This window comes from Canis aureus, chromosome 19 (genome assembly GCF_053574225.1).
Source record: "Canis aureus isolate CA01 chromosome 19, VMU_Caureus_v.1.0, whole genome shotgun sequence".
Classification (NCBI taxonomy): Eukaryota; Metazoa; Chordata; class Mammalia; order Carnivora; family Canidae; genus Canis; species Canis aureus.
The window spans coordinates 10,198,439-10,342,617 of NC_135629.1; the positions used below are offsets into that span (position 1 = coordinate 10,198,439).

Here is a 144,179-nt window from a genome sequence, read left to right on the forward strand (position 1 = left end):
GTTCCAGCACCTGGCACAGGTAAGTAGCGGCTCAATGGGGGAGGGGAAGAAGGGAGGAAAAGGGGAAAGAAGGGCTAAGTCCTGAGCTCCTTCAGTGTCCTCCCTCCCATGACCAGAGCACAGACGGGTCCTCAGGGGAAGAGCATGGGGAACAGAGAGGAATGTGATGAAGAGAGACACTGCAGAGGAACCCAGCGGGGCCTTGGGAAGCCTCAGGGAGCAGCCAGGCTGCCCCCCATTCCCCCCAGGGAGGATATTTCCCTGATTAAGGTTGTCAGATTTGGCAAATAAAACTATAAGATGTTCAGTTAAATTTATATTTCAGATAAACAGTGGATCTTTTTTGTTTAAAGATTTTATTTTATTTTTAAGTAATCTCTGCCCAATGTGGGGCTTGAACTCATAACCCCGAGATCAAGAGTCCCATGCTCTACAGACTGAGCCAGCCAGGACCCCCTGTCTCCTCCAGTGAATCTTTTTTAAAGTATAAATATGTCGTGTACAATATTTGGGATATATTTGTATTAAAAATTGTTTGGTGTTTATCTGAAATTGAAATTTACAGGGCATCCTATATTTTCTCTGGTGGCCGTACCCCAGACCTTCACTTTGGGCTAAGTGCAAAGAGAGATTCTACTGAGCAGCCGGCTTTTTGATATGGAACGTTTTGTTTCACTCCCGAATAAGAAGTAAAGTCTCTTTATTGATCTAACAGAAGGAGAATGTCCATGAAAACAGCAGCTTGTTAGGGCAGATTGGCTCCAAGGGGGCAGATAAATACCGTGGGGAGGGCAAGACAGATGCCTTGTCCTGAAGTCAAAGCTGCTTTCAGAACCTCCTTGTGCTGTTGCTTGGACTTTCCTCCCTGGGCCCAGAAGTGGGCTTGAGGTGCTGCCGAAGAGGGCAGGAGGTGTACATGGTTCAGCCTGTGAGGGAAAGATTCACGGGGATGTGGGCTGATTCTGGTCATTCACTCCTTCAGTCTCGCTGAGCAGCTGGTGGCAGGAACTCGAAGATGGATGGCACTGGGCGCTGCCCCGGGGGCTCTCCAGAGACGGAGAGATGGATCTGGAGCCCAGGACCCACAAGTGATGGCTATCCCAAGTCTGTCTTCATGGTTGACTCAGTGGGAAGAATGCATTTCTTTCTCTTCCCCCCCCCCCGCCCGTCCTTATTCTTTTTCTTTTCTCCCTCTTCTTTTCCTCTCACTTTCTCAGTCTTTGTCATCTTGAACCTATAAGTACTAAAAAGGAAAGATGACTAGTGCAATCAGGCATGGGACCTGGTCTTAGTCTCTCCAAGCGCGGGTCCCCCACCCCACTACCTGCTTCCTGGGCAATACCATCAAGGACTGGAGGAGTTCATTTGTATGCCCTTTTCTGATTGATACAAACCCTTTGCAGCCTTCCATGCTCCACTCCTCTCGGCCACGCCCCACCAACCTGTTGGAGCCCCACAAAGGAAGGCATCCTGAGAGCCTCAAACCTCTAGCCCTTGGTCTTGTCTGCCCAATTATTCCTCAGTAAAGTGTCGGAGGATGATCCTTTATGGTTTGGGATTAAAAAAACCAGATTCCAGGCTGGACTTTGCCACTGACAAACTGTGATCATGAATGAGTCCCTCTGCTTCTCTGAGACTCAGTTGCCTCATCTATAAAATGGGAATAATTCTCATGATGAGGTGTGGGGGTTTTGTTTTCTGTTGTTGTTATTGTTTGTTTTTTTTATTCTTACTTTAATATTTTATTTATTTATTCATGATAGACAGAGAGAGAGAGAGAGAGAGAGGCAGAGACACAGGCAGAGGGAGAAGCAGGCTCCATGCCCGGAGCCCGACGTAGGACTCGATCCCGGGACTCCAGGATCACGACGCCCTGGGCCAAAGGCAGATGCTCAACCACTGAGCCACCCAGGGATCTCCCTTGTTTCTTTGTTTTAATTTTTTATTTTTTTAAAAGGTTTTGTTTATTTATTCATAGACACAGAGAGAGAGGCAGAGACACGGGCAGAGGGAGAAGCAGGCTCCATGCAGGGAGCCTGATGTGGGACTCGATCCCAGGTCTACCAGGATCACACCCCAGGCTGCAGGCGGCGCCAAACCACTGCGCCACCAGGGCTGCCCTTGTTTGTTTTTTTAGTGAGACTCTTCTGTAGTGGTTAATATGGACTTTTAAGCCAGACTGCCTGAATTCAAATCCTTCCTCTTCCACCTGCCAGCAGAATGCCCTAAACGAGTTATCTTTTTAGTTCTCTTTCTTAATTTGGTTGGAGTGAGTCTGAAATAAGTCAAATTATCTAAAAACACTGCAACAATGCTTTACATGCAAGCACGTAATGAATGTCAGTTATTATTGCAATAAGTATTAAAAGTCCTTTTTGTCCAAATGCTGTTAATATTATTATTGTTCAATGAATATTTGGGCATAGGTTGGGAAAAATCAATTGGGTGCCAGAGTTTCTTGTGAAGACAGTTCAAAGAAGTGAAGCCTTAACCTCTCTGAGCCTCAGCGTCTTTATCTGTATTATGGCAACAACTTTACCTCTGCCTGTTTCAGAGGGTAGCTCAAGTGCTTGAACAATGGTAAGTGCTTTAAAAAAAAAAAGTATTTGTTGAATGAATGAATGCCTGGACCATGTGGGGTACCAGTGGCAAGTAGCAGGGGTCTCCCTTGAGCAATGTAACTAAACTTACTGGCTATGAGACCTGATGCAATGGAGACCCTCATAAGGCAGTGGGTGAGTGCTGAGTCAAATACACAGACTGGGTGGTGTGCTGGTCAGCTTCACATTTGCATAATGGGCATTTTTTTTTCTTTTTTTTTTTTGGTAACAGGCATTCTTACACTGGTTGGTGAGAGTATAAATGTATAAATGTATTAGTATAAATCAGCCTTTTTGAAAAATCATTTAGTGCTAGTTATCATAATTTTAAAAGAGTACACAAATTCACAAATTGAGCCGGTAATTCCATTGATAGGAAATCATCCCCCAGATATCTTGGCCCAAACGCGCCAAGGTTCATATAGTGTGTTCATTGCAACTCTTTGCAATAATGGAAAACTGGAAATAACCTAAATGTCCTACAGTATGGGACCAGGTTAATAAATTATGATACATCTATGTTATAGACTACGTGGCTATTGAAAAGAATGAGGTAAATATGTACATCATTAATATGGAGAGGTCTTAAGATGTATAGTTAAATAAATAGAAAACTCAAGTTGACAAAGCTATGTATTTAATGTAATGATATGGGGGGGAGCAATTATTTGTATATCTGCACAGGAAATATCTGAAAGGCAACATGCCAGAGTTAAGGTGGTTTATCCCTGCAGAAAAGTAAAATAAATTAAAATTTTATCTTGAGAAAAGAAAGAACTATTTAAAGTCCAGAGGCCCTTATTTGTGACTCTACTCGTGTGCAAAACCTGATGTGCGCTTTATTTTTTTATTATTATTTTTTATTTATTTTTTTCGCTTTTTTTTTAAGATTTTATTTATTCATGAGAGACAGAGAGAGAAGCAGGCTCCGTGCAGGGAGCCTGACGTGGGACTCGAGGCCGGGTCTCCAGGATCACACCCCGGAACGAAGGCAGGGGGGCCAAACCGCCGAGCCACCTTAGGGAAGCTCGATGTGTGCTTTTTAACCGCTTAAAGGCTCGGAGAGGCCAAGGGAAGCTCCGCGCGTGCGCAGTGAGAGCGTCTTTGGCTGCGCTCCGCCCACGTACTACAACTTCCAGCAGGCTCCGCGCTCGCCTCAGGCGCGTCGCTGGCTGATGCTGTCATGCGTAGCGCGGGGAATTTCGAGTAGCGGCGGAGCGCGGGAGGCCAGTGGGTGCCGAGCCCCCCAGCTTCCTCAGGGCAGACCATGGACTCCCTAGTCGAGTCTCGGTGGCCTCCAGGCCTGGCGGTCATGAAGGTGAGTGCTCGGGGGGAGGTTGGGTGCACCGGGGTGTCCGCCGGAGGCCAGCCCCGCCTTGAGAGGGCAAGAGGAGGAGACGGGCGCCGCGAGCTGGGCCGGTTGCCGCTCAGCGACCCGGTGGTTTGGGCCTCGGTTTCCTGTTGCTGCGAAGTGGCGGGGTCCGGCCTCGGTCCCTTGTGGGGGGCACCGGCGCCGAGCCGTTCAGCCACGAGAGTAGCAATGACCTCGAGGGGAACGCCCCCCCCCCCCCCCCCGCAGTGACAGCGGCAGTGGCTGACGGGGGCGCACCTGCTCTGCCTGCTGCCTCGTCTCCCATCCCCTAGCGCTGGCTTGCCCTGGCGCCTCCCGGACGTGCCCCAACGCCTGACACTCGTGCGCCTCCCTCTGAAACGAGGAGACCAGGGCTCAGGCTCTGCTCCAGCCTTTCATCTCATTCCATCCTTTCCCTTCAGTGACACTGGTTTGTTTTTGGCCAAGGCATCCCAGGCCCGGTTACAGTGGCCGTGAGCCCTGGGTTCCTGCTGCGCTGCGGCAGCAGCAAACACACACGCTGGGCCGTGCGAGCTTAAGCATCGGTCGCTTGCTTTTTTTCCCCCCTCGTGCTCCGTAATTGTGTATTTCTGTTTGCGTGCAAGGTCACTTTCTGGTTCTGTTCCTCATTTTTGTAGATTTGGGGATTACGGTACCTGTCCCACTGACGCTGAAGACTGACTTTGAGGAGTAAGTGAAGGGATTTGGGGAAGGTTAGTAGAAGTATAAGGCGTTTCTTCTTGCCATCACCAGGGTCATCCACAGTGCTTGAGGACTTGAGATGGCCCCGTGGTGAAAAGCTGACGTTGTGGAAGCATCTAGGAAACATGTCGTTTTGGAGTTGTGACCTTGGGGTCAAGGTACCGTGGAGGAGGGACGCCTCGGTGGCTCAGCGGTTCAGCGCCTGCCTTTGACCCAGGGCCTGATCCTGGAGTCCCAGGATCGAGTTTCACATCGGGCTCCCGGCATGGAGCCTGTTTCTCCCTCTGCCTGTGTCTCTGCCTCTCTCTCTCTCATGAGTAAATAGTCTTTTTTTTTTTTTTTTTTAAGATTTTATTTATTTATTCATGATTGTCACACACACACAGAGAGAGAGAGAGAGAGAGAGAGAGGCAGAGACACAGGCAGAGGGAGAAGCAGGCTCCATGCCGGGAGCCCGACGTGGGACTCGATCCCAGGTCTCCAAGATCGTGCCCTGGGCCAAAGGCAGGCACCAAACCCCTGCACCACCCAGGGATCCTATAGATAGTGTCTTTAAAAAAAAAAAAAAAAAAGTACGGTGGAGGAGCACATAGATTTGAGATCCAGTGGTCTTGGTTTAAATCTAGCCGCTGGCTCTTATTTAACTGTGTGATCTTGAGTGGGTTACTTAACCTCTCTGAGCCAGAATTTCCTCAACTATAAAGTGGAGACAAAGAGAAATAGTTTATGGGATTGGTTAAATGAGTTGATGTGTGTAGATAGGGATCTTGTCTGGCTTATTATTCACTATGCTTACCAGTGCCTGACACATAGAACATGCTCAGAGATTATCTAATTGGTTGAAGGTTCTAAGTATCTGGAAGGTAGTAAGCATTCAGTTAATATGTCTTTATTATTATCATTTTTTAAAAAAGATTTTATTTATTCATGAGAGAGAGAGGGGCAGAGACACAGCAGAGCGAGAAGCAGGCTCCATGCAGGGAGCCAGATGTGGGACTTGATCCCGGGTCTCCAGGATCACGCCCTGGGCTGAAGCGGGGCTAAACCCCTGGGCCACCTGGGCTGCCCCTCTATTATTATCATTAGTACTTAACATGCAGTAAGTATTTCTTTCCCCCATTTTTATTTGTTATTTGGAAGATTGAATTGGATAAAGGAAGTCAAAGCTCTGCGGCTTGTAAAGCTTCTTGGTTTGTAGATTTAAGCTTATTTTACCACGACTTCCACAGTGTTCTTTAGAGGCAGATTCCATGTACTTAGAGGCAGGATTTGATGTCTCACCACAGCATTGAATATAGGGTTCAGCACCCAAGAGTGTGCAGAGATGGAGTTGATTGAGCCCATATTAGAATCATGGTGGAAAGCCAGCCCCTGCTAGTGTTTTCTATTTTTCTAATAGCTCTGTATTTTATTTTTACCGTTTGTACTTATTAATACTCTTTGTTTTGCCCACCTCTCACCTTCCTAGCAACCACAAGTTCTCTGTATTTAAGAGTCTGGCTTTTTTGTTTGTTTTGTTTTTTAGATTCCACATAAAAGTGAAATGGTATGGTATTTGCCTTTCTGTCAGACTTACTCACTTGGCATACATAATACCCTCTAGGTCCATCCGTGTTGTCACAAATGGCAAGATCTTATTCTTTTTTATGGCTGAGTAATATTACATTGTATATATATATGTACCACATCTTCTCTATGCAACCACTGACATTGGTTGCTTCCCTATCTTGGCTATTGTAAATAATGCTGCAATAAACATATTGCATATGTCTTTTCAAATTGGTGTTTTCATTTTCTTTGGGTAAATACTTTGTAGTGGAATTACTGGATCATGTAATATTTCTGTTTTTAACTTTTTGAACCTCCATAGTGTTTTCCATAGTGGTTGCAGCAATTTACACGTTCCTACCAACAGTGCAGCAGGGCTCCCTTATCTTTACATCCTCACCAACACCTGTTATTCCTTGTTTTTTGATACTAGCCATTCTAACTGGCATGAGATGATGTCTTATGGTAGTTTTTTTTTTTTTTTAATTTTTTTTAAAATTTTTTATTTATTTATGATAGTCATCACACAGAGAGAGAGAGAGAGAGGCAGAGACACAGGCAGAGGGAGAAGCAGGCTCCATGCACCGGGAGCCCGACATGGGATTCGATCCCGGGTCTCCAGGATCACGCCCTGGGCCAAAGGCAGGCGCCAAACCGCTGCGCCACCCAGGGATCCCCTTATGGTAGTTTTGATTTGCATTTCCCTCATGATTAGTGATGTTGAGCATCTCTCCCTGTGTCTGTTGACCATTTGTATATCTTTTTTGAAAAAATGTCTATTCAGGACCTCTGCCCATTTTTAAATGGGATTATTTAGGGGCTTTCTTTGGTATTGAGTGTGTAAATTCTTTATTTTAGATATTAACCCCTCATTGGATATATCATTTGCAAACATCTCCCATTCCCTGGGTTGCCTTTTTTTCTTCATGGTTGCTTTTGCTGGATAAAAGCCTTTTATTTTGATGTTTTCCCAATAGTTGATGTTTGCTTTTGTTTCCCTTGTCTGAAGAGACATAGCTATAAATATGTTGCTAAGGTAATGTCCAAGAGATTACTGGCTGTTGTTCCTTTTAGGAGTTTTATGGGTTCAGGACTCACATTTAAGTCTTTAATCCACTTTGAACTTACTTTGTATATGGTATAAGAAAGTGGTCCAGTTTCATTTTTTTTGCGTGTAGCTGTTTAATTTTTCCAACACCATTTGTTGAAAAGACTGTTCTTTCTCCTTTGTGTAGTCTTGCTTCCCTTGCTGTAGATTGACTGACTGTAGAGGTATGGATTTATTTGTGGACTCTCTATCCTGTTCCAGTGATCAATGTTTTTTAATCCCTTTATTATACACCTACCAATTTCTCATCTAGTTTTTGCTTGAACTTTTTCCAGGGACAAGGAATTAGCTGCTCCCAGAAGTAGTTCTATTTGAAATTCTTTCTTACACGAAATAGAAATCGGATTCTACAACCATGGTTGCTAACCTAGGATTCATAGAAAGACTTTCATATCCAGAATTATTTATAAAATTTTTGTTTGTATGTTTTTCTGAGAGTTCATGGTTTTTATTTATATATTTAAAGGGATCTGTGACCCCAAAAACTTAAGAACCTTTCCACTAATTATTAAGTCTTTTCATTGATTGCCTACTTCCCCCTTCCACTTCCCCTCTTCTAAGTTGAAAAAATCCTAGAGCAGTCATTTGACCACTCTGATTTACTGCAGTGCATGTTATGGTCTTGAAAGGGCATGACTAGAAATTTGGATAAGAATGTTATAGCTCGTGTGATACAGTGTGACATTCCACAGATCTTGGCCAGTATGTATCAGAACCACTCCTCCAGAAAGGATAGTTATATAGAAGAAAGCACTCTGACTTCCAGCCCTACCTCTGCTCTTAATTGATGTTCAACACAGTCCTCTAGCTTTTTTGTGTCAGTGGTAGTTTACCATCCAAAATAATGGAAGATTTGGCATTTTCATGTTTATTTTCCTGATTTTATAGTAACAGGTAATTTTGGTTTTGACAACTTATAAATGGAGTATGTGTATATAAGTAGAAAATTAAAATTTAGATTAAGATAAAGGAGAAAATGGAAGTTACCCATCACCCTACCACCATCCAGAGGTTACCATGGTTTAATGTTTTCTCTGTTTAATGTGTGTGTGTGATGTGTATATGCATTTAAAATTTGGGCTCAAAAAAAAAAATAAAATTTGGGATCACTTTGGAGTCAACTTCTTGGGTTTGATTCAGCCACTTAAAAGCACTATAGGCTTCATCTGTAAAAATGAGATACAGATGCTATAGACCTCAGAAGATTGTTATGGAGATTAAACTGGATAGTTTATTGTAATGTATTGCTGTAGATTTGTTCTCTGATTTTTTTTTCCCCATGGCATTAATGATTCTTTGAAACTTTTTTTTTTAATGGCTACGTAATATTTCATCATATAGACTGTTAGTGACATTGGTCTTTTTTGTTTGTATTTTGAAAATTTAGGTGATACACTCATGGCTGAAAAAATATGAAACTCCCTCCCAACCTGTCCTTTATCCAGTTTTCTGATCCATTACTATAATTTATTACTTCATTGTGTATCTTTTCGGAATTTCTTTGTATGTATACAAGGTAAAAATAGAATACATTTTTATTCTGCTCTCTCTTTTTAACAAAATCAGCATGCCTTCTTTCTTGTGCTTATTTTGGCAATCTTTCTGTATTATTATGTGAGTGAACTCGCTCTTTTTTTTTTTCTTTTTCTCTTAAAATCTGCTCCAGTAGTCTACTGAATGGAGTAACATTTTATTTTAAATGATTTAGAAGATTTTGCATTGTGAGTATAGACCCTTTCCTATTTGGATTGCATTCCAGGCTGACACACACCTGTCTAACTTCCCAGATTGACCACGTCTTTACCTTCTTCTGCTGTCACTGGCTCCAGCTTTTTCCAGGCCTTCCTCAGTTGGCTCCACCATATCGTATTTACCATGTGATACTGTGCAGAAAGCACTGGACTGACTGCCAGCAGGGACATAGGAAATTTAGTCCTGGCTTGACTCATGCCTAGTATGTGTGCGTGTTCCCTCATTTGTGAAGTAAGGGTTTTAACAAAACACTTTCTAATGTTTGGCTTTAACATTGTTTGATTTTTGTTCTTAATCTGTGTGGTGAATGGTTATTGGTACCTTTCACTCAATCGTGACTGGGAATGGGGTCTGAAGTGGAAGAAGCTTGGAGTAGGAGCTGGAAACACATGGGAAATGGAACAGGAATGGAGTAGCCCTTTTGTAAAGGGTTGATGCTGTGGAACAGGAAGTTGTACATTGTCAACTCTGTCTCTCGAAAGCTTTTTCAGTAACTTGACATTTGAATGTGTCAGTTACAAATGAGAAGGTTTTTCTTGATTTGTCAAGATTCCTTACAATTAATGTGGAGTTAATTCTGAGTTTGTATTTGACAAAAGAGTACTATTAAGTTTTGTTTTTTTTTTTTTTTTAGGGGATGGAAAAAGAGTTCTGTGGTAGACATTCCAGTCTTGGTGTTTTTCTGATAGGTATATATGTATTTTTGCATTTCAGACAATAGATGATTTGCTGCGCTGTGGAATTTGCTTTGACTATTTCAACATTGCAATGATGATTCCTCAGTGTTCACATAACTGTAAGTATGCATTGTCTCTGTGAGTTAGTAAAAATGTGATTTTTATATAAGATAGTGTTAATTTAACACCAAATGTGAGTACACATTTATTTTTCCCTGTTGGCTCCTTCCTCTTGGATACCTATTTTTTTAAAGCAGAAAATTATTATATTTTAACATGCAACTTCTGTACAACCAAAAGGTAAAACATCACTATAAAGTGTTGGTGAGAAAACGTGGTATTTCATTTGCAACGTATGGCAAATAGTTGACATCCTTACTCATAAATGCTCTCTTAGAAACCAGTAACAAGGACACTAACATTCTAAGGGAAATGAAACACACACACACATAGAGGAAAATGAAATAACAATGACTAGTAAGGTTTAATGACATATGAAGATGTTTGAACTGAGCAATAAGAGAAGAAAAACCATTTCTTTGTAATATTATATTGTCAAAGATTAAAACATTGACATCTAATATTTATAGATTTTGGAAAACAGAAGTCTCATAGATAAATACTCGGTGACAAGATTGATGACAATCTTTACAATTTTGGGAAAACCTACTTTTTGACTCAAAATATAAATTTTGGATATCCTTAATTCCAATGAAATGGAACTACTAGGACTATTTCAACAAATTGGGTAGAAAAATTAGAAATAATTTATATATAAGCATGTTACTGCATAGGAAGTTTGTAGCTAATGTATGGGTCCAGGAGACTGCTTGCATATCAGTTTATTTGCCAGTACACCCCAAAAGGATATGCACAAAACTCCGTTAACAGATAATGTTGAGGAGTAGAATCAGGAGGAGAAAAAAGCATTTAAGAAGTAAAAATACTATTCTTCACAAATTTCTGTGTTCTTGGAAGTCTGGAAAAAGATAATTTTTTATGAATCAATTTTAAGTTTATCCTGGGGTAAGTGAAAATTATAAATATGTGCACTTAAGACATATGGGAACACTGAAATTAAGCCTTCATTGACAACTGTCCTGAGCTTCTCTTTGTAATAACGTCTCCATCATTCAAGCTCCCAAGATTTTAGTCCATTGTCAACAGTGAAAGCAGTGAGCATGTCTGGTTACAATTCTCCCCAGTGACAGACACCCTCTAGGTAACTTTCAAACGTGAGCTTTCTCGGTCCAGTTTTTCTGATCTGTGAGAGGATCTACTCCAACACATAATCTGTACATTATGAAGACTGTCTTTTGGGTTTGAAGATGATGGTAGAAGCGATAGCATCGGTTTCCTGTTTAGTCATCATCACACTCATTTCTCCAGGGGAATATTCCTGGGGCCAGAGATGGGAGTGAAGAACACTTGAAGGAGTAATATTGCCAACAGAGGTCTGGTAGTACTAATTCTTGCTATTAAAAGCAAAGATGGCAAAAGTGCGTTTTCCTGGAACTATCATCTACTGTGGTTCTCAGTTAAGACCCATGAGTTAAGAAAGTCTGTAGGACAAAGAATGTTCCTGATGTCAGCTGTCCTTGGGCTATCTGTAAATCTCTTCTTTTTGTGTTCATCTCAAATCCCATCTTCTCCCGTATTCTTTTCTTATGTCCCCTCTTGGATATTTATATGCCTTTAGTAAAATTACAGCAATAAAGATCTTGGTCACTGTACGTGGTTCTTTATTTGCTTGGTACTTTTAGGCAAATTTTAGGCAAATGTTAAATTTCAGAGTTTTTGTTTTGTAACAGGAAAACACATAGGTAGTTCAATCATGTAGTCCTTGACATGAATATTCAAAGTTTAAAGATATATTCAAATATATTCAAATTTTAAAAATCCCAGTGGGAGAATCTACCACTGAAGAGTATTATAGACAATTTTATCACTTACCTTTCTGTGTGAAGCTGGAAAGACTCCTATATTGAAATTTGCTTGTACTTAGCTTTATGAGTTTATTATGTATTTTTTATTCTCTAAGATTTTATTTATTTATTTGAGAGAGAAAGAGATATAGAGAGAGCACATGCAGGAGGGGAGGGGCAGAGGGAGAGGGAGATGGAGATGGAGATTCATATTCCCACTGAGCATGCAGGACCCTGGGATTATGACCTGAGCCTAAGGCAGAGGCTTAACCATCTGAGGCACCCATTTGCCTTTGTATGTTGATGCATTTAACACATAGTGGAGAACTTGTTATTGTTTAGGAGCTATTTTCAAGTGATTTTTCTTGGAAGGTTAAAAAACAAACAAACAAACAAAAAGGGAGGCTCAAAAAACAGTTTTGATGGAAAGTAGTTAGCTTTGGTAAAAAGTTTCTATAGCAAAGACCGAAGAGAGTGGTGGTGGGTAGTGGCATGGGCATTAGAGATATACTTAGGCTTGACTCTACTCTCCCACTTACTAGCTGGTTGAATTTGCAAATGCTAACATTTCTTCAAATGTAAACATTTGATGAATAATTTCTACTTTAGAAGATGATTAAATGTACAGAACTCAGTGTCTGGCATGTTATAGGACCTTAATAATTGTTAATCCCTTTTTACATTAGATTGACATTAGTAAAGATAAGTTTTGGAGATTTTCTGAATATGTGTTAAAATGATCTTTATTTAGGTGTAACTTACAATAATAAAATACATCAATTTTAAATGCATAATAAAGTGTGCAAGCGTCAGTGAGGTTTGACAAAGATAACCATGTAACCACTATAATTAAAATACTGGGGGATCCCTGGGTGGCGCAGTGGTTTGGCGCCTGCCTTTGGCCCAGGGCACGATCCTGGAGACCCGGGATCGAATCCCACGTCGGGCTCCCGGTGCGTGGAGCCTGCTTCTCCCTCTGCCTGTGTCTCTGCCTCTCTCTCTCTCTCTCTCTCTGTGTGTGACTATCATGAATAAATTAAAAAAAAAATACTGTACATTTCAATTTCCTGGTAGAGTATTTCCCATCTTGGGCAGCCTGGGTTGCTCAGTGGTTTAGTGCCGCCTTCAGCCCAGGGCCTGATCCTAGAGACCTGGGATCGAGTCCCACATCAGGCTCCCTGCATGGAGCCTGCTTCTCCTTCTGCCTCTCTCTCTCTCAATGTGTCTCTCATGAATAAATAAATAAAATCTTTTTTTTTTTTTAAAGAGTATTTCCCATCTTAGTCAATATAGCCTCGGGCAATAACTCTGTGTGTGTGTGTGTGTGTGTGTGTGTGTGTGTGTGTGTGTGTTTCTGGACTCTTTTCTGTTTTTCTCTATGTTTATCCTTATGCCAATACCACACTGTATTAATTACTGTCACTTTGTAGTAAGTCTTGATGTCAGACATGTTAAGTCCTCCCATTTTGTTTTTCTTTATCAAAATAAATTGGACCTTTTAGATCTTTGCATTTTATATACATTTTCATATAAATTTTAGACTCAGATTTTCAATTTCTACAAAAAAGCCTGCTGGTATGTGCATTGGGTTTGTCCTCAATCTAGAGATCAATCTGGGTAGAAATGACTTATTAACAATGTTGAGTCTTCAACAGATGAACATGATATATTCCTCTGATTTTATAGCTTTAATTTCTCTCAACAGTATGGTTTAGTTTTCATTGTACAGTCCATGAACATAGAAATACAATTTTTTAATTGACCTTTTATCTTGTGATCTTGGTAAATTCACTTTTACCAATTTTGTTGGTAAACAAAATTGTCGATGCCTTTGGAATTTTTTTTTTTTTTTTTTGGGAATTTTAACATACATAGTCATGTCATTTGTGAATAAAGACACTTTTACTTTCTAATTTCTATGCCTTGTATTTGTTTTACACAGGCTAGTATTTCTAGTACAATGTTAAATAGAAGTGGGTGGACATCATTTTTCTTAGTCCTAATTTTGTGGGGAAATCATTTAGTCTTTTAAATATTATGTTAGCTATAGTGTTCCTATATTTTTAATACATTTTCATAAATTTATCAAGGTGAGGCAGTTCCTTTCTTAATTAGCTGAGCGATTTTTTTTTTTTTTTTTTTTTAAATATAAATGGGTATTGAATTTTGTCAAGTGTGTCTTCTGCATCTATGGAGATGTTCATATGATCTTACTTTATAATATTATAGAATTGCTTTTTGATTTTTAAAACAACCTTGTATTCCTTTCATTAAATTTATCTATTTATTTTAGCTATTGAGTTTTTTGGCACAGAATTTTTTAATACTATTCCTTATTACTTTTTTCCTTTTCATGGTTGAAGGATCTGTAGCAATGTCTTATTTTATCCCATATGCTAGAAATGTCTTTCTCTTTTTTCCTTAATTTATCAATTTTATTACTCATTTTAGGGAACCAGCATTTAGTTCATTGTTTTCTATATTTTGTCTTTTTTCTATTCATTGATCTATACTTTTTATTTGTTTCACATTACATCTTTCTTTTCTCATATAACTATGTGAAGCTATAAATTTTCCTCTAAGGCCTGCTATAGCGACATCCCACACATTTTAATATGCATTTTCATTTTTAGTCAATTTAAAATGTATCTGAATATGCTTTGTGATTTCTCTGACTCATGAGTCATTTAGAAGTCTGTTTTAAATATTTGGGAGTTTTCTTGATGTTTTCCTGTTACTAATGTCTAATTTTGTTATGTTCTGGTCAGAGAACATAATCTGATTTCATTTCTTTAAAATTTTCTTAGACATTTTTATAGTCCATCATATGATATTTCTTGGTTAGTATCTTTTTTTTCTTTCCCCTTGGTTAATGTTTCATGTATACTTGAAAAGAATGTCTATCCTGCTGTAGTTGGGTGGAGTATTCTATAAATGTCAAATATTCGAGCTGGTTGATAGTGATCTTTAAGTAGTCTTTATATTTTATCAATAATGAGAGAGGTGTGTTGAAATCTCCCAACTATATTACAGATTTGTCTAGTTTTCCTTTTACTTTTGTCCGTTTTTGCTTTATGTCTAACAATGTATATACGGTTAACAATACTATACGTGTAACAATTTGTTAATAGGGTAAATTTCATGTTAGTTGCTTATGGAAGGATCATAATTCTGGACCCTATTACTTTCTCATGGACAGAGATGGGCATCCCTTCTGTAGATGAAAGATCACTTTTTATGAATTTGGTGAACTCTGCTTAGTTGAAAAAATTAGCTTTTACTTCTTTTTTTTTTTTTTTAAGATTTTATTTGTTTATTCATGAGAGAGAGAGAGAAGCAGAGACATAGGCAGAAAGAGAAGTCAGCTCCCTGTGGGAAGCCCATTGCAGGACTCAATCCCAGAACCCCGGGATCATGCCCCAAGTTGAAGGCAGATGCCCACCCATTGATCCACCCAGGTGTCCCTACTTTTATTTTCATTATTTGTTTCTTTGTCACTTAGAGTTATCATTCTTTAAGAGGAAGTCAGTAGGGAGTACTTTCAGGATGATTATTTTATGAGCACTTATTTTTCATATTGTACCTCTCATGATTTGGTAGGCCTTTTCTACTAAACACCACTTGTCACAGGCTCCTCCAATACCAAAAGTTGCTTTGGGTCTGTAGTATTGTTGTTGACACAAAAGTCCACGGAGATTAATAGGAACTAGATTTGGCTATCATGTTTCACTGTTGTCCTGGATTGACTTGAATTGGTGACCCAGAATCCTACCCATTTATTGCTGCTCCTTAAACATTCAGGATTTATCATTTTAAACTTTATTCTGTTTTGCTCTGTTTAGCTTTTTTGGATATGGTTAATGAACATTACATCTGCAGTTCTGCTATTAAGGACACTTTATACTATTGGAGTGTGGGATATATTGGCAGAATGCAAGTCAGTTAAATTGATCCAAAACCATTCTTTAAAGAGTACTTTTTTGGGAGATTGAATGGACTTATTCCAATCTATAAAACACCATTGAGTGAGAAATGTTTTTACTCATAGATTGATGTGTTCAAGTGCCAGTTTTCATTGTACTTGTCCAGTGTTTCTGACTTGATAATGGAAGATGCTCAAAATATTAACTCCTAGTTGAAATCCTTGCCTTGTAGCCATTGTTAAATTACCACTATTTTAAAGATGGATCAGCAGTCATTTTTCTTTTTTGTTTTGTGGGTTTGGATGTACAAAACTAATTGAGGTTTCTGCTTTAATAAAAGGCAATTTAATTTCTTTATTTAAAAATTTTTTTTAAATTTTTATTTATTTATGATAGTCACACAGAGAGAGAGAGAGAGGCAGAGACACAGGCAGAGGGAGAAGCAGGCTCCATGCACCGGGAGCCCGACATGGGATTCGATCCCCGGTCTCCAGGATCGCGCCCTGGGCCAAAGGCAGGCACTAAACCGCTGTGCCACCCAGGGATCCCTAATTTCTTTATTTTTTATTATTATTTTTTTTTAATAAATTTTTATTTATTTATGATAGTCACACAGAGAGAGGGAGAGAGAGGCAGAGACACAGGCAGAGGGAGAAGCAGGCTCCACGCAGGGAGCCCGATGTGGGATTCGATCCTGAGTCTCCAGGATCGTGCCCTGGGCCAAAGGCAGGCGCCAAACCGCTGCGCCACCCAGGGATCCCTAATTTCTTTATTTTTAAGTGAAATATGGAGTATTCCATTTATTGACCTTTGCTAAATTAAGAGGCAGTGGAAGTTTCCTTTAGGCAAATAATGTGTTTTTCTTCTTTTATATTCTTATGAGGCAGCACTGTGAAATAAGATGGGAGAGTAGTGATAGCTATACATATGGCTGGGACATACAGTTATGCAGAACTGCATGTATGGGAATGCTGGAGTGCTGGTTGTCAGTAGGGATATTATTCTCTTACCAGCTAGCTGGCCATTTAACTCTAGAACTGGAGGCAGAGGCCAGCCTTTTCAACTTTCTAGGACCTATTCCTTTCAAATGGGGAACTAGATTTTCTGCTTTTAACTGGATACTCTAGAACTATTTTTGAAATGGTTCATTTTCTCATACAAGCCTTAAGATCACACACAAAAATAACTGGTTTAACTTTTAGAAATTGGTTTTTTACTGTTAGGGTGCTAGGTTCTTGATAATTGAAAGCTAGCAGTTGGCTGTATCCTGTTTGAGATGAGAAATGCTTCCTTCCCCAAAGCTTGGATGTTTTTATTTTTATTTTTTTATTATTTATTTTATTTACTAGAGAGAGAGGGAGGATGCCAGCTGTGGGAGGGGCAGAAGGAGAGGGAGAGAATCTCAGGCTGACTCCCTGTGAGTGTGGAGCTCAATCTTATGGTCCTGAGATCTTGACCTGATCCAAAGTCAGGAGTCTGACACTTAACAAATGGAGCCATCTAGGGGCACCCAAAGCTACCCTTTACATCACTGTTTTATTCTATTCTCCCCTACCCTATCTGCAGAGCTCATAGTTGGGTTTTGGGAGGAAAACCAGACTTGACAGGAGATTTAAATAAAGCCTTAGTTCAGAGCTCTTCAATGGTTCTACTTTGGTTGGAATGTGATAGTTGCTCACTAGAGAATACATTACACTGGTCTGCAGTTCACCAGTACATATTTGGTAGTAAACTAGTAGACTGAAATTAAGCCAAGAGCTTGATCCTCTTGTGCCTGTGTCTGGTTCTCCATATGTGAAAACAAAACACATACAAGATTATGCAGAAGAGAAGGCAGTAGTCCCATTATATATACTCTGGTACATGTGATCTTGTAATGAAGTAGTATTTATTTGTATTGTATAGGCATATATAATAAATATATTTTATAAGCAAATTGTATATATTTTATTTATTTTTTAAAGATTTATTTATTTATTTATTTATGATAGACATAGAGAGAGAAAGAAGCAGAGACACAGGCAGAGGGAGAAGCAGGCTCCATGCAGGGAGCCCAACGTGGGACTCGATCCCGGTCTCCAGGATCACGCCCTGGGCCAAAGGCAGGCGCCAAACCTCTGAGCCACCCAGGGATCCCCAAATTGTATATATTTTAAATAATTAATATGTTAAAAGCATGAGCTCTGGTACTTGCCTTTGTCACTTATTACCGTTGTGATCTTGGGCAAATTGGCTGGACTCTGTGCTGCATTTTACTTATTGTAAAATAGGACTAATATTAGTACCAGCCTCAGGGTTGCTGTAGGATCAAAGGCATTATATATTAAACATACTTAAACAGAGCACATAGTAAGTGCACAGTGTTATGTTAAACCACATGAAATTGCTAATATTTGTTCTTTTTTGATTTACCAAAAAATGACAGTTGTATATAGTTAAACCTAACAGCAAAAACAGTAATTTAAAAAAATTATTGTTCAATCAGGATCACATATTATGGATGCAAATTACTGACCAAAATCCATTGAATCAATATGACAGGGTAGGGCCTGGGAAAGTAAATGAAAACCAACAGTAATCTCTCCAAGTGATTTGGATGAGTAGCCAGGTTTGGGAAATCTTGATTTACAGTATTGCCCAAGAGATTTTTGTATACTGTGAAGAGAATAACATTGATAGTCAAGAGAATGAATCTGGGGAGGAATTTTGTTTTTTTTAAAGATTTTATCTTATTTATTCATGAGAGACACACAGAGAGAGAGGCAGAGACACAGGCAGAGGGAGAACCAGGCTCCACACAAGAAGCCCGATGTGGGACTCGATCCCCAGACTCTAGGATCACGCCCTGAGCCAAAGGCAGGTGCCAAACCGCTGAGCCACCCAGGGATCCCCCTGGGGAGGAATTTTTGCCTAAGAATGAATCATACCTCATGTCTCAGTTATATCTGATTTAGGTGCTGGAATGAATTAAGACTTTTGGGGAGTGGTGGTATAGGATGAATGTATTTACACAAGAGAAGGGCATGGATTTTCAGGGGGCAAGTTGCAGAATGCTGTGGACTGAATTGTGTCCCTCCCAGAATTTGTAAGCCCTGAATCCCCAATATGATAGTATTTGGGAGATAATTAGGTTTAGTTGTGGCCATGAAGGTGGGCCCCTGATGAAGGGAATAGCGCCCTTAAAAGAAGAGACACACATAGCTTGTTCTCTCCCCCTGCCAAAGGAGGACACTGTGAGTAGGCAGGCAGCCATCTACCAAGTCAGGAAGGGAGTTCTCACCACAAACCTACCACATTGGCATCTTGATATTGAACTTCTCACCTCCAGAACTATGAGAAAATACATTTCTTTTCTTTAAGGAACAATCTATGGTATTTTATTATAGCAGCCCAAGCAGAATATTCTTCCCTCCAGTACTTTGTAGCATTGATGTCATTTATTCCACTTCTACAAAAGCGCACATAGGAAGGAATATACATATGTGTGTATGTGTACACACACAAATAACCTCTAATACCTTGCTGCCATTATTTTGACGAAACGTACCTGTTAGATCAATTAAGAATAAGAAAAATAAAAGTTTTTATTTTACCTGTATTCCTTCTCCGGTGCTTTTCCTTTGTTTATTGTAGATCTAGGTTTCTTTCTTTCTTTTTTTAAGATTTATTTATTTATTTATTCCTGAGAGAGACAGAGAGGCAGAGACAGGAAATTTTTTTCGTTTTTTTTCCCTCAGCTGTGTCTAATCTACTGAGACCATCAGAGGCATTCTTCATTCTGTTACAGTGCTTATCTCTAGCATTTCTTTTTGATTCTTTCTTAGAATTCCCATCTCTCTTCTTACATTGACCATGTTATTCCATGTCATCAACTTTGTCCAGTTGTTTTAAATTCCTAGTTTATTAATTCCAGCTTTTGTGCCATATTTGGCTATGATTCTGATGTGTTCAGTTTCTTCAAACTATGTCTTTTGCTTTTTAGTATGCCTTGTAGTTTTTTCCTAATAACCAATCCTGATGTACTAGGGAAATGGAACTGTAATAAATAGACCTTTAGTAATGTGCCCGTGGGATGTCAGGAGAAGTACAGTGTTCTATGATTACGTCTATCATTTAGTGAGTCTGTGCCCTGGACTGTGGACCTCACAGGTGCTTCTTAGTTTGTTCCTCCCCTTAGGTGGGATAGGATGAGTAGAGATAGCTGAGTCACTTATTTCCCTTCCCCGAGGTCAGCTGGGCTCTGATCATATCCCAGAAGACTTGGGTCTGGTAAAATAGTTTCTCTTGAGGGCAGGCTTTGTCAAGAAGAACAGAATGCTCTGGAGTATTGCAAAGTGATTACTTTCCCCCCTCGCCCTGCAGAAAGACCAGAGGATTTTTCAGATTGTCACTTTGAGGGATCCCTGGGTGGCGCAGCGGTTTGGCGCCTGCCTTTGGCCCAGGGCGCGATCCTCGAGACCCAGGGTCAAATCCCACGTCGGGCTCCTGGTGCATGGAGCCTGCTTCTCCCTCTGCCTGTGTCTCTGCCTCTCTCTCTCTCTGTATGACTATCATAAGTAAATAAAATTAAAAAAAAAAAAACAGATTGTCACTTTGAGTCCCTGGTAGAACCCTTGGAGCTAAAATTCATGTGTGTGTGGGCCCAACTGTGGCTTTGTCCCCTTGGAGTTTTTAACTCTCAGACTCCTCCCTGCTGAACTTCTAGCGATTTGCCAATTACAGTTCAGGTTTTCCTGCCCCAACACTGGTTTTAGCAGAGGCTCCTTCTCTGGTTCCTGAGGATGTTTCTGCTCTGGTAAGTTCTGATTCTCTGTGTCTATCCTGTCTCTCTGTAGTTCGGGAGCAACAGTTTGTCTCATAACCTCAGTTCTCAGATGGAGCTAGAAAGAGCTGATTTTTCAGTCTTTTTATTTTAGTTAGTAAAGATTTAATTTACTAATTAGAGATCACGAGCAGAGGGAAGGGCAGAGGGAGACTCAGCAGGCAGTCTGATGGAGGACTCGAACCTAAGACCCTGAGATGGTGACCTGAGCTGAAGGCAGACGCTTTACCAACTGAGCCACGTAGGTGCCCCTTTTCAGTCTTTTGACTTGTTTACTTGTTAGAATTGATTTTTGTGTTTTTACTTCTTACTAGATGGAGATGGGGTGATCTTTCAAGCTCCTTACCTATAAACTGGAATTTCCCCTTTATTCATCTTTGCTTTCCCACAAAACTTAAACCCATTGCCTGTTTTATCTTCTCCTTTAATGTGTTCTTTCATTTTTCCTCCTGGATGCTCTTGCTGAGGCTGCCACAACTTGTTCATTTCCTGGATATATCTATACCCCAAATCATACTGTCTCCTCCTCCTCTTTAAGTAAACTGAATCCTTTTTAATGAGACCCTTCACTAAGCTGAATTTGGACTGCTAGCAAATTAGCTACCATTAGGGACCATTCTGTTTAGTCACATTTTTTGATCCCCTTTGGGAGATCATTTTATACTGCCTTGGGTGTGAAGAATTTAGTTAATGCTGATTTCTTGCGTAAATCCTTAGGATTCATTACACTGAATAGTACTGAAATTGCCTCACTACTTTGTTAGCTCCTTGAGGTCAAGAACCTGCCCTTATATATTTTTCTTTTCTTAAAGTGCTTGCCACAAAGTGCTTGTTATATATGGGATCATTGACATCATTTATAGAATTAGGATGTAGAAATCCCTAATTGCTAACCTAGGTATATATTATTTTTTAACACGTGTATATGTCTTATTTCAAAATTTATATTTTAGAATGTTAGGCACAGGGATATCTGGCATTTTATACAATATCCATCTGAGGTCTTACATGTATGTTTCCTATATTTTATGGAGTTATGATATCCTAGGGACTCATGATTATTATTATTTGGTATCTTTTCCTCTCCGTAAAATGCTGTTTCATCACTTTTGCAGGTATGCATAGGTAGAATAGAGGTGTTAGAATTTTGAGATTATAATGATATACCTTAGATGATGGAAATATTCTAGGGCTTAAGTCAGATTTTGTTCAGATTCCTATATTATTAATATATCTTAACTAACTTATTACGTTGCATTTGTCTTTTTGCAGACTGTTCTCTCTGTATAAGAAAATTTTTGTCCTATAAAACACAATGTCCAACTTGTTGTGTGGTAAGTTTTTCCTTTTTTTTTCTTGTAAACCTAATTGATTGGTGCACATATTTCTGTATCATGTGTACACAAAAGCCCAAAGGAAGAGGTATAATTATTGAATTAAGCTACATAAAAGACATTTTCAAAAAGGACCTCTAAAACATATATAAACACATATATGGAGAACTAGGCTTTTTTCAATTTTTCATAAAGATTTCTGGTAATCAGTCTTTTAGGAAGTAGAATCTAATTTTAAGATCGGATGTTGCACTCTTTAAATCTTATGATCTGTTTTTATGGCTTCTCATGTTTTCTAATTTCTTACCTTGGGTAGAAAATCTGATGGTAGGATTATTCATTTGCATAGGATTGGTATTTAAGTATTTGTGTGGAAGGCAAAGAATCATGGTCATTGGGCTGAACCCAGCCTTACTGTTCCCTTCTTTTTTTTTTTTTTTTAAGATTTTATTTATGTATTTTAGAAAGAAGAAAGAGAGAGAGAGAGAGAGCATGAGTGGGGAGAGGGGCAGAGGAAGAAGGAGAGAAACTCAAGCAGACTCCGCACTGAGCACGGAGCCTGACCTGGGGCTTGATCTCAGAACCCTGAGATTGTGACCTGAACCAAAATCAACAGTCGGATGCTTAACCAACTGAGCCACCAAGGGGCCCCCATAATTATTCCTTACTTCTTTCCCAAATCAGGCCTTCAGGGAAAACAGTAGAAAATTTGTTGTTAGAATTTCTGAAGCATTTCAAGTAAATGAAAAGGTAGGTAAAAAGGCCAAGTAAACATAAATAGAAATAAAGAAAGAAGGGACCATGAGGTCTAATAGAAAGGATTCTGGGACTAATTGAAGGGTTTGGGTTCTAGTTTGGTTCCTCTGGGAGCTACATGGTGTTAGGATGTCATTAAACTTCTCTGAACTATTTCCCTACATAAGAAATGATGCAGTTTAGCTTCCATGTTTCATCTCTTTACAGCTTGGTGTCATGCCATTGCCAAGATGGTATCATCAAGGAGATAAACTGAATACCATTCATGCCAAATAATTACGAAATCTGTCATTTTCCTGTTGGATTCCTGAACACCAATTTTGTTTTTAAATTTTCTTTGAACACCTAATGCCTCTCCCTCAGTCGTCACTTAAAAGATCATCTCTGTTCTGCTTTTCAGGAGAAATTTTTGGGATGGCATTTTGAATAAAGATTCTTGCTCATATTAGGGTTTATCTTAGTTGGTACAGGGCATATACAATTTTATCAGAGGCTGTGTAGAGCTTTTATCAGACTTCCAGGCAGCAGATGCTGATTCATTGTTTTAAAATTCCATATAAGTATGAGATAAATGAACTTTATTTTGAGGCTTTCCTGGAAGACTTAGTGGGATGAGGAGTCTCAGGAGAATGGGTCACACATTTTCAAAACAAGATTATGACAAGTTATTTTATGATTTCTGACCTTTTTCCATCTGTTGTTTTTCCTTTCTAGACAGTCACAGAGCCGGACCTAAAAAATAACCGCATATTAGATGAACTGGTAAAAAGCTTGAATTTTGCACGGTATGATTTAATTTTGTGACTAACCCCTAACTCTCTGGCCTTTTATATGAGTCCTCTCTTTACTCTGCACACTGTTGGGGCTTAGAGAATGCAGGGTTGCATATTTTGTGTAAAATAAAGGAAGCTACAACATTCATTAATCACTCATGTACAATCTCATGGTAATAATATTTTCTTCCTTTACTTGACAGAAAGTCTTAATCATGAAAAACAAGGTTTAAAATGCAGATTTGAGCACTTATTTTGGGTACTACAGAGGTCTTCCAGCTTCATCTTTTATTTTTCCTGTCCTACCCCTAGAACCATCCATTTTTCCAAGAAGCCCTGGTTCCTTTTAATGGAGAATGGTATTTAGAATCAGGATCTGGAGCTAGGTATGATCACTGTTACTGAGATGTCGTTGCTTCTAAGCCCTCTCAGTGGACAGAGCTGGGTAACATATGCATGTGTACATATGTATATACTAACCTGTGTATACATGCATACCTATAATTGTTTCTGTGGCTGTTATATATTAACCCATTAATTCTTAATCTGATTTACTCAGCATGTATAAGATGGTGTGCCATGTGAAACAGGTAATTGCTAGTACTTTATACAGCTCAGAAATATAGCTTTACTTATTAGCATGATGGTAGAAGTGAGTTTGGTCACCCAAAAGGCTGTAAGTGGCATATTTTGCCAAACAGTATCTTGAATTATTTTTAGTTTTAATCATACAAATCAATCAGGAATTTTTATTATGGACATACTGTATATAGTTATTAGGTGTCCATCTCATTAAGTATATAACTTCCTAGCTGTTGGAACAATTTTGGAGGTACATTACTTTGGTTCCGAAAATGTAAAGAGATTTCTTCTAAAAGAATCATACATTTATTTCATTGGGTTGTGTCCTGAAATGATCACATTTAGTACTCTAAACTTGCCTAATACGACATTCTAGAAATTGGCCTGGTTAGTCTTTTCCTTAAACAGTCATAAAAAAGTGCTGTTTTCTAGATTAAGAAACTCTAAGATTCTCTGAGTCTCATAATTACAGTTGTTGCTTAAAGTCTTTCACCATTTAGATTTTGAAGTCTATGAGAAAGGAAGGAGCCGTATCTTTAGAAAGAAATTTGAAAAATAAAAATTTTTAAAGATTTTATTTATTTGAGAGAGTGGGAACGAGCAGAAGGGCGGGATGGAGGGAGAGGGAGAAACAGGCTTCCCGCTGAGCAGGGATCCTGATGTGGGGCTGTATCCCAGGACCCTAGGATCATGACTTGAGCTGAAGGCCGACGCTTACCTGACTGAGCCACCCAGGTACCCTAAAAAAATTTTTTTTTAATTTAAATTCAATTTAGTTAACATATAGTGTATTATTAGTTTTGGGGGTAGAGTTTAGTGATTCATTAGTTGCATATAACACCTAGTACTTGTTCCATCAAATGTCCTCTTTAATGCCCATCACCCAGTTACCCCGTTTCGCTATGAACCTCCCCTCCAGCAACCCTCAGTTTGTTTCCTATAATTAAGAGTCTCTTATGGTTTCCCTTCCTCTCTGTTTTCATCTTATTGTAGTTTTCCTTTCTTTCCCCTATGTTTGTCAGTTTTGTTTGTTAACTTCCACATATGAGTGACATCATGGTGTTTGTCTTTCTCTGTCTGACTTATTTTGCTTAGCATAGTACTCTCTAGTTATAGCCATGTTATGGCAAATGGCAAGATTTTATTCTTTTTAATGGCTGAGTAATATTCCATTATATTCTTTATCCATGCATCTGAAAGTGGGCATCTGGGTTCTTTCCATAGTTTGGCTACTGTGGACATTGCTGCTATAAACATTGGGGTCCAGGTGCCCTTTTGGATTATTACATTTGTATCTTTGGGGTAAATACCCAATGGTGCAAAAAAAAAAAAAAAAAAAAATACCCAATGGTGCAATTGCTGGGTTGTAGGGTAGCTCTATTTTCAACTTTTTAAGGAACCTCCATACTGTTTTCTAGAGTGGCTGCACCAGTTTGCATTCTCACCAACAGTGTAAGAGGGTTCCTCTTTCTCTGCATCCTTACCAACATTTGTCATTTCCTGACTTCTTAATTTCAGCCATTCTGACCAGTGTGAGGTGGTATCTTCTTGTGGTTTTGATTTGTATTTCCCTAGTGCCTACTGATGTTGAGCATTTGTTTAAGTGTCTGTTAGCCATTTGTGTGTCTAGAAAGGAATTTATTAGCTGTTTGATTTTCCCTGAGACAGTAAAATTGCATCTCAAGGCTTATTTTTTTCCTAGCTGTTATTGAAAGTGTAATGACTTCCCTGCTAGTAGGAAGAGAATCTCACAAAGCAAGCACAGGTTTGTTGAAGAGAGGTGATCAGCATAGACCTTTTGATACCTTAAAGGGAGGCCATGGAATGATGAAACTCTCCCCTTTCTCACCTACTCCCAAAAGGAATAGGCTGTTTAATTATTCATTATAGTGGGTGTGGTGGGGTGAGAAGCATTCTTTGTGGATTTGGGATGGATTTTATCATTTGTTTCTCCATGTTTGCCATGAAATTGCCCTATGGTGAACATTTCGTGGACATTTGTCATATCTAAAGTACTGGGGTTCTCTATTTGGAAAATTAGTAGGGATGAAATTCAAGCCAATCAATTTCAGTACTTGTTTGACATCTGGTTTAAGATTGATGAGGGAAGAAGTTTAATCTTATGACTAAAATGTAAGATATTTGTATCATTTGTCAGTTTTGTTTCTTTATATCTGTCATTGCCGTTTTAAGATGTGATGATTTTAAAAACTTTAATATTCTAAACCAAAATCAAAGAGTATTGGAAATAATTTCAGATATTTTTCAGACAAAAGACTGACGTTCAGATCTTTTCTTTAACTCTGCCCATTTAATTTCAAAGAACAGTGTTTTTTTTTCTTGGCTCAGTTTTATTCCAAATAATGTTCTTAAGAAACTGTGGTGTTTAATTAAAATTAAAATTAATTAAAATTTAATTAGAATATTTTTGTCTAAGTGGTCCATCATTCTTGAGCTAAGTAAGAAAATACTGTTTCTGTATTTTTGTGTAGCAGCCAGTCTGCATCAATGTCATTTTTGCAAATTGTGAGTGTAGAGCATCATTCACTGCTCTGGTTTATCCCCATCAAGGTATGAATTTTTCTTCATGTAACTTATTCCCAAGTTTAAGAATCTAAATGTTTTAGATAATGATCGTAATAGCTAATTCCCTGAGCATCTTATAAGAGTATATAGAATTTACCTTTTCTTATGGTATAGTTTAAAGCATACTGGCTTTGGATTCCAGCATAACTGGGTTCTAGTCCTGGCCCTTCCAGTTGTGATGTGACTGTGACCAAAATATTAAACTTCTCAAGGCTCTGTTCCTCCTCTGAAAGTGATACTCTCAGTGATCATTGTAAGGATTAGAAATAGAGAGTTATACTAAAAGATACCCAGCATAATACCTGGAACAAAGGAAGCTAAGAAGAGATTCCTGTCATCATTATCATATGTATTTTACCTGCATTTATATTGTCTTCCCGTGTATTATAGATTGATACTCTAAGGTGTTAATAAGAATATGTGCTTTGGTGGGCCTCTCTGCCTGTTTAACTGAATGGTCCTAGACTGCTGTTCGCATGTTTTGGGTCAGAACAACATTTGCAGGAACTTGTACTAGTTAATGAAGTTCATGGACTTGATCGTATGGATTTCATGACTGCCTCTCTCTACCCAAAGACCTATTTTGGTTCTTGGCTGCATTCTGAAGAGGTAAGGTTAGTGTAGTTAACAAATGCACAAGATACTCCTGTGTTTTACGGAGTCACAATTATTCTGAAAGTCTGTAATTCACCCCCAAAATCTGAGTATCTATAATGCATGGTATTAGGCATTATAATACCAGCTCTCTTAAGTTAAATTTATATGAGTGATGGAAATGAAAGGAAAAGTTGCCAATGCAGTTTAAGAACCCATTTTGGGATTATTACTTTCACACAGCTCGTATCTGAGGTGTGTGAATTGCAGCAGTCTCATGGTTTTAAATACCATGTGTCCATTCATGGCTTCCAAATTTATATTTTCAGCCAGATCTCACCCCAAAACTTCAGACTCATATATCCAACTGCTTACCTCACATCTCTGCTTGGACCTCTTAAAGGCAACTCTTAATTCTCTATGCTGCCCATCACTGCCTCCCAGACCAAACCTGTTCCCACAGCCTTTCTCATCTCATTAAATGGCAGCTCTGTCCTTTCATTTGCTCAGGCCAAAGACCTTGGAGTCATCCCTGGCCCTTCCCTTTCACACTTAATCTGTCATTCCATCAGTGAATCCTATTGGTTCTATCATTAATAGATTTCCCTAAACCAATAGCTTTTCATCACCATGCCAATATTATCCTGCCTAAACCTGAGTCAGCCTTGGATTTCTGTGATCACTTTCTAGTGGTCTTTGTATTTCTGCTTTTGCCCTCTAATAGTCCTTCTGAGGCCAGCAACCAGAGGGGATTCTTTAAAAAGGGATCCTTTAAAAGGTCAGACCATACATTGGTCCAGAGGTGGTATCCCATCTCATTTGGTGGTATCCTATCTCATTTGGAGCAAAAGCCTGAGTCTTCTTAGTGGCAATCCTGGTCCCTATAGAACAAGCTCCCTTTCTGACTTCATCTCTCACTTCTCTGCTCATTTATTCTGCTCCAGGCATGCTGTCTTTCTTGTTTCTCAAACATGTCGATTATACTTTGACCCTAGAGACTTTGTACTTACTGTTATTTGTCGGTGAAACAGTGTTTCATCAGATAGTTACATGGATAGAAACCCATATTATGGAAGAGAAGGTATATCTATAACACCTCTGGAAAAATTATATAAAATATTTAAAATACCAGGATCACCACCAGCATCGATGTCCCTGTCGAGGAAGAGACTGGAACATGGACTTAATCCCTAAGTTCCTCATGGCCAATGGGCAGCTGATAAGATTCTGCTTTATATAGAGGTCACTCACTATTTGGATTTCAAAGTGACTGAAGGGAGCTTTGTCTGTAAGGGAAGAAAAATTTACAAGGTTTCTTCCACTGACACAGAAACACTAGCATTTAACTCAATGGGAGTATTTGGAAAATGTTGCTTCAGAAAATTCCTAGGGTGTTTGCCAACTTTAATGAAAATGATCCCAGAACTTTAGGATCAAGGGCATAGATCCTAAGAAGAATGCAGTGCAAGAGGTGTACAAGATAATTGACTGAGACAAAATGTCATAGATTTTACTGGCCTTTCCCTGGCATTTTACAGAACCTATGACTATTTAGATCAGCCATGTTATGAAACTACTGATAGGATTAAACTTTACAGTGAATCTCTGGCAAGGTATGGCAAAAACCTATACGTTTACCCAGTCTGTGGCCTTGGAGAGCTGCCACAGAGATTTGCAAGGCAAAGTGCTGTTTATGGTGGTACCTACATGCTCAATAAACTCATTGAAGAAATCATTGTGCAAAATGTAAAAGTGATTGGTATGAAATATGAAGGAGAGGTTACTGGCTGTAAGCAGCTCATCTGTGATCACAGCTATGTCAAAGACGGAGTAGAAACAGTATTGCCTCAGAAAGTCACATGGCTTAGTCCTTTACTTTCTTCTGCCCCTGTTTTTCACAGGTCATCTTCTCAGTGAGGCCTTCTGTAACCATCCTGTAAAGATTATCAAGCTCATCCCCTCCTCATGCATGGATGGCTTTACTGGCTTCATTTTTTCCCCATAGCACTGTCATTTATGTTGTATGCCTCTGGTGTCTCTTCCTTTACTACAGTGTAAGCTTCTGGAGCACAAGAGACTATTTTGTTGTTATATTTCCACTGCCGGAAGTACCCTGAAAGTAGTGGGCACATGAAGTTAATGCTTTTGGTTTTGGCATGGGGCATAATTTTATCATTGCAAAAGTGCAACTGTCTGCTACTTTTTTTTTTTTTTTTAAGATTTTGTTTAACAGAGAGTACGAGAGAGCATAAACAGGGGGAGCAGCAGGCAAAGGGAGAGGGAGGAGCAGACTTCCCCTTGAGCAGGGGGGCCTGGCCTAGGGCTTGATCCCAGAACCCTGGCATCATGACTTGAGCTGAAGACAGATGCTTTAACCCACTGAGTTACCCAGGTGCCCCTGTCTACCACTTTTTTTTTTTTTTTTTAAGATTTCTTTTTTTTAAGAGACACGGAGAGAGAGGCAGAGACATAGGCAGAGGGAGAAGCAGGCTCCTCACAGGGAGCGTGATGTGAGACTTGATCCCAGGACGCGGGCAGATGCTCAACCACTGAGCCACCCAGGTGTCCCTTTTTTTTTAATCAGCATGTACAATCATATGTTGTTTTGTTGTACTTTGCTGCATTTCAGAGATACTTCATTTTTTGACAAATTGAAAGTTTTTGGCCAGCCTGCATTGAGCCAAGTCTATCAGTATCATTTTCCCAACAGCATTTGCTCACTTTGTGTCTCTGTGTCACATTTTGGCAATTCTTGAAATATTTCCAACTTCTTCATGATTATTTGTTGTGGTGATCTGTGGTTAATGATATTGAATGTTCCTATTGTAATTGTTCTTGGGGCTCCACAAACCGCAGCCATCTATGACTACAAACTTAATTGACAAATATGTGTGTGCTGACTGTTCCAATCACTGGCGATTTCTCTGTCCATTTCTTTCCCTCTGATCTCCCTATTCCCTGAGACACAACAGTATTTAAATTAAACCAGTTAATAACCCTGCAATGTTCCAGTGAGAGGAAGAGTCACATATCTCCCTTTAAATAAAAAATAAATGATTCAACGTAGTAAGGAAGGCGTGTTGAAAGTTGAGAGAGGCTGAAAGTTAGGCCTCTTGCCCCAAACAGCCAAGTTTTTGAAGGAAATTAAAAGTGCTACTCCAGTGAACATGCGAATTATGAGAAAGCAAACAGACTCCTTGCTGATATGGAGAAAGTTTTAGTGATCTGGATAGAGATCAAACCAGCCACAACATTCCTTTAAGCCAAAGCCTAATGGAGAGCAAGGCCCTAATTCTCTTCAATTCTGTGAGGGCTAAGAGAGGTGAGCAAGCTGCAAAAGAGAGGTCTGACCGCTAGCAGCGGTGGTTCATTAGGCTTAAGGCAAGAAGCTGTTTCTCAAACATGAAAGAGCAAGGTGAATCAACAATGCTGATACAGAAGCTACAACAAGTCATCCAGGAGATCTAGTTGAGATCATTAATGAAGGTGGGTGGTTACACTACACAACAGATTTTGAGTGTAGACGAAACAGCTTTTTTATTGGAAGAAGATGCCATCTAGGACTTTCATAACTAGAGAGAGAGAGAGCAATGCCTGGCTTCAAAGGATGGGCTGACTGTCTTGTTAGGGACTAATGTAGCTGGTGACTTGAAGTTGAAGCCAGTGCTCATTTAGCATGCAGATAATTCCAGGACCCTTAGGAATTATGCTAAATCTCCTCTGCCTGTGCTCTATAAATGGCACAACAAAGCCATTTTGTGTGCTGTAAACAGCACATCTGTTTACAACATGGTTTATTTTTATTTTTATTTTTTTAAATTTTTATTTATTTATGATAGTCACAGAGAGAGAGAGGCAGAGACACAGGCAGAGGGAGAAGCAGGCTCCATGCACCAGGAGCCCGATGTGGGATTCGATCCCGGGTCTCCAGGATCATGCCCTGGGCTAAAGGCAGGCGCCAAACTGCTGCGCCACCCAGGGATCCCTACAACATGGTTTACTGGATATTTAAAGCCCATTGTTGAGACCTGTTGTTCAGGAAAAAAGATTCTTTCAAAATGTTATTGCTCATTGCCAATGCACCTGGTCACCCAAGAGCTTCAATGGAGCTGTATGAGATTAATGTTGTTTTCATGTCTGCTAACTCAACATCCATTCTCTAGCCTATGGATCAAAGGAGTGATTTCAATTTTCAAGTCTTAGTATTTAAGAAATATGTTTTTATAAGCCTGTAGATAGTGATTTCTCTGGTGGATCTGGGTAAAGTCATTTGAAAACCTTCTGGAAAGGATTCACCATTTTAGATGCCATTAGTTTGGGAGACTTTGAGGATGGATAGCTGACTTTGAGGGGAGGGAAGTAAGTAACTACAGACGTGGTGGAAATAGCAGGAGAACTAGATCAGAAGTGGAGCATGAAGATGTATGTGGCTGAGTTGCAGCAATCTCATGATCAAACTTGAATGGATGAGGAGTTGCTTCTAATCCATGAACAAAGAAAGTGACTTTGTGAGATCTCCTGGTGAAGATGCTGTGAAGACTTGAAATGCCAACAAAAGATACAGAATATGACATAAACTTAGTTGATAAAGCAGTGGAAGAGTTTAAGAGGCCGGACTCCAGTTTTGAAAGAGCATTTGTGGGCAATATGCTATTAGCATCGGATGCCGTAGAAATCATTCATGAAAAAAAAATGAAAAAAAGGGATCCCTGGGTGGCGCAGCGGTTTGGCGCCTGCCTTTGGCCCAGGGCGCGATCCTGGAGACCCGGGATCGAGTCCCACGTCGGGCTCCCGGTGCATGGAGCCTGCTTCTCCCTCTGCCTGTGTCTCTGCCTCTCTCTCTCTCTATCATGAATAAATAAATAAAATCTTAAAAAAAAAAAAAAAAAAAAAGAAATCATTCATGAAAGAAGAATCAGGCTATGTGACAAACTTCACTACTGTCTTCTTTTAAGAAACTGCTGCACCCATCCCAGCCTTCAGCAACTACCACTGTGACCAGTCAGCAGCCAGCACTGAGGCAATACCCTCAACAGCAAAAACATCATCACTCATTGTAAGCTCAGATGATGGTTAACATTTTTAAATAATAAAATATTTTATAATTATGCAGGTTTTTTTAGACATAATGCTATTGCACATTTGTTAGACTTTAATAGACTGTAAACAGAACTTTTATATGCACTGGGAACTAAACAAATTAATTTGACTTGCTTTATTGTGATATTTGCTTTATTTCACTGGTCGGCAACTGAACCTGTGATGTTTTTCAGATGTGCCTGTATTGAAGTGAGAGTAAATTAATATAATTAAATTCATCTGAATTATGAATAAAAGGAGAAAGAGTTATCTCCAGGGTAGACACTTACTTGAAAAGATATTCTTTTGTGGTAGCATGGAAGTGGTTTATCAGTGACAGTTTCATCCATTAGTTGAATAGCATTTGTTTTAGTTCGTCATAATGAAGTGAAAGCTTTTCTTCAAACCTTCTTTGTACCAAATTAAGATCCTGACAGGAAAAGAGAATGATTGTGGTTCTATATATCTGCATTATTTCTGTTTCCTCTCAGACATGAAGATCCTCAGGTTTTTCTTTCAACCTTCTTCCCACTGTAGCTTTTATTTATTTTCAAACTTTTTATTGTGGAAAAGTTCACACATATGCAAAAATAGAGAAAATAGCATGATGAATGCTCACACACACATCACCTAACTTAAACATTTTTCAATTCATGGACAGTCTTGATTCTTGTACATATGTCCTTACCCTCCCTCAAGCCTGATTATTCATTTAAAATATTTAATGTTGATATTTAAAATATTAGGTATGCCTGTTAGTCTCAGAACATATCTAAAAGAATCAAAGCATTCAGAATATAACTGGCAATTAAATGTGATAATGAAGCATGATATGTTGAAAATAAATAGATAAGTAAGTAAATGGAATTTTTGTGGATTTTGTAATACTGTGAGGCAGAATAAAGTAGCTACTTCTTTTTTCTTTTTATACCATTCTCCTCAGTGAAGTAACTAACCCCTAGGTAGTGAGAGTTAATAGAGTATTAAAAGAGCAGACTTTAGGCCAATAGAGAAAGGGAAATTCAATCAAATAATACCTCTTATTGTGGTAAATATTTGATTTTTTTCTAGGAGTCTTTTGATTTCATGTGATAATATATGAATAATTTTTTCCCCATTTTCTCATTGATAGACATTCAGATTATTTCTCATTTTTGTCTATTCTTTTTTTAAATTTTTTTGATTTTTGTCTATTCTAAAGACTGCTGCTTTGAATATTATTGTATATGTCTTTTGGCATATATTTCTTTTGGCATATTTCTACAAGTGTAATTGCTAGAGCAGAAGAAAGTAGGTATTCATTTATTTGTTGGTATCTTTAAAGCTAGTTTTTATTATTATTTTTAAAGATTTTATTTATTCATGAGAGACACAGAGAGGCAGGCTCTATGCAGGGAACCTGATGGTGGGACTCCATCCCAGGACCCCGGTATCACACCCTGGGCCGAAGAAGGCAGGCGCTTAACCTCTAAGCCATCCAGGTGTCCCTAGTTTTTAAGTTATTAAAATCAGTACACTTCTACCAGTAAAGTATGAGAGTCCCATTTTCTCCATATTCTCATCCAGTCATAATAAATTTAGCCTTCCTGGTTAGTATGTCAGTGAGATTTTTGAAATTACTGTTTTTATTTTTTACTATTTATTTCTTGCTTTCTTTTAACTGTGGTGAAATTTATATGTAGTGAGATTCATACAGTAAATTTGAATTTGGTCAATAGATTTTGGGTAATGCATACATCTTTGTAATTACCACTAGTCAGGATACAGAACATGTCCATCCCCATCACTGCCTTATTCTTACTTCTAGTCAGTCCCTCCCCCACTTCCATAGACAGTCACCTTCAGGTTTCTTTAATCACAATTGTCTTTATGGTGCATTTAAATGGAGTCATACTGTATACATTTATTCTTTCGCTTCACATACTCTGTTTTTGTCTGTTGTTGCTTATATCAGTATGCATTCTTTTTTGCTGAGTAGTGTCTGTTGTATGAACATACAGAAATTTGCTTATCTATTCATCTGTTGATGAATTTGGATTATTTCCAGTTTGTGGCTAGTGTTATAAGAGCTGCCATGAACATTTGTGTGCAGTCTTTGCGCAGGCATCTGTTTTCTTTTGGGTACGTGTCTGTGAGTGGAATTGCTGGCTTATATGCTAGATGCATATTGAACTTCATAAGAAATTGGCAGTTTTTCCAGTTGGGTTGGACCATCCCCACTGGTAGTGTATGAGAATTTCAGTTCTACATCCTGGTTAGTTTTTGGTAACCTTAATCCTTTTAGTTGTAAGCATTTTATTGGGTGTGAAAGGGTAACTCTTTGTGATTCTAATTTGCACTTTCTGATGATTAGTGTACTTCTTCATGTGCTTATTGACTCTTCTTTTATCTTTGGTGAAGTATCTGTTGCATTTCCTTTTTTTTTTTTTTTTTTTTTTTATCTGTTGCATTTCCACCCAATTTTTAGAAATGGTTTTTTTTTTCTTCTTAGTGATTTATAGTTATTTATGTATTTTGATCAAATATACATATATTTTTTTCTTTCCTGTCTCTGGCTTGCCGTTTCATTTTCTAAAGGGTATCTTTTGTTGAATAGACATTTTAATTTTGACAAAGTCCATTTTATCTCTGTCTCTTTTTTGATTACTACTTTTTAAAAAAATCTTGTCTAAGAAATCTTTGCCTACCTCAGATTGTAAAGATTTTTCCTGTGTTTTTTCCTAAAATTGTTACTGTTTTAGCTTTTACACTTACCCTTGTGGACCTATTCAAGTTAACTTTTATGTATGATATGGGGTAAGAGGATTCATTTTTTTTTCTCGACACTCGGTTACTTCACCATTTATTAAAAAAGACTTCGTAAATTGCAGTGACTCCTTTTGTTGTAAATCAAGTGACTACATGTGTTGAGCTAATTCTGAACACATTCTCTTCAAGTCTCTTTCAGCTAATACTACAGTATCTTTAATACAGTACCTATGCTGTTAAGTCCTTAACATCTATAGTGCAAGTACTCTGCTTTGATTTCCCTTAAGACTACTCTCATTCTGGGGCCTTTGATATCCATATAAATGTTAGAATGAATGTACCATTTCCATACCCCCAAAAGTTGTCTTTGTTTGGTATTGTATTGAATTTATAAATAAATGTGGAGAAAATGGGCATCTTAACATTGTTGAGTTTTCTAGTCCATGTACCTAGGGTATTTAGTAGGCCTTTTAAAAATTTCCCTTGGCAAATTTGGTAGTTTTTAAGATGTGAATTTTACACATTTTTGTTAAATTTATTCTTAGATATTTAATTTTTTTATGATATTTCAAGTGATACTTATTTTAAAATTTCATTTTCTGTTTGCTAATATATAGGCATTACATTAATTTTTCTTAATTGATATTACATCCATGGATCTTGAAAAAATTCACTTATTCTAGTTGCTTATAGAGTCTTTGATTTGTTTCTGAATATAATAATGTCACCTGCAAATAAAAAGTTTTCTTTCTTTCCTATTGTGTGTGTGTATATTATATGTGTGTGTGTGTGTGTGTGTATATATATATTTTTTTCTTACCACAAAAGCTAGAACCTCCAGTACAATTTTTTTTTTAAGATTTTTTTATTTATTCAGGAGAGACACAGAGAGTCAGAGACATAGGGAGAGGGAGAAGCAGACTCCCTGCAGGGAGCCTGATGTGGGGACTCCATCCCAGGACCCTGGGATCATGACCTGAGTCAAAGGCAGAGTCTCCACCACTGAGCCACCCAGGTGCCCCACCTTCAGTACAGTTTGAAGAGAAATGGTGGTAGTGGATATCTTTGTTTTGTTTTCAGTTTTATGGAGAGATTTTCAAAGTTTTACTAGTGACTATAGTTTTAGCATAGTTCTTTTGAAGGGATCTTTTATCAGATTAGGAAAGTTTCTTTCTGGGGAGGTCTGAGTGGATCAGTCAGTTAAGCATTTGACTCTTTTTTCTTTAATATTTTATTTATTTATTCCTGAGAGACACAGGCTGAGAGAGGCAGAGACATAGGCAGAGGGAGAAGCAGGCTCCTCCCAGGGAGCCCAATATAGGACTGGATCCTGGATTCTGGGATTACGATCTGAGCCAAAGGCAGGCGCCCAATCGCTGAGCCACCCAGGCGTCCCAAGCATCTGATTCTTGATCTCAGTTCAGGTCCTGACCTCAGGTCTTGACCTCTGGGCCCAGCATGGAGCACACTTAAAAAAAAAAATTCCTTCTATTCCTGGTTTTCTAAAGTGTTTTTATTATGAATGGGTATTGAATTTTATCAAATACCTTTTGGGTATTTATTGTAATGATTGTATAGTTTTTTTCCTTTATTTTGCTGATGTGGTGAATTACATTGATTTTTTTTCAAATAGCAAACCAACTTTGTGTTCCTGGAATAAATCCCACTTGGTTATGATGCATTATATTTTTTTAAATTTATCTCTAGATTTTATTTGTTAATATTTCATTTTTTAATTTTTGTGTCTATATGAGATATTATTGGATCATAATTTTATTTTCCTACAATGTGCCTGTCAGATTTTGTTATCAAGGTTATGCTGACTTTTTAAATTTCATTCCTTGTAAATTTGTTGAGTTTTACTTTATGGCCCAGAACATAGTCTATGCTGATAAATGTGCTAGGTATACTTGAAAACAGTGGGTGCTCTGCATTTGTCAAAGGTATTTTTTGTTAATTGCATCAATTTAATTGGATTGGTTCAGATCTTTTGTATTCTTACTGATTTTTATATGTTTTGTTAGTTAGGAAGGTGTGATTAGATTTATACATGCTATTATTTAAACCGACCATTATTGTGAATGGGCTGTTTCTCCTTTTATTTCTGTCACTTTTTGCTTTATATATTTTGAAGCTATACTATTAAGTGAATATAATTTATGATTTTTATGGCTTTGAATTACATTGACCATTTTGTCAAAATGAGATGTCCCTCTTTATCTTTTATAATACTTTTTGCCTTAATGTTGTCTGTTATTAATGTTGCCACATCAGCTTTCTTTTCATTAGTGTTTTCATGGTGCATCTTTTCCTATCCTTTTATTTTTAACCTTCCTGGATCTTTATATTTAAAGTGTTTTCTTTCAAACAGTATATAGTTGTATCTTATTTTTAACCTTCCTGGATCATTATATTTAAAGTGTTTTCTTTCAAACAGTATATAGTTGTATCTTTTGTAACTTCTTTTTTTTTCTTTTTTTTTTTTTTAATTTTTATTTATTTATGATAGTCACAGAGAGAGAGAGGCACAGAGACACAGGCAGAGGGAGAAGCAGGCTCCATGCACCGGGAGCCCGATGTGGGATTCGATCCCGGGTCTCCAGGATCGCGCCCTGGGCCAAAGGCAGGCGCCAAACCGCTGCGCCACCCAGGGATCCCTGTAACTTATTTTTAAAAGCAGTCTGACTATCTTTGTCTTTTGGAGTATGTATCCATTACATTTAAAGGTGATCGGTTTACCATGTTGCTTTTGTTTTCTTTCTCCATTTGTTCCTTTAAAAAAAAAATGTTTCTTTATTCCTCCCCATTCTTTTTGATATTAAGAGTATTTTTATTATTTCCTTTGTTAGTTTTTACATTATACCTCTTACTGAAAAATTGACAAAATGCATCCTAGTAATAGTGTACCATAAATTAGTACTTTATCATGTCCTGTACAATGCAAGAACTTTATAATGTTTTTACATTATTTAAACTCCCCCCCCTTTTTTTTTGCCATGTTTTGTATATATTTTACTTCATGTATGGTATAAAACCCACAGGTCATTGTTAATGTTGTTGAAAAGAGTAGTTTTGTTTTTACCCACATATTTACCTTTTCTGGAGCTGTTGATTCTTGCTGACTTTTTTTGTGCTTCCCTCTAGAATCATTTACCTTAAGCTGAACAACATTTCTTGTAGTATTTCTTGTCTGCCAGTGAGGAATTCTCTTAACGTTTCTTAGTTTGAGAATGTATTTTGCTTTCACTTTTTTTTTAAGGATTTTATTTATTTATTCATGAGGGATACAGAGAGAGAGGCAGAGACATAGGAAGAGGAAGAAGCAGGCTCCCTGCAGGGATCCCGATGTAGCACTGGATCCCAGGCCCCAGGACCGTCTGAGCCAAAGGCAGACGTTTAACCACTGAGTCACATAGGCACCCCTTGCTTTTACTTTTGAACACTATTTTCAGTGGAAATAGAACTCTTGCTAGTTTTGCTTTCTTTCTGTACTTTAAAGATACCATGATATCATTCTATTATCTTTTTATTTTTTTATTTTTGTTGTTGTTGTTGTTGAGAAGTCAGTAATGTTTTTCTTGTTTCTTAGAGCAATAGTTCTCAACTGAAAGTGATTTTACCTTCCCTTTACTCCTTCCCCAGAGGACATTTGGTAATGTCTGGATATGTTGTGGTTGTCTCAACCCAGGGTGGTGTATTCCTACAATGCACAGAACAATTTTTCACAGCAAAAAATTACCTGATTCAAAGTGTTAGTAGTGCCAAGGTTGAGAAACTGTGCCTTAGAGGTAACATGTCTTTTTTTTTTTTTTTTTTTTTTTCTGGTTGTGTACAAGATTTTTCTCTTTTATTTTTTAGTGTTTGGTTAGTAATACATGCCTAGGTTTTATTTTCTTTGTTTTATCCTTTTTGGGATAGATTTTAATTCCCTCTAATAACACTTTTTTTATTTATTAATTTTTTAAAATCTTCTTTAATATTCATCATAGCTATCTTGAAGTCCTTCTAATACTTCTCTTTGGATCACCTCTGAATCTCTTTCCATTGACTATTTTATTTTTTGATTAGTGGCTAATTTCTTGCTTCTTTGCATGTCTCATCATTTTTAAATGTGTGTGTGTTTTTTTTTATGATTTTACTTATTTACTCCTGAGAGAGAGAGAAAGAGGCATAGACACAGGCAGAGGGGGAAGCAGACCCCCATGCAGGGAGCCTGACATGGGACTTGATCCCAGGTCTCCAGGATCACACCCTGGGCTGAAGGCAGCGCTAAACCACTAAGCCACCTCTGCTGCCCTTTAAATGTGTTTTGATGAAATTTTGTAGAGGCTGTGAATTATCTTACTTTGAAAGATATTGGATTCTGTTCTGACAGGTGGCTAAATTACCAATTTTTTGCCTTTTTTTTTTTTTTTTTAAGTAGGCTCCATGCCCAGTGTGGAGCCCAACTCACAACCCTGAGATCAAGACCTGAGCTAAAATCAAGAGTCAGATATTTGACTGACTGAGCCACCAGGCACCCCACTAGCTCTTCACTCTTATTCTGTCAGGGCCTTGTTTAGTTTTTTGTTGGGCTTAGTCTTTTTACATTTTGTATTTCCAGAGCATGGTCCTTTTTCCTAAGGTGTAGCCTTGGTGGGGTTTCAACTGAATGTTTAGGGTCTTTACCAAGATCTCTCCAATTTGGTGGGGCTCAAACTCACACTTTTCAGCACTGACCTTGGGAATCTCAGCTTCCCAGCATGTGCAAGACTCTTATGAGGTTCTCTTGTGCTTTCATCTTAGGCTTTTGCAGCCCTAGAGATGATCAGGAATGGGTGAGAATTTCTATGCAGATTTTTGGGGATCTTTTACTGTGGGTACCGCCTGTCCAGCACTCTGTCCCTTCAATCCTAGCCATCTTTGCCCAGAACTCTGATCTCTGTTCTCTCTGGTCTCTATTTGGACTTCTTTTCGATACTTTGAGAAGACACTTCCAGGGAAAATTCTTAGGGGAATGTTGGATCACCTCATGTTTCTCTTCTCTTTCACTGACCACAGCCTTGTATTGATCATAGTCCATGCTATAAACTTTTGTTTTGTATATTTTGTTCAGACTTTAAAGTTACGTATGGTTGTAGAGCAAATCTCATATCAGGTATTCTCCATGGCCAGATTCTGAAGTATCCTCATTTTCCTTTATAAAAGATTAACTACTGGGACACCTGGGTGGCTCAGTGGTTGAGTGCCTGCCTGCCGTGGGCTCAGGGTCTGGGGATCGAGTCCCACATCCAACTCTCTGCGAGGAACCTGCTTCTCCCTCTGCCTATGTCTCTGCCTTCTCTCTGTGTCTCTTATGAATAAATAAATAAATAATCTTTTAAAAAATAAAATAAAAGATTAACTGCTTTTTAAGTTAGATTTATTGTTTTGAAGAAATACTGATTTGGTTGTCATTATGGAGTTAAGTTCATTATGGAGTGTTCTGTATTTCACAGAAACAAGTGTTAAAGGGGAAAACAGCTTATGTCAGTTAACTTATTGTATATAATTTGACATCTTAGTTATCCGTTGTGTTTTTTTGTGCTTCAAGGAATCATCTGTTGCAGTTTGCCTTAGAGTCACCACCCATATCTCCTGCTTCCTCCTCTTCAAAGAACCTTGCTGCCAAAGTAAACACTCCTGTAGCCTTCAGACATTCTTTAAAGCAAGGAAGCAGGTTAATGGAGAATTTCTTGATCAGAGAAATGAGTGGTTCCACGTCAGAGTTGTTGATAAAAGAGAACGAAAAAAAATTGATCCTTCAGAAAGAAGTGAGCACTTCTTCAAAGACCAAAGAGACACCTTCTATAGAAAAGACAGCTCCGCGTTCCTTAGATGCTCATGTTCCTGAGACACCTTCTACATCAACTTTGAAACAGGTTACCAGAGGTAGGAAATTATTTTCATATATGTATTTTCTTACTTAATGGAAATATTTTCATCCCATATGACCTGAGAATAAATAAGCAGCTTGAGGGGGAAGGCATGGAAAAAGACAATCCAAATTTCACATCATAACAGTCTCAGAAATTGATGTAGGCAGTGCTGCAAGGTATTTTTGTATTCTTTCTTTCTCATAGAATAGGAATTTAGGCTGATTGCTGGAAAAATGAGGCAGTTTTAATTAGCTCATATTTTATGGCAGTAGCTTTCTATTTTTCAGCTTTTAATTTCCCCCCACATCTTTCATATCATTTCCAGTTTAATCTTAACAAGCTCCTTTTATCTTTTTCTACCCTTCTTTGAACACTTCTAAGCTATTCTGACTGGCATTTATTGCTAGAGACAATTTGACCCCTACGCACTCTGACCTTATTTCTTACCTCTCCCTCTCAAAAATCCTTTGCACTAACCAAACTGATCTTCCATTATTCCTTGAATATACCCAGAGATTGGAAAAATTACAAGCTGCAGGCCAAATTTGGCTTGACACCTAATCTTATAAGTAAAGATTCACTGGAAAATAGCCACATCCATTTGTTTACATATTGTTAATGAATGCTTTCATCCTCCATGGTGGTTACTAGTTGCAACAGAGACTATCTGGCTTGCAGAGCCTAAAATCTCTGCTACCCGGCCCTTTACTAGAAAGGTTTGCTGGGGTACCTGGTGGTTCAGTGGGTTAAGCTTCCAGCTCTTGATTTCGGCTCAGATCATGATATCAGAGTTGTGAGATTGAGCCCTGGTTCAGGGCTCTGTGCTCAGCAGGGAGCCTCTCTCACGTGCACTCCCTCTACCCTCCACCCCCACTCATGCTTCCTTGTACTCTCTCTCTCTCTTAAAAAGGTATGCTGACTTCTGTTTTATCATTCTTTTACCATTCTAGACTCTACCCAGATCCTAACCATCCTTTGGTTATGTTAGACAATATTGATATTTCACATCATTTAAGTGTTATAGCACTTGTTTTCTGCACTATTTTGTGTATAGTTTGCTTTTTTGATGAATAGGTCAGCTTGTTTAACCAATTGTTTCCATGTCTTCTGTTGCCTCAGAGTACCTTTTAGGCAGAAACTATGTCTTAGACATCTTTGATACATCCACATCACACATAGTACAGGGCAATTAGTGGTTACTTATTTTAGTTTTTTAAAAAGATTTTATTTATCTGAGAGAGCGGAGAGAGACAGCATGTGAGAGAGTGCAAATGGTGGGGAGGGGAAAAAAATGGTGGGGAGGGGCAGAGGGAGACAGAGAAGCAGACTCCCCTCCCCTCTGAGCAGGGAGCCTGACTATGATGTGGGGCTCGATCCCAAGACCCTGAGATCATGACCTGGGCTAAAAGCAGATCCTCAACTGACTGAGCCACCCAGGTGCCCCCCCCCCCCCATTAGTAATTATTAAACTTAGGTTGAAGTTAACCATATTAGCACTCAAGGGTTAAACTTTTTTTTTTTTTAATTTATTTTTTATTGGTGTTCAATTTACTAACATAGAGAATAACCCCCAGTGCCCGTCACCCATTCACTCCCACCCCCCGCCCTCCTCCCCTTCTACCACCCCTAGTTTGTTTCTCAAGGGTTAAACTTTTTAAGATTATGTGACTCTTGCATTTTATACCGTATCTTTTGTCAGTCTGTCAATTAATGGACAGTTCTTGTTGTAGTGGTTTTAGTTTGATAGTTGACTTTTTTTCCCATAAAAGACCTTTTTTTTTTTTTTTTCAAATGTAATCTTAGCATGAACCATAACACATAAAATAGATAAAATTGGCCTTATTCCATTGAAGTAGAGATGGAAGACCTGACTTCCAACCTCATCTCTGCCTTTATCATCACGGTAGCTTCTGGGCCGCAAGGTTCTTCCACAACTCTCTGCAACTTCCTCATACAGTTTGAGAATGATTGTGTTTCCTAATGGCAACACTTGTAATTACAAATTAGAGCTAAATTATCAAATCTGTAACCATTGCTGATTTGAACAGTAGTGAGCCCAAACCAACAGATGCTTCAGTTTAGTTTTGCATACCTTCCTGTCTCCAGCCAGGTGTATCTTCTTCAAGATGTTATGATTACTGCAGTGCTAAATAAGAATGACTCTAAGACGGGAAAACTTAAGCTCAGTGCTATAGGTTGGTTACACCTTGGTAGCAAAGACTTAACCAAAGCATTTTCTAATAAACGAATCTCCTAACTTCTTTGCAATTTCTTCTGGTAGGCACAGGATCTAATTATGTGACTTTCCACAGTTTAGCCATTACTCAGGAAACAGTCTGTCCCAATCCTCTTGCCCCGAGGCTTTTCTAAGTGCATGTTTAGGTTGGGATTCTATTTTTTATATTAATTGCTGAAAGATGACATGTTATACATTGTTTTTGCCCTTTCTGTAAATAACAAAGTCTCCTTTTCTCTTTTTAAAAAATACAGTGGATTGTCCTGTTTGTGGGGTTAATATTCCAGAAAATCACATTAATAAGCACTTAGATAGCTGTTTAACGCGTGACGAGAAGAAGGAAAGCCTCAGAAGGTAAGAAAGTTAAGAATAACCATTGAGCTATTTTAGCAAGGTACTTCTTGTGCTTTACAAATTATTTGCCACCTCTTCTGTTCTGTGTCCTTCATCCTGGGGGTTATTTCCCATAAGCCATGATAATCTGGTCACCTGCATTTCTCTTTAGAAATGTTTCGTCCTGGGGGACTTGGCTGGCTCAATCAGTAGAGCATATGGCTCTCAATCTCAGGGTCCTGAGTTCAGACCCCACATTGGGCACAGACCCTACTTGAAAAAAAAAAAAAGAGAAAAAAAGGAAATGTTTCTTCCTGAGGAATGAGTTTCAAGTATAGAAGCTGAGCATTTTCCCCTTGAATAGTAAGAAATCAGCACTGATACTCTTGCTTGGACTGCTCTTTTTCTAGATGGCTCTGTCATATTTCTTCTAATATATTTAGTTCTGTCAGTATATCCAAAGACATACTCATCCATACATAATTAAGTTCAAGTTCCAATAGGTTCCTGCTCCTTAGAATACTGTAGTCCTGCCATTTTTTCTATCTTGCAATTTAGAAGCACTCTTTCTCTCTTAGAGAAAGATTCACTATGCTGGTTAGTGTATTAAAGGCTCTGAGAAGTCCAACACTGAAGGTAATTGTTGGATTTTGTTTCATCCAGTAATTACATTTATATAACCTTAAAATCTTTTTTTTTTTTTAAGATTTTATTTATTTATTAGAGAGTGCACCAATGAGAGTGTGTGCGTATGTAAGCGCATGAGTTGGGGGAGAGGGAGAGGCAGACTCCCCACTGAGTAGGGAGCCCACCAGAGGCTCAATCCCAGGACCCTGAGATCGTGACCTGAGCGGAAGGCAGATGCTTAACCAACTGAGCCACCCAGGCACCCCTTGACCCCAAGTCTTTTTTCCTCATAATTCACATCTTGCAAAACTAATTTTTGGAAGATTTTGGGGTCTGGTCACATAAAAGAGACTGTGACATTTAGAACATTTTATTCACAGTACCCTGACAGGCCAGTTCCTCAATATGGGTGACAGCCCTTTACCCATTCTGTGTTGAATCATATCAGAGTTGATTCAAAGAGTACTCCTCCCTTTGATGTCTTCAGATTCGCAGGACTGTTTTTTTTTTTTTTTAGATTTTATCTATTTATTCATAGAGACACCCGGTGTGGGAAGGGGGAAGAGAGAGAAAGAGAGAGAGAGGCAGAGGGAGAAGCAGGCCTCATGCAGGGAGCCTGACGTGGGACTCGATCCTGGGTCTCCAGGATCACACCCCAGGCTGCAGGCAACGCTAAACCGCTGCGCCACCGGGGCTGCCCAATTCTGAGGACTCTTAAATGCATTACTCACTTTCACTAAATCATGGAAGAAGGATCAGTGTTATTTTCATGTTTGGGGAATCATCTATCAAGCTCATGTTTTAAAATTCTGGACAGAAATTGTTCATTTCTGCTAGTGCTTTTCATCGTAAATGTCAGTGAACAAACAGTTTCTCATTTGAATTTCAGTCATAAGTTTAATTGTCTATCTTTGATAGAAATAAATGTTTTAGATACAGACTTAATGAACTGTCCTTCACAGTGTGCTTGTATAAACTCCTATAAAACGTTTCAGCTCTTGCTACCCACTGTGACTTTATTTAGCTGTAATTTTACCTGTCTTGTGGAGCCCACCAGGCAATTTTCAGAAATGTAATCTTTTGAGGGTTTGCAGGTCTTTCTATAGTTAAATAGTTATCTCTGGCTTTTGGGTGTTATTGATAGAGCATAATAGAAATAATTTAGCCAAGGAATGGTACTGTTGGTTAGTAGAAAAATGTTTGGTTGTTTTCAGTCTATGTATATTCAACTGTATTATCTCTCAGTATAACCTTTGTGCAATTTATGTCAGATTTACCCTATGGAGGCTTGTTAACATAGATTTTAGGTCTCTAATTTAGAACTTAATCTTTGCTACGTAGGTGATGTGGAGACATGACCAAGAATCTGCAATTTAATAAACTCTCCTGGTGGTTCCAAGATCCACTATAGTTTGTGTAGCATGGCCTTGAAGGCGAACTAGTTATATGCAAGTCCTCTGTAAAATCTTGGACTTTTTTTTTTTTTGGATAAACCATTTACTTTCAAGTATTTATTAATTTTACTGGAAACTTTGGTATTTTAATTTTGAAATTATTGGAATTGTAATAGCTACTTTGAATGCATATTTATTAAGCACTTAATTGCCATGGTGTTGTGCCAAGTAATGTACTCAGCCAGTTTATAAGATTAAGTAGATTAAAGCTCACTAAGGAGTCCCTGTTTATAAAATTATCTCGAGTCATTGATACCCTTAGGTAGTTTGACTTCTATTCCATTTTGTAATGTTTATTAACTGCTTTTTTGAGGGAGCAGAAGAAAATAATTTAATAGGGCTTTGCTATATTAAATTATAGTTTGTGCTTGTCAGCATATTAATTATATAAGTAGAATGAAGAGCCAGGTGGTGGTTTTGCTATTACACTTAAAATCCTTATATATTTAATATAATTAATTGAAGTTGAAGAGAATAAAACCCATTTATATTTTTTGCTATTATTCACAATCATGTTCTTTGAAGATGATGCCATAAGAATATTATCTGCCTGTCAACTTTCAGAACTCTTTTTTTTTTTTTAAGATTTTTATTTTATTTATTCATAGAGACAGAGAGAGAGAGAGAGAGTGAGGCAGAGACACAGGCAGAGGGAGAAGCAGGCACCACACAGAGAGCCTGACGTGGGACTCGATCCCGGGTCTCCAGGATCATGCCCTGGGCTGCAGGCGGCGCTAAACCACTGCGCCACCGGGGCTGCCCCAGAACTCTTTTTTCATTGGCAGTAATAAATTTGGTAAAGCTAACCATCCCAACATATCTTTTATTTAATCTAGAGCTTTTGCACAATGATTACCTCCACTTTGAGGGGACAGTTTTGCCTATGGACCAGCATTTTTTCTAAAGTAGCTATATTCTTAAATCCGTAGTCTTAATTTCAGTAGTGTTTGTACTCTGATTTTCCGAGGTAACTGTTTTTTGCAGAGATTTTACATGGAAACCATGGATGTGTTTTAGGACAAACATGCTTTAAAACACTGGAGAATTGAGGATGTCTATGTAAGTGTGTTTCTAAAGTGAGGTTTTCATAGCATTTAGTGCACAAGCCTTCCTTTTTTTTTTTTTTTTTTTTAAGATTTTATTTATTCTTGGAAGACACAGAGAGGCAGCAACATAGGCAGAGGGAGAAGAAGGCTTCCTGCAGGGAGCCCGATGTGGGACTCGATCCCAGGATCCCAGGATCATGACCTGAGCTAAAGGCAGATGCTCAACCACTGAGCCACCCAGGCATTCCAGTGCACAAGCCTTCCATGGGCATCTTGGGCCTGCATCTTTAGGCCTGAACTCTTTTTGAGGCCTGTGTTTCTCTAAGGTTGGCTGCCACCTACACCCCGGTATCTGAATGTGCTGTGGGTACCTTAGAATGATATGTCCAGCACCGTCAACTTTATTTGCAAATTTAATTTTTCTTCTCTTTCCCATTTTTATCTTAATGGTTCCACTATCTTCCCAGTCATACTGGTACTCCATCAGAAGGCAAGTTAACTGTTTTATGTGAGGAGCATTTGCTAATTCACAGTAACCCTAAGTGATCTCTTTCTTTCCCTTTTTTAGTTCTATTCACAAAAGGAAGCCTCTGCCCAAAACCGTATATAACTTGCTCTCGGATCGTGATTTAAAGAAAAAGCTAAAAGAGCATGGATTATCTATTCAAGGAAATAAACAACAGCTCATTAAAAGGCATCAAGAATTTGTACACATGTACAATGCCCAGTGTGATGCTTTGCACCCTAAGTCAGGTAAGCTAATAAAGCAATGATTTCTGCTTGTTTTCTGGTTAAAGAAGTTTTGTATAGCTCAGGGATTATAAATCATAGAAAAAAAATTTAATGAATACAATTTTGATAATAGTTGAGACATGTAAATATTTTCCTTCAAAGGTACCTAGAATATACTCTGATAAGCCTTTCTCCCAGCTGGTCTGTCAGCCACTATTCCTTTCTCAGAGGCAACCACTGCTGCTGGTTTCTTTTGAATATCTTTCCAGAGATAGTATGGAATGAAGAGTTGATCTAGAGAGCATGGGTTATAATCCCAGTTTTGCAGCTTTATGACCAGGGATTTCGGGCAAGTTACTTCTCTCAGTTTTCTCATCCATAAAATAAGTGTTATAATACTATGGATTGCATAGTATTTTTGAAAGGAATAAATGAAAAGTGCATAGCACCATACTTTAGCAAATAGTTAGCATTTAGTAAGTGTTATCATTATGATTGTTAATTATACACAAACATATGTCTGGGATTGTTGTTTGGTAAAAATTTAGTATTATAGGGGATCCCTGAGTGGCTCAGTGGTTTGGCACCTGCCTTCAGCCCAGGGTATGATCCTGGAGTCCCGTGATCAGATCCCACATCGGGCTCCCTGCATGGAACCTGCTTCTCCCTCTGCCTGTGTCTCTGCTTCTCTCTCTGTGTCTCTCATAAATAAATCTTAAAAAAAAAAAAATTAGTATTATATACAAACTATTTATTTATTTATTTATTTATTTTTAAAGATTCTTTTTTTTTTAATTTTTATTTATTTATGATAGTCACAGAGAGAGAGAGAGGCAGAGACACAGGCAGAGGGAGAAGCAGGCTCCATGCACCGGGAGCCCGATGTGGGATTCGATCCCGGGTCTCCAGGATCGCGCCCTGGGCCAAAGGCAGGCGCCAAACCGCTGTGCCACCCAGGAATCCCCCAAACTATTTATTTAATGGTTTGTCCTTTTTATTTAACCACACGTATTTTGGAGTTCTTTGAATTATTAGCATATATAGAATTGCCTGATTTTTTAAAAAACTGAAACATAATATACAAACAGAAAAGTATACAATTTGTATTGTTTGGTGACTTATCATAGGAAATTTCACAAACAGAAAATACCTTTGTGACTATCTTTTAGATCAGAACCAGCATCCCTAAAGCCCCTGTGCTCCCTAACTCCAGTCATTCCCACCTTCATTCTCACAGATGACCACCATCTTGACTTCTGACACCAAGGATTATTCATTTTGTCTGTTTTTGCGATGATAAATTCCCTGCAGAGTAAGTGAGCTGAAATGACGTGGGCATTGTGATGTAGTGTTAGGCTGCTCTTGATCTTCTTTTGACAATTTGTCAGAGGAAGATCATCTGCTTCCCAACTGTGGTTATTTGGGAATTACCAAGGCTGTGGAGGCAGGCCACAGCTAAGGGGGGACCTCCTGTGTTTCCATTCCCCAGGTCAGTTAGGCTTCAGTAATACCCCAGGTGATTAGGCTCTGTTTAACTAGTTTCCTGTGAGTGCAAGCCTTGTTAAGAGGAAAGTGCCCTGGTATATTTGAAAATGGTTCCTTTTCCTCTCTCCTTGCTTGAAGCCATAGATTTTTCTTCGATATTTACTGTAAGAAACTTGAACTCCTGAAGGTGAATCTCGCAGTCTTGTCTCCTCTACCATCCTCCAACCACAACTGGGTCTCCCTGGGGTTTTTTTTTTTTTTTTTTTTCCACTCTTCGAGGTATCTGCACAGGACTTCCAACAATTAATTAATTACAGTTTAGGTTTTCCCATCTTTTGTACTGTTCCCTGCTGCAGTTTCTGCTTGTAAGTTTCTGCTAAGGTAAGCCATTATTCTCTGTGTTTGTGGGTCTCCACATTCTTGGGGGCATTAGTTTGCCCTATGTCCTCCCCTCTATTGTGGATCTAAGAAGAATTGCTGAATTTTTAACCTGTTCAGCTTTTAATTTGTTAGGATGGAATGCCAACTTCCAAGCTCCTTCTATGAAGAACTGGAAGTCCATTTCATTTAAATGAACTCTTACAAATCTGTGGCCTTCAATGATGAACTTCTTTGATTTAGCAGAATATTTTCAAGGTTATCCATTATCCATTGTTAGCACTACATTCTTTTTTATTGCCAAATCTTTCATTGTGTGGATATGTTACTTATATTGCCTATTCAGTCTGGGATTTTCTCTCTTTTGGCTCTTGTGAATAATGCCACTATGAATATTCACACACAGATTTTTGTGTGGAATTGCTGGGTTAAATGATAACTGCATTGTAACATTTTGAGGAACTGCTGGACTGTTTTCCAATGTACTTATAACATTTTACATCTCACCAGCATGAGGGTTCTAGTTTTTCCACATTCTTGTCCCACTTGGTATTCTGTCTTCTATTTTGGTCATCTTAGTAGTGTGAAATGGTGTGGTTTTGATTTGTATTACACTGATTTTTGATTATTAAAGCAATCATTTATCTTTAGCAAGGACTCTTTGCATTTCATCTAAATTCTTGAATTTACAATTTACTATTCTTTACTAATTTCTTTTTTTTCTTAAGGAATATTCTCTAATTTTCTTTTAGTGTCTGTGGGATCTGTGGTGATGAACTATCTTTCATTTTTGATATTAGAAGTGTGTCTTCTCTCTTTCTTCGCTTCATTGGTTTATCTACAAGTTATCCATTTTATTTATTTTTTCCAAAGAACTAGCTTTCCCTTTCATTGATTTTTTTCCCCTCAAATTATTGCCTATTTTTTTTATTGAATTCTACTCTTATTCTTTTTATTTCCTTCTTCCTGTTTACTTTAGTTTAATTTGATCTTTTTGTAGCTTATTGTGGTGGAAGCCTAGGTAATTATTCAGATTGTTCATTTTTTAATGTAAGCATTTAAAGCTACAGATTTTCCTGTGGGCACTGTTTTACCTGCATCCACAAATGTTGATATGTTTTATTTTCATTTAGTTAGAATATTTTCTCATCCTTGTAGTCATTTCTGCTTTGACTAATGGGTTAGAGAGAAGTGTTTTCAGTTTCCAAATATATGGACATTGCCCAGATATTTTTTTTGTTATTTATTTTTAATTTGATTCCATTGAACCAGTTTCGTATCATTTCGGACCTTTTACAACTCAGAGACCTGTTTTATAACTCAGCATTAGGTCTTCCTGGTCAGTGTTCCATAGCACTTGAGTATTTTGCTTTTTCTTTTGGCTTAATCATCTCTAAATGTTATGTAAAGTTGCTTGATAGTATATCAAGTCATCTGTATCCTTATCCTATATTGATGGATTCTGTCAACTGCTGAAAGGATTATTGAAATCTCCAACTATATTTTTTCCTTTTTCCTTTCAATATTTTCAGTTTTCCTTATATTTTGAATCTCAGTAATTAGGTATATGTGTATTTAGTATTATTCTGTCTTCTTGATGAATTAACCTATTTACTATAATAAAATCGTCATCTTTGTCACTGTCTTTGGTAATATTCCTCATTTCAAAATCTTTGATATGAATGAATATAGCCACTCTTCTTTAAATTCATTGTGTTATTTAAACATTTTTAAAAGCAGTATATGGTTTGGATTTGCTTTTAAAGTGTAATTTGACGAGATACACCATTAAGTTTTAAAACTTAAACCATTTTCATTTCATCAAATCTTATTTGGTTGGGTTTAAGTCTATCTTGTTTTTGTTTTCTTTTTGTGCTGTTCATTCTTTGTTTTGTCTTCCTTTTTTTACTTTCGGATTTGGGGTTTTTTTGGTTTTCTATTTTATCTTCACTATCTGGCTATAGGTGTGTTTCTGTTTACTTTCTTTAAATGATTATTCTAAAGTTTACCATGTGTATCTTAAACTTATCAAAGTCTACCTTCAAATAATAATATTACTACTTCATGTATAACATAAGTAATTTATGACTTCCATCCTATATTTCATTATTGTCATAGATTTTTCAATATATGTTATGATCCCCATAATACCTTTTACTCTTTTTTGCTTTAAATTATCAGTTTTCTTGGGGTGCTTGAGTAGCTCAGTCGGTTAAGCATCTGATTCTTGATTTTGACTCAGATCATGATCTCAGGATTATGAAGTTGAGCCCTAAGTCACACTCTGCAGTGGACGTGGAGCCTGCTTAAGAATCTCTCTCTCACTCTCCCTCTCCCTCTACCCCACCCATCCCGCTCCACCCCAAAAAAGATAAATTGTCAATTTTCTTTTATAAAAAAAAATTAAAAATGAAAAAGAAGGTCTGTATGTGCTTACACATTACTATTTCTAATATTTTTCATCTCTTCCCTTACATCCAGGTTTTCATCTGATGTCATTTTCTTTTGGCCTGAAAAACTTTATTTAATATGTCTTGAAAAGAGTGCAGATGTGCTGTTTACAATTTTTATTTGTGTGAAGAAGTCTTAACTTTGTATTCTTTTTAACTATTTGGAAATACTTCTGAACTTTCAGGAAAGTTGAAACACTGTCAAAGAAAACCACGTCAATACCACTTACATGGATTCACCTATTAGCATTTTGCCTTATTTGCTTTATGAATTACTATTACTCTCTCTGTATATGAGTACATGTATGTACATATTTATACGCATCTATTCTTTTCTGAAACCATCTGAGAATAAATTGTATAATCTTGATTATTTTACCCCTAAATAGTTAATGTATTTCCTAAGAAAAAGTATGTTCTCTTTTTTTTTTTTGCCAAATTATAGTTATCAATTTCAGTGAATTTAACTTTGTTACAATACTTTTATCCATTCTGTCATCTCTGTTCTATTTTCAGCAGTGGACCCAGTAATGATTGTTATGGATTTTTTTTTCCTTCTAGTACAAGATCCAGTTTTGAATCAAATATTTCATTTAGTTATAATATCTTTTCCATCTCTTTCTACTTGGAACAATTCCTCAGTCTTTCTTTGTATTTATGACGTTGGTAAAGAATACAGTCTTTGTTTTTTTTAATCCCTCCCTAAACAGAATGTTTCTCATTTTGCCTTTGTCTGATGTTTCCTAATAATTACATTAAGGCTGTCCGTTCTTGGCCGGAATACTATATAAGTGATTTTTTTTTTCATTCTCAGAATATCACATCCAGGGATATTTGACATCTTTATGCCTCTCATTTATGATGGCTGGTTTGACCACTTTGTCAATTTCTCCAATGTATAGTTTCCCCCTTTTAGAGACACTTGAATACCATGTAAATATCCTATACCTCATTAAAATTTTACCTCTCCCTCCCTCCTTTCCTTCTTTCCTTACATTTATTTATTTATTTGAGAGAGAGAGGAGGAGCAGAGGGAAAGGGAGAGAAAATGCTGAAGCAGACCTTCCACTGAGTGTAGAGCCCAACACGGGGCTGGATCCCAGGATGCTGGGATCATGGCCTGAACTGAAATCAGGAGTTGGATGTTCAATCAGCTGAGCCACCCAGGAGTCCTTTACCCCTATATTTAGTATTCTTTGCTAATTTTTACCTGAACTACTCTTCTCTGCGAGAGTTGCAAAATGATGATTTTCTGACTTCAAGATTCTTTCCACATTTGCCAGTTGACATTTGCCATAATTCTGAAAACAAGAGCACTCTTTTCCTGTTTTTTTTTTCTTCTTTGTTTGTCTGTTACAAGTATGGATTCACACATTTATAACTCTTTCCCATCCTTAATTATTTTGGTATTTATGTTTTTCCATTTCGCCAGTGGGAGCCTCTACTTACTGATTCTTGGTCATTGTGACATGCCTCCACTAATTATTTGTATATTTATTTTCCATTTTCTGATTTCTAGCATGGAAAGTACCGTCAGCCAGCATAACAGGATAATGCAGGCTCATTGTCTGTTTGTCTCTGTCCCAACCCTGTCAGCGATTTCCAGGATTAGGATTCCCACAGATTAGGATCTGTGGTTCTTCTTATTGAACAAACCAAGATAAGGCTGTCAGCTTTGCTCATTGCTACTTGGTGCCTTAGCTTCTAGGCTCTTCTAGCAGATGGAGCTTAGGAATATATGCATGCATACAGATGTGCATACACATCAGTGTGTGCACACATATATACACACATATGCCTGTATACTGTATGTGTATACACACGTATAAATCCATTTACCTTATATACATTAGAAATCATGAGAACATACTAATACCCTGGTGCTTGCAGTCCAGCCTCACAGAGTTCTTTACCTTTCTCTATTCCATATTTCCCCCCTTTTTTTTTCATGGGGAGAATCATCCCTTCAATAGCATCAGCACATTTACTAATTTGTTCAATTCTGTAGTACATCTAAAATAGTTTTAGAATTGCTTCATCTATACTACTGTACCACTGCAAAATAGACCTACCTATAAGAAAAAATTCAGGATATTTTTTAGTTCTCTCTCCCAGACTTCTCTTCTCTCCTCCCTTTCTTGGACTGAGGGTATTCAGTCAAGTATCATGTTCATAATTTCCTTATTATTTTTCTTCATCGTGAGTTTTTTTTTTTTTTTTTTTTTTTACTGAAATACAATGGGGTTCATTTGTTTCACTTAGTTTTTTTTTTTTTTTTTAGATTTTATTTATTTATTCATGAGAGACACAGAGAGAGAGGCAGATACACAGGCAGAGGGAGAAACAGGCTCCATGCAGGGAGCCTGACGTAGGACTTGATCCCAGGTCTCCAGGACCAGGCCCTGGACTGAAGGCAGCGTAAACCGCTGAGCCACCCAGGCTGCCCCTTCACTTAGTTTCTAGTTGTTGTTATTTAGTTGTCCCTTCCAAGTATAAGGCATTAATAACTTAATGTAACATTTAAACTATTTTAAGAAGATATATTTTTATAATGGACCACACTGGCTGTCATAAAAGTATTACATACAGTAGCAGTTTTGTTTTCTTTCATTTCAAGAGTGCTCCTAATTGTTGAAGCATTTTTATGATGGTAGCTTTAAAGTTCTTATCAGATAGTTTGAAGATTTGAGGCATCTCAGTGTTAGCAACTGTTGAGTGCCTTTTCTCATTGAAGTTATGATTTTCTTCCTTTTTAAAAAAAAAAAATCATTCATGAGAGACACACAGAGAGAGGTAGAGACACAGGCAGAGGGAGAAGCAGGTTCCCTGTATGGAGCTGAAGGCAGGTGCTCAACCACTGAGGCACTTCAGGTGCCCCTGATTTTCCTGCTTCTTAGTTGACAGATGTTTTTATTGTGTCCTGGACATTTTGACTGTAATACGAGATTCTAGCTCCTTTTTAAATATTCTACTTTAGCAGGTTGTCACCCTGTTTAGATTTAGCTTGCAGATCCAGGCCTACTTCTGTGGACTGTGGTTCTAATGATAGTTTAGTTTTCAGAACTCTTGCAGGGTTGTTCGGGTCTGCTTCATTTAATTGCTACCTAGAGGGTACTCAGAAAACCTGGTATTCCATACTGTGCTTCAATTCTCAGACCTTTTGGCTTATTAATTTTAGAATATTTCACATGTGAGTTGGTCAGGAGTGTGTTTAGGATTTCCTATGCAGGCTTAAAGGATGCTTTTCTTCAGGTTTCTTCTCTTTGAGATCCTCACTCCAATCACTAGTTAGGGGGTGAGGGTACTACCTGCTACTGGTGGGTGAGAGAGAGTGGTCTAGATTCCTCTCTAGATCTTTACTGGCAGTGTGTTGCTGGAAGAGAAAAGCTTTTCTTCCTCAATCTTCCTGTTATTGCTGATGGGGAGGGGGAGAAGGGGAGTGGAAAACATACTCCACATTTATTTTCTGTTGGTACTTTAGTGCACAGAAAGCATCAGCAGTGTTTAGCTGGAGTAGGTCAGGTATTGTCAAAGTTTTTTGTCTCCTCCTTTCATAGTCCTTTGTTAGAAAAAAAATTGGTTTCTTGGAGATTTGTGTCTGTGTGTAGTGGGGGTGGGGGTGGGGACTGGTTGTTCTGGGTTGCAGGCTTCACCAGTGCCCAGTCTAGGATATATGGAAGATAAAGAGAAAGCCCAGGGAACTCACCATTATATTGTTCCTTAAATTCTGAGGCCCTTAACCAGCCCATCTTACTCCTACGTTTCAGAGTTCTCTTATAATTGCCTGTCATATTACATCTAAGGGTTTTAGTTAGACTTAGTAATTATATGAGAAGTGAGAAGAGAAATGAGTCTAGTCCATCTTCTTGAGAACTAGAAGTTCTTGTTCATATTTTTAATTTCTGTTCTAGGTGCAGACACATTTAGGATTGTTCGATTTTCTTAGGGAATTAACCCCTTTATCATTATATAATTTCCCTCTTATTCCTTAAAACATTCATTGTTCTAAAGTCTGTTGTATCTGATATTAATATAACTATTCTCCATTTCTTCTCATTAGTGTTTACATGATACATCTCTTTCCATACCTTTATTTTGAACCTGTTTATGTCTTTTACTTAAAGTGGGTTCTTTGGAGGTACCTGGGTGGCTCAGTCAGTTAAGATCTGACTTCAGCTCGGATCATGATCTCCGGGTCCTGGGATTGAACCCCACATTGGGCTTCCTGTTCAGGGGGGAGTCTGCTTGTCCCTCTGTTCCTCACCCTACTTGTGTTCCCTCTTTCGCTCTCTCAGATAAATAAAATCTTAAATAAAATAAAATGGGTTCTTTGCTGAAAGCATATAGTCGCTTGCTTTTTTTTTTTTTTTAAGATTTTATTAATTATTTGAGAGAGCGTAAGCATGGGGAGCAGCAGGCAGAGGGAGAAGCAGACTCTCTGCTGAGATTTTTATTTATTTATTCATGAAAGACACAGAGGCAGAGACATAGGCCGAGGGAGGAGCAGGCTCCTCACAGGGAGCCTGATGTGGGACTTGATCCCCAATCGCCCAAGTGCTCCTGCCTTTTTTTTTTTTTTTTTAATCTCATTCTCTATTTCTTATTGCTTTTAGACAATTTGCATCTAATGTAATTATTAATAACAGTAGGCTTTACAGTTAACATCTTGCTAATTGTTTTCTGCTTGCTTGTTCCATCTGTTTTTTATTCTGTTTATTTATTTATTTATTGGCTCTCTTTTGGACTGAGTATTTTTTATTGATATAGTTCTACTTTAGGCTTTTTTCTTTTTCAGAAAGTTTTAGTGGTTGACATAGGCACCTTTAAGTATTCACAGTTTCCCTTCAAATGATATTACTGTTTCACTTGTAGTGTAAGAACCTTACAACAATATACTCCCCAATCCCTAATTCTTCGTGTTGTTGTCTTCATGATTTTTACATTTTTACCTATGCTGTTAACACAATATATTGTTGTTGTTTTTCCTATAAATAGTTATTTTTTAGAGTAGTTAAGAAAAGTGTATTTTGCATTTACTTTAATTTTTACTATTTCTAGCAGTCTTCGTTTTTTAGGAGAGATAAGTTTAGTGGTTTCACATTTCTTCTGCTTAAACAACTTCATATAATGCTTTTTATAGTATAGGTCTACTAATAATACATTCTTGTTTTTGTTTGTCTCAAAATCTTTATTCCTCCTTAACTTTTGAAAAACATTTCCATTAGGGGACTCCTGGGTGGCTCAGTGGTTGAACATCTATCTACCTTTGGCCTGGGGCCTGATCCCAGGTCTGGGGATCAAGTCCTGCATTGGGCTCCCTGCAAGGAGCCTGCTCCTCCCTCTGCCTATGTCTCTGCCTCTCTCTGTGTGTCTTTTATGAATAAATAAATAAAAATTTAAAAAAATATATATATATTTATATGGGACCCCTGGGTGGCTCAGCAGTTGAGTGTCTACCTTTGGTTCAGGGTGTGATCCCAGGATCCAGGATTGAGTCCCACATCAGGCTCCTTGCAGGGATCCTGCTTCTCCCTGTCTGTGTCTCTACCTCTCTCTGTGTGTCTCTCATGAATAAATAAATAAAATCTAAAAAAAAAAAAAAAAAATATATATATATATATATATGGTATAGAAATCTGGATTAGCAAAGGTTTTCTTCTGTACTTTTAATTCATCACTCCATTGTCTTCTGGCTTGAATAGTTTCTGATGAGAAGCATGATGTAATGCTTGATTTTTCTTTAATAATATACTCTTTTTCTCTGGCTTACACAGATTTTCTGTCTGTTGTATATATGTTATTGTTGTATTTTTGTTTTGTTTTTGCATTGATTATACTTCATGTTGAGTGTCTTGCATTTGTGGTTTGAGGTCTTTTATTATATTTGGCAAATTCTGGCCATTAGGTCTTTAAATATTTGTTCTTATCCCCTTTTTCTTCCTCTTTTGGGATTTTTGTTACACATACGTTATAGACTTTTTGATATTGCTCCATAGTCTTAGTGCTTTGTATCTAAAAATGTGAATTTATATTTAGTACATTGGAGTTTGAGTGAATTGGATTCACACTAACAAATTAATTTTCATATTCCATTAGGACTGCTGTTATACCTGTATATTTAAAGGAAAGAGCAAAATTACTGTGCTCTTGTGGTTATGTCTTAAACTGTTCTGCATGTGTAAGAGTTCAGTGTTTTAGTCCTTATTATTTTTTTAGTCTTTCATTTTGAGGGACGCCTGGCTGGCTCAGCGGTTGAGCATCTGTCTTTGGCTCACGGTGTGATCCCGGGATCAAGTCTCACATTGGGTTCCCTGTGGGGAGCCTGCCTCTCCTTCTGCCTATGTCTCTGCCTCTCTCTGTATCTCTCTCACGAATAAATAAATAAAATCTTTAAAAAAAAAAAACTTTTATTTTGAAATAACTTTGGACTTAGAGAAAAAGTATAAGAATGGGACAGGGAGTTCTCATATCATCATCCAGCTTTAGTGTTAACATCTCACATAACCATAGTATAATGATGAAAACCATGTAATTAACATTGACTGTCCTTATTTTAACAGCTGCTGAAATAGTTCAAGAAATTGAAAATATGGAGAAGACTAGGATGCGTCTTGAAGCTAGTAAACTCAATGAAAGCGTATGTTGATGGTCTCTTTCATTATCTGAGTAGAAATGATGGAAAGAAAAATTGAATGTGCTCCAGTAAAATTAAAGCATGCCAGAACTAAATCTTTTTAAATGGGAAATGCCCATTTAATGTATTATAATTTACTTGCAGCTTATTTTTAGCACAAAATTCTGTCACATTTAGCAGTCTTCTAGGACAAAATATAATTTTAGTCCTGAAGAAAAGGCATATGCCTTTTCATCAGGTGGCCTTGATATTATTAGTCATTTCTATACTGGTTGTGTTTGATAAGCTCTTTAACATCTGTTGCCATTAGGCTCTTTGTTAAACTCAGGGGTTGAACTGTATGATCTCTAACATTCTCCTTTAGCTCTGACATTCTGCAGTTCTATGATTATACTGTTGGAGAAATTAAGTAATTGTAATACTTGGTGAGGATTAAGCATCTATTGAGCTTTCTGAGGGAATCAGAGACCTAAAATTCTTCACTATTGCCTTCCTCTAGCTTGATGGTCCAAAACTTGAGGAAAGGATACCAAAGAAGAAAATAGTCATTGTGTCCCATGACACTGGAGGAAGTGTTTTGGGCTCTCTCAAGTAGACTTTTTTCCTAGACCATCGGTAATATGTCTATAAAGAAAGCTACGACCTTAGGGAAGTAAGTTTATAATCAGATAGTAGAAAAAAATGAGATTTTCGTTGACTTTATCATTACCTATGTGCCTAACTATAAGATGCAGACTGTAATGAATCATCTAAGATTTCTGATTTTTTAAGTCTAAGATTTTCAAAAGTGGGAGTAGAAGTTTAATACACTAAAGTCTTACATTATCATATTTTCTTTATATGTTACCTTTCCAGTAGACTCAGAGAAGGGAGAAGACAAACAAGAAATTCTGCCTTATTAATGATCTGCCAAATGCTCCTTCAGTCTTGTAGTTTCAAGTGTTACTTGTTATATTAATGAATGTGAAAAATTAAATATTGAAAATAGGAATTTAATTGATGTGTTATACTTCATCTTAGTGTTAATCTGTATATTAGTGTTGCATTTTCTATAGATTTTAAAACAGTAGTAAAAGGTATAGTAATTATGCTATTCAAGGGAAATAACACAGGAATTATTCTTCCTAGGTTTATATAAGATGAGATAAGAGATTATTTTCCCTTATTTTAAACATCCACACTTGAAATTTTAAAGTTCATAGTACTAATTTCTGCTTTTGTCATATTTTGAATTTTTAATTAAAGTTTTTTTGGATTATTTTAGATAATGGTTTTTACAAAGGACCAAACAGAAAAGGAAATAGATGAAATTCACAGTAGATATCGTAAGTTGTGTGGCATTATCTTTATTTACAGAGAACTTGGATTGCAGATTTTCATCTTTAGTAATGTTTTAAAATAAAATTTTATAGTAATGTTTGATAGAAACTTTTCTTGTTTGTATTACTTAAGCAACTGAATTTTAGTTGATTGTTTATTCAAAAATGTGATCTTTTTTGTAACTCTATGTGCCTGCTTTTTGATTTCTAACATTCTGCTTTGAGCTGATCACAAAGCACTTTGCAAGATATTAATTAGCTGCTCTCAAAGCATCTCTGTGAAAATAAAATGGAATTAAAAATGGAAACTTTCCTGATTTTACATCCTGTCATCAGGCCACTCACTGGCAACACTTCTGTGAAGAATTTCAGCATTTCTGTAGCTTGCAAATTTGTGCCGAAAATACTTTTCATTTTATCATTTATTACCAACTTCCAGCTTACTTTCTCTTCCTTATTAGGCCTTTGCATATATCTTTTCCAGGGCCAGCACTTTAATGTTTGGTCAATTCATTGCTTTGTTGGTTACATTTTTAGTTTAAATTTAAGTGGCTGACAAACCGGTAGTTTGTAAGTGTTTGTTGAGTGAGTATTCTACACAATATGTGTTTTAGTTGTGCTAAGAGAATTTTGCTTTCTTCTTTTACTTCTTAAGCTTAAATGTGTAGGTTCAGCAATAATCTATTTGAAGAGGCGGGAATAAAGTACATGGGCACTAGATACAGGTGTGATAGCCTGTGCTTTAGTAGAGTAAGAAAAGTAGCCTAGAGTATTCATGGACCATAGACTGAACAACAGAAATCACTGTTTTCCTGTTGTTAGATAAGTGTGATGGGAGCCTCCTTAATCAGTTTTTGAGAAGTCAACATGATTTTTCTTGAGACAGGAGATCCAGAATATCAAATATCATATAATTACTGAATTGCCAAAAATAGGGCCTGTAAAAATAAGGAAACTAGAAAATTTGCTTGGAGAGAAAGTAATTTTAACCACTAAAAGGATGATATCTAACAATGCCACACTGAGAAAATTGTGGATTAGATTTAGGCAAGAAAGTACACAACTATCTATTGCTCCCCATTTAAATATCTATAAAAAGTCCAACTTTACAAATAGGTTGTATTAAATTAATGCATTTAGCCCTAAAATAAACTTCCATATCTGATTTAAAAAAATACATGAAATGGACAATTTCCTTAAAAGATACAAATTACTAAACCATATTCAAGAAGAAGTAAATAGGCAAATTGAATTTGCAGTCCCCGAAGAAATGCCAGGTCCAAATGGGTTCACTGGTGGATTCTATGAAATACATAAGGAGGGAAATCATATCAATTCCATTCATATTCTGCTAGAAAATTGGAATAGAAGAAATACTTCCTACCTCATCTTATGAGGCTGAAGTTTCCACAAAACTAAAAACTTGTGACCAGTATTCCTCATGAGCGTGGATGCAAAATCCTTAATAAGATTTTAACAAATTAAATCTGTCAATATGTGTAAAGGATAACATATCATAATCAAGTGGGATGTATCCTAACAAGGCAGAATTGGCTTAATTTTAGAAAATTGATCATTGGGCAGCCCGGGTGACTTAGTGGTTTAGCGCTGCATTCAGACCTGGGATCGAGTCCCATGTCAGGCTCCCTGCATGGTGCCTGCTTCTCACTCTGCCTGTGCCTCTGCTTCTCTCTCTCTCTCTCTCTCTGTGTGTGTGTGTCTCATGAGTAAATAAATAAAATCTTTAAAAAAAAAAAAAAAGAACAACAAAAAAAATTTGATCATTGTAATTCACTGTATTAAGTCACTAAAAAAACACCATGTGATTCTTCAAGTAGATACAGAATAAGCATTTGACAAAATTGAACACCCGATAATAATAAAAACTCTTGGGGATTCCTGGGTGGTTTCAGCAATTTGGCGCCTGCCTTCGGCTCAGGACGTGATCCTGGGGTCCTGGGATTGGGTCCCGCATCGGGCTCCCTGCATGGAGCCTGCTTCCTCCTCTGCCTGTGTCTGTGTGTGTGTGTGTGTGTGTGTGTGTGTGTGTGTGTCTCCTGAATAAATAAATAAAATCTTTTTTAAAAAAAATAATAAAAACTCTTACTAAAATAGAATTTCTTCAATCTGATAAAGAATATCTGCAGAAAACTTAAAACATCATATTTAATGATGAAATAGTAAATACTTGTGGCTGGGAACAAGGTAGAGGTATCCATTCTCATCTCTTGTTCAGCATTGTTCTGTAGGTCTTAAACAGTATGAAGAAGCAGGAGTAAAGGAAAAAGCTTAAAGAAAATGTGATAAATTATATTTCAGTAGAATTAAACTTTTTTAAAAGGCAAATATGAAATGAAAATCAAGCTACAGATTATGAGAAAATACTGTGAAATTTATATTTGACAAAGTACTAGTATCTATATTATATAAAGAACTCTTAAAATTCAATAAGGCATATGCCATATTTTTTTTAACAAGGGCAAAAGATGTAAACATTCCTCAGCAAAATAGGTATTCAAAAACCAAATAACCACATGTAAATATATGGTTAATCTTATTAGTCTATTAGTCTTTAGGTAAATATAATTTTAAATGAACTAATACTACAAAAAATAAATAATACTATGTACTTATCTTAATGGAAAATCAAAAGGAAGGATAATGCCAAGCTGCTGGCCAGGATGTAGAGCAAATGGCAATCTTGTATATTGCTAGTGAGAATACAAAATAACACAGCCACTTAAACAGTTTAGCAGTTTATTTTAAAGTCATATACTTATATATGACCAAGTCATTCTACTCCTAGCTGTTTATCCAAGAGAAATGAAAGTGTATATCCACACAGAGATTTTTGAAATCAGATTTATTGAGATATAATTTCCAAAAAATAAAATTCATCAGTTGTAATGAACAATTTGAAGAATATTACTGACAGATGTTAGAACAGCTTATTCATATTATCCTAAACTGAAAACAACTTGAATATCCATAAACACATTGTGAAACATCCATATACAATGGAACCATCCGTAACAATAAAGAATTAATTCTCAGCATAGGAAACAACATGGAGGGATGTCAACAACATTGTGCTACAACAAAAGCCAAACTAGAAAAGGCAGCATCTTAAATGGCTCTATATAAAGTTCTAGAAAAGGCAAAGATTAGTAACGGAAAGAAACAATTTGTACTGTCAGCTGCTGTGGGTGGAGGAAAAAGATAATGAAGGATCTCTTTGGGGTGACTTAAATCTTCTATTTCATGATTGCGTTGTTGCATGACTGCACATTTAAAAAAAATCATCAGATTGTTCACTTAAAATTGAAGAATTTTATTGAGTGTAAATTATTTCTCTGTATGATTTTTAAAATTTAGTGACAAGAGTGACATTCTTTTCTTTTTCTGTAAATCTCTGATGGCCTGCTAAATAGAGGACATCTTGATTCTGATACCAGCTTCTTCATTTAAACTGTTGCCATGTGTTGTTTTGGTTAAAGTATATGAAAAGTATCCAGTCTGACGCAGATAGGTAATTAAAAAGAAGGAAGTGTTTCAGTAGATCTTTTAGATAATCATGGATATTCTTGGCAAGTGTTATTTCAGAAAGGCTATTTACAATGGAATTTGAAATCACAATAATGAAGTTCTTGTACTCTATTGCATAAGAATCCACTGGTCTGCCTTTGAATGGACCTTTTACCTATGAATGACTTTGTGGCATCATTTGTTCATTATTTGGAAAATACTGACTCACTGAGTTGCAAATGTTTGCATATTTATATAATAGAAAAGTAATAGCATTCCTTAGTTTCACCACTACTCTTACCAGAAAAGGTAAGTATTGGAAAGCTGTTAGATCATAAATGGTGGATTCAAGTTATCCAAAATTCTGATTTTCATTTGAAAGCTATTTTTTATTTGGCAGAAGAGAGTGTCACTTGTTTTTCGTGAAGTGATGACTTCCCTCATTCATTTTTAAGAAAATATATTATCCAAGTGTGAATAATCACAATTTGTCTACTGTTCTTTCAAATAAAAGCAATGTTCATTTAAAAAGTGACTAATTTAGCTCATAACTGAAATAATTACACAAGTGCTTCTGCAGGGTACTTTGGGTATGTAGCAGAAGTGTATATTTGTAGTTCTCATTTTACCACTGAAGTTATTAAAACGATATGTACTCTAGGGTCAAAATTTAATAAGATTAATAATTTTATTTCTGCTTCATTTAGGATATTCTTAAGTAAAACTGACTTTTTTCTATTGGTAGTGGATGGCCATGGAGAATACAGTGATTACTGGTACAGTTCAGGGTTGCTTCCTTGGCTCATGCTAAGATACCAGTGGTTTTATCCACCATTACTGTTGCACTATCAGCCCTTATGTCAATGTAACAAAAAAAAGGCAAATTAGGTTTTAACCTCAATTTGCTCTCTGAAAGTGGCTCAGAGATCTTCAGCTGTCAACGAGTGCACTTGGAATTCTGCTGTTTTAGAGTGTAGAGGATAAGGAGAGGAGGCAGCTGAGTAAACTGAAGGAGTGGCCAGGAGATAGGAGAACTTGCAAATATGGTATCAGAAAATCTAGGGAAACCAAGTGTTTCAAGAAGGGAGATATAATAAACTGAGTCAGATACTTACTGTGGAAGGTTGAGTGAGATGAAAGGCAGCAATACATTTTACAACTCAGAGGCAGCACACTAACTTCAATAAGAATAGTTTCCTAAGGGAGGTGGCATCAGAAACCCCCAAGTTGGAGGTGAAGAAGTGAGACTGTTAAGGTGGACAGCGCTTTGGGGAGGTTTTACTCTGTCAGGGAGAGCAGAAAAATGAGGGCGTAGCCTGAGGCGGGTGTCAAGGGATGGTTTGGTTTTTGTTTTCAAGTTAGGAGATACTTAACCTACTGGCTTTCAGGTCTTTTTTGACTGCGACCCAGAGTGAGAATTATATTTTGGATATAATTCATTAGGTATTTTATTGTAAAATTAAAAGTTACACAAAGCAATATTTACCCTTCTCATTTTTTTAAAAGTTGTATTTAGATGTTTTCAAATGATGTTCACATTCCCCTCCCCAACCTTAAATGGCTCCAGCATTGGAAAAGATTATCTATCATTCTTCTCTGAAAATTTCAGTGACTATGAAAAAATATAATTAGTGGGATAATTATGTTCCAAAGCCAGTTATGCTTATCTGAACCATCCATACTGCATCCTACTCTCTAAGTAAGAGTATGTTTTTAGAGCAGAGAAGTTTACAGAAAGTTCCCATATATCCCCCACCCCTACACATGCATGACCTCTCCCATTATCAACACCCCCCACCAGAGGATACATTTGTTACGGTTGGTGAACCTACATTGACACATCATAATCACTGGAAGACCATACTTGAGTTTAGGGTTTACTCTTGATATTGGACAGAGAGACAATGACATGTATCACTGTGGTTTTCAGCAGAGTATTTTCACAAAGAATCTTTTGTGCTTTGCCTGTTCATACCCCACCTGCTACAAAAGCCCTGGCAGCCACTGATCTTTTTATTATCTGCATAGTTTTACCTTTTCCAGAATGTCATATAGTTGACATCATACAATATGTAGTCTTTTCAGATTGTCTTCTGCCACTTGGCAATATGCATTTAAAGTTCCTCGATGTCTTTTCATGGCTTGATAGTGCTTTTCTTTTTAGTGCTGAATAATATTCCATGGTCTAAATGTACTATTGTTTATCCATTCAACTACTGAAGGACATCTTGGTTGCTTATTCTTGCCATTTTTTAATGTACCCTGGCACTTTCCATTCTGTTATTATTTCATTAAGAAAAAATGCTGGTCTCTACCTAGTTGTATTCATAACCCACACTCTCACTTCCAACAGAACAGTCCCAGGCATATTTGTGTGCCAGTGGGAAAGGTGCCAAAGAGGGGGATATTGATGATGTAAGACAGGGAGAGGGTAATCACAGGTGCCGTATATCTTTGAGAGAAGGCCTTAGTGATGGAATCCAGGGAGTAACTTAGGGCATGGCCTCCCTCCGCCCCCAAGCGGATAGATCTATACCTTTTTAAACTTTTCAAGTTTAAATCCTTGAGGGGTACAGCATCACATGGATTCTGTGGCCAATGGCTTTAGCAGATCAGCAATCTGAAGATTGCTTCAGAGTTTGGCACGAACTTATGCCACTGTTTCCATGAACACGAGTTACTTTTCCTCACATTACTCTGGTTTTGTTGTTTACCACCAGAGATCATTGTTGTTCTTTGCTTTGTACACATAGGCACATCTCTTGCCTAGGTAAAATTCAGATTCAGCTTGAGCATCAACACCTTCAATTTTAAGAAGGGCCGTGTTTTTCTTCTGTTCCTGAGACCTGGGTTATAGCCAGCAAAAATGGCTTTGGACCACAGCCTTCCAGACATATTTGTCGTTTTAGGAGTCCAGTTCCCACCAGGCCTCTACAGTCTCCACAATGGCCAGGAGTTGGCCTTTAATTGCTGCAAGGACAGTTGTTTCTTACTCAGTACAAGGAAGATAAAGTGTATATGCACAGGTGAAGTAATGGTAGCTTGAAGATGACAGAGCTCCTGTTAGAATGTTTGTGTTTTCTCAAAGTAGTGTGAGCCCAGCTGAGAAGGGAGTATTGCAGGTCTAGAAAAGTGTGAAGTGGTCATTTTGGAGAATAGTAAAGCAGATTTTGCTAGAGAAATGTGGAAACGTTGTACAGCAGTGTTGAGTGCCCATTTTAGACTATGTCAGTGAGACTAGTCCATTCAGGGCGAAATGAATAAGCCCTAAGTGAATGTTACTCTCTTCTCCATCCAGCTTTAGCTGCTTTTTTTACCTACATGGTGGGTAAAAAAAATGCATGAGATTTCACCGTGAGAGATACTCCAAACTTGGTCTGTGACTTAAAGTCGATGAGTATCTCGGTGTCATCACTGTGAAGGGTGAGTCTGTCCCACTCTTGGAAGAGCCTGGCTTTGGTCTTGTGTACCTCGGATTCGCAGGCAGATCCAGAGATGCTCTGGCTGTAAAAACTGGTCTAAAAAAGTAGTTAAGGGTGGTGAGGGAGTGAAGGGCTTGACTTGGAGAGGCAGAAGGGTGATATGATTCAAGTGTTAACAATCTTGAAGAACATGATTTGGGAGAATGTGGGGCCTATTCATCAGCTTCCCCAATTATCTCAACCACTTAATTTTTTTAAGAGGTAAATTCAGGACATCTAATTAGCAGAACTGAGATTTTAAACTATAAAGTACTCCTTGCCAAATGGCACAGCTCCTAAAATGAGGTGAAGAGGTAAGTGGGAACAATTTCATTAGTCAGAATCTCGGCATTGTTCATCTTTTGAGCAGAGGTTGTTGGACTTCTTGGGCCAAAGCCAGAGCAGTGGCTGCCATTTACTTTTTGGTTTCCAGCCTAGTTGTAGAGGTAATCAGATTAAACAAAGAAAATCTCTTTTTAAACCTGAGATTTTATTACTTCAGAGGAAAAAGTCATTAAGCCTCCTTAACTGTTAATGAAATTACTTGAGCAAGTTTCTTTTCTTTTTTTTTTTTTTTAAAGATTTTATTTATTTATTCATGATAGTCACAGAGGAGAGAGAGAGAGAGAGGCAGAGACACAGGCAGAGGGAGAAGCAGGCTCCATGCACCGGGAGCCCGACGTGGGATTCGATCCCGGGTCTCCAGGATCGCACCCTGGGCCAAAGGCAGGCGCCAAACCGCTGCGCCACCCAGGGATCCCTTGAGCAAGTTTCTTAAGTAATTCTTATACCCATAATTCATACACACGCAACGGCCTTACTGGGAGAAGACCTAGACCAGATCTCACTAAATTACGTAGATCTGATCGTGCTGTGTTACCCTTGCCTGACAGAAACCGTGTGGTGGTGGTGATGGTCAGGGTAGCCCATTGACTCTGTGGAGCTGAAGGAGGTACAAAATAATCCTCAAATGCACAGAGAGTTAAATAGGACCTGAAAGAACTCACCTAGCTTATTTCCTTAGATAGGATCTCACTTACTTCTGAAAAGCTAACTTTTCCCAGTAATCTTTATGGCCAGCTCATATTTCTTTTGCTGAAATTTTAACTGCTTATTTAAAATTTAACACACACTTCACAACCCAGCATGTCAGTTTCACCAGGAGTTTTAAATATACTATATACCATATACATAAATATATTGTGATATAAGAGCAGTCTCTCCCTAAAGTCCAAAGAACAGTCACATTTATAGATCAGGAATATTGAAATCAGTGTGTAAGTGGAGGCAAAACTGGCTGCTTCCACAGTGGGGAGGGAAGTCAATTGAACCTTTACCCCACAGGATTTTTCACGTCTGTAGACAAGAATTATTTTCCTTTGCCATCAGTTATTTACAATTTACAGAGCTGTAACATAGCTCAAAGGCAGTGAGTGAATGCCTGGAATCCTGAAAGAGTAGCTATAGAAAATGCATAGTTTTCAATAAAAGCACAAATTTTTTCCTACACTCAATTATTTTTAGTGTTGTACCACAGGGGAAATGTTGATTACTATATGAAGACAGCTTCAGAACTTTATTTGCTGCATGATTCTTTCTAAAATGCTCTTTTATGGGATTTATGACATCATTTTGAGTCATGACTTAAGTGTTTGAGGGTGTTAGGTAAGTCACGTGCATCCTCAGCTATTTGAACTACAGTTCAGGCAGGATCAATGCCTGGCTATTCATTATTGAGTAAGTTAATAATGGGGACCTAGAGATCAGGCTTATGTTATTTTCAGATTATTAAAGTAGCCGGTGTTATTAAGATTGGTATGATTACAATATCCTGAGATAAGTGGATTGGGAGTAGGTGGTGGCTATTAAAGGGATCCTGATGGGAAACAGGCAAGAAATGGGAAGGAAAAAGGGAATTGAAATGAATAGCCTTTGTTTTTATGATCACCTTTCCTCAAGGCTTCTGCTTTCATACTCAGTTTGTCTTCATGTTAATATTCTTTTGTTTCTTGGGAGTTAGAACTGGTGTCTTTTGTATATATTTAAGAAAGTGGTATCTTTCTCCATCTATCAAAAGCCTTTCAGAATATGGGGTTTTGGAAAAAAAACCTACAGTAGCAAACTAAGAATATCCTGTTTCCCTGTTTTTATCTGAGGAAAGAAGGTAAGAGGGGAGAGACTTCCACAACCCCCAACCGTTTTTACTTTTGTGCTTGCTAGCTTGTAAATGTAATGCAAGTGATTCCCAGGGATGTTATTCTTGAGCAAGCTTGTACACTTCCTGATGTACTTCTATATTTTACGGAGAAGATCTTTTGAATTTTAGGTAAAAAACATCAGAATGAATTTCGGCTTCTGGTGGATCAGGCCAAAAAAGGATACAAGAAAACTGTTGAAATGTCAAAAAAAAAAGTAACAAAAGAAGAAGATGGATCTACAGAAAAGCTGTTACCTGTATTTGTGGGTAAGAGACTTTAATTAAAAACAAAGATATGTTGAATTTCACTATTTATTTTAAGATCTTAGTTATTTTAGAGAGAGAAAGAAAGCATACACATGCCCACGAGTGGGGGGAGGAGGGGCTGAGGGCAAGAGAATCTTAAACAGACTTGGTGCTGAGGGTGGAGCTGGATCTGAGGCTCGATCTCACGACCTGAGATCATGACCTGAGCTGAAATCAGGAGTTGGACCCTTAACTAACTGAGCCACCCAGGTGCCCCTGAATTTCACTATTTATTTTTAATATAAAAAGAAAATAAAAACCACAGGAGTTTACACTTTTATTAGGTATCTGAAGTGGGAAAAAGTAGTTTTAGACATATAGCAGTTGTTGAATGTATACTAAGTTTGTTACTGTGGGGAAAATGATTGGGACAATACCCTGAAGACAAATTTCTGAAGTCTTTCATTTAATGATAAATCAGAAGTTTCTTAGCTATTTCGCTTGAGGATGTTTTCTAGGTGTAGGATTTATTATTACATATCTTGAGATATCCTACAGGTAATTTTATCTTAGAATAATTTTTGTTATAGTTTACAATGAGCAGTCAGAAATTATCCTGGTGAATGAAACTGTAGACATTCAGAAAGGAAGTAAAGAAAAAAATAATGAGGAAATGAAGAATACTTTTTAAATAAATAGACATGAAGAATTTGTACTAAACGTTTTAATAGGTCACTGGTATTTATTTTAGATGGAATGTTCTGCTAAAATATCTGAAGCTTATGTACTTGGTGTGCCCACACATAGCACATTCCTTAATTTGGATCCATTTTAAAGTTTGAGATTAAGGGGCACCTGGGTAGCTCAGTCAGTTAAGTGTCTGCCTTCTGCTCAGGTCATGATCCTGGAGTCCTGGAATCAAGCCCCATGTCAGGTTCCCTGCTCTGCCGGGAGTCGTCTCCTCCCTCTGCCCCTCACACTACTAATGCTGTCTTTCAAATAAATAAAATCTTAAAAATTTTTTTTGAGATTAATATTATATTTCTATTGCCAGGGCTTTGGGCCAGAATCATAATGGAGGAAAGTGTACAAGAAAATTCTGTATTTTTTATTGTGATTAACTGTACATAATATAATATTTATCATTTTAACCATTCATAAATATACAATTCAGTGGCATTGTATACATTGAGAATGTTTTATAACAGTTAACACCATCCACACCCAAAACTTTTTCATCATGCAGCATAAACTCTGTACCCATTAAAAATAATAACTCTTTTCCCCTTTCCTAGCCAAACTCTGGTAATCTCTGTTCTACTTTCTGTGTGAATTTACTTATACTAGGTACTTCGTATAAGTGGAATCATATTAATATTTGTTCTTTGTCAACTTATTTCATTAAGCATTGATATTTTCAAGGTCCTGTTGTGTCATATATCAAAATTTCAGTGCTTTTTACAGCCAAATAATATTCTATTGTGTGTATTTGCCACATTTTGCTTATCTCTTCTTCTATAATGGGTTATTTTCACCTTTTGGCTATTGTGAATAGTGCTGCTATGAAGATTGGTGTTCTTTACTTTCCATTCTCTTATAGAATTACCAGAAGTATATATCTGTTTACCTTTAAGAATCCACAAAACTCTTTCTTCCCAAAGCCACTGCACCATTTAACATTCCTGCCAAACAGTGCTTAATGATTCCAGTTTCTCTCTATCCTTGCCAATACCTGTTTTGTTTTGTTTTGACCATAGCCGTCAAGGTAGATGTGAAGTGATATCTCATGGTTTTGATTTGTATTTTCATAATGACTACTAATGTTGAACATCTTTTCATATGTTTATTGGCTATGTGTTTTTCTTTGGAGAAATGTCTGTTCATGCTCTTTGCTCGTTTTTCAATTGGGTTGTTTGTTTTTTGTTGTGTTTTTAGGAATTCTTTATATATTCTGGATATTAATCCTTTTTCATTATATGATTTGCAAATATTTGTAAATGTTTTCTTGGTTATCTCTTTGCTTTCATCATAGTTTCTTTTGATGCACAAAGGTGCTTAATTTTTTTTTTCTTTTTTTTTCAAAGGTGCTTAATTTTAATGAAGTCTGTTATATCCATTTTTTTTTCTTTTGTTGCCTGTGCTTTTGGTATTATATCCATGAAATTGTTGCCAAATCATTCATGAAGATTTTCCTGTTTTCTCCTTTGAGTTTTATTGTTTTAACTCTTAAGGTTTAGGTCTGTGATCCTTTTTTTTTTTTTTTTTTTTAAGATTTTATTTATTTATTTGAGAGAAAGAATGCACAAGGGTGGGGGCAGGAGAAGGAGAAGCAGACTCCCTGCTGAGTGATGCGGGGCTTGATTCCAGGACCCTTGTATCACAACCTGAACCAAAGGCAGACCTTTAGCCAAATGAGCCACCCAGGCACCCCTTGTAATCCTTTTTGAGTTAATTTTTGTGTGTACTATAAGGGTTTGACTTCATACTTCTACATGTAGATAAAGCTCCAGTTGTTAAAAAGACTATCCACGTTGAATGCTGTTAATATCCTTGTTAAAAATTAATTGAGTCTATATGTGAGGGTTTATTTCAGTACTCTCTGTTGTACTCTGTGGTCTGTACTGTATGTCTGTCTGTTCCCATGTCAGCACTATACAGTTACAATTACTGTAGCTTTGTTATAAATTTCAAAGTCAAGAGGTATGAATCTTCCAACTTTATTCTTTTCAAGACTTATTTTTAAGATTTTATTTATTTATTTATTCATGAGAGAGAGAGAGGGGCAGAGACACAGGCAGAGGGAGAAGCAGGCTCCATGCAGGGAGCCTGACGTGGGACTCAATCCCGGGACTCCAGGATCACGCCACACCCTAGGCCAAAGGCAGGTGCTAAACCACTGAGCCACCCAGGGATCCCTCAAGATTGTTTTGACCATTTGGGTCCCTTGAGATTCCATGTGAATTTTAGGATGAATTTTTCTATTTCTGCAAAAAGTTACTGTTGGGATTGAATTGAAACTATAGATTGAGGCAGCCCGGGTGGCTCAGTGGTTTAGCACCGCCTTCAGCCCAGGGCCTGATCCTGGAGACCCCGGATCGAGTCCCATGTCGGGCTCCCTACATGGAGCCTGCTTCTCCCGCTACCTCTCTCTCTCTCTCTCTTTCTCTCTCTCATGAATAAATAAATAAATCCTTAAAAAAAAAAAAAAAAAAGAAACTATAGATTACTTTGGTTACTTTTGCTATCTTAATGTCTCCACTTTATGAATACAGGATGTCTTTATAGCTTCTTTAATTTCTTTCAACAATGTTTTGTAGTTTTCAGCATTTAAGTTTTTCACCTCCTTGGTTAGATTTGTTCCTAAAGTCATTCTTTTATGTGCTGGTACATTCTTAATTTTTTCTTCTAAATTCTCCTGGTATCATTTAGTAGGTCGCTGATGCTTTTCATGCTCTTTTTAAACAACTTGAGCATGTTCGTTAAATTGTTAAATGTTTTTCCAAGAAAATAGTTTAGTTTCTGAAAAAAATCTGGTTTAATATTTCAGATTGGGAGAACATTTTTGCTTATTGGTTGAATGTCTCTTGAAAATGATTGCTTATACTCAGGATTGTGCATTGTATGCATATATGCCCATGAATATTGCTCTCTGTGGGATTCAGAGATGGTTGTGCATGAGTGCGCATGTCTGAGGGGTGGAGAGACTGTGGGAGAGAGGAGGACAGACAGACTGGCACAGGCTGACTAGGAAGTTGAGCTCTGTATAGCATCATACAACCAGTATAGTTTTCGTTCTTTGGAATAAACTTGCTCATTGAAGTGCCAATATAAGTGAACAAGATACACATTATCTCAAATAAGTCCTTCTCCTGTTTTGTCACATGTCTTTGGGGAGGCTTGATGTTAGAGCCTCAGAGTTGGGGGCTCTGTTTGACGTCCACTTCTGACGTCTATGGACGGATATGAAAGATAGCTGACTTTCAGTGCCCTCAAATTGTTGACTGATACTTGTCCCCAAGAGGGAATTTATCCTGGAAAGGCTTATTTAAGAGAGAAAGAATTAAGAAAAGAATATATGTCAGGTGCAAAAATAAAAGATAGATTTTTTTTTTTTTTTTTTTTTTTTTTTAGTTTTAAAATTTATTTATTTATGAGAGACACACAGAGGCAGATATAAAGAGGGAGAAGCAGGTTCCTCACAGGGAGCCCAGTGCAGGACTTGATCCCGGGACCAGGATCATGCCCTGAGCCAAAGGCAGATGCTCAACTGCTGAGCTACCCAGGCATCCCTAAAAAATAGTTGTAAGTTAAATTCCTGCTCCCTGGGATCCCTGGGTGGCGCAGCGGTTTAGCGCCTGCCTTTGGCCCAGGGCGCGATCCTGGAGACCTGGGATCGAATCCCACGTCAGGCTCCCGGTGCATGGAGCCTGCTTCTCCCTCTGCCTGTGTCTCTGCCTCTCTCTCTCTCTCTCTCTCTGTGACTATCATAAATAAATTAAAAAAAAAAAAAAAAAAATTCCTGCTCCCTGTTTCGTAAGCTTGATTCCATTCTCCCAGCCAGCTGAGTGTTGAATTGTCTGGGCTCACTGAGTTTACTGGGTGATTGATTGTTCTTAATGTGATCCTTGGTATCTGTTTAGGAGAGGAAATCTTGAGCTCCTGGATGGTTGTTGTGGCTAGCTTCTTCTTTCCTTTTTCCAGATAAATGTTAGAGGGTACAGTTTTGTTTTGGTAATGTTTGGGCTTATTGAAAGCCCGACAACATCAAGAGTTTATTTATAGAAGTTACACTTTTGTCACATATGCTGTTCTTTAGTATAACGAAGACTTCTCATATCTGGAAAAATCTCACTGTATGGACTTGGAAAGGTTTCTTTTTGAAGAATCTGGGACCCCTGGGTGGCTCAGTGGTTGAGCGTCTGCCTTTGGCTCAGGTTGTGATCCCTGGGTCCTAGAATTAAGTCCTGCAACGGGGTCTCCACCAGGAGCCTACTTCTCCCTCTGCCTATGTCTTTGCCTTTCTCTCTGTGTATCTCTCATGAATAAATAAAAACAAAAACTAAAAACATTTGAAGAATCTGTCTTTTACTTTTTCTATAAATTTTCTCTTTATGACAAACCTTAAGAATTCTTTTTAGTGTCTTTTGTTGAAGGTTACTTGCTTATATAAGTACACTGGATGAGTGATGTGTGAAAGCTCTGCTTCTCTGTGAGGAAACTTACAAAAGGGTGCTCTATACTATTAGCACATGTGGCTTGCATGCTAAGTATTTACTCAATTCCTGAATCTTAAAGACAGAGCAACTGAAATCTTAGCACAGTCCTGAAACAGGTCGTGAGGGAAAGTCCTGGTCACTGAGGGATGCTTCGTGGATATTATTTTTTGCACTCGTATTTGAAGATACTTGGTCATACCTGTATGTTGCATTCTAGCAAACACTGTCTGCATGCCTCTAGCATCCTTTATTTTTATCTGCAACAAGAGACCTTAGAAATTCAGAATATGACAAGGGATACATAGAAATATGACATGTATTAGATCAAACGGAAATACTGGTTATGTCTGATGAGTTTTCCTTTTCCATAGTAAATATTAGATTCTTTGGAACAAACTAAAAGAAATGGCCAGATGGATTCACTACCACATAGTCAGTGACAAATATCCTAGTTCTCTCCTATCATCTATCTATCCATCCATCCATCCATCCATCCATCCATCCATCTGAGAGAGCGTGCGCGCCGGCATAAGCATGAGAGTGAGGGGAGATACAGAGGGAAAGAGAGAATCTTCAAGCAGACTCCCTGCTGAATGTGAAGGAGGGTGTGGGTTCCATTCCATGATTCTGAGATCATGACCTGAACCAAAACCAAGAGTCAGACACTCAACCAGCTGAGCCACCCAGGTGCCCCAAGCCTTTAGTTCTCTCATTCGAATCTTTCATCCTTTTTTGTTGTGCTTCATATGTTTATCAGTTTTCTCTTATCTGTGAAATATGTGGGAATTCTTTAGTAATATTGTAAATAGAAGCCTCATTAGAATTCCATAGTTCACTACTCCTGGTTTTAAAAGGAAATTTTGTTTTTAAATTCATTAATCTAGAAATACATAGGTGGGCATTATCATTAGATGGCACATGGTAGTGTTGATTCTTATGCCCTGACACTAGAGTTTTGGAATCAATGTTACAAAAACTTCCATTTTACGACGTATAAATAGCAATATTAAATGTCGTAGAAATAATAAGCATATAGAAGTTGTAGATTTTGTAGAACTTGTAAATATTTTTCTTTCATTTTTCTTTTTTTAGAACGGGAAGATAAAAAAATGAAATTCTCAGATACTTCCCCCATAACAAACCACTTCTCTCAATCAAAGCTGGAATCCCCAGGGAGAATGGAGCCTGATAGACCAGATGATTCTTCCAGTTGTACTGATATTCAAGAAGAAGCTCTTTCTTCATCAGAATCAGACTCATTCAATAGGTAAGAAATCTGTATTACCTGATTATTTTAAATGTCTATTTCCTGCGTATGCTAAGATAGAAAGTAACTTGAAGACCTGGGGCAGTAAAGTGTTGTACCACTTCAGTCTCCTCTTCTGCTTTGTAACTTGCACAGTGATAGCAAGCAGGAGAGAATTGAAGTGGCTGTAGATAGTTTTCCTGGAGTTGAAAGAGAGAGCATGATAGGCAGTGATATTTTTGTTAGGATAATGAATGAAGAAAATAAGACAACTGTGTTAGAAAATAGAAATGACCAGAAAGACAGTGCATAGGAGAGTAAAACAAAAAGGAAAAATTTAGTTGAACAAGTAAGAATGGATAGGGAGGCTTTAAAAATGAAAGATTTGAAGATGAATTGTTTCTCCAAATGATTTTTTAAAAGATATTTTTAAAAGATGATGTATTTTTTTAGAGATGACATACAGTTAAATCATAGTTTTGAATAAAAACAAAAAGTAAAAAGTTTTGAAATAAAACTTTATGTTCTGGCATTTCACTTTATATAATAGACCATTTGTACCCATGTTTCTACCTTATCTTTATAGGTGTTTTCTGGGGATGTGGTGTTCTCTTGTGGCTCTTCTCCATAACTGACTGGACTTTCCAGTTTCTGTTAGATACCTACATTTTCCCCAATGTTCTGCTTACACACCTAAAGCTGTGGTAAAGCTCTGTCTACTTAGAGCCTTTTGTTTCTAATAAATTATTTTTAACACCATTTTGACCATGGGAGGTGTTGCTGCCTTCTCAATGCATTGTATCAATTTTAAATGCTATCATCAGAATGTGAATATGTCTTAGAAACTTTTAGTCTTGGGATCCCTGGGTGGCGCAGCGGTTTGGCGCCTGCCTCTGGCCCAGGGCGCGATCCTGGAGACCCGGGATCGAATCCCACATCCGGTGCATGGAGCCTGCTTCTCCCTCTGCCTGTGTCTCTGCCTCTCTCTCTCTCTGTAACTATCATAAATAAATAAAAAATAAATAAATAAATAAACTTTTAGTCTTTGATAGTCCTTCACTTAAAAATTAGCAGTGCTCTAGAACGATAGACTATGTCTATCTGAAACATCAAATTAGAAATTTTTTTTAAGAGAAGTGTACTCAAAACCCTCTGCTTTACTAGGATTCTTGGGGAACGGTTTCAAATTATTAATGGTCAGGCATTTGGAATGGAAAACCTCTTATCTCACCCCTACTGTTTTCAAGGTCATTGGCATATCTCAAGCTGGGTAAAGGAAGAACACATGGTGATCTGCGTGTTGTCCATTTTGTCTGAGGGTGTGATACTGCTGCACAGTTTCTCTACATCAGGCTGTTCCTGCAAGTTCAGTAGGCAGTACTTGTTTTTAAACACAAGTCATGTAGGAATACAAAGTAAAAATGGAGGAAAATCAGAGTCCAGAGGAGTAAGAGTTCATTTTTAACCGTAGTCGCAGAATGCCTGAATGTCTGGGAATGCCAGGGTGAGTTTGAATTTGAAATAGGGGAATGGAAGAAAGTGTAGGAGGAAATACATGGCAGCCAGCTGTATATTTATATATTTGGCGCTGAGAGGATGGAAGTAGGGTCAGTTTGTTGAGTTCTTGGCCTCAGATAGATTTATTGGCATCACCGAAATGTGAGAGGTTTATTAAACCGCTAAAAAAATTTTTTTGATGGGGGGGCTCCCTGGGTGGCTCAGTGGTTTCGTGCCTGCCTTCGGCCCAGGACATGATCCTGGAGTCCTGGGATCGAGTCCCACATCAGGTTCCCTGCATGGAGCCTGCTTCTCCCTCTGTCTGTGTCTCTGCCTCTCTTTGTCTCTCTCATGAAAAAATAAATAAAATCTTTAAGAAAAAAAATTTTTTTTAATGTAAGGTCTTATATTTATTTCACATTTTAATTAGTTCGGCATATGTATATGTCTATATACACACACATAAGCCCATATCCAGAGCAACTACCCACTAATAACAATTTTTAGCAGCTGTGTTGAGACATAATTTACATTCCATACAACCCACTTGTGCATGTGTACAATTTAATGGTTTTTAGTATGTTCACAAATATGTACAGCCATCACCGCAATTTTATTTTATTTATTTATTTATTTGTTTGTTTGTTTATTTATTTATTTATTTTTAAAGATTTTATTTATTCATAGAGACAGAGGGAGAGAGGGACAGAGACACAGGCAGAGGGAGAAGTAGGCTCCATACAGGAAGCCCAACGTGGGACTCGATCCCAGGTCTTCAGGATCACACCTGGCTGCAGGCGGTGCTAAACCGCTGCGCCACCAGGGCTGCCCCATCGCCACAATTTTAGAACGTTTTCATCACCCCAAAAAGAACTCTCATTCTCATTAACAGTTGCTTCCTACTTCCTTCTGATTCTGCCAGCCCCTGGCAGCTACTCATGTACCTTCTGTCTCTGTAGATTTGCCTCTTCTGGACAATCCACAGCAATCAGATCATAGAGTGTGTGGTCTTTGTGACTGGCTTCTGTTAGTTAGCATAATATTTTCAAGGTTCATGTTGTAGCCTATTTCAGTGTTGTATGGCTTTACATTGAAGAATATTGTTTTATTGTATGGATATACGTTTTATTATTCATTTATTAGCTGATGGACATGTGGATTGTTTCTGATTGCATTCCTATAACGAAAAAGAATCCTTGAGTTTGCTTGTATACTTTGGAAGCAGAGCTTTAGAGACAGTATATGAGGATTTGCTCGGCTTACCTTGAGAAAGTTGGCAGTGTCTACTACTCATATTTCAAGTTTGAGTAACTGCTATATACATTGTAAATATTAAGATTCTAATCCTTAAATTTTTTATTTTATTTTAATTAAAAAATTTTTTTAATTTATTTATGATAGTCACACACACAGAGAGAGAGAGAGAGAGGCAGAGACACAGGCAGAGAGAAGCAGGCTCCATACACCGGGAGCCTGACGTGGGATTCGATCCCGGGTCTCCAGGATCGCGCCCTGGGCCAAAGGCAGGCGCTAAACTGCTGCGCCACCCAGGGATCCCTATCTTAATTTTTTAATTTACATTTTTTATCATTTTTCCATGTAAGATTTTTAAGATTAAAAGAGTATGTTCCTTATATAATACCTAGAAACGAAGGCTAACAGAGTAAGAGTGAAGTGAGCCTTGACTAGTGATATTTCATTTGGTACCAAGACAGACCATTGGGTAACTCATTCAACAGTAGACTGTGGAGGAATAAGTATGCAGCGGAAGCCGCTCTGATGTAACAGGAAAAGTAGTAGGGCATAGAGTTGAATGGCTTTGCACTAGGATCTACTGGGTGATTTGGGAATCAATCTTTTGAAGTCTTTCCATTTCTATGAAAAAACATATAAAAATATCTTATTTCAGATCTGTTGGGAAGATGAAATGAGGTAGTAGATTTGAGAATCTTTGATAAATATATGATTATTCTACTTTTGTAAAGATGAAATCAATTATGTCTCCTTCAGTAATGCTACAAAAATTGGGACTCTGGCTGGACGTTGTATCTCCTTCATTCTAAATCTTCACCTGTGTCATAGAGTAAATCCCACAAGTTATCTTTTTATCCCTCCCTATTTCTGTTCTGAACTTTGCTAGAGAAAGCTGTGAGCCTGGGCTAAAGTAGTTCCATTCAAAATTCATTGAATCCAGCCTCGGCTGGGTGCTTACTAGTGAGGCATAGTCTTCTAAGTTACTCTCTATTGCATTTCCCATAGTACCTGTTCCACACCAGTTACCTGCATGTTTCCTCATCTTCGATAGATGGCATGTCAGCTAATCTGCCCTGCCTCCAGCTCTTCCTTTCCATTTTGAGTTTAGTTTTTTTGTTTTGTTTTGTTTTTTTTATAATTTCTAACCTCTTCTTTCCTGTTTATCATAAGAGAAAGACATTTTAGTTTCAGGTATACGGTATAGTGATTTGACAATTCTATACATTGTTTAGTGCTCATCGTACTAAGTGTGCTGCTTATCCCCTTTGCCTGTTCCACTCTTCCCTCTGGTAACCATCAATTTATTCTCTATGGTTAAGAGCTATTTCTTAGTTCGTCTCTTATTTTTTCCTTTGTTCATTTGTTTTGTTTCTTCAGTTCCATATATGAGTGAAACCATATGGTATTTGTCTTTTTCTAACTGACTTATTTCACTTAACATTATACTCTGCCTCCATCCATGTTGTTACAAATGGCAAGATTTCATTCTTTTTCATGGCTGAATAATACTCCATCACACACACACCTTTATCCATTCATCAATTGTTGGACAATTGAGCTGCTTCCATATCTTGGCTATTATAAATAATGCTGCTATAAAGAAGACATTTTATTTCTTAAGATAAATTCATCTACTTCCTCTAAGACATTATTTTGCCAGTCATCCCTTGGGTTTGCTCTTGGATGGCCCCTTTCAGCCCTTCCTCTAATCTCTTTCTCTCTGATTCTTCCCACTAAGCAGGAAGCAGTTTCAACTTAACTATGAATTCCTGTAACAGTGTACCTGAATTCCATAGCACTGGATTTAAATCAAATCCTATCTTGTATTATAGTTATTTGAGTATTTTTGTCATTCCTATAATTACCTATCAAAGTCCTTAAGAATGAAGTCCATCACTCATTTTCAAAAAAATCTCCTGTCAGTGGTTTACTACTAGTCTCCTGTGGTAGACCACTAAACCTTTATTAAGTGAATGATTTGTTAATTGTAAGACATAACATTTTCTGTTTTACATTTTAATGTCTGAAATTGTGATGTGTATTCTAATCGATAGCATCTTACAGCTGGTACCTGCCAAGTTTTAGTTCTGATGTAGTTTGTGTCATGGCTCTCCAGACTATCATTTCACTTGAGTTACATGCATTGTTAGCATTACATTGGTTTGTCATTAAAATATAAGTAATGAGAGAAAAAAAAGTTATTGTGTGTGAAAAAAAGTACAGTAGAGTATAAGTTAATATTCATCATTGGATGAATGGCTGCAATTCCATATTCTTGCAAAACAATCAAATGATTTATAGGACACGGGAAAGAAAGATACCACAAGCCTGGAGACTCATTATAATTGTATTAATGAACGATGTGCAAAGGGTATTCTGTTACATCACCAACTGAATGCAGGAGAAATGGTTAAATCCCTTGGAATAGATGGAAGAAATTTAAAACAATAACAACATGACTGATTCACATGTTGCAAAAGACTATTGTTAGGGTGTTCCACATCAATTTGTCAGATCCTTCTTGATGTCTTTGTACAGAAGCTGCTTCTAGTCACATGTGATGTGATTGAGGAAATAGACAAAATTAGGAAAGGAGTTTGCAAAGTGGATGTCACTGCCTTCAGTGAGACTCCTGGAGATACTAGTCAAGTATTTTTGAGAAATGCTGTTATCTCTGGTGCTCTTGGTAGTACAGAGGGTAGCTTTGTGAGGGAAAACTCAAACTTCATAGATACTGAGTCAGAACGTGAGGAAGAAGAGTCAGGCTCCAAGTCTGAAGACGTTTTGGGAATACTTTAACCAGTTTATTTCAGTTCTTTTTTTTACAGTGCACAATAGTTTAAAATAGAAACCTATGTCCATTGGTTTATAGAACTCTCTGGATATGTGAATTAAAAATTTTAAGTGAAAAGGAAGTCTTTTTATTTTATTTTATTTTTTTATGATTTATTTATTGAGAGAGAGAGGTCGGGGAGAGGCAGAGGGAGAGAATCTTCAAGCAGACTCCCTGCTGAGTGCAGAGCCTGATGTGGGGCTCTATCTCATGACCCATGAGGTCATGACCTGAACCGAAACCAGGAGTCCGTCACAAACAACTGAGCCACTTAGCCATCCCAGGAAGTCTTATATCATAGTTGAATTGACCTCAATTTTTTCTTTCCTTCTTTTTCTTTTTTAAAGATTTTATTTATTTATTCATGAGAGACAAAGAGAGGCAGAGACACAGGCAGAGGGAGAAGCAGGCTCCATGCAGGGAGCCCGATGTGGGACTTGACCCCAGGACCGCAGGATCACACCCTGGGCTAAAGGCAGGCACTCAACCACTGAGCCACCCAGGTGCCCCAACCTCAATATTTTTTTTCTTTTTTAAAGATTTTATTCATTTATTTGGAGAGAGAGAGAGAGAGAGAGAGAGGCAGAGACACAGGCAGAGGGAAAAGCAGGCTCCATGCAGGGAGCCCAACGTGGGACTCGATCCTGGGTCCCCAGGATCATGCCCCGGACCGAAGGTGGTGCTAAACCATCATATTTTATAATTTTTTATGCTTTTTTAGTCTTTTTTTTAAAAGAGGAAAGTCACACACAAAGTGAGTGCAAATATATTGTGAATTGTTCTGAATTCATGCAGTCATGCTTTAATATATAGATCTTACCATTAGATTGTTGAATAAAGATGTTAGGTTTTTTTGTATTGGAACAATATTCAGACTTATAAAAATATGGCAGACTGACAACTAAGAATAATCTTATTTTAAGACCCAATAGGTATATCCAGTCCAAGTAATTATTAGGATGAAGCTACTTTGTTGCTAACTTGATTCTTAACTCTTAAGTCCTTTTTTTAGAATTTGAATTATGAATGCTATGTATTGAGTCTCTGGTGCCATCCTGAAGACCGATGATAAACACATTGATTAGAATTTTATATTTTTGTACAGCTTCTTGCTAGGTGATTTCCGGGAGTTCAAGAGACATGTCCAGATTTCCGTAAATTAACTTATTGTTCTTCTTAATGAAAAGGAGAGGGCTTTTGTTCCCTGAGTTTTGGCAAGCAGAAAAAACTGCATTTTTATTGAGGGCTACATCATAAGAAAAGATGCTTTTGATTATGGCCCTATGGAGGAAGCTTTATCTTCATGCAGAGATGAATAGTAGTCATGCTTTTATTTGGAGGAACCTTCAGATCGTTATTTTAAAAATATGTATTTGTGCACTTTAGTTCTAGGCAAAAGAATTTATAAAGAGATGTTGTGTTTTGCCCTAACTGGAGAAATTTGAATTAGGTCTATAGATTAGATAATATTACTATGTCAGTATTCAGTTTCCTGATTTTGATAATTTCATTGTGGTCATATATATAAGTGAATGTGGTTGTTCTGAAGAAGCACACACTAAACAGCTAAAGGGTGTAATGGCTCCAGTGTACTTTTAGTGGTTAAAAAAATAAGAGTGTGTGTGTGAGCACACACATACACGCATACAGAGCCAATTTTTGTAGCTTTGAAATTATTAAAATTAAACTTTTTAAGAAGTCATTGTCCATAATCAAAGAAGTTTGTTCATACTAGGAAATTTTCTAAAGGAAAGACTTATACTTAGGATTTATTGACCAAAAAAAAGTGGTCTCCATAGGGTGGTAAGTATGGTTTTCACTTAACTCAGTCTGTCAGTTCAGGACCAACCCTGCTAGGTTATCTCTGCTTTGGCATGTTAGAGGACTTGGGCTAACGAAGTGGGGACTGGGATTTCAGTACTCGCAAAGACCAACTAATTTCACCATTTGTAATCTATGTTAACCTTCTTGAAGATGCTAGTTTTTTGTCGTAAGTGAATCTGAGTCAGATAAGATGTGAATGAATACATTTTAACTTTTCACAATTTCTGACATAAACAGTACCTTTTCTCTGATACTAAATCAGTAGCAGCAACTTTGTAGGAAATCCAACACATAGGCACAGAACACTGCGCTCTTTGACAGAGAGACTTAAACATTGGCCATGTATTTGGTATATTTGCAACTTTTCTTCACTTTTCAGTCATTTTTGGAAGAGCTGTCTGTTCAGAATTCTTGAGAACAAGAGAACAATAACAAAAAACACAAAAATGTGAAGAAATCTTGATTACTATTTGTTGAAAGACTCAAGGAGTAAATGTCAGTCTTTCGTAAGTGCTGAGTAAATTGAAGAATAATGGCACAGTCTTAACAGAAAAGATGCCATTGTGACATTCATCCAAGGAGTGTTGAATACTGGCCTGTTGATAAGACCAAGTTAAGTTTATTACTTACTGAAGGAACAGGGGAACACTATTTCTACCATCAGTCAGAGTAGTCTCTTCCAGCCAGAAGGTCAGAGTTGAGATGCGTGTTGAGATTTCAAAGTTTGGTTTCAGACAGGTCTTTCCTTGCAGATCTTGGTTAGAATTGGATAAACCTAAGCTGAAAATTGGTGAATACAGCAATATGAGGCTTTGAAGAGATGATGGGTACATAGAATCCTTTTCTATTGAAAAGCTGATGGGGTCTTTTAAGTTTTTGGACTCAACAATAAAGTTATTCACAATTTTTATCTTCCTAGACAAGAGTCTCCTGAATAGTAAAGTATATTGGTGAAGCCTTGTTGATGTGAGCAGTAAGGTGTGTGATTTTGATGTTTGAGTACTAAGAGTGCTGCATGTGTTACATCATTTAGCCCACAGGCAAACCCATTGTAAAGATGCGGAAATGAAAGGCTAAAGGAGTTAAATAAGTTGCTTAAGGTTGTATGTATAGATTGTGGCAATATCGGAATTTGAAGCTAGGTATAGTTTACCTCAGAATCCAAGTTCTCCTGACTGATAATGCTGCTGACCAAGTTGCCTTGCTTTTCACATTCTTGAAAGAGTGGAAATACGCAGTTATTGAGATGGTTAGGTTTCCTGAGAAGACCCCAAGACAAGGATTTCAGTGGAAGCAGTTAATTTGGAAGGTAAAGGAACCATGATAGGGAGTGGGCACGTGAGACAGAAAAGGGAAGGGAGCATGTTATCAAACCAGATGATCACTGTGAGCAAGCAAAGTTTTTATCAAAACCACTTGGAACTAGGAGCTGGTTTAAAACAACTCACCTGAGTTAACTCAGGCAAGGAGTAAAGGAGTCAGTTACTTGGTTGAGGGCTGTTCTCTGCTACTTGCAAGCCGCCTCTCCTCCTACACTGGTGACAGAGCAGGCTCCACCAGAGCAAGGACAACTGACAAAGGCCCTAACAGTTGCAATTCAAGCCTGTACACTGAAGGGATTAGAGTAGAGGGATCAGGGCAGGGCACCAATGGGATCTGCCAAAGCAGTGATTCCAACTGAAGATAGGAAAATGGTTTGGTTTTATGTAGGCTTTATCAATACAAATAGGGGTCCTCTAGGCTTTTGCCTAGATCTCTTGTCCAAAAGAGTGTAATAATGTCTTTAGGCATTCCAGAGCTAACTGCACCTCTGCACATCTATTTGCCAAGCACACTTGCCCATTGCTACCAGGAACGGAAGAGATAAGGATGTCTGGGAGCTGTTAAAGAAGTGATAGACAAGGAAATTTCAGGGGAAGAAAGGGACATTATCTAGAAAGCTCTGAGAGAGATGAGTCCACAAACGGATGGGAGAAAATGTGCTTGTTGATGAGAAACAATTTACTTTTTCATCTTGTGTGATAATAAACTGAAGTATGAAATAATCTGTCATCGTACTAAAGTTTGCCAACATACTGAATAAAAATCTCTTGGCCTTAGGCAGAAAATCACAAGCACAGAACTGGGAGTTCTTTGATTGTCAGGCTTATTTCCTTATTATCCTGCTTTGTTTCTCCTTAATAGAGATAACTGTACCGTTAATGGCCCTTGTGCATATGGACATCCTCTCCCACTTCTGAAGTTACTCTGCTGGCTGTAGCACAACAGGCCTGCTGGTCATTTTTTTAGGAAGATCTTTCAAAGTACCTTACTAATAAGTGACAATATTGTGTGACTTTGAACCTTCCTTGGACATTATAAAAAAAAAAAAAATCTAACCTACTTGGCACATCTAATCTAATGGTAATCATTTTTGAATGTTTTTTTAATACACAATTACTTCCTTATTTATGTTTAGGAATTAGAAAGTGGTATTTTGCAGTGTACTTATTTACACTATTTGTTTTGCATTGATGTGTGGACCTTAAACATTTGTCTAATATATATGTGCTGACGTTTCTCCCCGACTTACTTCACAAGACTTTAATCTTATCCATCTATAGTTTAACATAATTTTTTTTTTCTGTCATGTTAGCTATGTGCCCTTGTCTGGGTGGCAAATGGGAGCCAGGTCATTGGAGTGGAAGATTACATAAACAAGGCTACATAAACAAGGCTAAAGCTTTCAGTGTGATATAGGGTGGACTCATGGCTAGCTTACTATATAAATTCAGAGGTATACATATCGAGCTATGTATAGATCTGCATAAGTAAGTGAGCTAATGTACACACATGTATTTCCTTGCTCTGTCAGCTGCCAGGGCCAAGAAGCAAGGGCACTACCATCACAGCCAGCACACCTAACGCGTTGATCTTGGTTTCTAATGACATTCCTCAAAAGAAGGAATTTCTTGGAGAAATGGCTGATTCTACGGCTGGGGCAGGAAGCATGACAATGCCAGGAAAAGTGTTAGAAAAAGAAAGACAAAAAGGAGGGAGGGAGGGAGGGGGTAGCGAGGGTGGGGAAAGGAAGTGAAGGAAAGAAAAAGAAAACAAAAACCTGTAAGTAATGAATCCGATTAGTGTAAGCTGTTAACAGAAGAAATGTGGGAATGTTCTATACTATCTTTACAACTTTCTGTCAATCTAAAACTATTCTAAAATAAAAAGTTTATTTAAAAAAAATAATCAGGGCAGCCCAGGTGACTCGGTGGTTTATCGCTGCCTTCAGCCCAGGGTCTGATCCTGGAGACCTGGGATGGAGTTGGGCTTCCTGCATGGAGCCTGTCGCGCGCTCTCTCTCTCTCTCTCTCTCTCTCTCTCTCTGTCTCTCATGAGTAAATAAATAAAATCTTTAAAAATAAATAAATAAGTAAATAAAAAATAAATTAGACACTTTCTGGGTTGTAGTAAGTTTAGTTATTGAATGCTTCCTTTTTTCCTTTTACTTAACATTACTTGTTACATTTAATTTATAAATTAATAAAACCCTATTTTAATGCATTGTATAAAATGTATTATTAAAAAATGTATTATTATTTTGTGCTATGCTAAAATTTAATCCATAAAATGTGGCCTGAGGGAAGAATTCTAATTTCCTTTCCAATGTCTTTTATTTTTAATCAGTTTTGCTTTCTTGTACTAGTATTTTTACTCTATAGAATGATTTCCCCTCCAAGGATGTAGCTCAGCCTTTCCATTTCATAATAAGAGAAAACATGCACAGTTTAGAATATGTCTCATCCCCTTCAGTTACCATATTTTTATTGGTGAATATATACTTGTAAAAGTGATTTCACTAATGATTCTCCAAGAACAACGTGAAAGGACAGATAGTTTTATCTTTTCTCCAGTATTCATTGCCAAAGAATATTTGCTGTTCAACAATATTTTCTTTTACTCTCAGGGATTTATGTTAGCACCTTTTGGGAGTTTTTTATTATGCTTTTTTGTTGGGTAATCTGATGAGTTTCTTTAGAATAACTTTGTTTTACAATAAATTCTTGATTTTTCAGCCTTCTGAGTCAATCCCAGGTGGGAGATATTTTTTCTTTGTTTTTAGCAAATTCATGAACTGCCATTATACAGAGATCCTCTGTAAAATTACTTTGAGCCCGGAGCGCCTGAGTGGCTCAGTTGGTTGAGCATCTGCCTTCGGCTCAGGTCATGATCTCCAAGTCATGGCTTCCTGCTCAGTAGGGAGTAGGCCTCTCTCTCTCCCCCCCTCTGTCCTGCTTGTTCTCTCTCTCTCTCTCTCTCTCTCACAAAGAAATGAAATATCTTTTTAAAAAATTACTTTGAGCCCTTCAATTTCCAGTATCCGGAGAGAGGTTTTAAGTTATTATTACTTGTGTATCTAAAATGCTTATAGAAACTGGCATTTCCTTCCAGATTCCATACTTACCAAATGATATCTTCACTGTCATAGATCACAGTAGTGTCTCATCATCACCCAAGGTTTTGGTACGTTGACTATAGTGTTGAGTTTTGGTTGGCACGACAAGTGAATACTTGGATAAAGTTGATGTTTTTCAAGTATGTTTTCCTTTTTTAGTTTTCAGACATCTCGTAAACTACATACAAATTCTTGTTCCATATGCTTCTGGATATATTTAGCTTGATATATAAAACTGAGATACAATCTTCAGAATTCAATTTTTCATTAAAAAAAAGTAGCTGATAGTGTATTTTTCAGAATGCTTTGAGAAGAGCAAGTATGAGACTTTGAACGAACTACCAGTTTTTTCTAAATGTTAGTAGGCATGCAATCTCTGTTTTGGTTTAACTCTCCCAGACCCCCAACTATGGACAGCCTGGTAAGAGCTTTCTGTAGTAAAAAAAAAAAAAAATTCAAAATCAGAGTCCTTGGGATGCCTGGGTGGCTCAGAGGTTGAGCCTCTGCCTTTGGCTCAAGGTGTGATCCTGGAGACAGGGGTGGGGGGTGGGGGGGGAATCGAGTCCCACATCAGGCTCCCTGCATGGAGCCTGCTTCTCCCTCTGCCAGTTCTGCCTCTCTCTCTCTCTCTCTGTGTCTCTCATGAATAAATAAATAAACTCTTTAAAAAAAAAAATTCAGAGTCCTTTTGGGACTGTTCTGGTGAATGAATTTGGATGGAACAGAAGTATATAATTTACATATCATGCTATTGTAATTTTGTATTTTTATTTAGTTGATCGAGTTTATTTTTTTTTAATTTTTATTTATTTATGATAGTCACACAGAGAGAGAGAGAGAGAGGCAGAGACATAGGCAGAGGGAGAAGCAGGCTCCATGCACCGGAAGCCCGACGTGGGATTTGATCCCGGGTCTCCAGGATCGCACCCTGGGCCAAAGGCAGGCGCTAAACCGCTGCGCCACCCAGGGATCCCGTTGATCAAGTTTATAATTTGTTAGAGTCACTTTGGAAGTTAAAATCAGAAGTGACTTTTTCCCCCTGCTTTCTCATTTTATACTACCTTTGCTTTTAAATCCGAGGAACAGATATATGAGGTCTCCTTGGAAACCTTGAGAACCTGGTGAAAAGACACATTAGGATAGATTATAAACATTTTCAAGTTAGAAGGTAATGCAAGAAATCACTAAAAAGAGTAACTTCATACCACAGGTGAGGAAATAGAGGCCTGGGCAGGTGAGGGGACTTATTCAAAGTCAGTGAATAGAGTAGAAGCCAATAATTCTCAGCCCAGTTTCCACACCCTTCCCGCCCCCCCCCCCCCCATGACAATGTGAGTTATATCAGGACTTTTGTCTCAGGCACCATTGCTTCCTTTGTTAGTAGCATTTTAATGGAATTGTTCAAAATGTCATTTAGATCTAGAATAACCATATGTTCTGGTTTCCCTGAAATTGGCTCATTCCATTTCTCATCCTGGCGTCATTATTAATAGTGTGCTCTTGTACTCTCCAGAGTGTCTGGGTTTAGATGATTGTACGGTTGCCTTGTTAGAAGGACATGCAGTGTTAATTTGCACATGTTCTCTGTTCTCTTTATTCCCACACAAACAGTCACATTCTGGAACATGGGTACATATAAAATCGCTGATTTTGCTTCCTCCTTTGATTTTACCACGTGAGTAGTGCACACTGTTCTTGTATCTCAGAGAGATTTGAGTGTTAAAACATAACAGGCCTCAAATGCAGAAGGTTATTTTTTAAGTGATTCTACAGAAGTCAATTATAGAAGCCTTTAATATTGCATTAACGTGTGCTGTAGTATGCTTCTCTTGTCCTAGTAAGCACATTTTTTAGAATCATTTAGAATGTGGTATTATAGTATGGGTAATAGTACAAATTAAAAATTAAAAATCTATATCTGAACACTAAAATTTGGTGTGAGGACAGTTTTGGAGGGCTAATTCTTTCTCATGCACTAGATCATTTAGTCTAACAACTTCATTTTACTGGGAACCGATAACAGAGCAGTTCAGTGTCCACTGCCTAAAATCCAGCAATGTGAGGTAGTTCTCAAAATCTTCTCCTTGAATAAATCACAAGACTAGAGTTTTATCACCTGAACCTTGACTTGATGTTGGGTTTCTGTGGCTTGCGTGGTTGGTATTGGCCAGGCTTCTCACATTTGCATGGTTAAGTATGCTTTCTCAGAGTGGAGGCTATGTAGAATTTGGCCTGCCTATGCAGCAGACATTCTCGTCTCATTATAACTTCATATCCAGATCCTTGGTCCCTGTTATCAAGGAAACTTGTAATCAAATGAAAGCTTCTTAAGTTGTAGAGGAAATTTTCATCTTTGCAATGTTGCTTGTCTTTTAGTTTATTTCTGTCTAGGAGTTAAATATCATAACCTGTTACTATGATCTTGTTATTCTTCAGTATTTTTTTTGTTTGTATCTGTCATTATACTGCTGACAATATATAGAATAAAAACAAAATGAAGCATTATGGTTTTGCCCCCCCTGCCCATTTAACTTGAGAGTTTGATTCAGTATCTAGTTGTAACAGTGAAAATTTTGCTAATTAAAAAAATTTTCCCTTACATTAGACTCTGAGTTGATGTCTTCTTTTGTTTCTTAAGTTTGTAAAAGCATACATGTTTAATTATATTTTGAAATGAGTTTTTCCTGACAGCCAAGAGGACTCCAACATTTGGAATTAACCAAATGTCCTTTTATTTCTCTTTATACAACAACACGCATTTCTTCACTTTTTATAAAAATTTAAAGAGATTGACCTAAAGGTCTGCTTCTCTCTTTAAATATAGTGTTTCCTAATCCTTCTTCTTGGCACGCAGAAAACGGGAGTATTTGTGTGTCATGAAGAGATGATGCTGGAGGACAGAGGTGCCTGCCATGGCCTTCAAAATTATTTTTGGCTATTTTTAGGTCCTTTGCATCTCCATATCAACTTGTCAATTGCCATAAAACAAAAGGAATTTTGGTTGAGATTCATTGAATCTTTAGATCAATTTAGAGACCAAATGGTTTATCAATATTGATCTGATCTAGGTCTGTTTTATATGCTTTAAAAAGATGACTCCAGATGTTGTGAGAATAGATGGGCGTGGGAGGGGTGGGCTAGAGGCAAAGCAAGAATGGAAAGGAGACTAGTTAGGCTTCTGCAGCAATCCATTCACCCATTGTGGTGGGGTGTATCTGCATAATAATAGTGAAGCTAGAAATGAGTGGGACTGGGGATATATTTTGGAGGTAGGAGAGGCAGAACTTGCAGATAGATGGTTTGCATATGGTGATCAAGGAAAAGCTCAACAGTAAGGATGAATCCTAAATTTTTGGCTTTACCAACTGGTAAATAGTTGTAGCAACTTAGTGCTTGTTCTCAGTTAAGCATCGGATCAAGGCATGACCAGCAAGTCATGAACCTTAAGGCAGGTTCATCAGTTGGGAGTTGGGGTAGGGTGGCAGATAGGTGATTTAAGAAGGAGGAGTCTTTTTGAGAATGGGAAGCAGAATATGCCAGGTAAGTATTGTAGGATTGCCTGGTAGCAAGGATTGCCCATTTCAGACTTGTGGTCAAGAACTTTAAATTTAGTTAACAGATAAAGTCAGATAAATAGATGTTTTGGGGTTTCTTTCCTGCCATGTTTAGTTGCTGATGTACAGCTCAGAGTAGGTAGTTAATTTTGGTTAGCCAGAGTTCCTGCATTAATTATAGAGGATATTGTGGGATACTAGAAAGAATCAGACAAATTTGATTTTAAATTGCAACCAGAATTAAAATTAAGATAAATATAATAATACATGCTTTGGAATTCTCTCTCATCAACTGAGAAAATGTCAAATATGTAGCTTTAAGAAAATAATGTTTAACTTTCATAAATAATAGAAATGTTTTTGACAATGAAAAAAATATATGCTACTACTTTTTCTTAACATTTATAGAGGATTAATAGTACCTTTTTTAAAAATAGTAAAGAGTAGATAGGCTTTTTGAGCATCTAGAGACTGAGAAGGAAAGGACCCATGGACCTAGGAGAAAAATGGACAAAAGTCATGAACAGAGATGGTTTGCTGAAAAAGAAATGCAAATTAAATCCAATTCTCACCTGGTAGGTTGGCCAAAAATCTTGACATTTGCTTATATACCCTGCTGTAAGGCTGTGGGGAAACAGACACTCTTTTTTATTACTGGCTGGTGCCACATAATACCATTCTTGAGAGGAATCTGATGAGATCAACTGAAAGTACTATTGTTTTGCCTTTTTAGCTGGTATTCAATGAATTTGTCCTCCAGATTACACCTGCATGCACAATGACTTACACACAAGGTTATTGGTTGTTTACATAATGACAAAAGCCTAGAAACTACTCAAGTATTTATCACTGGGGCTGGTTGATTAAACTATAATACAGCCATACAATAAAATACTCTGTGGTTGTTCAAAATGACAATCTCTGTGTGCTGACAGAGAGATTTCCAGGATAGATTTGTAAGTGAAAAGACCGTTGTTCAAAACAGCATATATAGCATGGGGTTTCCTTTCTAATGGGAGGGGGTGAGGGCGAGATGATGTATACTTATATTTGATTTTGCATAAAGAAACACCAGAAGAATAAACAAACTAATAAGTGATTACACTTTGGAGACAAGGAATGGGTTGGCAGGAGAGTAAGGAGAGTGTGAGACTTCCCAGTGTACATATTTTTATGTGATTTTGAGGTTTTTTTTTTTAAAGATTTTATTTATTCATGAGAGACACACAGAGAGGCAGAGACATAGGCAGAGAGAGAAGTAGGCTCCCTGCGAAGAGCCTGATGTGGACTCAATCCCAGGACCCTGGGATCATGACCTGAGCCAAAGGCAGATGCTCAACCACTGAGCCACCCAGGTGCCCTGCCTTTTTTTTTTTTTTTTGCCCTGCCATTTTGATTTTGAACCTACAAAGATGTTGATCTACTTTAAACAAAAAGAGTCTGTACTCTTTAAAATAAAGTTTTGGAAATCATTGTTATCTTCAATGTTATATTAGTATAAATTGATTAATGAAGTTTGGTGATGCAGGCAGTAAGACAAGACAAATATATTACTGAGATTTTGTAATTTAGAGGTCATTGGGATTATTGGAAAAATTGCTAAATAAATTTGTTTATGTTTCTGGTCAAAAGAAAACAGTATCTAAGGAAAACAGCAAAGTAACTAAACCATAACATATGTTATAATTCAGTGATATCTTGTACTTTTAAAAATCTTCATGATTGCTTTTGGAAGGTTGACATTACATTTGGATATTTAACTTTTTAATGAACTTAAATGTTACCACAAAATCTTTTTCTAGTAACATACATTACTGTTTTGTACTTTATTATAGCCATTTTTCTGGGAGTATTTATGAATTTCAAAATACTTCTGAAAGCTAAATAAATGATTCACCATGTTTCAGGTGTTGATTTTTATTTGTTGAAAGTTTTTAGAGATATGTGGGAACATAGAATAGTTCTTGCACATATTTTGCATTTCAAAAGAGCTTAAACTAGGTGGTAAATGAGTCTACTGTCCTTTGAATGAATGCAACATTGTTTTGGGAGGAATGCATCTTCACCTAGATATTATGATCTCAAGTCCTTGAAATGTATGTGTGTCCATGAGATCCAGGTACCCAGCAGGCAGTTGTCTTTGTCTGTGGGAGTTCATCTCAGTCATGATTTTCTGACTCTAAAGTGATTCTGGGCACGTGGCCGATTGTCAAATTAATATCCCTGGGCTTCACTTGCCCTGCTGACAAAATGGAAAGATGTTTTTTTTGCCCTGGTAACCTCCCTCCCTGGGTGATTCTAAAAAGCAAATGAGATAACTGTATGTTGTGAATGCTTTGTAAATTGAACATAACCTTTGTTTTATTTATTTTTTTCCATAACTTTAGTTTTAGTTAAGTTTTGCTTTCATCTTTTATTAAGGATTTACCATGTATTACTTTGAGCTTTGCATTCACATCCTTGTTTTGGTTTTTCTATTTTTTACTGACTTTATTGTCTCTGATCCTTTGTCCATCTGTGGGGATAAAACCCAAGGTGCTTATGAATTTAGGCTGATGCACGTAAGCTAATTATTACAATGGTTTGTAGAAGTAGTTGCTCAAAAAAAAAAAAGGTCGTTTTTGTCATTGTTAACATTGAGTTGTTTCTTGTTTGAATATAGGACATTTTATTGTTAGCCCACTACTAACATATTAGACGTAGAAACTACTGCTTACTCTAAAATAAGAATGGATTACTAAAAATAAGTGCTTGAGGAAGGATTCATGGTAGCTGGCAGCATGTAGGTAAATACCTTTGTCTCGTGGCACTGTGTGCTCTCCATTAGTCCTACAGTGGTCTGTTCTTAAGGAGTTTTTGTTTTTGTTTTTGGGTTTGATATACTCAAGCATGCTCAAGTTAATGCCACAATTATGAGAAGAGATGGGGCGGAAGGTGGGGAGTAACCACTAGATAATAGAAAAATCTCACTTGTAAGTAATCTTTAATCCACAGGATTTATATAGCAGATGTTTGCATTTTTTCCTACCCCATGGTACCCTGTGTACCTGCCATGCTGGATAAATAACAAATTCTGATGAATTTGCACCCTGGTGTCATAGAAACAGTAGAAATCAAAGATTAAAATAGAATACATAGTGATCAGATTTCCTGGCGCAAGTGGAAGCAGAGTGCTGAGGCAGTTATTTGTGTGATTCAGACCCAGATTTGTTATATGAAAATGGAAGCTTTATTTATTGAACACTTACTATGCTCTAAGCTCTATGCTAAACATTCTGTATGTTATATTGATTAATCTTTAAAATATCCCTATGAACTGCATGTGTTACTATCCTGACGTTATAGGTGAGAATATTGAGACTTGGGAAGATTAAGTCACTTGCTCAGTGTTCCACACTAAGTGACAGAAACAGCACCAAAACTCGACTCTGTTTGATGCTAAAATGCTGTGATTTCTTATACTCTGGATAGTCTGGATATCATATCATTTTGAGAGGTATTAGGCATCTTACTTTCCAGCTTTGGTGATAAGATCTTGACTAGTAAGATGAAATAATATGCTGCAAAGATCTTGACTAGTAAGATGAAATAATATGCTGCAAAATTTATGCTACATAAAAAAGTGTTTTCCTTTGCCTAGCCTATTAAAATGTTGTGCTGCTTTTTTTTTTTTTTTTGGTGTGCTACTGCTTTTAATAAGAGAATTACAAGAGTAAAAAACATTATAGAAAGGCCAGTTAGGCCAATGATTAACAAACCAAAAACAATTTAGCTTACACTCCTGAAAGTTTGAGCTGAAAATAAAGATTTTATAAATGGTATGAAAAATTAAGTGTGAGTATTCTAAATAGATCTAAATCTTTTCTGAACAGAGGTTGGGAATTCCATAGAATTCAAGATTGGTATTTTTGCCTATGAGTCCTTCTCATGTGTATTTAATCTACAGAATAATTTTTGCTCTAGCCTGGACTGATGGTAATATCATGGAGCACAGTTTAAACACCCTTATATAGCAAGCTGTGACTTTCATGTATCTGAGCTTCTTAAAGCATGATCTACCAGAATGTTCCAAACCCAAGTAGAAGAGGAGCTGAAATTTACTCTGACAAAGCTCTTATGAGAATTAAAAGCTATAGCTGTGTAGGCTCATACATGCTCTGACCTCTGGTATACCAGAGTGAGTAATTTGTTTTCTCCTATGGAGGAATTCTTAGATGTCCTAAAAGTATATGAAAAGAATTTTTGATCTTCAAGGCATAAAAATGAGTAAGACTTCAAAAATATTAATTCTATCCATAAGGAAGAGATCTGTGAGTGTTAATTTTAGTAACATTAACTGTTGTACCTAGTAGTCTGTTGGTAAAATCCTACTTGTGAAGCTGTATATGTAATTTCAAAACTGTGTTTTTTAAGTAGAATATGGTAAGTACATTACTTTAACTTTTTAAAAAGGAATGAACAAGTCTATCTGCTGTTTTAATTGTAGTGTTAACTCTTAGTTGTTTTTTGGGGTTGGGAGAGGGGCAGAGGGAGAGGGAGAGAGAATCTTAAGCAGGCTCTACACTCAGCATTGAGCCCAACTCAGGAGGACTTGATCTCATAACCCTGAGTTCAGACCTGAGCTGAAATCGAGAGTCAGATGCCTAACCAGCTGAGCCACCCAGACACCCCAACTGTCAGTTTCTTAGTGGTGACTAGATTCAGAGTAGGAAATCTAGCAGATAATCCTGAAATATCACTATAGGTAAACTTCAGACCTCCCAAACTTTGTCATTCAGGTTAATGACTAAGCTGGGGTGAGAGGAAAGAAGTTGGGGAGCTGGGCACTGTGGCTGGTCAAGGGTGTTGAAGTCACAGAGCAAGAGGAGATTGCAAACCACTTTTGAGGTGTGTTTTTTGTGAGCCTCCTCTACCATCTGTTTTCACTGAGATAGTGTAGCAAAAACCACTTAGGTTTATGTCACTAATGTACCGCAAATATTTTCCTTTAACAAATCAGTGATTTCTCCTGGTGATTTGAAAGGCCCTGGGTAAATTGACCACAAGACTACTAAGTTAGTTGACAGGCCTAGCTGTCCTGCTTATTTAGCTGAACAGGAGGGATGCTTTGTAACCTTCCTGTTAAAAAAAAAAAAAAAAAACTGTATGTGTGTTGGCAACAAGCACACTTTATTTCTTCTAGCCCCATGACACCTACCAGGACCCAGAGCTGCATGACCACCCTTTAACCCTCATTCTCTTAGTTCATGGATTCTCCATAGTGGATGGGACGTAGTTCTTGGTAGTGAAGAGGCGGGATGGCAAAAACAAAACAAAGCAAACAACCACAACTTCCCCCTCCAAAAAAAAAAAAAAAAGAAACAAAACCTTACTCTGTGTATAAAGCATATATATGCACACAGACACATACGTACAATATATAAACATACACACATTACATTTCAGTATTAAAATCTCATGGAAGGGCAATTATAAAAAAAGAAAAAGTCTGGGGATCCCTGGGTGGCTCAGGGGTTTAGTGCCTGCCTTTGGCCCAGGGCATGATCCTGGAGTCCCGGGATCAAGTCCCGCGTCAGGCTCCCAGCGTGGAGCCTGCTTCTCCCTCTGCCTGTGTCTGCCTCTCTCTATATATATATGAAATAAATAAAATAAATAAATAAATAAATAAATAAATAAATAAATAAATAAATAAATAAAAATAAAATAAAATAAATCTTAAAAAAAAAAAGTAAAAAGCAGGCAGCTCGGGTGGCTCAGCGGTTTAGCGCCACCTTCAGCCCAGGGTGTGATCCTGGAGACCCGGGATCCAGTCCCACGTTGGACTTCCCTGCAGGGAGCCTGCTTCTTGCTCTGCCTGTGTCTCTGCCTCTCTCTCTCTCTCTCTCTCTCTCTCTCTCTGTCTCTCATGAATAAATAAATAAAGTCTTTAAAAAAAAAAAGTAAAAAAGCTCCTTAGGTGGGGGATGAGAATGAAAAAGGTTGAGAAATGCTGCCCTCACTGTGTCCAGGTAAAGAAGAGTCGGTGATGGTATCAATATAAGAATAGAAAAGGAAAAAAAAAGTTATATTTAAACAACTTCGGTTTACTTTATAAAGTTGTAGTAGTTGAAGTAAGGAATAACAAAGGTTGGGATGTTGGGAGTGAAGAGGTTAGATTGCTTCTGTGGGAGTAGAGGTGACAGTGGATATTAGCCCTCCCTAGTGAGTGGCTATGAAGGTCTCTCTCTTAGGAAATTAATAAAGTTGGTGAAATCTGCCTTGTGTCTCCTTAAGGACCTTCTGCTTTTCTCTCTTCCCTCCTAATAAAAACCACATTTAGCTAGCTGTTTAATGGGAAAATTTGTTTTAAGGCAATTTACACTAAGGTGAAAATTACCAGCCATAAATGAATGTTGTGTTTTTCTGGGGCACTTGCATTTGCACGGGGGGTGGGGTGGGCACCCTCAAATGTAGAAAAGTTAGTAGATGTTTAGGGGCTCTGATACTTTAGATCAGTGCTTCCCAACCCAGGGGCCTGAAGGAATGATTTGTTGGGTCTGCAGGAGCACATACATATCAAGAATCATTTTGACATAAAAAGGGTGTCTCACAAATGCCGGTACTACCGTTTTTTCACTGACACTGTAATGAATAAAATATAGACTAAAAGTATTACTAAATTTATAATAGTTTATTTTATTTATTTATTTATTTATTTATTTATTTATTTATTTATTTATTTATTTATTTATTTTCTTAAGCCACAAACACTGCTACCCTATGAGGACTCTTATCCCGAAATGCTGGAGAACCACTGAGCTAGCTCTATTGGAGGGTCACTACGCCTGCACAGCGAATGGAACCACCACACACAGGCTGTCATACACATGAACCATAGTCAGAAGGGCTCCTGCATCTAGCTCCTTGAGAGGCTTGGGATTTGAGGGGCACACGTTGAGTAAAATATTTGGCACAGCAGCATTCACTGATTGTTGTTGCTGTGTTTTGTTCATGCAGCACAGGAAAACGTTGCTTCAAAGTGATTTGTCAATAGTTGAGAATGATTCATTGGCACTTTACTCCCCATAATTTTTAAACTTTGGTTTTCTGAGTTTTGTTAGAAAATGATTGGCACAAACATGCCCAAACTGTTGTTTCTTACCTGAGAGAAAGTTATTCCTTTGTTTTAGCCATTTCAACCCTGGGGTAGTGACTCCAGTTTTTGAATTGTCCCATGCAATGCCCTTCACATTCTTTGTCTTGAATGCCTAAAGAAATGGTTTTTCACTATTGATGTACGTCTTTTTTTTTATTTGGTAAGAATTTATTTGGGTAAGAACAAGATGCTAAAAGCCTTGAAACACTTTTTCCTTTTATAAAGATATAATACGTGCCCTCTTTAACCTTATTTACCTTGTACCCTTCACTGATAGACCAAAGATTACACAACACTTTAAGCTAATTTGCATTGTAACAAATTCCAGTATTAGCACAGTTCAAATTAATTAATTTTTACTTTACTTTGGTTACAAAAGAACTAAAAGTCACTTAAGAACTTAATGTCTCTTTGTGAATGTCATTTCCAGATAGTAGTTTTTAAAACACAATTTGATCTTTGGTTGCCATGGGAGATTAAAAAGGCTTGTGACTATTCCATTTGAATTCAAGTTTTATGTTGAGGGATTTATTTAAACCTTAATGATTTGTTTTCTTTATTATTACTAGTTTATTAAGTTTTTTTCACACCTTTACTGAAGTTGATGTATAATAAACTGCAAATATTTATTTATTTATTTATTTATTTATTTTTAATTTTTATTTATTTATGATAGTCACACACAGAGAGAGAGAGAGAGAGGCGGAGACATAGGCAGAGAGAGAAGCAGGCTCCATGCTCCAAGAGCCCGATATGGGATTCGATCCCGGGTCTCCAGGATCGCGCCCTGGGCCAAAGGCAGGCGCTAAACCGCTGCGCCACCCAGGGATCCCAAACTGCAAATATTTAAAACACAATTTGATGAGTTTTGATACCTGTATACAGCTATGAAATCATCTTCACTATCAAGGTGATGAACCTACTCCCAGAGTTTCTACTTTGTAATCCCTCCTTGCCCACCCCCTGCCCCCTGCAAATGATCATTGGTCTGCTAGTTTGCTTTCTGTCACTGTAGATTAGTTTGCATTTTCTAGAACTTCATATAAACAGAACCATATGGTCTTTATATTGTCTGACAATATTGATGTACATGTTCTTTTAGTTCCAGTTCAGACATCATAAGAGATCTTCTAGAAGAAGAGGAAGCCTGGGAAGCATCACATAAGTGAGTTCTCATCATCAAGAAATAAGTGTGTACTTTGAGAAATTAAAATTCTGCACAGTTGATTTTCAAACATAAGAATATGTGTGTTTTCTGATTTAAGAGAGTAATAATTCACACATGTGAAGGTAAAGATTTCCAGTTTACTACTTGTTTCTATACATTTTTGCTTAGAAATGGAAGGAAGCCTTGGGCAGCCCGGGTGGCTCAGCAGTTTAGCGCCGCCTTCAGCCCAGTGTGTGATTCTGGAGACCCAGGATCGAGTCCCACGTTGGGTTCCCTGCATGGAGCCTGCTTCTCCCTCTGCCTATGTCTTTGCCTCCCTCTGTCTCTCATGAATAAACAAATAAAATATTTTTTAAAAAATAAAAGAACTGGAAGCCTACTCTAATACCTCTGGTCTCTTGTCAGAAGTTGTTCTAAAGACAGATTGTTCTGATAAGAAATTAATAGCGTAGCCTTAAGCACTGGTTCAGTTTTAGAAAACTTCCAGTCCTTTCCTAGTTGTTCCCAGCCATAAGATGTATTTAGTGTAGAATAAATGCAGTTTGATTTCTTCCCCTGTTAGCACTTAAGAATCCATCCAAGAAATGAGAATGGTGGAGGGGACCTATTTTATGTCCCACTATTAGGTAAGGAGGAAAGGAAGTGCCAAAGAATTACATTTTCATTCATCTCCACCTGCAGGAGTGATCTGTGGCTCTGTAGTACAGCAGAGCAGCTTTGTTCCACTGTAATTTTGTGATTACACTTCAGTGGGCCCTCAAAACTGCCTAGCATATTTACTGTTTCTGTGATCATTTCTGTGGTTCTTCACAAGGATTATACCAAACCTTAACCTCTTTCCAGAGGCTGCACCCCTAGCCAGAGACCTCTTCTCTTCCTTTGTAGACAGTATAGAAGCCATTATATGGGAATCCTCATCTTTCCAACACCAAATGTATAAATCTGCCTATATTTGTACATGTTTTATTCCTCCTTTTATTATAAAATAATCAATCTCCTTTTATAATAAAGGGATGTCCTGTCAGAGGCAAATTCCTCCTCTCTTATTCCTACCCATTTGTTAGGAACTTTATCCCTTCTCCCCTTCCCTTGTCTGGCAACCTCTTCCTCCCAACTATATCTTTCTCCTTGGGCTTTCAGCCTACTCAAATCTTTCCATCCAGGCAACAAATAACACCTCCCTCAGTCTCTCCTCTCACTCCATCTCATCCTGCAGCCATTGTTGTGTCTCTCCTTCCTTTCTTAATGGATGATCTCTGTCTGCCACTTCCTCTTCCATTTTCTCAGCCAGTTCCATTATTTGTCTGAAGTTATTTTCACTAAAGTCATTGAAGAACTCCAGGTTGCTAAATCCAAAGTCAAGACCTTCCTTGACTTCTTAGCAGGTTCGATATTGTTGACCTCTTCACCTTTTTAAAAGCCTCTCCGAGGCTTAAAGAGGTAAATTTCCATCCCAAGGTCATTTAGCAGCAAGTGGTATGTGATGGAGCTAAGATTCCAACCAACGTGTCCAAAGTCAGCTCTTTAGACCATTAAGGTATGTACTGTCTTTCCAAAGGAGGAGAGGTCTACTGTGCTGAGGTTTTATAACTTCATAGCTGAATTTCTGGGGGGAATGGACAGTGTGCTGTGTCTAGGGAAAGTATTATGAGGAGGTTTTTCAAGCCAGTGAGGTATTTGGTGGTTCAAACAGTAACATTTTATGAAAGTTTGGGATTTTGACTACATTACTCTCACCTAAGCGTTACTTAACTTTGCATTTTGGAAAAAAGGTCACTGCTTAGCTTCCTCTTGTACCAGGAATCACTGACACCAATGGCTACAACACGTTGTAGCCAGAATTCCTGCACCCCAGCCCATTCTTGATACTCATGGCCTCCAAAAGTTACCATTTTAAGAAAGCACTTATGACAAATCCCATCTATTAATATTCATGGATTATAAATGTTACAGCTAGAAGGATCTAAGTGCTCATCTTGTCTAACTCCTTCATGTTATAGAGAAGGAAGCTGGGTTCCAGAGTGCTTAATTGTTCAGGTCAAGATCCACAGCCATTTAGTGGCACTGCCAAGATCAGAATCCAGGCCTCCCAACTTCAGTAGGCATAGAATTGTTCAAACAACGTTATGCTTAATGTAGCAGTAGAGACAGAATCAAGAAAAGCCTCCACAGCTTTACTTTTCAACAAATTTGGCAATTCTACATCTTAAGCTTATAGGCCTGTTTTGTGGTGTATTTGAGATATTAGTCCTAGAACATACTATTTCAGTTCCAACACATTCTCCTAATTCCATAAATGATTGAGAGGTTCTATTAGCAATACAGTGCTTCATATGAAGCAATATTTTCATGAGCAGCAGAAAAACAAAGTTTTCTACAGATTGGTCTTGTTTTTTTGTTTTTTGTTTTTATTTATTCATGGAAGACAGAGACAGAGACACAGGCAGAGGGAGAAGCAGGCTCCATGCAGGGAGCCTGACGTGGGACTCGATCCCAGGACTCCAGGATCACGCCCAGGGCTGAAAGAAGTGCCAAACCGCTGAGCCACCCGGGCTGCTGCCCTGATCTTGTGTTCTTATGTCTGTAAATATTGGCTCATTGTACTGTTTTGAGCTATAAAATTTATTTACATTGAACAGGATGAAAACAGAAAAATGGTCCTGACATACTGTTTCATGTTTCTAGATTTCAATTTTTTTTTAAGATTTTATTTATTTGACACAGAGCACAAGCAAGGGGAGCAGCAGGCAGAGGGAGAGGGAGAAGCAGGCTCCCTGCCAAGCAGGGAGCCCCACTCAGGGCTCCATCCCAGGACCCTCAGATCATGACCTGACCTGAAGGCAGATGCCCAATTGATGGAGCCACCTAGGTGCCCCTAGATTTCAGTTTTTTAAATATGTAAAATGTGAGGAAAATCTGTTTGCCTCAGAATGCCTAAGAGCCCCTTCTCTCCAGAGCTGCTTGCCCTCCACTGTCCCCTCTCTCAATGAATAGTAGTATGGTAGCCTGCCCCATTGTTCAAGCCAGACACCCAGGAATCATTCTCCACTTCTCATTCACTCCAACCTTTCATATTCAGTCAACTGCAAAATCCTATAGGTAAGTGGTACTCAGGCCTAAATATGTATTACAGACACTTGAAGGAGTTGTTAAAACACAGATTATTGGGCTTTACCCAGTTCTAAGAGTCTGGCTCAGTAGATTTGGGGTGGGGCCTACTAGTTTGCATTTTTAACACATTCCCAGGTGTTGCTGATGCCCCAGCTGGCTGCAGGCCCTCTGCTCTTCCCTCCTGCTTGCTGCAACAGCCATCCAGCTGCCTCTCTGCCTCTAGTTGTTCATTCTGCCAGTGAGATCTGAGACACATTGTGTTCTCTCTGTTAGATTTTAAAGTCAGGGACCTCTGCCCCTTCTCCAGAGACCGTAGATCTTTGCCTGATTCCCCTGGGCCAGTGAGTTTCCTGCAGTAGTTGAAAGCTCTTACTCATAGGAAAAAACAGTCCCAAGAGGAGGTAGGGGTTTCTACCTGACCCTGTCACCTCCATTTATCAGCTTTATCCTGTGCCAACAAAATGGACTCTCCCCAGTCTCCCACCTTGTTCCCAGTCTTTCTCATGAGCACTTGATAGAGGCTCCTGGAAGAGGTTGCCAGTGCATGTGGACTCTCCTTATGTCAGGGGCCTTCAGAACTAGCCCATAGTTCAGAATTCATTAAAATGTTAGCTCATTAAAAAAAAAAAAAAAGTTAGGTCATGTCCTCTTACCTGGTTGTACAACAGCCACCTTTCTCCAGTTCTGTGTCAAAAGTGAGAGAATTTGTGTGGCCCACCTCTCTTTGGTGGGGTTTTTCTTTCTTTGGAATTTTGTTTTCTTGGTTGCCTTACAACATCAGCTCTCAGATAGGATCAAGAAAAAATTGATCTTGTTAGACTCTGACTTTGTCTTAGGATAGGAGCACTTTTTTTGGCGGGGGTAGGAGGGCACTTTTCTTCCTGTTACATGAAATACAAAGCTATTCTAGATTTTGATTTGGAAGAAAGGGGTTCAATACCTGCTTCTGTCACTTATGGCCTGTAATCTCCACTCAGTCACTGTTTTCTGAGTTATAAAATATGTATACGAATAACAGTAATAATTATTATAGATTTACCAGAGTAGAAAACTGGAGGTTTAAATGAAATTGTACGTGTGAAAGCACTTGTCAACTAGAAACTGCTGTAGAATAATCATGAACATTATGTTCTGAAATGCTGTTTCCTTTTTTCTGTTTTCAGAAATGATCTTGATCTTCAAGATGCAGAAATGAGTCCAGTACAAAATCGTCGTACGAGGTCGTCTGAGAATGCTGAGATTGAGCCGAGCAATAAGAGGAATAGGAATTAGTGAGGGCTGTGCTGACTTTTCTACTCTGGTGATTGGAGTGTGGTACTTTGGGTTGCTACACAGACTTCATAAATGCCCAAGTGAAGGTGTTGACTTCTCAATTTGATGGTTTTGCTGATTTTCATTATTTTCGCCTTTCCTGGGAAAAAAAGTTATAAAACATCCTCACTTGGTCAATTAAACCCTGTCTCTAAAACATCTCTCTCTAAAAATATTGACATCCCCAAGTCTGCCAGCTTTGCAGGGTATACAGACATTTTGGCACAGAGTTTTATAATGGTTTTGTTTCTAAATTTCAGGATATCCTTAAGGCATTCTCCTTTTCCATGGAGAAACTAACTTGAGAAGAAGATTCCTTTCAACCTCTCTGTCACAAAGAGCATCTGAGGAGTTAAGAGCTTTTGTATTTCTGCAAAGGCAATATGTCATAAATCACCTCTTTGGTGCATGTCAGCCCCTGATGCCTGGATGCCAGCATGCCTGTCACAGCATTTACATGATGGTCTGCCAAGTTTAATGTAGTCATTTGTCACTTGGAGTAGCATGTTGATATCGAAACTAAAAATCACAAACACTAACTTAGAAACAAACATTGGGTATATTCTTAGGAAATGGCACTTCAAAATATTAGTCTTTTTTTTTCACTTGGGTAAATCAGATCTTTAACACTGAATCTTAGCTATTAAACAGAATGTAATAAATGAATTTTGTAAATGAATAGACTATACCAATTTAAAATAATGTCCTGGAAAAGTGTCTTGTGAATAGTTGAGTACAAGCTACAAATCATTGGAAAGATTTGGTCAGAAATCTTTGGACAGTGCAAACTCCACCAGTTCCCAGTTTGTCCAGAGTTCCTAAAGCCTCTCTTCAGCATCTCAGAGCCAGCCCTCTCCACCCCTGCCCCCACATCACTCCCAGCCCAAACACATCAGCTTTCAAATAACATGACAGCACACATACCAATGTTAAAACAATAAATTTATGAATGTGCCAGAGACTTTTGTGACTTCCCCTTTCCAAAGAATATCTCCATTGAATTTGGCTTTTTTGCTATGCTTTCAGGTTCCTGGATTATGTGTGGGGTCTCATTATGACTTCAGCATTTTCACACTTAAATGGACATTTGTTTTCTTTTTGAGTTCCTTGAGCTTCAAATGGTTATGAAAGTAGTAATTATTACTTTAATTGCAGCTGTAAAAAAAAATCCAAACAAGTAAATATGAAAATCTAATTGGCTTTATTCAAGGATTTATGAATCGGGTAGCATCCCATTTACAAGTAGAAATGAACACCAAGTTGCTGTACAAAACAGGTGGTTTTTAATGGCAGAAACTGTGGAAAGAAGGAAGGAAGTCATTAGCAAAAGAAAAAAGGATTGCTGTAGGCAAGGTCACCTTTTGGGGGAAGGGTAGGTCTGTCATGCAGATGACCTCATTAATATTGATCAGGAAATTCCAGATTGACTGGTTAAAGTCATTCCTGTAATGCAATAAGTTTTGGTTGCTGTTGTGGGGGCAAGTGGCTCCATTTTGGGTCAGTTATTTCTTTTCCTTTTTCTTTTTTTTAAACACAGCAAAAGGAGTTTGCAAGAGAGTAGTGTCAGGTTTAATCCGATTGGTAGTGAAATGAAATAGGCCAGGCAAAAGCTGGTCGAGGCAAGCTTTTAATGGGACATGCCCTCAGGTTCCGAGGCCCACGGGAGGTAAAGAGTGGGCCCGGAAGTTGTGCCTAGGGGAGTACAAGCAGGCTTTTTAAGGGGGAGCGGTAAGGGGTTGTGAGTCTGTAAGGTGACAGGTATTAGGGCATGTTACTGGTGGAATGAGTTTGGGGCCATAACTGCTTATGCCCTTATATGGGGTCTGGGTAAGGTATGGCTCAGGTTTCCTACATAGGTCCTGTCTCCCCCTGATGACACGTCCTTGGGCGGTCTGCTGGTGATGGGAAAAAAAGTTCTGAGGTGGGGGTAACAAGATGGAGCGTCTGCTGCCATTTTGTTGATGCCTCCCGATCCCCCTTGATCCTGCTGGCCTAACAAGTAGTGAGACCCATGATAGGGAACCAGGCAAGTGATTTTGTTCAGAAAATATTTGATTATTTTCTTAGGTAGCAGTCATTGGGCTGAGTGATGTAGGAAGGACATTAGGGTTCAGAGCCATTGGCAAAAAAAATTCTTAAGATATCTTGGGCACAAAAAGGTGGTTTTATTAAAGCATGGGGACAGGACCTGTGTGCAGAAAGAGCTGCACTGGATAATGAGGAGTGGCCCATTATATATTTTCAAGTTGAGGAGGAGGTTAGACATAGCTTAAGTCTCCTAGGTATTTTGACAACAAGATTTCCAGGACCTTGAGAGGGCTAGCTCTTGTTAGGAAAAGGTCATTTATTACTGTTTAGTAAAAACTCAGTCCTGAGACTCTCCAGATATATTGGTGGGTCATATCCTTGGAGGATGATTGCCACCATGCGTCTTAGAGGGGGGGATAGAGATAATGGAAGTCTCCAAAGAAAATTTTATATGTTTAGTAGATTTACAGGATCTTGGGGATTGGGCCAAGATTGCCTTTTGCCCTTAGGAAAGTGGCAGCTGAATTCCTAGAGGAATGTCACTCTGTGTTACGGACTTGTCAATGGCTATAGGTAGAAAGGAAATGTAATAATTTTTCTTCTGCCTTTGTTTCCCACATCACTGAGCCCTGGAAAAACAGAGATGACCAGAGGCCATCTGAAATGGTGGTTCTCAGAAGGGATGGTTCTCAGTAGGATGGGGAGGAAGATTTTGCCCCTAGGAGACATTTGGTAATGTATGGAGTCATTTTCGGGTGTCACAACTGTGGGGGTTGGGGGATTGCCACTGGTATGGATAGAGACCAAGGATGCTTCTGAACATACTATAGCACACAGGACAACCCTCAAGCAGTATTTGCTCAGGCCATGGTGCCGTGGTGTGAGGCTCAAACAAAATGCCATGGTGCAAGTCTTAAACAAAACATTTTTTTTTCTCTCCCAGTACTTAGCAGTCCAAAATGAAGTTGTCAGTAGGGTTCTGAGATCTCTCTCCATGGTTTGCAGATGGCCATCTTCTTGCTGTGCCCTTAGATTATCTTTCCTCTTTGCTTGCATATATTTGTGTTATAATCTCCTCTTTAAAAGGACAGCAATCATATTGGTCAAGGCCCATCCATAAGATTTCACTCTACCTTAATTATCACTTTAGGGCAGCCCCGGTGGCTCAGCGGTTTGTAGATCCGGGATCGAATCCCATGTCGGGCTTCCTTTATGGAGCCTGCTTCTCCCTCTGCCTGTGTCTCTGCCCCTCTCTGTCTCTATGAATGAATAAAATCTTTAAAAATCTTTTTTAAAAAATATTATCACTTTAAAAACCCTGTTTCCAAATGCATTCACATTCTGAGGTGCCAGGAGTTACAACTTCAATATATCAGTGGCAGGGTAAGGGAATACAACTTAGGCCATAACACCCCCCTAATTAAGAATTATCAGGTCCCCCCCCCCAAAAAAAAAAGAATTATCAGGTCCATTAATATTGTCAGTGGTGCCAAGATTGAGAAACTCTAGTATAGAGGAGCCCTTAAGTCTACTTGAAAAATAATGCCTACAGGACGTTTACTAAGCTCTATTTGTAAGCACTTAGAAACATTTAACATTTATATATTGTAAGAAAGGGATTTTTTTTTTTTAAGATTTTATTTATTCATGAGAGACACAGAGAAGCAAAGACCTAGAGGGAGAAGCAGGCTCCTCACAGGGATCCCAGTGTGGGGCTCGATCCCCAGACCCGGGATCACGACCTGAGCCGAAGGCAGATGTTCAATCACTAAGCCACCCAGGCGTCTTGAAAGAAAGAGATTTCTATATCTATTTGAAAATGAGGAACATAGGATAAATGTCAAATCTAGGATAGAAACCAATAAGTTTTTTATTCCAAAATTGATCTTTTTGTGAAAATACAAACCTCATCACTGGTTATTAATTCTTTTTGCCTCCTAACTCCCCTCTAGGGTATAACAGCTCCCATAAATATGTCATCCCACAATGGCAGTGATGCCTATGGTTTGGGGAGGGTGCAAGTAAGCTGCTGTGTAATCTAGAAACAGACCTCCAGGTTGATCTGATTTGTCAGGCCATGTTTTCATCTTCTAATCCCTTCTCTCTTCTTTATACCCCTCATTGAGAGTCACTGGTGTAGTTAAAAAGTAAATTCATACTCATATGACAGTGTGAGTAGTATAGCAAGGACAGTATACATTTAAGACTAACTCATGTGGTTGAAGAGATTCAGAGCAAGTCTCCCTAAAATGTGCCACTTTGGCATGTGATAATTAAGCTAAAGGCAATAGAGATTCTGCAGACCCAAGAGAAATTTTTTTGCCATTTTCTTAACTATCTGGAAGAATTTAAATGGGGGGGGGGGTCTTTCCCAGATTTAGAGTTAATACCAGAGACAAAATTTTATACCAGAGACTCTCTCTGGTAAACATCTAATTACATGAGCCTGGGTGGCTCAGTGGTTGAGCACTTCCTGCATGGAGCCTGCTTCTGCAAGGCTTCCTGCATGGAGCCTGCTTCTCCCTCTGCCTGTGTCTCTGCCTCTCTCTGTGTGTGTGTCAAATAAATAAATAAATAAATAAATAAATAAATAAATCCTTAAAAAAAAAAAAAAAACCTCTAATTACATCTAAAACATCTACTCTTATTCTTCTGTGAATTGCCTTACCCCCTCTTTGAAGTCTCAGGCCTCTTCCCATTCCTTAGCTCAGGATGGCATATATACTCCCATTTTACCTTTCTGTCTTTGAACTTCTTGTGTATGTGGGGTTCTCATACATACAAAATTAAATTTGATTTTCTCCTGCTAATCTATCTGAACTTAATTGTTCCACCAGCGGGAAGAATCTTTGAAGGATAGAGGAAAAATTTTCCTTCCCAGCATGGTAAAGATTCATGTCAACAGGAGTAAACAAAATAAAGCTTTTGGAGATTTTTTTTTTTTTTCTGGTTACCTTTGGCTCTATAGAATGAGAAGAAAGCAATTATCTAGATTACTACACTAATTGTTGCTGTGATTGAAGTCAAAATTTGATTCTTGAATTTTCTTAGAACTGGGGAAAAGGCAGAAACAGTAGATTACAAAATTCTTAGCACCTGCTTAAAGAAAATAGCACTTCTATTTTCTTCAAGTGAGACATGGTTTTTCCTATTATGTGTTTATTTTAATTATAAGAGTAACTAATTATGAACATTAAGAGGAGAAAAGCCATCACAACCATTGAATTCATCATCATTTTGATAACCTTTATTTGGTTTTAATCATTGAATATATCAAATATCCTTCCTTAGCAGTAGCCACTTGAGGTTATAAACAAGACATACTGATACTGACATATCTATGTTACTGGCTTTATATCCCCACCTACACTTAGGCCTTATGGGGGCATTTCCCCATCCCTTTCCCCATATCTCCAGGTATCCCTGGCCTCAGACTACTGAAAATACAGGAACAAGTGCATGCCTCAGTATGTTGCTCTCCTGCCACATTCCTGCTGGTCACCTGTCCCCCTTGCCAGTGCTCTCTCACACTGCTGGTCCTGCCGGAGAATCCTGACTTGCCATGTCCTGACTTGCCATCTGCCAAGGCATCCCCTTGCCCCCTTCCTGTTGATTTCACTGATTCTTGGCCTTGCTGTGTTGTAAGTGGAAGCAATGAAAGTGTGCTCCCCTAATCTGACAGTGTGCTGTCTCCTCGAATCATTGTGTCCTTCATAAACATTTTGCAGTTTTTCCCTCTTTCCTTAACCCCTTTTCTTTCTCCTTTTCCCCTTTACCTTCTCTTTCTTCTTTCTCTCCCGTGCCTTTCCTTGACTCTCATGACTACATGCCAGGTAGTAGTTCAGAACATACAACCTGCACTAATGGGACTTACAGACCAGATGGACATTAATTAAATAATTACACAGATTATCATTGTGAAAAGTGAAGTAAAGCGGAGATATATGGTCCTGTGAAAATACGTAATAGATTTTGGTTTTGCTCATAAGCTCTATAGGAGTTTAAAAATCAGTCAAAGAAGGTAATGTTAATCATAGTTCTGCTCTGTCCTCTGTGTCCTCATCCCCCAGGAAAATGCATGTATCTTCTGACTTTTTTGGCCTCAAATACAAAATATTAAAATGCTCATTGAAGTCAGCTTAGGGAAATAGTGCCTATGTGTCCACTAAATTCACAATTGTGTCAGACAAACTAGACAAGTCAGAATTGCGTATGAGCCAGCCAGGACTGACTCCACACTAGACATACCCACAATCCTTCTCTCACTTTGTCACAGAACACTTTGACAGTATATTATCAATACCCTGTAGTGATTATGTCATGAACCCATCTGCATCGTGTGCCACATTTGCAGTTTTCTTGGACATCGAAGTTACTGCCAATTTTTCCCAGTTACAAATAATAGAATTACTTCGGGTAGATTCCCAGAAATGTAATTGTTGAAACATTAACTCTTAACAAAATATATGGCAGTTTCTTTTTTTCTTTTCAAAATAGAGGACATTAGGATGTTAAATTCTAAAGGGATTTTGGTCTGTGCTTTAAAATAATGGTCATTAAGATATATATTGGAGCTGTTTATAGGAATTTCACAGTAAGTGCCAAAGCTTTCATACAGCTGCTACTTCTATTAGATCTCAAAGCCAAAGGATCCATAGTTGACGATTGACAGAAGACAGTTCTGTAGGGTTACAAGCAAGCGAAAACCCAAAAATGCTTTGGGCATTCTAATACTGTAGGATCTCTGAGGACGATGACTAGAGAACACTTTTACAGCATTTCACACCCAAGTTGGGTACATTTTCTGGCAAGATTCTAGGACTGTCATTTTTTTAGTGCTGGCCAGAGAAGGGTCCAAGCCGCTTTGGATGCCAACGTTGTCATACTCTTGTGAATGTTTTTACTTGAATGGGGGACCAAGTGGGCTCAGGAGCACCAGCAGGCAGAGGACTTTTTTTGGCCCAGTACTACAGCCTAGAAACTACAGGTTTCATAAGTGAAGCTCCAGACTTCCACATGGCATTATTCCCTCAATTCGGTTGTATAAGAACTGCATCACAATCTTGAAGGATTTTTATAATTTTTGCGTGTGCACTATTTAGAGCAGCCCTTATATGCTGAACAGCATGTCTGAGGTACAGAATGCACTTCTGGGTAACCTCACATTCACAGTTGAATGAAGCTGTTAATAGTTTGACTTCTGAAGAATATCTGCTAAAGACATTCTTATTTGGCAGCATTAATTTCTGAAACCATGAACTCTATATAATATGGAGCAATTTATATCGTATTTTCTAATCATGACATGGAGTTATCTAAATATGTTAAATGCTTGAAGGAGGAAGTGGGGCTAAGGTACAATATGTGACAGCAGATACTCTTATGTACCTTATCCCAGTTTTACAGCAGTACAGGCTTTATAGGGATGCATTTTGTGGAGATGTGTTTCAAGATTATGCAGTTTGCACTGTTACTGATTTCTGTCCAGAAGTGGGAAAGAGATGAATAAATGTTTCTTAAAAGTCTTACCCTGTTTGGGGCTGGTATTTTTCTTGCAAAGTAAAAGAATATAGTAGTGATGAATTGTGGGATAGTTGTGTTCCTCATGAGTGTTAAATGGAGAGACCCGGGCTACACTCTGTTAAATTTTGATAGGCCAACAGCACTTGCTAAAGGATGTTCTTTAGTAAGAAGGGACTAGAACCCAGAAGAGAAGAGTGAGATACAAAATCAGTCATGAGCAAAGAAATTGGTAATCACATTGGCAAAGCTAAATAAAGACAAACCAAAAGAAAATGAAAAACTTAATGGGACATGGTCAAAATGGGTAGAATGAGAGTATTAACCTAGTTATGTGGCATGTTGGAGAGGGAGGCCAGAATGTTAAAGATATTCTGAGTTCCTTCATACTGTTTGGGAGGCATTGACCTATTTTACATTGTAAGTCAAGGATCTCTCAAATTTTTAGGGGTAATTATTCATGAATAGAAACAAATGTATTTTTCAAATCCTACAATGGGATTAAGAAAAGTTGGATCAAACCACTACATGGTAGAGGTGCCTGGTGCCTCAGTCCATTAAGCATTGGCCTTAGCTCAGGTCATGATCTCAGGGTCCTGGGATGGCCCCACAGGGCGGGGGCAGGGCAGACTCCCTGCTCAGCGGGAGTCTCCCTCTCCCTCTTCCACCTGCCCCTCCCCCTCTGCTCATGCTCTGTCTCTGGCTTTCTCTCTCTGAAATAAACTCTTAAAAACCCACTACAAAGCAGAAAAGAAGTTATACAACTACAAATATGCATAGTGAAAACATAAGACAGTCCAATAAGCCCAAATATACCAATAATTACTGTATATAAATAACTGAACTTAATAATAGCTAATACTTATTACACTGTGGGTAGTACTTGCCATGCACTGTTCTTAGGGCTTTGTCAATGTTCACTCAATCATTACAACAAAATTTAATAGATAGGGAAGCTGAGACAGGAGTCAAGACAGATTCCAAGGATATGCATGCAATGTGTGTGACAGAGATTATATTGCATCCTCAACTCCTCCATAAGCTTCAAATAAGCCCAAAATTCCTGGAGAAACTGGACTTGCCATGACTTAAAACTACCCTGGCTGTCCTGAGCTCTGTCCGCTCTCCCACTGTTTGCAGGGCTGTAGCCACCAGACCTTATAGTCACTCACGCCAACACCCTAGGCTTGCTCCTGCTTCAGGGACTTTACGCTGTCTCCTCAGTGTGGAAATATCTCCTGATCTTCACATGGCTGCCTGCTTCTCATCAGTAAAGACCTGCACAAATGTCACCTCATCAAAGCCTTCTTGGACCTCTCTCTAAAATATTGCCTCCTGAGCAACCCGGGTGGCTCAGTGGTTTAGCGCTGCCTTTGGCCCAGGACCTGATCCTGGAGACCTGGGATCGAGTCCCACATCAGGCTCCCTGCATGGAGCCTGCTTCTCCCTCTGCCTGTGTCTCTGCCTCTCTCTCTCTCTCTCTGTGTCTCTCATGAATAAATAAATAAAATCTTAAAAAAAATGAAATATTGCCTCCTGAGATGCCTGGATGGCTCAGTGGTTGAGTGTCTGCTTTAGGGATCAGGGTGTGATCCCAGGGGATCAAGTCCTGCATTGGGCTCCCTGTGGGGAGCCTGCTTCTCCCTCTGTCTATGTCTCTGCCTTTCTCTGTGTCTCTCATGAATAAATAAAAACTTTAAAAAATAAAATAAATATTCCCTCCTTCCTACAAGTCCCTTTCTGTGCCAGGCTTGGCTTTCTTCATCATATGTACTGTCTAACATTATTTATTTGCCTATTTGCTTATGATTTGTTTTCCCCTACCAGAACATGAGCTCTGTGGGAGGAGAGACTGTCATGTTCACTACTGTGCTGTGCCTAGAAGAGTGTCTGGTACATACTAGGTGTTTGAAACTGTCAACAAAAAATGAAGAGCTATTTTGTGGTTTGTCTTCTCTGGCTGGAACATGAGGCCCCTGAGCCCGGGAACTGTGTCTGAGTGGACCTTACCTCTGGACCCCCAGGGTTTGGGCAACATGGGAGCCCAATTGGTAAGCACTACAGAGGTGCTGAATGAGTCCTTGCTGAAGAGCAGAGAGGTATGGTTAACTGGGTCAGGGCCATTGCAGCCATTCCAATTTTCCTCAGCTCCTGTCTTCCTGTCCGTTCTTCGTCTGTCCCAGAAATGATTCAACAGGATGAAAATCACACCAATTATATCATGTACATGAACCACTTGTCAATCCAAATCATCATGACTCTCAGTAGCAACTCTATCTTATTTGTACAGTAGTAATCTTTACTGTCAGTTTATTTGATTTCAATGCTAAGTGCTTTTCTGAGTTTATGAAGTTTATTACTCTTCTATTTTTTTAAAAGATTTTATTTATTTATTCATGAGAGACAATGAGAAAGAGAGGCAGAGACACAGGCAAAGGGAGAAGCAGCCTCCGTGTAGGGAGCCTGATGTGGGACTCAATCCTGGATCCGGGGATCACCCCCTGAGCTGAAGGCCTACACTCAACCGCTGAGCCACCCAGGTGTCCCATTTTGTTACTCTTCTAGTGTAGACACACTCTCTGAACTAAAAAATGTTACAGGAAACAGTGAGGACCTCAGTCATGGGAAGTGTTTTCAATTTTTATGTAATGCTTACCTAGAGTCTTACTTCTTGGGGCCCAAACTTAATTTTGCTTCAATCTTTGTATAGGCCTGTATGTTGGACACAGAGATCTTCACTTAAGATGGATAAGACACTCCTAATGCTAAAAGCTATTAATTACTCTGTTGTATTGGGTGTCTTCAGGATTTTGTTAAGAGTTTTTCTTTTGGTTTAACAAATGGTCCTGGAGTCTCTGTGCCAGCACAGGGGCACCTGGCTGGCTTAGTCAGAAGAACATGTGACTCTTGATTTCAGGGTTGTGAATTTGAGCCCCACGTTGGATGGAGAGATTACAAAAATAAATAAACTTGAAGTGTTCAGCAGTACCGTGTCTTTTTTCTAGAGGTTTTGTTCTGGTGACAAAGTTCTGCTCTTGGGAGTGTATTGATTCATTCTTATCAGGGAACAGATGAAGGGGCATCTGAAGGATTAGTGTGGTTGTGATCATGAAAGAAAAAGAGGCCTGAGATTGTTTTAGGTTTTTTTGTTCAAAGAGGTCATAGAGGGGGATCCCTGGGTAGCTCAGTGGTTTAGCACCTGCCTTCAGCCCAGGGCATGACCCTGGAGTCCCGGGATCGAGTCCCGCATCAGGCTCCCTGCATGGAGTCTGCTTCTCCCTCTGCCTGTGTCTCTGCCTCTCTCTCTCTGTGTCTCTCGTGAATAAATAAATAAAATCCTTTTTTTAAAAAAAAGGTCATAGAACTGGAATTGAAATCAACCTCAGAACCTACCTAGTCCAACCTCATTGTCTTACAGATGAAGGTACTCAGTTAAGAGAGAGAGTGCTTCTCTCCAGATCACACAGTGGAGATACACAAAGTAAAAGCTGAAATTCTACTTGGACAAATGAACAGTTGAGTACCAATGCGCTGTTAAAGCCTTTCATAACTCGCTGTGGGATCTTGAGTAAATCCTCTAACTTTTTCATTTATGTTCTTTATTTGTAAAATGGGCACACCAATTCCTGTCTTTCCCATTTTCTGAGAAAATCCAGAAAAGTATTATAGTTATTAAGTTGTATCCATTTATATGTGGAATAGTGCTGGCCCTTTTTTAGGAAGAGTAGTAGTATCAAGTATCATCATAGTGCCCGTAATTAGTTTATTTAAAATTTTAATTATTTCTAAGCAATACATTTTCATGGTTCATTATTCATAAGGTACAAAAGAAGCCTCTCTGCCACCACCATTTTCTAGCCATTGAATTCCCCTCCCTGGAGCCAACCAATCTCTCCCAGTGTTTTTTTTTTTTAGAAATATGCATATGTAAGAGAATAGTCCTCCCCTTTTTTTCCCCACAAAAACAATGGCATACTATATACAATGTTCTGTACCTTGCTTTTTTCTCTTAACATTATACCTTTTAAATATTTAATAAAGTATCCTTTCTCTTTTTTAAGGCTGCATAGGATTGCATGTATGGCTGTTCCATTATGTCTGAACCAGTTCCCTATTGAGAGATGTTTAGATTTCTAATATTTTTCCATTATAAATTTTGCTAAAATAAACATTTATATACACATGTTTATGTGAATTTTGTGTATCTGTATGATAAATTCCTAAAAGTGAACTTAATGGGCCAAAGGTTTTGATAGTTTATGCCACTTTAATCTGGGATACCTTGGATTTAAATACTGCCTTTCAACCTCTTTCTTTCCAAATGATTGTAGGCTATGGCCCTTTGACTCAGAAACTTAGGATCTGACATAAGGGATAAAAGGTATGAATATGTGTTTGCATAATAAAAATATGGGGTAGAGGGTCAAGACCACAACCTGGCAGACTTTGAGAAGGAAACAGACATGAAGGTGCTTGGGAGTCTTTGGAGAGCTCAGGCTGTCACCTTAGGATGCCATGGCTCCTGGAGTGTCTGCTTTCCCCAAACAACTGACAGATCACAAAGGACCTCACAGAACTTGACCTAGATTACAAATCCTTTGTCTGGTTTGTCTTTGCCAGAGCAGTTTGTCTGCCAGAGCAGACTGCATAAGATAAAAATGAGTGTCAAAATAGCAATAAATATTTGTTGGATAAATGCATATATTCTTAGACTCCCATGAATGGGTCAGCACAGAACTTCTCAGACTCTGCTTAGACTAGTGGTGGGGCTTGTGCTCTCAGCAAGAAGGCAGCACAAATGGGTTGTGCCATGTGAGGCCTACCCCGATCAACACAGACCAAATCAAATAGAACCGTACACCAAAAAAAGAAAAAAAACAAAGGCATTATTTCCCGTATGATAAAGACACAAAACCACAACTACCAAGCAAACTATCGATGACTATTTTGCTGAGCTTCCCCTTCCAACAGCTCCCACCCCCGAGGGTGGAGGGTGTGGTGTCACAACTCTTAGGCCATGTACCTAAACATTTCCACCTTCATCGTGGTGCTTACAAAATTGGGATACCATAATGTGGTCATTGAAAAGTTAGACCAGACCTGATGAAAGAGGAACAGAGGTAAAGGCATTTGAATTTAGTTTTAAGTATCTTGGTATCTAAGGCAACATGGGAAATGTGTAAGAAGGCATTGTTCTCACTGGCTGACACCCTGTTGTTACTTGGTTTTCAAGTTGTCGGTTTCCCGTAGATGTTACTTGTGCATTGTCTGGTTTTGGTCAAAACACTAGGATTTGATGGTCACAGGTGAGGAATCTGTCACTGATCTCCATCCCCCAGGCATGTCACCTGTCATAGAAGAGCTAAGATTTGAAAGTGTCCCCACTCATTGGAGGCAAACGTGCCTGTGTTCTCACTTGATTCTCAGGACATTCCCTGCAAGCCCCGAGGCCTGCCTAGCTCTTCCTGGCCCTCCAGCCACTCCTGCACCAGTCTCAAGGTTCCAATTTTATTCCCAATAAAATTGTCTTATACCTCTCTTGCAAAAGAAGGAATAATTGAGGGCAATATAGCAGGTGGGATGCCTTCTCAGCCTTTACCAGTCTTGTAGATTCGGTTTCTGGTTTCAGCTGTACAGGATGGTGCCTGCTTCCAGCCTAGTAGTGGCTGGAGGTCTTAGGATGGATTAGGCACCATCAGGGTTGATGTCCTCTCCGGTCTGTGCGCTGCCTCCTAGGCTCACCTGGAAGCTTGCATACACTTCTAAGGGAATGGACTGCAGACAGCACTTGTCGTGAGCATTTTCTCTGCCAGCCAAAACTGTGTCTTTAACCCCTTGGATATTGTGATTCATTTAAAAACACAGTGTAGACCTCCAGCTTTCTAACCATATCAAACTGGTGAGGAAGTCAAGTGGCCTAATCCGGACCCCTTCGGAGCATCAGGAAGGGGATGTTGAGGGCTCCCTGGAAAATGCCTGCTGCCCTGACCCTGCCCTACTGCTAGCCAGATCCCCACTCTGAGAGCCCTTAGGTCACACCCTCCCAGCTCAGGTTTTTCCAAAAGCAGATCCCAACACAGACATAGGCCAGAGGTTTATTGAGGGAACACCTGTGAGGGATAAAAAGAGGGAGCAAGAGGAGGCAGAGAGAGCCTTCAGGCACCTGTCAGAGGAGGGAGGGAAGGAGGAGGTTGAGTAGACGGAGCCTCAGGCCCCAGCATAGAAATCCCTCCCGGTCCTTCCCTGCAGCCCCCATGCCCTGCTCGGCCCGGAGTTTCCAGTGGAGCAGAACAATGCTGGACCCAAGTGGACAGAACGTGGCCGGGTCTGGCCCCCAGCTCTGCATTTAGTTCAGCACGACTTTTATCTCTGGCCTTCTCCAGGCAGTGCTTTTTCCTAACAGTAGGAAGACAAAGATGGATAAGGGCACAATCTTGCCCGTGAGGAACTTGGGTCTGGTAGCGAGACAAGCCAGTTGGCAGATAATTAGAATAGCATGCAGCAAATTCACAGAGAGCAATACGATTAGAATAATCCTGGGACAAGGGGCGAGGCCTTCACGGAAGGTATTTGGTGTTCTTTCCGTGTGCGCTTAGGATGGCATGAATGTTGTGTCTCCGGTCTCCCATTAAGTAAAAGTGGGCTCCTAAAATTAAGGAAAATGTTTTCAGTGCCTGGCACCAAAGCAGAGGAAGGCAGCTGCTTAGGATCAGTAAGGACACATGCTTGTGAGGTGTTCCCATCAGCCTTGCTTCAGAGGCCCCATCCCTCTAGCCTGAAGAGAACTAACAGGGACCCTGTGAGACAGCCTCTCGAGAACCTCCACTGTCCCCTGGGGTTGACCAGAGGCCCTGAGAGGAGACCCATGGCTCCCTGGCCTGCTGACCTCGCCCTCCTGGGCTGGGGGCTCTGTGCCTTCTTTGTCCTGAGCTGAGCAGGAAGGGAGAGTTACAAGAGGGGCCCGTCCTCCCCTGAAGAACCCCTGCCCACCTGCCCACATTGGGCATCCGAGGGTGGTGGAAAGTAGTCCCCCTGAGTACATTCTGCTGACTCCAGCGGCACAGCTATCCTGAGCACCACCCCCCCCCACACACACACACACACCTCAAATAGGCTTTTTCCTCTACTTGCTCTGGATGGTGGGGAAGTTCCTGCTTTGCAGGCAGGAATCACAGAAGGAGATGTTGAACAACAGTCATTCAAGGCCTAAGCTTCACCCTGTGGTAAAAGAAGGGGGAGCTGGAGGCTTCCCGAGTTAAGCTCCGTCATCCGACAGCCCCCCTGGTCTGGCACACCGCAGGCAGGGGCTGCCCCAGTCAGAGGCCTCGGAAGGGTGGAGGGCAGGGCTGCAGCGGGCATTCCTGAGCTGGACACTCTTCCTGGGTCCCTCCCTTGTGAAATAAGAGCTGGTGGCCAGTCCAGCTTCAAATCCAGGGGGATCCCTGGAGTCGATGGATAGCCCCACTGCTCTGCAAAGGAACAGAGAAGCTTTTCCCCCCACTCAGCTCTCAAAGAGGGAGAGAAGGAACTGGCTTCAGGTGCTTCAGAAGCAGGATAAAAACTACAGTCTCTGAGGCTGGACAGCTCAAATGTGGGAAGAGTCTCTGGAACCTTAAGAGAGGGTGCCCAGCAGCTCTAGGGCTGCCTGCATCCTGGTGGCATGCAGTTTCCTTGGCCAGTCTGGGGCCTGCTTCATGGCTGGGCAGACAGATTCGGCCCCTGCTCTGAGGGGCTGCTGCAGGTTTCTTTGAGGCACCAGTAAGGACGTCCTGACGCTGCCACTCACGTACTTGAGGGCTCAGTAGGTGACTTACTAATATCTAGACTTACGAGACGTGTAATGCTGGGAACAAGAGGGCTGAAGAGGCTGAAAAGGAAGAAACATCACCTAAGTTGCGTCCGTGGCTTCCATGGAGACTCCTACCAGGAACAGGACTAATTCCTGGGAATCCTACCTCTTGGAGGCCAACTTTGTAGAACAGCTTTTTTGAGATAAAGTTCACTTAATGTACAATTCATTCACTTAAAACGTACTATTCAGTGGCTTTTGGTATGTGCAGAGTAGTCAACCGTTGCCATAGCTAGCTTTAGAACATTTTCAATGTCCCTTCACCCCTCACAACTCTCCCATTCTTCCCAGCCCCAGGCAACAACCCAGTCTACTTTCTGCTTGTCGATTTCCTTATTCTGTACATTTCATATCAATGGAATCGTATCATATGCGGTCCTTTGCCTCTGGCTTCTTTCACTCAGCATAAGGGTTTCAAGGTTCATGCACGTGTACCACAACTTCATTTCTTTTTATTGGTTAGTAATACTTCATCACATGTATTATTTATCCATTCATCAGCGATGGATGGATATTTGGGTTGTTTCTACTCATTTTGACCATTATGAAATAATGTTCCATTTGTGTACAAGTTTTTACACGAACATATGTTTTTATTTGTCTTGGGTATATATCTGGGAATGGAATTTTGGGATTGTGTGGTAACTCTGTTTATTTTGAGGAACTCCCAAACTATTTTCCAAAGTGACTAACAGTAGATTAGGGTTTCAATTTCTCCATCTTCTTTCTTTCTTTTTTAATATTTTATTTATTTATTCATGAGAGACACAGAGAGAGAGAGAGAGAGAGAGAGAGAGAGAGGCAGAGACATAGGCAGAGGGAGAAGCAGGCTCCCTGCGGGGAGCCTGATGCAGGACTCCATCCCAAGACCTTGGGATCACAACCTGAGCCAAAGGCAGATGCTCAACCACTGAACCACCCAGGCATCCCTCTTTGCCCATTTTCAAATTGTTTTTTGTTTTTGTTTTTTAATCTTTGAGTTGTAAGAGTTGTATAGTTTTTTTATTTTTTTATTTTTTTAAAAGATTTTATTTATTTATTCATGAGAGACACACACAGAGAGAGAGGCAGAGGCAGAGGGAGAAGCAGGCTCCATGCAGGGAGCCTGATGTGGGACTCCATCCCGAGACTCCAGGATCACACCCTGGGCTGAAGACGGCACTAAACCACTGAGCCACCCCGGCTTTCCAGCGTATAGTTTTTTTAATTTCAGTTTCTGATTGTGCATTGATAGCTTAAAGAGGTAGAATTGATTTTTGCATATTGATTTTGTATCTTCCAATCTTGCTGAATTTACTAGTTTGGTAACTTTTTTGTAGATTCTGTTAGATTTTCTATGTAGAGAATCATATAATCTGCTAATCAAGACGGTTTTATTTCTTCCTTTCCAATCTGGAAGCCTTTCAGTTTTATAAGAAATCTTAATCTGAATATAGAATTATAGGTTGACTTATTTCTTTCAGTATTTTAAAATATTGCACCATTGTCATCTCACTTGCTTTGCTTCATATGAGAAAGTTTCTGCCATCCTTATCTTTGTTCCTATGTAGGTAACATGTCTTTTTTTCTGGCTGTTTTTAAGATTTTCTCTTTTTTTTATTAGATTTGAATGTAATACAGATATACTTTGTTTTACTGTATTTCACTTTATTGCACTTTGTAGGTATTACTTTTTTTTTTTTTTTTTAACAGATTAAAGGCTTGTGGCAACCTTGCATTAAATGAGTCCATCAGCATCATTCTTCCAACAGTATTTGCTCATGGTGTGTCTCTGTCACATTTTGGTAATTCTTTCAGCGTTTCAACCTTTTTCATTGTTTTTTGTTATGGTGATCTGTGATCATAGATTACAACTCACTTAATGGCTAGCATTTTTTAGCAGTATATATATATTTTTTATTGAGGTATAGTTGGCATACAGTGTTACATGAGTTTCAGGTGTGCAGCATAGCGATTGTGTATCTGTGTTATGCAGTGCTCACCACAAGTGTAACTGCTATCTGTCCCCATACGGCACTATTGCAGTATCATTAGCTATATTCCCAATGCTGTGCCTTTCTCCCGTTGACTTATTCATTCCACCACTGGAAGCCTGGATCTCCCTGCCCCTTCACCCATTTCACCCATCCGCCCACCCTCCCCTCAGGCAATCACCAGTTCTCTGTATTTATGGACTTGCTTCTGCTTTCTTGTTTGTTCTTTTTTTGTTTGTTTTAGATTTCACATATAAGTGAAATTATATGTTATTTGTCTTTATTTCACTTAGCATAATACCCTCTAGGTCCACCCATGTTGTCACAAACAGCAAGATCTCTATTTTTTTTTTTTTTTTTGGTTTTGGCTGAATATCTTCTTTATCCATTTATCTATCCACGGGCACAGATTGCTTCTATTCTTGGCTATTGTAAATAATCTGCAATGTACATTGGGGTATGTATCTTTTCAGATTAGTGTCTTTCAAATTATTCTTTTCATATAATCTTCAGTAAACATAGGGGTATGTATATCTTTTCAAATTAGTGTTTTCAAATTCGTGTCTTTGTTTCCTTTGAACAAAAATTCAGTAGTGGAATTATGGTATTGCATGGTATTTCTAATTTTATTTTTTTGACAAACCAATAAGATATTTTTAAATTAAAGTATGTACATTTTTTAGACATAATGCTTTTGCACATTTAATAGATTACAGTATAGTGTAAACATACATTTTAAATGCCCTGGGAAACTAAAAATTCATTTGACTCACTTGATTGTGGTGGTCTGGAACTGAACCTGCGACATCTCCAAAGTATGCCTCTGACAGTATGCACTGCTGTAGTGTTCTTCATTTTCTTGTGTTTGGGGTTTATTAAGCTCCTTGGATCTATGGGTTTATAATTTTCATCAAATTTAGAAAAGTTTGACCATTATTTCTTCTGTCCTCCCTTCTCTCTCCTGTTTTGAGGATGTCAGACTTTCAAAATGTTGGAACTGTCCCATATTTCACTGTTGTTCTTGTCATTAAAATTTTTTTTCTCTCCAAGTTTCATTGTGTATGCCTTGAATATGCTACACTTCAAGTTACTTAATCTTTTTTTCTGCAATTTCGAATCTGCCTTTAGTTGCACCTACTGTACTCTTTACCTCAGACATTTTAGTTTTCAGCTCTAGAAAGTGATTAGGATCTTTTTTGTATCTTCTATGTCTCTACTTCATTATCTGAACACATGAAATGCAGTTATGATAACTGTTAACTGATTTAATGAACTTGTCTGCTGATTCTAACATCTGTGTTATATCTGGATCCGTTTTAATTGATTGATTGAATTCCACTTGGTGAATTGTGTTCTCCTAATTCTTTGCTGGCTTGGTAATTTTGTTGTTGTTGTTGTTGTTGTTTTTTGCCTGCTGGGTAATTTTTTATTGGATGCCAGACATTGTAAATTTTACCTTGTTGGTCCTGAGTGTCCTGAATATTTTTGTATCCCTAAAAATAATCTTGATCATTTTTCTGGGATGCAGTTGAGTTGCTTAGAAACAAGTTGGTTTTTTGGGGTCTTGTTTTTATGAGTTTTTTGGTGGGTTCAGAACAAGGCTCAGTCTAAGGCGAATTTTTCCCCATTACTGAGTTAAGACCTTCCTGACTGCCATGCTGAAGGCCCCGTGAATTCCAAATTTTTCTAGTCTGGCTGGTGGGAATAGGCTGTGCCCAATGGTGGAAATAAATAGTTTCCAGCTGTATGTGAATGCTGTGCACTGTTACCTCTAATCTCTTCAAATAGTTATTTCTACAGCCTCTAGCAGTTTTCTTACATGTGCTAATTAATATTCTCCTGAAGACTCAAGACAGGCCCTCTGCAAGTCTCCAGGGCTTGCTCTCTGTGCAGAAATTTCTCTGCTTCTTCTAACTGGTCTCTCTGGACTCCCAGCTTTGTCTGCTCATCTCAGGTTCTTCAGCAAGTTCTGCTTGGGTTCCCTGACTCTGCACTATGACCTGAAAACTCTCTCAGGGTGGCAAGCTGGAGCAAACTCACACGCTCACACACCTTGGTGCTTTCCCACCTCCCCAGGATCACTATACTTCATTGCCTCAGGGCCAGTTTTTTGAAAAAAGCTGTTTTAAAACTTTATTTGTGTGTGCATGTTTTAAAAGCTTTTTATCAGGTGGGAGAATAAATCTGATCCTGTGACTCCACTTTGGGCGGAAGTAGAAGTTGCACATTGCCTTGTTAATTGCAAAATAATAAAAATAATCTCAAGATCATCCATAGGGGAAACAGTTAAATAAATATGGTACATGTGTATGATGTTTTTTAAAGCTATTAAATGTTTTGGAAGAATATGTGTAGATATACTTCATTATATAGTAAATGAGCAAAAGAATTTGCAAATCTATATTTATACTAAATTCCAGTCCTTAAAAATGTATTCTATATATTATTCAGGTATTCTGTGCATACATAGAGAAAGAGAAAATACCCCAACATGTAACTTCTGAATTTTGGTGTTTTAGATGATTTTAATTTTCTTCGTTTTCTGCATTTCTAAATTATCTCTAACGCATCCATCCTATATGTGTGTATGTGTCTCTGTGTACACCAGGGTGGGGTAAGGAGGAAATATGGAAGGTTTGATTATGGGAAACAGAAGACACTTGTGCCATAAGCCGGGCTCCGCTACAACTCTCCTGTGAGATTTAGGGCAATCATTTTCCTTCTCGGAGCCTCAGTCTTCTTAGCCACGAAATGTTCCATCCTGCCAGGACATGCTTAGAGCCAGCGGCTGCTGTAAAGTGCCTATTGCCTTGCTTGTTCTGCCTTTTTCATTTCTCCTCCCGTGGCTTCCTTAAGAGCTAGATCAAGTGAAATCTCTCCCAGAGCTCGCTGTAACTCCAGATGGGATGCCATTTCTCTGCCGGCCTGTTTTTCTAGGTCAAGGAGGAGTAGGAAATTGTAGGGACTTGATAACGTGGAAGGAGCATCTCCTTCAGCTGCTTGCTGCCAGGCTGAAGTGAGCAGCGAGCGCAGGGTTGGGCAGGGGGCCAAGGCCCCGGCCAGGGCCAGGCCGCCTATGCTGCGATGCTGCGATGCTGCGATGCTGCGTGCAGCTGCTCCCTGCCCCGCGGCTGCCCCTCGCCAGCTGGGGCCGTCTCCTGCTCACTTCCAGGACAGCTGTTCTCCGCGTCCCCAGGCACCTCCCTGTGCCTTCCAGATGTGAACTCAGCTCGTTCTGCAGGCCGCCCGGAGCTTGCGCTGCCCCTCCAGCCTGGGCAGCCGAGGGGCCTGCGGACCACGACGGGAAGCAGGGGTGCTGAACTAGAAAAGAATGTGCTTTTGGACATTGGTGTCTTTGGGTAATAAAAGCTGGTGTTTGCCGGGCACTGTGCTGTGTTTTCTTTTCAAAATTAGGGCAGCCCTGGTGGCTCAGCAGTTTAGCGCCTGCCTTTGGCCCAGGGTCTGATCCTGGAGTCTCAGGATCGAGTCCCATATAGGGCTCCTGCGTGGAGCCTGCTTCTCCCTCTGCCTGTGAACCTGCCTCTCTCTCTCTCTCTGTTTCTCATCAATCAATAAATAAAATCTCTTAAAAAAATAAAATACATTCTCACAGGTGCCATTTACAGATGAAGAAACCGAAGCAGAAGACACTTGTGGAAAGAGAAAAAAATCACTATTAGATTACCACAATGCTGATCCCTACAGGATACTGGGAGGAGTGGGAAGCCAGGGTGCAGCACCAGCAGAGGTGGGGAGGGCTAAGATTTGAGCCTGGGTTTGTCTGGCTCTAGTCCCTGCAAGTCTTCACCACCACATCTGGGGAATTTGATTTTTCCTATGGAACCCAGTGGTAATATTTAGACTAATAGGTGGAAAGTACGGCAAGACATATTGCAACTCAATATAAATAATATTTCTCTTTTCCATTATTCAAAATGGAATAGGAATGCAGCCTTGACCGTGTGTTGACCATCAGTGGTTATAAACAAAATGGAATATTTAGCAGGGATACAGAGGAGATCCATGTATTGAGTAGACAATGTGTACACCAGAGTCACTTGTGTGACCTCTTTGGGGTCACTTAGGACGTGTGGGTACAAGAATGAAGGGAAGAAGGTGTCAGCCAAAGGAAGATGTCCAAGATCTGGGAGCAGAATGTCTAGCTGCGATTGCTGAAACATTAGGACCAGAATCAGGGATTTTTGGCACTGCCAAAAATGGCCTGTGAAGGACGACAGAGGGCTAGAGTGGGCAGGTTTGGGACCAAGATCCTGGGGGTGTATGGTCTGTGGGAATTCCTCACAAAAGGCCCATACAGAAAACATATCTGAAATTCCAGCCTTGGAACCTCACTCCCTTGGCTTCAGACTCTTCTTTGTCAAGATAGGATGTGGTTTGGACGGAGTCAACTTAGCAAAGTTGGAGCTACATTGCTCACAGTTGCCTTCCCCCTGAAGTTCCAGTTAGGATTGGTTCACAAGAGTAATTCACATGAGATGTGGGAGGTGACAGGAAGGAGCAGCAACTGGCAAGCTCTGAGGGCCAGTGTAGGGCACCAGACATCGCAGCTGCTTGGACGTGTTGTGGACCTGCTGCCTTGCCTCATTGACCTGGGGCAGCACCCAGGTGCATAGGTCCCACCTTCTCCTACTTAGGCTCCTCTGAGCCTTGGGCCGCATGCATGTGCAGCTCTGTGATGAAGCACTGCACTTTCTCTGGCATCGTCGGGGTTGGAGGTGGGGACAGACAGGCGTGGGCTCCCCCTCTTCCTGTGCGTTCAGCCACTTTGTCCTCCTGGGCGACCGCACAGCCACATGGATTCCCGGTACTTCCTTGCTCTCCCCTACTGTACACCCAGCTCTCCTCCTTGACCACTAGCCTGGCTAACCTCTGCCTCCAGGCCCCAAATCAGAAACAAAGACTACAGCCTTGCTTAGCCTTCTTAACCAACTCTCACGACTGCTTATGGCCTCTTTATCAAACTCTGTGTTCTGAATCACTTGTCAAGGTTCTGCTTCTCTAATCAAACCCTTTCCTAAATCACATACATACTTGTCCCCGCCACACACTGAAAGCTTCTATTGGACCTTTGCATATTACTGACATTTATCAGTGGCTCACCCTTACCCAGAAAATCAAGTCCCAATCCCCAAGGATGCCTCTCAAAGCCCTTCATCCACGGCACCAACACCTGTTCTCTGCTATGCTAAACTGCTTTCCAGCCTGGGATTGAATCTGCCTCTGCCTCTTATAGCTACAAAGCCTTGAGCTAGTTAATTTCCACTGAACATCCATTCCCACATCTATCAAATGGGCATTACAAAACCTTCCTTCAAGGAGAATATTCTGGGGATCCCTGGGTGGCACAGCGGTTTAGCACTGCCTTCAGCCCAGGGTGTGATCCTGGAGTCCTGGGATCGAGTCCTACTTCGGGCTCCCTGCATGGAGCCTGCTTCTCTCTCTCTCTCTCTCTCTCTCTCTCTCTTTCGGTGTCTCTCATGAATAAATAAATAAAATCTTAAAAAAAAAAAGGCTAATATTCTCTCCACACCACCATATCAGTTATATAATGCCTGTGCCCACTCTGATTTGTTGGTGCCTATGCCCTGCTAATTCTTAAATATTTTGAATATCACCCTGTATTAATATGTTTTCTTTTGCTGGATTACAAATTACCACAAAATCAGAGACTTAATGCCTGTTTATTATTTCTCAGTTTCTGTAGGTCAGAAGTCTGGGCACAGTATAGCTGGGTTCTCTGCTCAGGGTGTCCTATCGCTAACCTCAAGGTATTGACTAGGGCTGCATTCTTATCTGGAAGTTGGGTCCCTTTTCAGGCTCACTCAGGTTATTGGCAGAATTCAGGTCCTGTGGCTGCAGAACAGAGGTCTCAGTGTTCTTAATGGTCATCAGCTGGAGGTTTTTCTCAGCTCCTAGAGGCCTTGTGGCCCTAGGTCCTAACCACCTGGCCAGCAGCTAATTGGGCAGGCACCCAGGACCTCCCCTCCTCCTCTTACTTCTGGATCAGCTCTTCCAGAATCCTCTACAGATGCTCCTATGGGTGCAGCATAAACAGCTTATTTGTTAGCAGCAGCATTAACCACAGGCTGGGAAGGAGTGGCATGGGATCTGAGTGAGGTGATGGAGGCAAAGCTTGCCCTTGATGCCTACAGACACCCTTTGCTCCTTCATATCTGAGCTTGCCCCTACCCTGCTCCCTGGCTCCACCCACAGCCCCTTACTGCTCCCCTACACCTGCTCTCTGATACTGTCTCCCTTGGGTGCCTGCCCAATTAGCTGGGTCACCTCTCTGTTGCAGAAGCTTTTTTTAAAAAAAGAATTTATTTATTCATGAGAAACAGAGAGAGAGGCAGAGACACAGGCAGAGGGAGAAGCAGGCTCCATGCAGGGAGCCCGATGTGGGACTCGATCCCAGGTCTCCAGGATCACATCCTGGGCTGAAGGCGGCGCTAAACCATTGAGCCACCCGGGCTGCCCCAAGCTTTGTTTTTTATCCCCCACATTCCCCAGAAGAGGGGACTTGTGAATGCAGTTTTGAAATCCTGGCCCGCATGCCTTCTGGGATTCGGGGCTCCAGCTGTGAATATGCGCAGCAAGAGGGAGCAATGCACCAGGGCAAAGGGAAGAAAAAAGAACAGGGCTGGTGTGAGGAATTGGGGCATCTCTGTGAGCTGGTGCAAGGGGGTTCTGTACTCATTCACTCATGCCCTTCTTCCCAAAGCCCAGTTGCAATAGGTAGAGCTTTCCCTATCACCCTAAATGAAAGCAGCCAGCTCCTTTGTCCTTGTGCGTGGGCAGTAGGTCACAGTCTAGGAGTCAGGATACTTGGGTCCCACTTGGTCAAGTAACATGCTATGTGAACATAGTGTGTCAGTTACCTTCCCTGGGAGTCCGATCTTCTTACCATTTAAATGAGGAGCCTGGAGCACACATACCCTGGGGTCTTGTCCACTTTACATTTGGAGATACTTCAATTCCAAAGGCCTTCTTTTATTTTATTTTGGTCTTTTGTTCTTGAGCCTCCTCCTTTTGGTCTTTAGTTCCCCAGTGCTTCCACGTAGGCTAAAACACTGCTGGGGCTCCTACCATAAACGTTTGCTGAGTAAACACCAAACCTGGCACCACTGGTTCCATTTTTAGGAGTGTGTCCTGAATTTCTTTTTTTTGTTTTGTTTTGTTTTTATTTTTTTTATTTTTATTTATTTATGATAGTCACAGAGAGAGAGAAAGAGAGAGAGAGAGAGGCAGAGACATAGGCAGAGGGAGAAGCAGGCTCCATGCACCGGGTGCCCGGCGTGGGATTCGATCCCCGGTCCCCGGGGATCGCGCCCTGGGCCAAAGGCAGGTGCCAAACCGCTGCGCCACCCAGGGATCCCCTGAATTTCTAATCAGACTCTGAGCTTCTTGGGATTAGGGATTGGACTATCCCTCTTTCAGACCCCAGAATTTGGGGATAAAGAACTCAGGGGAGGGGGACTGAGTAAAATAAGCCATCTCATGTGCCAACATCGGGAAAAGAAAACACTGGCTATCTCCTGTCAGAGTTCCTTGCTGTACCCTAGCTTACTCCCAGCACCTGTTACCCGGCCCAGGCTTTGGCCATAAGGTAGAACTCGAGAAAACTTTCTATAACCATGTTTCCATATGGTTACAGCTAAAAATGAGTCCGTCCCTAAATGCTCCCTCTGCAGGGAGTCTGCCCTGAACTCTGTGCTTCCCCAGACCTCTGCGAGCAGCCCTTGTCTGTTGGCTGTGCCCCTCAGGTATGGCAATTCCTCACTTGGCGAAAGGTTTGAGGTTCCAGGTAGTAGCCTCTTCTCAGAAGGAGGTTGTTCCGTGGAATGATGGCACCTAAGGGCACATCCTGAGCCGGCCTTCCCTGCTGTTAGGCCATCAGATGTCCGTTCCTAGCAGAGCCCCTGGCGCAGCATGCGCTCAGTGAGTAGTGCTTGACTCCCTGGGTGTCCTTTGGGCCCTCTGACTGGTGCAGGGGCTGAGGTGCCAGAGTGCTGCAAAGTTAGTAGAAAACAGCCAGTGGAAGGAAGTGCTTTCTTCCCAGGAGAGGAGGATGTGCTGGATGGACTTCAGGGAGCTGGGCCGGACACCAGGAGAAGGTGGGGAACGTCCGAGCAGAGGTGAGTAGCCCCTCTACTCCTGCCTCCCGGAATGCTCCTCATCCATCATGCCCATCTCTGCCCATCACACAAACCCCCAGCGCCTTGTCCAGCCCGCACAGAAGAGGGCTGGGGGAGGGCGCCGGGAAACAGGCGAATCAAACATGTTGGCTAGGAGGCACCTTGGTGCTGGCTGATAGAATCAGAGTCCCTAAGATGTTCTGATACCTGAAACACAGGCTGATGCCACAGTATCAAACTGGAAAACCTCAGCAGGGAATAACTTCACGTGTCTGGGCCTCCCGTGCTCTCCTGTATGTGGAGGAGACCCGTCTGAGAAAACAGGTTCCTACACTCTGTGCCCAGAGATCCTGATTTAATGGGTCTGTGGGTGGACCTGTGAGATGATTTTTTTGGAAAGCTCTCCATGGGACTCCGCTGGGGCTGAGAACCAACCCTTGAGCTAAGTTGGCATTGAGAGCACTTTCTCCTCTCTCATTCTGTGAGCCCTGTACTCCCCAGTGTGGTGTTGGTGTTGGCAAAGGAGGCACAGTGTGTGGAAAAACGATGTAGGGGTTCACATTTTTAGTCCTAATAGCAGTCATGGCTCCCATTGTTGAGTTCATATTCTGTGCTCACTTCTTTGATGTGCCCCCCACCCTTTTTTTTAATTTTATTTATTCATGAGAGACACACAGAGACACAGGCAGAGGGAGAAGCAGGCTCCCTGCAGGGAGCCCGAAGCAGGACTTGATCCCTGGACCCAGGATCACGCCTTGAGCTGAAGGCAGACCCTCAACCACTGAGCCACCCAGGCATCCTGAATGCAGTCTCTTTTAATTAAGTCTTTAGAGCACCCCTACCAATCAGTATCCTGCCTGGTGCTTCAGAGATAAGGGAACCGAAGCGCAGCAGGTCCTGATATGACTTGCTCCAGGTAACACAGCAAACTAATCAGAGGCTCAGCTGGGCTTTGAACCTGCCTCTGACTTCAAATCCAATGCGTGTGGCAAACTGGTAAATTCAACATGTAGTTTCTTGGACAACACGATTTGGGGTTACCTTAACATCTACAGAAGGGGAAGTCCACCTCCTTTCTGCTTTGGCACACCGTTACTGGAGTATCGGGTTCTGCTCTCTTATAAGGGGAGAACATTGGGCAGCCCCAGTGGCTCAGCAGTTTAGTGCCGCCTTCAGCCCAGGGTGGGATCCTGGAGACCCGGGATCGAGTCCCACACAGGGCTCCCTGCGTGGAGCCTGCTTCTCCCTCTGCCTGTGTCTCTGTCTCTCTCTCTCTCTGTGTGTCTCTCATCAATCAATAAATAAAATCTTAAAAAAAAATGCCGAAGGCCATAGATTAAATGCCATTCTTTGAAAAAAAAAAAAGGGGGAGAACACTGACAAACTAGAGTGCTTTAGGGTCAGTGAGGCCAGCGAGGCAGCTAAGAGGACCCCCACCATCACGGATGAGCGAGGAAGGAGCTACAGGCCTTAGTTTCAGCGGCAGAGAAGGGAGATGGGAGACCTGTCCTCAGTCACGTCACAGGCTGTTGTGTACAAGAGGCTTGTAAAGTGAAGCCCTGAAAACTGGCAGGACAGCACTCACCAAGCGGGAGTGAACAATGCCCTGGTTTGAACTTAGTTTTATTTTATTTATTTTTTTAAAAATTTTTATTTATTTATGATAGTCACAGAGAGAGAGAGAGAGAGAGAGAGAGAGGCAGAGACACAGGCAGAGGGAGAAGCAGGCTCCATGCACCGGGAGCCCGACGTGGGATTCGATCCCGGGTCTCCAGGATCACGCCCTGGGCCAAAGGCAGGCGCCAAACCGCTGCGCCACCCCGGGATCCCTGAACTTGGTTTTAAAGAGGAAGTCGGTGCGACGGAATTGTACCATTTCCCCCATGTTCTGCATTTCGGGGATGTTTGCTGTGAGGGAATGCTGGCCCTCTCTGCCCAGGCCCAGGAGGGAGAAAGAGCAGCGGATGCCCGCTGTGGCTCCCGTGACTTCCATCTGCTGCTCAGTAACATCTCAGGGATGCAGAATCTGTCCACATGTGCTCAAAACTAGTGGGCAGAGGGAGGGCATAGCCTAGCCTGGTATGTTTTTAACTAGGACAACAGCCATTGGTCTTGGGTCACAGGACACAGATGTGCTAGGTGGGTCCTGGGGTCTCAACTTCTTGATTCAAGGCTTTGGTGGCTTCAAGTGAATAAATGCAGAGCAGCAGGTGGAGAGCTGCACACCAGGGATTGAAACGCCAACTGGGCATAGTGTCTGTTCTCTGGAAGCCCACAGTCCAGTTTGGGGAAGACAGAGGGCATGTAACTGACTGAAATAGAAGGCTGACAGTGGTGAGTATACACACAGTGGCGGGGGACACAAGAGGGGGACTTCCTAGCTCCACAGAAGCCATGGTCTGCTCCAAGTGAGACCTGCCTAGAAGGAACATTTCTGATGCCTGAATAGTTTGGCCTATGAAAAAAGAGGTCAAGGAGGTGTTTTTCGGTTGTAGAAGGGGGACATGTCAAGAGCACGTAGCTACAGTTACACTTTGGGTCATACTCTGCGTCTCCCTCCTCCCCTTTCTGATAGAATGCTGCTTCCACTTGATGCAGCCACCCCCTGAGTCCATGGGGCAGATGGTCAGGGGGATGTGAGAGGCAGTGTGGTGGTGGTTTCTGGGAGAGGCTTCCTTCTTATCAGAAGGAGACAGACACAGGAATGGAAGGTCTTCTCTTCTTCTGGATGTTACTGTGTCTGCATGCAATGCCACACCGAGGGCCGCCATCTTGCTACATGAGGGAAGTGGGCATGAAGGCATAGTCCAGGCTAAAAACAGTGGGACAGAAAGATGGAGAGAATCCATGCCCTGGAGGACGTCATTGGGTAGCTGCATTTGCTCACTAAGCTCTGGACTTCTTTTGTTCAATAATTCATGTCTTCAGTGTTGGCGTTTTGAGATGGGGTTTTCTTTTGCACACAGCTGCCAGCATCCTACTGGAAACAAAGGAGAGCGGACGCTTGGAGGGATGTCACACATCTAGTATACATCTAGGGCTCTCCCAAGCATAGATATCCTTCCTGAGACTGGATTGTTATTGCCAGTGTGAGCTAACCATCTTCTTCCAGCTCCCAGGCCTTTCTTAAGATGGGTCTGGTTGGAGGCAGTCAACTGGGGATGTCTCCATTTTAGACAAATCCTTTTTTATTGTAAGACCAGCTGGAGTTGTCCAGGGGAATTATTAATTATTACTTAATATATGTATAAAAATCTGCTCCTCACCCTAAGGCCTTGCTACATAAATTTGCCCAGGGAAGAACCAATATCTCCAAGCAAAGCGTCTGCCCTTGAGACTTCGGATTCCAGGTTGCTTTGTGCAATGCCCATTTGTTTCCCACACTGAGTAGCAGCACATGGCCTCGGTCTCAGTTGCTCTAACCGATAAACACCTCTCTTTTCCAGTTCCAAGACTGAATGCTGGATGGGCCAAGTAGCCTTCATTTAGTGTCAGGTTGCCCACCCAAAACATGTCATTTCTTTTATGTATTTCATGTAGCCATCAAGTTTTTTTTTTTAACATGCTGTGGTTAAAACGAAAGACAAACTTAATTTTATTTAGAGAGATGCCCAGATGCTCAGCATTTCACCTTGATAAGTAAGTCATTGCTTCCAACACAGCACCTGGCTCCCAGAAGAATCTCTGCCAGCCTTGAGCTAGGCTAGAATGTCCACACACTCTGCTTGCATTTCAGTATCTCAACCATACTTAAGTACACCCAAAAGTGAGGCCGCTTTTTGTTTTATAAATTATTCACATTGTTGTAATTATTAACATTTTCTAATGTGACAGGGTGTTCGGGAGATCAAAAAAGTGCATCAGTCTTTTTTTTTTTCCTTTTTCAAGATTTTATTTATTTATTCTTGAGAGACACAGAGAAAGAGACAGAAACTATAGGTTGAGGGAGAAGCAGGCTCCCTGCGGGGAGCCTGACACAGGGCTCGATCCCAGGACCCTAGGATCATGACCTGAGCCAAAGACAGACGCTCAACTGCTGAGCCACCCAGGCGTCCCAGCATCAGTCTTAATCCATCTGTCCGACCCATCAGTGAATTAATTTCGTCTTGGCACATGGTCTCCCACGCTGTCCACACACAGCCTTGTTTGTGTGCTACTGTCCTAGTGCATGTACATTTTTGTCTCCTGATTCTTTTCTTCTTATTAAATTATAAGATTTTGCTCATGCCACCGCATCACTGCTACAGCTGCTTTAGCAGTTGCATAACGGGAACAGCAAGTAGTAGAATGTTTTGACTTTGCAGGAGACACTGGCGGCTGTTTAGGGAATCCCTGTTGGCCGCTGCTCGTTGTCTTTTGCTCCCTCGGCCATCTGGGCGCCAGGGCTGAGGATTCAGGAAATGAGTGAGCCATCCCCAGTTCCAGGGACAAATCCTGACTGGTGTGAGTCAATCATGGTGGCCCCATTTCTCCTGCCAGAGATCGAGTTAGACACCTTCATGTGTTGCTGTTCTGGGAGGAGATGGGAGGGGATGTCTGCTGGGAAAAAGCCTTCATGCTCTAGAAAAGAAGCATGCAGGATGAGATTTCACCTCTTTCCCCTGGTTGTCGTTGCATTTGTAGGTGATGCTTGTGGATGCTGCGGGGACCGTACCCCAGCTCAGTCACACTGTGTCTCCCACTGGGAACCATTCACACCTATTTTAGGGCATTGCCCTGAAGTGTGTTAGTTGGAGATAGATTCTATTATTAGAGCCTGTACGTGCCGATTGTTAAGAGCCCATCATTGGGCACTCGGGACCGTTTCCTGGACAGTGAGATTTCTCACCTTAGCAAAGCCCCTGCCCAAACTTGGGGGCGCTTCCCAGGGTCTTATGGTGAACATCCTGCTCCTCTATGATGTGAAAGGATGGGGACCTAAACCAGGGCCACCGAGTTCTCGTCTGGTTTCCCAGGTGACTCAGGGTACCAACTGCTGACAGCTCAGGGCTGATCACTGAGAAGAAGCTGACAAGTGTGACTCAGAGCAGGAGACCGAGCAGGAGGAGGCAGGATGCTGGACTCTTTTTCCCTTTTCTTCTTTCTTTTCTTAAAGACTTTATTATTTGAGAGAGAGAGTGAGCAAGAGACAGAGAAAACATGAGCTGGGGGTGCGGGGCGCAGAGGGAGAGGGAGAAGCAGGCTCCCCATGGAGCAGGTTGCTGAGTGACATGGGGCTCCATCCCAGGACCCTGAGATCACGACCTGAGCTGAAGGCAGACGCTCAACAGACTGAGCCACCCAGGTGGACCAAGATGCTGGGCTCTTAAAAACACTCTAGCTCTAGAAAGAGCTTCATCCCTCTAGGCTGAAAGCTGAGGAGATAATTCCTCTGGGTCTTCTCAGATACGGGATTTTCACTGGAGCCCTGGGTCTACAGACATGAACTCCTGTCTTTAGGGGACTGAACCTTTGTTTAGTACTTTGGATGTACCTTCTTTCGACTGTCCATAGCCCTTAGGCTTTTGCGAGAGTCTAAGACTTAGACCAAGAAGACTTGGGTCAAGATTCTAATCCTATTCTTGGCTCCATTTTAGACTAGTTGTAATTTGGAGCATCATCCACCCTCTCTGCTTTTCAGTTTCCAGGACCACAAAGTGCGGTTGATGGCAATATCTCTGTCCTGGAATTGTTGGCGTATGAAGTGATACATGTAAAATTCAGTGAAACAACAGTTTGTGGGCCATCTACTATGTGTTAGGCTCCAGGAATGAAAACATGAAGAGTTCCTTCTCCTTAACAAGCTTACAGTCTAATGGAGAAAATGGTTTGTAATATATTGGTTATTATCACTACTACCCAGGTTTTACATATTTGAAGTTCAAGTAAGAGTTTTCTTAGCATATATCCCACAATCCTACTGCTGCCACTGTGGCAGGGTGAACAAGGCTAGTGAGACCTCTGTGGGCTAGGACCCCATCCACAAGGCTGGATGGGCATATCTTCCTCGATTTTCCATGTCCAGTCTTTGGGCAGTTTGAGCCGAGAAGTGATGACATCACATGTCTTATTCCCAAAGTCATCTGTGTGGATTGAGAAATAGGAATTGCCGAGGATGGAGGAACACGGAGCATCTGGAGATTGGTGGCAGGCCCTTGTCTTGAACTGAGAGACAGCAGGGACATTCAGCACCCAACAGGAACATCCCTCTGGGTGGTACCTTGGCGTGAGTCCCTCATTTTTTCTCTAGCTGGGAGACAAGTGCTCAGCCTTGATGAAGGAAGTGTAATTTACCCATTTGTCCAACAGTCTAGTTAGGGCTGTTTCAAACTTAAAAAACAAAACAAAATTCTTTCAGTGGAGACTTGGAGCTGATGCTGTGAAACAGGTAGCCAGAGAGTGCTCTTGGTTGGTGGCAGTGTCGAAGGCAGGGTGTCTTGCCCTTTCAACCCCACCACCCCTTCCACGGGGGCCCTGAAGGATCTTGGGAAGCCTCAGGGCTCCATAGCACACAGCCTTAGGCCGACTGCAGCTGGACAGTGTAGGTAACACCCCTGTGTATGTGCCACACCTGGTGTGAATTGAGTTCTGTTAAGGTTCCTGACCCTGAGGACTTTCCTGGTTGGCCACCTAGCAGATATGTGGCATTCTATCTCTTTAGAGGTTTTTAGTCTTTCCAGAATGCTGTTTTACTGGGAAGGGTGCAGTCAGCCCGTACCCTATTCTCAGTCCCATGCACTCATTCATTGATTCAGCTAATAATTACTGAGTACCTCCTAAGGGCCAGGTACTGTCCTCTATGCGGAAAAATAGGCGAAGCCCCTCCACCCTTGGAGCCCATATTGCAGCCAGGCCCTAGGGGTTTCGGGTAACAATAATGGGGGCACACTGCCCAGAATATACTGCAGTCAGCTGTACTCCCCTCTGTATGACTGGCCCTACTCAGCCCGGACTAAATCATGTGCTGGGACAAGCCAACTTGGCTGGGCACTTTTGCCAAAGGCAGAGTCTGTTTGTTTGCACACTGTCCTCTTGAGGCCCTTGAGGTCTGGTGGCACTAGGCAGTGCCTCAGAGACTACTTGGGCAGAGAAGAGGGGGAGAGGAAGGTGGCGGGGAGGGGCAACCAAGCACTTCACTTGGCTCTAACTCAGTGCTTCTCAAAAGTTGCTGCACATCAGGACATGTGGGGTCTCTACATCCCCGATGCCCTGGTGGCATTCCCGAGCTCTTAAATCAGGTGCTGTGACAGTGGGTCTCCAGCCTCAGTCACGTAAGAACCCCGGGTGAGTACTGTGTGGCCACGTTTGAGAACCACTAAACTAACTTAAGTAACTGGTCTCCCTAAGATTTTTTTTTTTCTGGATGTTTTCCTGGGCTTTATGTACATCCAGACAGTGTTCTCGACTTTTAGACAGTATCAGGTTTACTTGGGGAGCTTGGCTAAACCCTTACCGCTCACCCAGACACCCTGCTACCTCCATGGGCTGGGGGCCTCTGTGTTGTTTTTTTTTTTTTATCAGCTCCCCAGAGCACCTGAGACTCACCGGAGTTGGAGAACCACTGGGGTGCAGGGATGTCCGAGTGGGAGGGAATGAAAAGGCCGGTGACCAGGGATGGCTCACCACTCCATGACTGCGTGGGCCCAGAGCCAGAAAGGAAGAGAAGCATTTCTGTGTGGGGTTTATGACTTCTAAGCTCTGCCTCCTGGGTCACTGTGCTGGAGCTTAGCACCCTGCAGGGATTGTTGCCTCCAATTTCCAGGTGAGGACGCTGAGGCAGGCACAAGGAAGGAACTTGCCCAAGGCCACGTGAGACTTGAACCCCAGGTGTGCCTGATTCCAGACCCTGGAGGTGGGCTGGAGTCACGTGACCCAACGTCCTTTACAGGGAGCACCAGAGAGATCAGTCTCCTAACTCAGGTGACCTGCTCTCCTCGTCCCTTAGAAGTGGCTCCAAAAGTCTGTGCTCAGGTGCTCAGTCCTGTGCTCACAAGAAGACTCTCCTCTTGTTCTCCTGAGGGGAGACTTGCAGGCCCCTCCTTTCTCCCAGAACCCTGGAATTAACCCTACCTGTACGTCCAGGGAGGGGCATTTTCAGCACTATCCTGCCATTGCAGGAGATTATATACATCGTCTTCAGACTGTGCCCACTTACCCTTCCCCGTGTCTTTGAAACTGCAAAAATCATATGTTGACTGTAGGGAGTATATAAATTTTTCCTTGAGTTCTTAATTCTTTATGACCCATCGGCAACCATCTATGAAAACCTCAACTAAAAACTGCGGCCCGGGAACGGGAGATTGTTCTCTTAAAGAATGTGTTCTCTTCTGAGTTCGTTGGCCAAATACAAGTCTCTTTACTAGGCGTCGAACACGCGGATTTTCAGAGCCACACGTACTGTGTGCAAAGCCCGATCACGTGAGTGTCTCAGGAGAGTCTCCACTCCTGGTTCTTGACAAATCCGAAATTGCTTTCAGGAGAATATGCATGCAAGAGTAATCAAGGTGATGAATGGCTTCGGCAGCTGCCCCCCTACATTATTAATTTGCTAATACAGTCCACCTCCTCCCATTCATATTTGATGGGAAACCTGTGTAGCCCAGAAGGAAGCCCAGTACAGTGTTTGTGAAATTGTGTAGAAGGTTTCAGAATCTGCGGGGGTGTTTGGTGCACTCGGGGTTGTACTCCTCCTCCCCTCGGTGACCTTGCTGGCCATCGGAGTCCGCGCTCACCTCGCCTTCCAGACGGTAACAGCTCTTTCGGAAGCCTGCAGCAGACCTGATAGGAATCAGTCGGGTGTTATCTAGAAGAAACAAATCAGGTTCCAGCTTCATTTAGAATCTGCCATGTTCCCTCAAGGTGCTGGGAGTGTGTGATACACCCATAGGAAAGGATCCCTCCGGTCATCTCTCAGGGGAGGAAGCGCACTGGCTGTAATAGCCCAAACATGATCCAAGCTTTACAGTTTGCAGAACACTTCCGAACCCATCCCCTCATCTGAACTCTTGATAGTCTTTAAAGGAGGTAGGACACGGCTGTGGTTAGAGCCCCTCTATCAATGGGGAAAGAATCTCACAGGTTAAATGATTTTAGGCTCTTCTGGCCTCCTTTACACAATCACCCTTCACTCCCTCACTCCCTCAAGCACCTCTTTACCCCTCTGGGTCCCAAGGGCCCCTACCCTGTATTGCGTTACCAGAGGCCTTCATGTTTTGCTGCTGCTGACTCGTCCCTACCAAGGGGCAGTCCCCACATAGAGGACTTATAGGAGCTCAGTCCCCACATAGGGGACTCATAGGAGCTCAGTCAGTTGTTTTGAAAATTTGAGGGAGGGGCAGCCCGGGTGGCTCAGCGGTTTAGCGCCAGCCTTTGGGCCAGGGCATAATCCTGGAATCCCGGGATCGAGTCCCACATCGGGCTCCCTGCGTGGAGCCTGCTTCTTTCTCCCTCTGCCTGTGTCTCTGCCTCTCTCTCTGTATCTCTCATGAATAAATAAGTAAAATCTTTAAAAAAAAAAAAAAAAGAAAATTTGAGGGAAACAGAGCAGTGTGTGACCTCTCTCCAGCCCCACAGGAAAGGGATAAACAGACCACTCTGCATTCCTTTAGGTGACATCCTATCTTGGCCATGTTGGGTTTTCAGTGTCTCCAGTGATGAAAATGAGAACCAGTAAAAAAAAAAAAAAAAAAAAAAAAAAAAAAAAAAAAAAATCAGTGTAGAACAGGAATCAAAGGTGGCAGTGTCCTATCAGATTGCAAGATTTGAGAATTTGTGCAGTGCCCAACAGGCACACATGTCCCGTTAGGAAGTAATTTTGGTTCTTTAAGAATGAAATGCAAAGAAAGATTATCTTCCTTTTAATTTCTGTGTATTGTTTTTGTTGCCAGAACACAAATACTTAATAGGTTGCTTGGATCCAACAGCATCATAAATGGAACTGTTAGGTATTTCTTTAGGCCTAGAGGCATTGTGAAAAGACACCAGTGATGCCAAGGGGACTGTGAACTGAAAACATTTGGAAACCTCTCTTGTAACTAACATGCCTTAAGGTGTCCTCTTTTTCTAAGGGGACTCTGAAGTTTGCAAAGCTTTTAAGCCCCAAGACTGGATGCCTGCCAGAGGGATATCGCTGCTCTGACAAGGGGGTCTTCCTGGCCTCCTGAGTCACACAGGTTGGGATAATTAGTCGCCCCAGAGAAGTAAAGCACAACTGGGAAGACCTTCATCCCCAGGGGTCCAGGGGGCATGGTGACAGCTCCACAGTCTGCCTCCAGTGGCGAGCTTGAGCATCAGTCTCTCCGTTCAGTCATTTTCCTCAGTGACCTTTAGTTTAGTGCTCATCACACACCTTTCCCACCAGGGAGAATGTGGGCAAGGAATCTGTGTCACATGTTTGCTGAGCTCCTCAGAGGCACGAGGTGCAGCCCCTTCCTGCTCCTGGTTCCTGGCACCAGCCTCGCCCTTGCCCCTGCTGCCCTGTGGCTTCCACGCTCAGACCACAGGGCTGGAGATGGTGGGGGGCGCCTGGTGTTGAGGAGAGCTGTGAGAGGCAGACCCGGAGCCCAGGGGGACGCTTTCCCTGAGGTAAGGAGCAGCCGAGGGATTCTTACCTGCCAGCCTGTGAGTGATGCTGGCTCCTGGTTCCCTGAGCACAGCTGGTGGGAGGCAGGCCATCAGCAGCTGCTCAGCCGGGCAGGACTAGAACCAGCAGCTCCCATTGACCTTGAGCTAAAAATCCAGCCAGTCCTGGTTCAAATCCTAGCTCCACCAAATATGAGCTGTGACTTTGGGGAAGTTATGCAACCTAAGATTTGCTTTCCTCATCTGTAAAATGGAAATGACAATAAGGCACCTGATAAGGTTATTATCGACAGTTCATTCCAACACCTTATGTTAAGTGCTTAGCAGGTGCTTGAAACACGAGTCGTCGGCCTATGATAGCACTTCATCCTCTTCAGCGTCAGCGTCACCCTCTTCGTCTTCATCGCCATCACCATCCTCTCACTGGAAGCAACAAACCTGGGAAGTTAGGTGAAGAGAGGTCAACCATCTCCATTCTGCAGATATGGAAACTGAGGCTCAGAGAGGGTAAATCTGACTTGCTTCAGGTTCCACGCGCAGGTACTGCTGGGACTCCAAACCCAGGTGTGCTTCCTTCACTTGGCACTCCCCTGACTCACCCACTGGCTCCCTCCTTCATCCCTCCCCACCCCCCTCTGACAGGTAGCCCCTGCCAAGTTCACACCTCTTCACCTGTCCTGCCCCTCTCACCTCTTGGATCCCGCACATCAGATGACCACTGGAGGGTGGGACAGCTTGGACAGTTGATGAGGAGCCCTAATGGGCCTGGGGGAGCCTTCCGAGGGGACACATAACTTACTACCTGATTCTGACCCCTGGCCCTCCTGGCAGTATTGGTGGTTTTATCTTGGAGACTTTGGAGCAATCATCCTGAGGAGTGAGGCGCAGGAAAGCTGTCCCATGTGACCCTGTTGTCACTACCCTGCACAGCAGCTGACGTGTTGAGGTGGTGGGAGCGCTCTTCCCCGGAGCTTTCCGAGGACTCTGTTTCCATATCCAGAGACCTTTCCCATGCATGCTGCCCAGCGGCAGAGGCTCCGGTTTGGTAATCCCTTCTCTGTACCCAAGAGGAGCCTAAACTCTACCTCGCCAGGAGGGAGGCTGGAACATGCTGGGACTAGTCAGAGGCCACTTTTGGGTTGTCCTCTGAGTCAGCTAGTGTTTGCCACTGCTTGGATATAGCCTCCTACCCAAAGCAACTCCCAAACTGAGCGGCTTAAAACACCAATTTGTTCTTTCTCACAATTCTGTGGGTTGGGTGGCTGGTGATTCCAGTTCAGGCTGGTTTGGCTGGGACTAGATGGCCTGGAATGGCCTTGCTCCTACCCCTGGGTCCTCAGCTGGGACAGTAGATGGATCATGCCTTCTTGGTTTCTGTATTTTTGATGGTTTGACATCTTGGGGCCCTTGCAGGGGGCCTCCCAGAGACTCCTATAAGGGCTCACCTTCCATGTGGAAACCAGCACCTAGAGCCCATACTCCCCACCCCCCCCACGCCCCCTGCCCCTTGTGGAGCTCTTGTGCTCTGGGCCACTGTCCTCCTGCCCTCATTTATCTCGGGGTGGGTACCAGACAACCAGGGATATAGCTCCTGTGCCCCAGAGCCACTTTGATTATTCAAACCAACCAATCCTAAACCCACTTACTCGGCCTTGCCCGATCCTTCCCATGGAAACCTCAATAATGTCTCCCCTTCATGTTTTCCTCTTGCTCCTCTGCCTGCTTCCCCATGTGGCACCGTGTGGCCGCGGCGAGCCCCCTCCTCTTGGGAACTGTGAGTGACTTTCTTTTCAGCGGTGGTCATGTCCTGATCTGTTGGCCTCACCATACCTGAATCCTAATAAAATTCACAAGTTGGGCAGCCCGGATGGCTCAGCAGTTTAGCGCCGCCTTCAGCCCAGGGCGTGATCCTGGAGACCCGGGATCGAGTCCCACATCGGGCTCCCTGCATGGGGCCTGCTTCTCCCTCTGCCTGTGTCTCTGCCTCTCTCTGTCTGTGTCTCTCATGAATAAATAAATAAAATAAAATAAAAAGAAAAACTCACATGTTAGAACAGACAGCCGCTGTGATGGCTCACAGCAGGGTTGCTCATCCTGAAGCCGGAGGCTGCCAGGGCCTCTTCCCGTCCAGCCTTCCCAGCAGACGGAGCAGACTTCCCCTGCAAAGGCACTTTCGGTTGGACGTCTGCCTGGGGCACGCTTGCTAATGTGCTGCGTGGCCAAGGCGAGCTTCAAAGGGTGAAAAGAGAGAGATTCCACTTCCAATGGAAGGAGCAGCACAGTGATGCTGCAAAGCATTCAGGGTTGGGAAGAATTTGTTGCCATTTAAAGAAATCTACCGGACGTTCTGCTTCATGTGTCTTTGGCCACGTGGCTTCCTTTTCCTTAACCTCATTTTTATCACATTTACAGTAAAGCATAACTTCCTATCCCTTACAGGGCTGCTAAGAGGCTCAAACACCATAAATGGTAAATTACCACGGAAATGCAAGGGTTTGTCCTCTGACATCCCTACCACAGGCATCACGTTTTGAGTTGAGAAAGATCCAGGTGTTTGAATCTTAAGAAATGATTTTGTTATATAGCGTGAAGAGAAGGAAATTTTCCTAAAATGTAGGTTGGCGTGCTCCTGATCAGTGCCAGACAAGAGCCCCAGCCCCCACCGTTCTTGTATAAAATACAATAGTATTTACAGTTTCAGTTCCTTTTTACAAGTGTCCCTGTTCTGGATCCTAGGAGAGGAAATTTAGCCGAATTTGGATCAGATGTACACTGCTGGTCCAACCATGCCAGTCACAGGGGCATGGAAATGGGCACTGAGTGCTATTTCATGTCTGTCTTGACCCTACTCTTTTAACCTGGCTGGACACACTAATCCCCGACAACCGACAACCAATAGATGGTAAACATTGTGAGCACCCACCCACAAGCCTTCTCGCTCCAGACCTTTCTCGATCATTCCTGACTTGGGCCCAATTCCTTCTAGCTTCTGTCCAATTCCTGACTCTTGGCTCTCTCTTGCATTTATTATCTTGTTCTTGCACTTTCCCATTTGGTGTTTTTCATCTGAAATTGTCAGCCCCTGCATCTCCATGCTTCCAGAAGGGCTTCTGCTTGGATACAGCCTCCTACCCAAAGCAACAACTAACAGCGGATTTAGTTCTTCTGGGTCGAGTTGCCCATGGGGTGGAATAGCCATCCTGGCCTACTCCTTGGGACTCACCTTGCAGCCATGGTCCACCCACTCTGCTACAAGATGTGGGAGTTAGACAATTTGACTGTCCAGACCATAATTCCCTTGAAGGCAGGTGCTGTGTTTCCAAATGTTGTCATTTTGTTCCTCTGGGACTAAGAGAATTAGATGGGATATAGAGTCAAGACAGAATAGATTTGGGCTAGATACTTGTCATAGACATTGACAAGTTGTTTTATGACTGCAAGCATCCAGAACTTTATTTGGGAGAAATCCTTCATTGGTAATAAACTCAGTCCTGTTTCCCTAACTGGGGACCTGATGTTCCCTTACTTCAGCTGCTGGCTCTTGGGCGTATGTGACCTGGGCTTGGCCATCCAGATGCTCCCACCTTGAACTTTGAATCTTGAGGGGGTCTCATAAAAATAATGGTCACATGAGAAATAATTCATGCAGGAGAAGTGGACAAGTTGAGGGCTCAGTGGAGATCACAGCAGCGGCAGCTCTAATATCAGCCATGCCAGGGGAAGTGTTCTAACCCAGCTTTTCCAGTGGCCAGACTTGGGTTGTGTTTTTGCCACCTGGACCTCCTGGGTCCCGCCTATTTTTTGAGCCTCGTTCTCCATTTTGTGATAGATTCAGAGCCCAGTGCAGTATCTTATCAATAATTACTTCTTTTGCTTCATCAAGTCAGGATGAATTGTGTTTTTGTTTTTGCAGCTGAAAACTTGACTGACACAGCCCACAAATAATAACAATAAAGAATGGCTTCCATTGCCCAAGCAGGTACCAGTGCCAGGCGGGGTACATGTAGGTGATACTGAATCCTTCCAGCAATCCTGGGGGGAGTTACTGTTTTTTCCTCACTTTGTAAATTAGACTCAGGCTCTTATGAGCAGTGGTGCTATGAACATTTCTCATATGTGTTTTCCTGGCATTCGTGCCCGCACATTTCTGTCGGGTTTGTATCTAGGAATGGAATTGCTGGATCGTTGACTGTAGATATGCTCATCTTCATTAGCTACTGTTCAACATTTTCCAGAGCGCTCTTACAAAATTCATCTCCCAATGGCACTTTGTATGAGATTCCTGCTTCAATATGTGAGTCGATCTTGCCAACATTTGGTATTGTGTCTTTTTTATATTAGTCCTTGTGGCAGGTGTTTAGCGATATCTCATTACAGCTTAGTTTGCATCCCCGACTTCTGGCTGCTCCCGTCCGGTACAATGCCTGACTCTTGGCTCTCATGCATTTATGATCGTGCTCTTATACTTCCCCATGTGGTGTGTTTCATCTGAAATTGTCAACCCCTGCATGAGGCTGCATGAGTACCTTTTGAAAAGAAACTATTCTACATGATAGATACTCAGATGGCAGATACATGAGTTATGCATTTGCCAAAACCCACTGACAACATCTGGAATCTGACAACACT

General features: G+C 40.0%; 1 protein-coding gene and 1 pseudogene across 7 annotated transcripts; both read left to right on the plus strand.

Annotated features, from left to right (window-relative positions):
* Nucleotides 1-3,756: 3,756 nt before the first annotated feature.
* On the plus strand, nucleotides 3,757-111,020 carry RAD18 (RAD18 E3 ubiquitin protein ligase). Of its 7 annotated transcripts, none has more exons than XM_077857970.1 (15): nucleotides 3,759-3,918; nucleotides 9,776-9,857; nucleotides 21,681-21,742; nucleotides 22,427-22,492; nucleotides 23,213-23,283; nucleotides 40,433-40,770; nucleotides 43,248-43,347; nucleotides 47,022-47,206; nucleotides 58,059-58,135; nucleotides 59,397-59,457; nucleotides 68,764-68,901; nucleotides 75,189-75,363; nucleotides 98,977-99,039; nucleotides 103,317-103,453; nucleotides 103,725-111,020. In XM_077857970.1, the coding sequence occupies exons 1-14, from the start codon at nucleotides 3,868-3,870 to the stop codon at nucleotides 103,423-103,425; spliced, it is 1,578 nt and encodes a 525-aa protein (XP_077714096.1). In that variant the 5' UTR covers nucleotides 3,759-3,867; the 3' UTR covers nucleotides 103,426-103,453; nucleotides 103,725-111,020. The 7 variants fall into 7 exon arrangements, with proteins under 7 accessions (XP_077714097.1, XP_077714096.1, XP_077714095.1 ...); XM_077857974.1 differs by adding an exon at nucleotides 4,590-4,664 and having other exon boundaries at nucleotides 3,763-3,918; nucleotides 103,317-111,020; XM_077857973.1 differs by adding an exon at nucleotides 4,590-4,641 and having other exon boundaries at nucleotides 3,763-3,918; nucleotides 103,317-111,020.
* On the plus strand, nucleotides 28,084-28,950 carry LOC144291051 (rab GDP dissociation inhibitor beta pseudogene; annotated as a pseudogene).
* Nucleotides 111,021-144,179: the final 33,159 nt, after the last annotated feature.

Excerpts from the sequence above, each read along its gene's own strand:
- RAD18 (XM_077857969.1), top strand. The coding sequence starts at position 3,868 with ATGGACTCCCTAGTCGAGTCTCGGTGGCCTCCAGGCCTGGCGGTCATG. Across the intron at positions 22,493-23,212 it reads CATTTCAAGTAAATGAAAAG|ACAGTCACAGAGCCGGACCT; the intron begins GTAGGTAAAAAG and ends TTTCCTTTCTAG. Across the intron at positions 59,458-68,763 it reads TGAAATTCACAGTAGATATC|GTAAAAAACATCAGAATGAA; the intron begins GTAAGTTGTGTG and ends TTTGAATTTTAG.